This window comes from Rosa chinensis, chromosome 7 (assembly GCF_002994745.2).
Source record: "Rosa chinensis cultivar Old Blush chromosome 7, RchiOBHm-V2, whole genome shotgun sequence".
Lineage (NCBI taxonomy): Eukaryota > Viridiplantae > Streptophyta > Magnoliopsida > Rosales > Rosaceae > Rosa > Rosa chinensis.
Window position 1 is genome coordinate 63,353,842 of NC_037094.1, and position 141,928 is coordinate 63,495,769.

The window sequence follows — 141,928 nt, forward strand, 5'->3', positions numbered from 1 at the left end:
CCATCTATTTATAGCGTATTAAATTGGTACTGTGTAAAAAAAATAACCCGATCCGCGGTCATTTCGACATCAAACAAAGTGGTCAACCTTTTATACACTTATAATTCCCTAAGGGGAGCTATACTAGGAGTAGATGAACTTCCAGAACTTTTTATATTAGTTTATATAGCCCATACCCACGAGAGTGTAAAAGCTAGCAGATCAAAAAAATAAATTGCGAATGACCGGTTATGCTCATATTAGTTTTATGTGATATTTAGGGTTTAGAGTTGACCTAGTAGATCGATACCCAAACGATGACAAAAATAGCTAAAATTTTTACCATGACCATATCTTCTTATCATGATCACATCCAACGGTCGATTTGGATAAATTATATTTTCATCACCATGTTGCTCATGGAAGGAGCAATTTTGTAATACACTACTAAACAAGCTACACCACATTACTAAGCATATAAGGATTTTGTGCAATCCAAAAATTCGTGACTGGAAATCGATAAATTTGACATTACTCATCTATTTATAGTGTATTATTAGGTACTGTGTAAAAAAATTAACCCAATCTGCCAACAATGCGACATCAAACAAAGCGGAGCGGCCAACTCTTTATACACTTATACTTCCCAAAGGGAAGCTATAGTAGGAGGAGATAAAATTTCAGAAATTTTTATATTAGTTCATATAGCCCATACCCACGAGAGTTTGAGAGCTGACATATCTAAAAAATAAATTGGGAAGGACCAGTTAGGAGAATATTTGTTTTATGTGGTATTTATGGTTTAGAGTTGGCCTAGTAGATCGATACCCAAACAATGACAAAAATAGCTGAAATCTTGACCATGACCATATCTTCTTATCATGATAACATCCAACAGTCAATTTGGATAAATTATATTTCCACCACCATGTGGCTCATGGAATGAGCAACTTTGTAATACACTAATAAACAAGTTGTACCACATTACCAGGCATGTGAGGATTTTGTGCAATCCAAATATTCGTACCAGGAAATCAATAAATTTGACATTAAGTAGTCGGAAGTAACCTGAGTTTACAAGCAATAAACCCTAAAAAGATAAATCTGGAGTCCACCAGAGAATTTGGGAGAAAACTCTCATTTTATTAAATTTGATATGATAAAACTGATCCTAATACAAAACATGATGGTGCTTATATAGGCATCCAAGACCTAAAATCATAATCTAACAAGAAATCCTAAAGAATCCAAATTTAAAAGGAAACTAAAAACCTAAATTAAAATGTAAAACTAGCCTAAAAATATTAAATCCCGAATCGGATAATTAAAACGACATATTTTGGCCAAAATCCATTAGGCTCACTAAAGTGAGTCTTGAAGATTTCGTCGTTCCCATTCTGGAAAGGTATCATGCGTCTCAAACGGACATTTTGGCAAAAAGTTGATCAAATCTGATTCACAATTAAGACCTGACTTTTTGCACGAGAAACCTGAAAAATTCAAAATCAAATTTTCTTGGATATTGCAGTTGCTAGTGACCTCATTATGCGTGAATTACCTATTTCCTAATCACTCTTCTTGATTCCAAGCCGCTTCTTTATTTTTCTAGTTTTCCAGCTAAACCATGTCCATTCTCGTCCTACATCATTCTCCTCAACTATGAAAGAACTCGCTCTCGAGTTTCTCTTGAATAAAGGACAAGAATAGATAGACAAAAGACCCGAGAAAAAATTAGACAATTGAACCTGTGGATTATTGACCGGATCTTCTGCATATTCTTATGGCACAATCATGAACCCAACACCATAGATGAGTCTGTCATATGCATTTTGGCTTTCATAGGCTACCGTAGTAGATTCTTCTTGACTCTCAAGGTTGCATTCTTGAATGACATCGGGTTTTGAATGATTTATTTTAGGATCCAAGACTTCACCATTACAAATAACCATGTCTTCATGAGCAATTTCATCTGTAACATCTTCTTGATCATCATGGATGATTTCTTGTGGAGTTTCTTCCATCAGAAAATTTTCTGGTTTTTCTTCAGATAAACTATTAATCTCAACGGGCAAAGAAAACTCTTTGGACTTCAACTTCTTCTCAAAAACCTTAGGAGGGTAATTCTTGATCGAAAAATCTCTAGGCAAATTTTTTTCGTTAAGAAGACCTTTCATCTTCCTCCATGTTCGAACACGCTCTTTTCCTTGCCTCTGACGAGAACTCTACAAATGATCCCACCAATAAGCAGCATCTTTTTTTAGCTTCCGAGAAACCATCTTAGCTTGCTTGTGTTTTGGAACCTCCATGATCTCAAAGATTCTATCCACTTCAACCTGCCAATCCAGAAAATCCTCCACGCTCATGGACCAGAAAAGTAAGGAATATCAGCCTTGGTTATGAGATCCTCGGAATCATAATTAATATCACCTCCACCACCATGTAGAGCTCTAGCACGTTGTCCTTCTCCGCCTCTGTAACAGGTGATGTTGTTTCTTGCTTCCAACAACCCATGAAATTCTGCCATTTAAGCATTCATGGCTGTCATTTGAGCATTCACGGCAGCGGTCATCTGTGCAATCATCTGAGCGGTAAGGGCATCCAAATCCGCTCTTGTAACTGGGGTAGTACGTTCGTCACCCATGGATAATCGAGGTAAATAAGAGAGACAGGAAAGACTTGCTCTGATACCACCTGACGCATTCGGAAGTAACCTGAGTTTACAAGCAATAAACCCTAAAAAGATAAATCTGGAGTCCACCAGAGAATTTGAGAAAAAACTCTCATTTTATTAAATTTGATACGATAAAAGTGATCCTAATACAAAACATGATGGTGCTTATATAGGCATCCAAGACCTAAAATCATAATCTAACAAGAAATCCTAAAGAATCCAAATTTAAAAGGAAACTAGAAACCTAAATTAAAAGAACTCTAAAACAAATGTAAAACTAGCCTAAAAATATTAAATCCCGAATCGGATAATTAAAACGACATATTTCGGCCTAAATCCGTTAGGACTCACTAAAGTGAGTCTTGAAGATCTCGTCGTTCCCATTCTGGAAAGGTATCATACGTCTTAAACGGACATTCTGGCCAAAAGTTTATCAAATCTGATTCACAATTAAGACCTAACTTTTCGCACGAGAAACCTGAAAAGTCCAAAACCAAATTTTCTTGGATATTGCAGCGGCTAATAACCTTATTATGTCTGAATTACCTATTTTCCAATCACTTTTCTTGATTCCACGCCGCTTCTTTATTTTTCTAGTTTTCCGGCTAAACCAGGCTCATTTTCGTCCTACATCATTCTCGTCCACTATGAAAGAAATCGCCCTCGAGTTCCTCTTTCTTGAACTCTTTATACACTTATACTTCCCTAAGGGAAGCTATACCAGGAGGAGATAAACTTCTAGAAATTTTTCTCATTAGTTTATATAGCCCATACCCACGAGAGTGTGAGAGTGGATAGATCAACAAAATAAATTACGAAGGACCGGTAATGAGCATATTAGTTTTAGGATTAAATACTGCTTACTCCCTATACTTATAGGATTTCATCGTTTCAGTAACTGACCTTCGAATTTCACCTAAAAGCTTCTCGAACTCTCAATTTCCTTACAATGTCATCAAGCTCCATCCAAATTGTCCGTTAAATTGCCGACGGCATCCATTTCACGCCAAAATGTCTATTTTACCCTCACTTTTCTCTCTCTCTCTCTCTCTCTCTCTCTCTTTGTTTTCTCTTTACCTCTTTTTGTAACAGAGCCCCAATCTAGTACAGGAGCTTCCCTCCATCACTATGATCAGTAAACCCAGATTTCATTTCTGTTCTTCCTCACCTACTCAAAACCCCCGATTTTATTTCTCTCTCTCTCCAGACATGACGGCGACTCTGTGTCACAAGGCCACTCCCTCTTCCATTCTCTCGCTCTCTCTCACCTCCCAAATACCACCACCACCTCCTCTCTTTCCCCAAAACCCGCATCCCCAAATTTGCCACCATCACCATGTCATCATCCCCCGTCATCGAGAACACCATCCTCTTCAAGGTCAAAGACGACACCGACCCCTCCAAGGTCAACGACCTCACCTCCCTCGGTCTCACCCTCCACCTCTCCGCCGGTCCCCTCCTCTGCACCCGATCTCCCCTCTTCGCCTTCAGTCACCGGGTCAACATCGCAGCGATCTCCGAGTCATTGTAGATCTCCATTGATTTCGCGAGGCTCGTCCTCGATACCCTAGCGTCGGTTCTTCATTTGGAGTCGGACCCACTCGTCCAGGCCAAGCCCGACGTCATTGATGAAGTTGGAGTCGATGTGTATGATCTGGTTTTGTTCCTCCACATTCAGTCCTACAAGAAATTGTTGCCCAGAAAGCACAAGGATTCTGCGGCCGTTGCCGATGTTTGGCCCTCCACCTCAGCTTTCGACGGATATTTGTCGGCTTTGTCGGGGTTGTAGGTGATGATTTGTGCCGGAATTGATTGCTTTTTAGCTTTGGGGTGGTGGATTGTGCAATGTTGTTGTGCTTAATTAGACTGCTGAATTTGGGAAGATAGGTTTGAGGCAAATTGAATTGTGTTTGCCAAGATTAATACTTTTTTTTTGCTATTGGTTTGGAATGTAGGGTAAAATTTTGTTAATTCGACACAAAACATGTTGATTTATGGGTATGCCGGAGTTCTAATTGAGCCTGGTACTTTGCACCATCAATCGGTTATTTTCTAATTCTTTGGAAAATAGTTTGGATCGATTTTTATTGACTTTTTGATGTTTTTCTTACCTTTTTGTCTGATTATTTTATGAAGGTCATGGTAAATAGGGTGGTTGGCATATGTTTTCGGATGATTCTGGTCATAGGTATGCATATTCTTGGTCCAGTGAGAAGATGCTGAGGATAAGAGCTTCCAGATAATAGACGGAGATAAACAGAGGAGAGGAGAGATGTGGAAGAAGAAGAGGTAAAAAGAAAAATAGAAAAAAAAAGAGAGAAAAAAATTAATTAAAAAAGAAAAGAAAAAAGAAGTGAGGGTATAATAGACTTTTAGCATAGAAACGACCGCCACGTCAGTAAGATAACAAAGTTTTTTACGGAGGCTTGACAACAGGGACCAATTGTGAGGAAATTGAGAGTTTGAGGAACTTTTAGGTGAAATTCGAAAGTCAGGGACTGAAACAATGAAACTCTATAAGTATAGGGAGTAAGCAGTATTTATTCCTTAGTTTTATGTGGTATTTTAGGGTTTAGAGTTAACCTTGCAGATCGAGACCCAAACGACGATAAAAGTAGCTGAAATTTTGACCATAACAATGTCTTCTTATCATGATAATATCCAACAGTCGATTTTGATAAAATAAATTTCCTCCACCATGTTACTCATGAAAGGTATAATTGCTTCTAACGTATTAATCTCTTTTACTTGGAAATATTGTATGCTGTGTACATGTCATCTTCAATGCACCATTCTACGTTTAAACACACTAGTCTTATGTGCTTTTGATATTCTGCACGTACAGCAGTTGAAGAAGTTTTCTACAAAACAAATATGGTTTCATGAAAGGAACAATGAGTCAGAGTCTTGTCATTCATGTAGAATAAAGATTTTCTGCTTGGCGATTGGGGTAAAGTTAGTCTCCCTTTCCTGTTCTCTATGATCAAGATTGCATTGTGATTAGAATATTAGATAAAAATGCATCTGACCTCTAATTAAGTTGTGTATGCTTCCTTGGTATATACCATATGGATTCTTGTTTCATGTCATTCTATTTTTGCTTATGATCAGACTACAAATGGAGAATGTTGATCTAGCTCAATATGATAACAGAATTTTGATCGACATGAGCAATTGGATAATATTTTTATAGAGATGTCACATTGTTTTTATTTTAGAAGATTAACTTATTTTGTTAGGGACAAAATTGAAAGATGTAATGAGGTCTAATGGAATCTTTTACACTTTCAATTGCAATTTCATAATTGGAGTTGAATGAGATGATGATGATTTAATGAAATGTTTCTTATCCATTTAGTTTGTTGTACTTTAATTTCTTTGACTCAGATGGTTGCATGATTTTCTAATTTTCAAACAAGATGGAATACAGCCATCAAAACAAACTGAAATATAGGATTTCATAGCATCAAACAAGACAAGAAAATGCAATCAAGCTGTGAAGCAAGTGATGAAGGTGAGTGCATGCTTTAGTGAGAACTCTGGCTGCTACTTGGTAACACAATAATGCACACTGATAAAGCAAAAGCAATGAACCAAGCTGCTACTGCAATATTCAAAGAGGGAAAACTAATTTACATTCAACGATTACAATATGTAAAAACGAATCAATGAAGTGAAACTGAAATTGATTCCAAATATACACACAGTTGTGAAAGAATGTCAACAACCCATAAACTAAAAAACCCAGGCATTTCTTAAGTAGAAAATGCAATTATAAGGAAAGAAGAGTGCAATTGGAGAGGACTAAAAGTTGTCGTCTGCATCCGCTCTTCAATTACTCTGCTGTGAAAGTATTGAAGAGTGAAACCTTCACTTATTTCCCATAAACCAAACTTGTGCATGCTTTAGTCCACCTCTTTTGTGATCCATTTTACTGACTTTCTGGTCAAAGCGAAACTTGTTCTTCAGCAAATCAACCTAAACACGCAAAATGACATATTATATTAAAAAGGCAACAGGAAACAAAACAAGTCAATTCAAAGAGTACAATCCCCATAATGACTTGATCAAAGTCACTGGATGCAGTTTTCTGTGAATTAAACAGTGAGTGTGCATGCTACAATTCCAAAGGGCATTAGAATTCTGCAGAATAACTGCAGGAACTACTTCAGTCAGTGCAACATGTTAATAAAACAAGACACACCTAAAAAAACAAGTCAATATACTTTATCACAAGGATAATGTATACTGGTGATGACTAATATTTTTATACTGGTGAGCACAACTAATTCAGAACTTGGCAAATAGTACTAAACACATTTTCTAATAATCATACAACTGAGTAGCATCCCCAGAATTCTAACTAAGACAATATTGATATTGATCACTAAGTAGTAATTGCTACCTTGTCTTTGCTTCCAGCACTCCCAACAACATAGCACCTGGCCAACTTGGCAAATTGGCCAACAAGCTGACCTACCGCTTCTGATGCCGATGAAACGAAGACCGTCTCTCCTTTCTTAGGAGAGAAGATCTCATAAAAACCAGCATAGGCAGTCAAACCACGCATACCTACATTAAGCAAACACATGTCATAAGCCCTGAGCGCATTAAGCAGGAGTGTCGCAGGACATACATTGTGCATTACAGGACTGAAAATGAAAGATCAAAAGTGGTTGAATTTATTATGACGGATTACTCCAACTCATTTAAGTAGAGAACGATGCTAAAAGGCAGTTAAGTTACTGCATGACCAGTGTCATCAAGATTATTTGATGCTGAATAAATTTCTTACTGCCAGACCACACTACTAAATTTGAAAAGCAATGTGGAGTTTGGAACATTAGTTTTGGAAAGAATGTGACAATTAACAAAAGCCGCAACCATAGAAATCAAAATGTAAAATATCTTTGTTCAAACAAATAAGGGTTTGACACTAGATTCACTAGTCTCACCATTCAGCATAAATAAGAAGAAGCCACTACAATCAGTGACATACAAAGATAATGCAAACTTTTTGTTTCAAGCAGAGGCAATTTTGCAGAAGAAGAATTAAAAAGTGGTAGTAAATAGTAATAGCAATAGCAATTGAAATAATAGGGGCAGCAGGGAGGGGGGAGGGCATATATATAGATATATATACACACACACCCCAACAATTCCAGTATAATAAGAGAGAGGCACATCGGTGCCACCGTCGGTGGTGGGAATCTTAAACAAATACTGAATGAAAGTGATGAAACTATACCATTCCCAGCCAGTCATTCCCCAAACCAAGTCGCCTTGCTTAAACTTTGCATCCCCAGATTCCAAAACTTTAGCCATGCCAAAACCGCTGATAGGCTGCACATATATAATACTATATGAAAAATGATTTCAAATATATTGTAAACAATTACGTAATTGATCTAAATCTCATAACAAAGCAAGGTTCTTTTTACTCATTTCATACACACAATAGGTGCTCAAATCGTATATATAATAGTAGCAACAATTGCAAAGATATTTGTGCAGATACTAATTTTGATATCATATTTGTGAAAATACTAATTATAATATTTAAGTAACTTCTATATGTGGATGACTTGTGAAACTCTTGTTAAAACATAATTTACTAGATACAGCAAATCCGCATATCTGCCATCTGCACTCAAACCTGAAGAGCGCATGCACATACAAGCAAAAGATTGACAGTTGAAAAATGAAACTTTTACCATGGCCCATCAAAATTCTTTTAATGCAAGCTACACCAAACATGACAATATACTCCATAACCCAAAAGCAAATTAAACAAATGATGTAAACCCTTTTCATTACAAAGTATTACACCATATAGTTGGCCGCCATCTTTAAGGCAAATTATAATTTTCAATGTTTACTACTATAGTGTAAACTGTAAAGAGAAGAAAACAATATTCATCAGATAAAATTTCAGATCATATAGCATTGAAAACTACAGTACAAAGGAACTTATTTATGGAAAGTTAAATGTAAAAAGGAAAATAGTAGAACATAAGCTGATCATACAAAAAAAGTTACTATTAACCGTAAGTGAAACAAGCAAAACAGAATGCATTCAAATGCCAGTCTTTTCTTTCCAAGAAGACCTACTTGATGCATTAGATAATTATTAATGATGTCAAAGGACAGTACCACATGGATGATCACATGTTTATTAGTTTTGGACTCTCAGGATGTACCTGTACAAAATATAGGCCAGAGTGCCGAATCTAGAAGGTCTAGAGGCTTGACCAATCAGTCATTCAATTAGGAATCAAAGATTGATGTTCAGATAACCAAGAAATCATTGAAGCTACTACTATAGTTCTGTCTTTTCGTAATATATGAGGGTAGGTGATGGCCTTCGTTCTAGGAACGGGACTCCAAAATTCTAGGCTTCTTCTGAGTGATTCACATGTCTAAGTTGTGAGGCGTTTTTCATAGCTGGGATTGATTCCTAGTCTGTCATCTCAAAATTCTTTATTATCTGATATTTCTAGCGTCCCTGATGCAAGACATATATAAAGACTTCCCTTATCTAATAGTTAATCAGTGATAGGCATTGCTTATATATAAAGCCTTTCCCCAATATATTTTATTAGGAAGGCATGTTAGGTTAATAATCGAATTAAAAGTTCTGGCTACTGCAATGAATCAAAGCTCATGCAATTGCAGCTTAAGTTTCCCTCAAAACACAAAGGAGTTGCCTCCCAAAATTATCCAAACAAAGAGATTTAAAATCAACTTTTTTGATTCAAAACTCTTATCTGTTTACTGAAACAGTAAAGCCTTTCAAGAAATGAGTGCGTGCAAAATTGATAGGATGAAACTTTGGGTTTGCTTCTTAAATTATTTAGCCTTTAAATTGCCCCATATTTGTGTCTCACTTTTATCCTATCAATTATGTAGTTGTGCACAGAAACAGCATAAAAGTCCAACATCAGAAGCTTCAAATGATCGAAGTTGAGGTAACTATTTGAGAAAGGAGCAAGTGAAACGAAGTAGCAATGCTAATTTGAGCAATATGGGATTAGGGGGAGGAAGAAAATTAGGCAAACCAATTGTGTTTGATGAAAAACAGAAGTGCATTGCAGATTTGCAGGAAGCAATTGAAAGAGTTAAGAACTGACAACTTGATTTCCAGTACAACATAATATGACATCAAAACCAGATCAAAAGTATTTAGCTAAACCAGATCATAATATAACATGCATGCCCGTCTGAACAAATGAGTTTCTAATTTGCATTTTAACATTCTTTCCTATGGAGTCAATGAAATTATTTGATAAGAAGGGCATTTAACACAATCTCTACATATATATAATTCAGATTGGAGCAAGCTTAGAATTTGAGAAATTTGCATATATGCTAGCACAGCAGAGCAGCAACAGTTCCAATTACAAGAATAAAAAATATCCCAGATTGAACGAATCCCAGTAAAAACAAGGGCAACTGACCTCAAGAACACGCAGAGAGGTGTAATTGTAAAGTGGGTGAGGATAATGGTTGACGTCCAAGCTGATTGCTTTGAGCTCGTTGTTATGGATCTCCTAGCTAACAAGGCAGCATAAAAGGAAGGTTTGATCTCAGTCCATGCTTTTTATGACCTGATCTCAGAATAGAATCAGTTGCTGAGGTCAATGGCTTCCCAAATCCCAAGGATAAGATATTGAAATTGGTGAACTATATATATATATATATATATATATATATATATCTGCTATTTGCAGTCAAAATACTTGATTGATGAAATTCAATTTTCTATACAACATATATTTCGATAGAATCAGAAAAATTGATACAAGAAATAGCGGACACATGAAGCAAATCAAATTTTTTTCCACACTGTGCTTGGCTAATAACAACCCACGTCGGTGGGCCCACTTCCTTCCATCCTTTTGTCCTGGCTAGTTGGGGCTAGTTCGCTAGTTGCTACACCTACTCGGCTACTCCTATTCGTGACATGAGTTATTTCTCATAAATATCAAAAGGGCTGCATTAGGTCAGTTGTGCAGTGACATGTAAATGCATCTTAACGATGGTACGTGGGAATACAAGGGTCACCCAACATACCAACCCGAGTATGTAAATGCATTAGGTCAGTTGTTCAGTTTAGAATTTGCTTCTCGAACCTGAAGTGCCAACTCTCGGCCTTTACCTAATTTTCAATAACAACCATTCTTGTAACCACCACTCAACACCAACTTAGAATATTTTCCAATTAAGTGCGCGTCTGGTCAGTCTTGTGTGTCGTATGTATTTAATTCTATTATGTCACTTCACGGTCGAGCTAGCTCGCTGATAAGTGTAAACTATCTCCATCTCCTTGGTGGTCTCACCAGGCCATCGGAAGATAAGGAACCATGGACAGGGAAGAAGAAGAAGAAGTTCTGGTTCTTAATCAACCCTTATTACCAGAACCATCAACCGGAAACAGTACACCTGAAGATCTACCTCGTAAAAGCCTTCCATCAAGAGTTTGGATAGAAACCAAGAAACTATGGCGCATCGTGGGCCCCGCTATTGTCTCCCGGCTTGCCGGCTACACCATGACCGTCATTACTCAGGCCTTCGCTGGTCACCTCGGCGACAATGAGCTCGCTGCATTCTCGATCGTCAACAATGTCATCCTCGGCTTCTCATTTGGTCTCCTGGTACATTTCTCCAACACCTGATAGGCACTAGTATTTGCTCACTGGAAATTAATGGTTGGTTTTCTTGACATTTTGAATTTTGTTTTTGAAAGTTGGGAATGGCAAGCGCGCTGGAAACTCTGTGTGGGCAAGCTTTTGGGGCCAAAAGGTACCCAATGCTCGGGATTTATCTCCAGAGATCGTGGATCGTGCTGTTCATCTGCTGCGTTGTGCTATCGCCAGTTTACATTTACGCTTCTCCGATTCTGAAACTAATCGGGCAGACAGATGAAGTGGCAGAGCTTTCGGAGGTGGTGTCCCTTTGGATTTTGCCAATGCATTTCAGCTATGCAATTATGTTCCCATTGCAGAGGTTCTTGCAGAGCCAGCTCAAGAACTTTGTGACTTTGTGGATGTCCGTGGTGGTTTTGGTGTTTCATGCCCTGATAAGCTGGATTTTTGTGTATGTTTTGGATTTTGGGCTTGTGGGTGCGGCTGTGACTTTGGATATTTCATGGTGGCTCTTGTGTTTCATGATGCTTGTGTATGTGACTTGTGGTTGGTGTCCGCTGAGTTGGGCAGGTTTGTCAATGGAGGCCTTTTCTGGGCTCTGGGAATTTGTCAAGCTTTCCGCTGCTTCTGGCGTCATGCTCTGGTAATATTGCATCTTTCCTTTGTACATTTGGCTCAAATTTTATTTTTCTTTTTAATTTCCCTTTATGTTTCTATTTATTTCTGAAATTTATTTCTAAAGTCAAACGCCAATATTTCTTAGATTCTTGCTATATTACCAAATAATGATATACACGTTTTAAGAATGTATCAGTTAGCTTAAAGGGCAAATTTCCAAGAGAACGGAGAACCCTATAGGCGATATCACGAACTTTGGTGTGGTTTGTGCAGTGAGTAAACTAGCTTACTATTAAGTGTTAACCACCCCTCTCCTAGCGAAACCTGGATTTATGGCTCTCGCTTATTTTAGTGTGTCCAACCTGGATTAGGATTTTAATGTGGAACTTACCAACAGATTATAGCTGACCGGCATATAATATATATTGCTAGTTGAACTTATAGTACTTAAAAGATATCAGGAATCAATGTATGTTCATGTTTAAGTAGGTTGAATGTGTTAAGCTTAGTTATTTGCTCAAAATTTTATATAGAATATGTGCAGCTTAGTGAAACTAGACATAGAGATGAACATAAATTGTCTGGGTGGTGTAGTTGGTTATCACGCTAGTCTCACCCAGTTCGTACGCGGACTCGGACAATAACATCATTTTCAAAGTCCTCTTTTTGGTTCTTTTTTGTCAGTGAGCTGTGACATGTTGGTAAGTTAAAATTCCAAAACTGTAAAGGTCATGGATTCGATTCTCACTGACATGTGTAAGGATGGGATGGGATGGGATGGGATGGGATGGGATGGGCTAAGGGTATTTTTTTTTTTTTTAGGAGAAAAAGGAACTTTTATTGAAAATAATCAAAATTACATAGCACGAAAATGACCGGTGGTGGACATGAACTCTCCACTCTCCTCCCTAAAACCTAAACCAGTTACGGGTTCGTCATCATGAATGACCTCCATGAGCCGAAATGGCCCAACCCCTAACCACCTATATCGCTCAACCTCTCGGGCTATAGAAAATCCCGAGAATCTCGATACCATCTCATAGACAACCACCAGAAAAACCAACGTCCTCATCCACACAGTGTCCCAAAAGTACTAGACCACGTGCAAGGATCGCTCGTCAACACATTGACCATAAGATAAAATAGAAAATGATCCAATTTGTCCCCAGGAAAGACACCACATCCATGGCACCTCAAATTGACCCAACCCTAGCTCAAAAGAGTAGGGACATACCAATGACCAAAAAAACCTAACAAAAAACCTAACCAGAAACAAGCCTCTAAACAAAATAAAAAGGGAGCTGCCGTACTCCGCTTCCCTTTCCCCAGATACGCCGCTGGCAAACCACCACCGCAACTCTATCCCTTCAAGCTCACCTCGTCGAATATGCCCAATCCTAGTAACAAGCCATCTCTGTGCCCTGCCAGCATCTGAGATCGTCAACTTGAGAGCTCGAAACCCCACTGCAGGCTCCGCCTAGCGACAAAGAACAGAGAAGAACCCAGCACCAGACGATCCATGGCATGCCGCAGTCATGATCTGGCCTCTAGCCATCTGCTCCATGTCTGCACACCGCCGAACGCCCATCAACCCTCATCCACACCAGTGCCATCGTCTGAGAAGAGCGAAGAATTATACCCAGCCTAGATTGACGAAATGAAGACAAAGATAGGGGCCCTGAGACCCCAAGAACCCGTCCGGCAACACCCACCATTCGTCAATGAGGGGCCGAGCCACGCTCGATGCGGAGGTGCCGCCGGACAGGTTGCAAACTCCCCGGTGCTTTCTCCAAAGTTTAGGTTTCTCTCCTGATATATCGGAAGGTGGATATTGTCTTGCTGTCTTCTTAATTTCTTGTTTGAACCAATATAGTTACAAAAATATTCACGCAATATCCATTTCATTATTTTTCTATAGTCACAGCACTAGTGTATCAAAAATTACCAAACACTCAACAACTTAAATTCACAACTGACTATTCTAACACTACATTAATTTTTTTTATTTTTAATAAGCACAGCTATACCAAACTACCATCTACACCAGTAAGCAAAAGCAAAGGCATAGGACATAGGCTTGCCTTTGCACCGTAGGAAAAATGAGGGAAGAGCATGTATTAATTTTACACCATAGTAATTTCATATTTGTGCCTTTAATTTCGACAAACATGCATTGCCCTTAATTCTAATGATTATTTTTATTGATCTACGCAGCTTGGAATTTTGGTATTACAGAGTTTTGATATTGATGACCGGATTCTTATCGGATGCGACTCTTGCTGTTGATGCCTTATCAGTTTGGTATGAGACCTCTGTTTTATCAACATTTCCCTATCAATGTACCGTCCAATTTATTGGAGAACTCTTATTTTGATTATACTAGTTTTAACATATTAACCAAATCCGTTGCGTGTTCCCTTCTTATTGTTTCTTGGATTCAAATATTGCAGCATGACTGTAAATGGGTGGGAGCTCATGATTCATTTAGGTTTCTTGGCTGGAGTCGGGTACCATTTCTTTTGGCCTTTTTCGACTTTTGTTATTTTGTAGAATTGAAAAGGTAATGAATTTGAGTCTAGCAATTTTCTGAAAGTCATGTTATGGAACTCGCAGAGTAAGGGTAGCAAATGAGCTCGGAGCTGGAAATGGTCCGGGAGCAAAGTTTGCAACCAAGGTTGCAGTGGCTGAATCGAGCTTCATCTCCCTTTTCTTCTGTGTACTCATTATCGCGTTACATGACAAGTTCGCATACATCTTCACATCAAGCACTACTGTCCTCCAAGCAGTTGATCACTTGTCTTACCTCTTGGCTGTCACCATTTTACTTAACGGGGTTCAACCCGTTTTGTCAGGTTAGTTTTTCACTCGATATTTCCCATGTTAATTTGGCATGTTTACCTACTTGAAACTGGGATGAGAAGGAATCCGAGTAGGGTAATAATATTTTTAATTAGGTTTAAGGGTATTTTTTTTATTATCATAGAAAGAGCAATCGCATTCTCGTTCCTTGAATTTTGGGAATGGGATCCATGTGCATACTGGTTCTCAAACCGCAAGTAGAGACTGTAATCACCTACAATGGAAATGACTCATTCCTTTCATTATCATTTTTACTTGTGAACAAAGGTTATGCGATCTTAGTGAATGAGGGGAGTAGTCTTACATCAATAAACCGTTGACAACTGTTCGTGCACTGACCATGACAAGCAAACTAACCTCTAATCTGTCATTTGTGGGCTCAACAAATATGCTGGTGTTTTCCTTTCTAAAACAATTGTTTTTCATTTTGACAGGCGTAGCTGTTGGCTCAGGATGGCAAGCATGGGTGGCATACGTAAATCTTTTCTGCTACTACATTGTTGGGCTCCCACTTGGAATAGTATTGGCATGGGTTGCTGACTATGGTGTTTTGGTATGGTTTGTTCTTTTGTCTGCCTCAAGCAAATTTCGTAAGTCGCTTGTGGACCAAATTATAGACTTCTAACTTGGTGCAAATGTAAAACAGGGTCTATGGTCTGGGATGATCCTTGGTGGAACTCTTATACAAACTGTGATTTTGGCTATCATCACAGCACGACGTGATTGGGAAAATGAGGTACAAACTCGTGAACACTCACTATACAGTCATCGAATTTATTAACGAAATGATGTCAACCAACATGTGAGTTAAAAGAGACTCAAATACGGCTAAATTTGAATAATCAAACACAATCATTTAAACAATGAAATTTTGTTGAGCAAATTTGGGAGCCCTAATCGAAAATCATGGTCAGGAATGCCACTTTTTTATCAATTAATATCTGGTTGACCCAATTTTGCAGGCACTAACTGCTGGCCGGCGGGTAAAGAAGTGGTCTACACCAGATAATCAAACAGAGGGATAGCAATAACAGCAGAAGCTTATGCATTCCAGTCAGCTGAAGGAAAATAACATAGAGGAGCATAAATGTTTTCCTGTTATACTTATCAAACCCATTTTTGTAACATTCTGATTAAACTACTTTGTGTATGTTGGGTAAAATTCGATCTAGGACCATTTCAATTTTGCTAGAGAAATGGGAAGGTTATTCGTTCCCAGCAAAAGTGAAATCAAACAATAGAGTATGGATACCAGAGCTCGAATCTCCACTATTTTTGTTTCTTAATGTTCAAAAATTCGATGATTGTAGAGAGTCCAATGCCTGTTGGAGTTCATCTACACTATTATGAATCGGAAGTAAATTAATAATACTTGAAATAAAGATTCTCCAAATTGGTACCTAATTTTTTTTTCTAATTGATTTGATCGTACTAATAAATCTAAAATAAAAAAATAAACCAGAGGAACCCTACTTTTTTCCTCTCTCTCTAAACAAACCCCCCGAAACCAGTTTCCCCACTTCCTCCCCCTCTCTGGCCAGATCTCGATCAATTTGATTGGGATCTCTAGCTGGAGAGGAGGGAGGGTACTCGTTTGATTACACGCATTTATATGCATGTAATTGTATCTAAAACACTAAAAAATAAGCTAATCCTTAAGTCAATTATAATGTAATTAATCTAATTTTATTTATTGTGTAGGAAATAAGTGGAGTTGCGGAAATCGTGATAAAATTGTGCGAAATTGGAGCAAATTGGAGTTTCCGACAAAAGGACGAAATTGTCAATATGGGTCAACCGTGGTCAACGCCATCAAGGGAACAAAATTTGATTGCCTCCGATAGTATTTGAGAAAATGCATTGAGAAGGGAGAAGAAAGAATAAAAAAAGGGGGCGTGACCACTTACCCAATTTTAGACTAAAAATTGTCCACTTAATCCAGCAAGAGTTTTTTAACCCCATTTACCCAATCTAACAAAATTGCCTTCTCTCTCTCTCTCTCTCTCTCTCCACCGTCGCTGGAATTACGTCGGAAATCCGACTCCAGACCACCAGCTGCTCGTCTCCTCCCACATCTTGGCCATGTCCGAGGATGACATGTCGTACCAAGTGCGGATCACTCCCTCCGGCGACCTTGAAACAGTGGGGCCGCTACGACTTCGAAACACAACTCGGGTCCATAATGATCGCCCACCCGAAAGTCGACCAGGTGTCCGGCCACCTCCACACGCTCAGCTACGACTTCGTGAAGAGGCCTTACCTGAAATACTTCCAATTCTCCGCCGACGGGGAGAAGTCTCCAAACGTGGAAATCCCTCTGGCGGCGCCCACAATGATGCACGACTTCACCATCATCGAAAACTTCGTCGTGATTCCCGACCAGCAGGTGGTGTTCAAGCTGCAGGAGATGATCACCGACGACCCGCCGGTGATCTACAACAAGAACAAGAAATCCAGGTTAGGAATTCTGGAGAAAAATGCCACAAACGCTGATGATATTATTTGGGTTGAATGCCCGGACACTTTCTGCTTCCACTTGTGGAATGCGTGGGAGGAGCTTCAGTCTGATGAGGTGGTTGTGATCAGGTCATGCATGACTCCACCAGACTCGATATTTAATGAGAATGACGAGTGCTTGAAGAGTGTGTTGTCCGAAATCCGGCTCAATATGAAAACCGGCGAGTCGACTCGGAGGCCGATTATTTCGGAGGAGTTGGAGCATGTGAACTTAGAGGCCGGAATGGTGAATCGGAACCGGCTCGGGAGAAAAACTCGGTATGCTTATCTCGCCATTGCTGAACCGTGGCCGAAAGTTTCTAGCTTCGCCAAGGTGGATCTTTTTACTGGCCAAGTAAAAAAGCATATTTACGGGGATAGGAAGTTTGGTGGTGAGCCCTTCTTTCTTCCTTCGGGTTCATGTGGGGAAGAAGATGGTGGGTATATCCTGAGCTTTGTTCATGACGAGAAGACGTGGAAGTCGGAGCTTCAGATTGTGAATGCGTAATAATATGATTATTGAGTAGTTATACATGTCTATTGCGGGGCAATAATATGATTATTGAAAGGAAATAATATGATTATTGAGAGGCAATAATATAAGTATTGGGGGGCAATAATATGCATATTAATTGATCAATTGTGCATGTAGTGTATTCATTTTGGTTTTGGGAGTTTATACAATTCACTGGACGGCAATAATATGATTTTGGGAGGCAATAATATGATTATTGGGAGGCAATAATATGAGTATTGGGGGGTAATAATATGATTACTGGGGGCAATAATATGGTTACTGGATATTATTAGGGGGCAATAAATTCAGACGCGGGAATCCGGTCACCATTCCGGTAGCCGGATGACCTGAATCCGATGACTGGTCGCCGGAATCCGTTCATCGGTCGCCGGAATCCGGTCACCGGTCGCCGGAGTCGGCGCCCAACCACTGGTCACCGGAGCACAGCAAGGTGGAGGATGACTTCTCTCTCTAAGTGAGAAAGAAGGAGAGGGCAAAAAAGTCTCAAAAATAAAGAAAAAGAATAAAAAAAGAATTAATTGGGTATTAGGGAAATAATCCCTTAGAGTGTTTTGGGTAAATGGGGTTAAAAAACTGTGGAGCAAGTGGGCAATTTTTAAGCTAAAATCGGATAAATGATCATTTCCCCATAAAAAAAAAAGAATGAAGAATGAAGAAAATAAAAGAAAAGAAAAAAGAAAAATAAAAAATAGCATTTGCTGACGTCATCATGACATCAGCATTAGCATATTTTTCCTTCTCTCCCACGTGCATGTCATTCCTCTTTTCTTTTTTTTAAGAGAAAAATGCACCATCAGTGCCTCAACTCTTGTGCACCGGCCAAGTTGATACCCAGACTCTCAGTGCTACCAATGTGATACCTGAACCCATATTTCGCTATCGATGAGATACTTCCGTCAAATTTTGCTTACGGCTCCGTTAGATGTATGACCTGGCAAGTACGTGGGCCCAAAAAATGTCATGAAATGACTTAAATGACCCCAGATTTTTTTTTTTTTACAATTTTCTCTCTCCTTTTCTTCTTCTTCTTCTTCCTCGTCTTCTTCCTTTGTTCAGTTGTTGCTGCAATCTCAATCTTCCAGAAAGAAAATTCAGACTACCCCCAAAATCAAGAAACAAGCAAATAAACCCTCCCCCTCCCTGCCTCGGAGGAATCCCAAACCCAAACCCATTCTGCTCACTTTCATTCTCCTCCTCATCTGTCTCCAACTCCCCTGGACTATCCCTCATCTCATCAAACCCATTTGACTTCTCCAAATACACTCTCAGATTCAGGTCGTGCGGGTAGTGCTGGTACTGCTCTTCCACTACGACGTTGTCTTGGCCGTAATTCTCCTCGTCCAGATCTTCGTCGATAGCGTCGTCGTCATCTTCAGGCTCGTATCGATTGCGAGGTGCCCGAGAATACGGGTTGTTCCGGAGGTGGCCGTCATCTTTCAAAACCCTAATTTAGAAATTTGGGTAATTCGGTTGTGATTCCGGAGAATTCAAATTCAGAATTTCAAATTGGAAGGGAATGAGATTCTGAAACGAGTTGAAGTTGAAGGAATCCCTAATTTTGGTTATTTAGAAAAAGTGACCCCCTTTTGGGATTTTGATTGGAATGCAACCAAACTATTGGTGAGGTTGGAATGCGGGGTTTGATTGCAATGCTGATGATGCAGATGGTGGTGTTGATGTTGAGTTATGCTATGCAGAGCTGTTGGGTGAGAGAGTATGAAGGATTGGAAGCCGAGAGAGAGGCCACGACGAAGAAGAGGAGTCGGCTGCTTGCTAAGGTTCAAGAGGAGCCCTTGGCCAATACTGAAAAAATTGCAGAGATTAAGGCTAATGAGTTTGATGAGAAGATGAAGAACAAGTATGGACAGAGGGTGAAGCCTGAGTCTCTGAGTTGTTTGTATGGGTCACTGTGGTTGTGGCCATTGGGTTATGTATATGAAGTAATGCTTATGAAAAAAAAAAAGAGGATGATTTGGATTGGATTCAAGGACATGAACATGACATGAACAATTGCCGGGTTTTTGTTTTTGCTATTTTGGCGTCTTGGTTAATCATTATTCTGGGTTCAAGAGCATGAACAATTGCTAGAATTGAGGGATGAAGTTCATAAAAACCAAGTGTGAATTTAAGCAATCATGATGTGGTAAGAAGATTGAGATGCAACAGCAACTTAACAAAGGAAGAAGAAGAAGAGGAGAGGAAAAATTGTAAAAAAAAAAAAATTGGGGTCATTTAAGTCATTTCATGGCATTTTTGGGGCCCATGTGCTTGCCACGTCATACATCTAACGGAGCCGTCAGCAAAATTTGACGAAAGTATCTCATCGATAGCGAAATATGGGTTCAGGTATCACATTGGTAGCACTGAGAGTCTGGGTATCAACTTGGCCGGTGCACAAGAGTTGAGGCACTGATGGTGCATTTTTCTCTTTTTTTAATTTTCTCTCTTTCTTATTTATTTCTTTTCTTCCCTCTCACCCTCTCTTGTGCTGCCACGTGGCAGCCTATCTTCCTTCTCTTCTCACATCCACACAACCCACAATCTGATCATTAATTCCATTCCCATATATATATATATATATATATATATATATATATATATATTCTCTCTTTCTTATTTATTTCTTTTCTTCCCTCTCACCCTCTCTTGTGCTGCCACGTGGCAGCCTATCTTCCTTCTCTTCTCACATCCACACAACCCACAATCTGATCATTAATTCCATTCCCATTATATATATATATATATATATATTTCCTCCCTCTAATCAACACCGAAGACAGCGCCGGCACCACACCAAAAACAGGAGCAGCTCTTTGGGTTGCTCTCTTCTCCTCCCTACTCCTCCATTTTTCCTCTTTTCTTTCTATTCTATTTTGAGATTTGAAAGACTACTCACACAAAATTTCAAGGATCCATCAAAAGGTTCAATCTCTACAATATTCAATATTTGGGTAATTGTGAGAGTTATAATTCAAGGTTAGTCATGCCAGTTTTTTAACTATTTGTGATTATCCTTGTTTTCTCTTACACTTCTCTACTCTTTTCTATTTGAATTTTGTAATTTTGATGTCTATGATTATAAGTTGTGAGTAATTTCCTTGTTGGGGGTTAGGGTTGTGTCCCTAACCCAAATTTTTTGTAAAAGATATTTAATTTAATGTAATGATGCAATTTTCATATGATTGATGCTTATCTATACTATTATTAAGAAAAGAGGTTTTGTTATCTAAAGTAGGTGTGAAAAGACAATAAAACTCTTAGACCTTATATTAATTTTAAATTATTTTTAATAATTAAGTGGTAGTATGGTAAATAGAAAAATTAAAAATCATATTAAAAAAATAAAATAAATAATTTTCAGATAATTAACTACCCATGTCTGCAATAACCACCCACAATATAAATAACTTCTCACTTTCTTTTTTCTCAAATAACTTCTATTTTTTTTTCTCAATATAATAATTATAAAAAGTTTACACATGCAGAGCATGTGAGTAGAAAACTAGTATCAATTATTGTTGTGTTAAAATGCATGTCTAGGAGCCTAGTCAACTCTAGGGTGTGTATTTTGAGTATGTTTAGGATGAAATTAGGGGCTTGACCCCCTCTAATTCCTAAGCTAGAAACCTTCAATTTTGTATTCGAGGGGTTATAAGCATGGTTATTTACACCCGTTGCGTGATTGCGCGGGCGGGTCGCTTAGTTGTCTAATTCCTCGATCTCTACGCCTCTTGATGTGAATTTGCGACCCTTGAACCGGCTCTAATTCATGTCAAGTGAGTTCCTACGACCCTTGAACCGGAGTAGGAATACCATGAAAAGGAATTTCGGTCCTTGAGCCTTGGATACGACTACCGCCAAAATAGAAAATATGCTTCTATATTAGATTAGCTTCCGACACATGAGATTTGGGTGAAGGAACCTCCCTAACACCCGACATTCCCATTTATATTGTTTATGCTTTTATTAATTTCTTTTTTTAACAAGAAATGATGACACCCCCAAACCTCAGGGGATAAATTGAAATTAATCTTTTATTTTAACAAGGACTTTTTTCTAGTTACCACATGAGTGGTCTGAAGTGGTAACATGACCCCCTGTAATTTGTAAATATTACGTAAAATTGGACATGTATGAGAAATGTTAACATACTATAGTCTTACGTACCCATCTAATAAAGCGAGTTACAAAACAAAAACAAGGCTTGCATCCTTTGCTAAAATGGTACCTCATTCTATATTTTTGTCCAAATTGAACACATAATATATATTCAAGAATAAGCTACGGTTTAAATGGTAATATATGGGTAAAGCCATGGTATGTTAATATTTCTCATACATCAACTATTTTTACCCCTCTAAGAACTCATGTTATCACTTTGAGGACTAATATTACTATTTTCAGGACTCATATAGTAAACTAAGAAAATTTACTACTTTAAGGACTCATGTTACCACTTTGAGGACTAATATTACTATTTTGAGGACTCATATGGTAACTAAGAAAATTTACCACTTTAAGGACTCATGTAACCACTTTGAGGACTAATATTACTATTTTGAAGACTTATTTTACCACTTTTAAGGCAATTGTATGATGTCATACGTTAACACATTGTAGAATTTTCCGTAATATATATATATATATATATATATTTGTTTAAATGGTACGCCAGTCTATATGGTAAGGTTTTAATTTTTCTTTTGGTGGGGTGTGGGAGGAATGAGGTATCACTGGGATTAAAGAACCATTTTTGAGATTAACTCTCAATAATGCATCTTATATTCACTTTCATTGAATGTATGAGTGAAAATACCAAATTGGCTGATGATGAAATTTTATAGATACTAATTTGAAAAAGAACTCACTCAATGTAGATTCTGCATAATTCTTCATGTTCTACTTTAAGAATTGTCCTTTTTATAAAGAGAAAATGTTACAAACAGTACCCGAACTAAGGCTCATTCTTAACTTCAGTACCCGACTATGCAAAACTATCACTTTGGTACCCCAAGTTTGAAGTCCAACCCAAGAATGGTACACGTTGTCCATCACGGCGTTAACTAGCTAACCACGTGGCATATTTTGAGGGCCCTCATGGTTTGCCGCCTTAACGTTGTGATGGACAGTGTGTACCATTCTTGGGTCGGACTTCAAACTTGGGGTACCAAAGTGATAGTTTTGCATAATCGGGTATTGAAGTTAGAAGTCGGTCTTAGTTCGAGTACTGTTTGAAATATTTTCTCTTTTATAAATCTATTTTTGTATTTTGTGTAAAATGAGAGGACCACTTCTTTTACCTAGCAAGCTCTTTTCCCAATGTAGATATTGTGATATATTCTCATATTCTCAAGGTCTTATTGATGTTATTAACAAGCACTCAATCATCTATTCCAAATTGGAAAGCCTTGACAATCCTCACTCAAGTTTGGTACCTCTCTTCAATCCATCATGTTAACTCTGGTCTTGGATCATTAGAAAAGCTGACAAAGCAGCTCACCTTGTTGCTTCGTTGGTTCACAGCGGGAAGTGTCCTACGAATTGGGTTATCCAACCACCTTCCCCCTTAATTGACACTTTACTGATTGATGGTTTACCAAGTCCTCCCTCTATTTAAGAGTGGATCTGGTTTGTTTTCTGGAAAAATTTTACAATGTGTTAATGTATGACATGCATACAATTGCATTAAAAGTGGTAAAACGAGTCATCAAAATAGTAATATTAGTCCTCAAAGTAGTAACATGAGTCCTTAAAGTGGTAAATTTTCTTAGTTACCACAAGAGTCCTCAAAATAGTAATATTAGTCCTCAAAGTGGTAACATGAGTTTTTAAAGTGGCAAATTTTCTTAATTTACCATATGAGTTCTGAAAATAGTAATATTAGTCCTCAAAGTGACATGAGTCCTTAGAGGGGTAAAAATAGTTGATGTATGAGAAATGTTAACATACCATAACTTTACTCTGTTATCTGTTGTTCTGCTTGGTTTTTTTTTTTTTTCCCTTCCTTTCCGTTTATGGTTACTATTGCCAAAAGAATAAAAATAAATAAATAACATGGAGTCAAACAATCTAGTATGGATGCCAGAACACTTATCTCCACTACTTTCGTTTCTTAATGTCCAACTGCAATACTGCATATAAAAAAATTCAATAAAACCATAAATTCAATGAAAGCAGAAAGTTCAATACATATTTGATTTCATCTACTTGTATTACCATACACAAAAAAGATAGTATCAAGAAGAAAATTTTCTCTAAATTGGTATTTATAATAATTTTATTTACATAACAAAATAGCATCTCCATCAAATTTTCGTTAAAATTACAGCATGATGTAATTATTTATGTATATACTATTTTCGATAAAAATTTCTATGTACAGTTTGTATTCGATTCATTAGATAAACCCTTTTCAGGAAAAAAATTCCGATAGGTAATAGACAGATATCCCTTTGAGAATTAGCATTATCGATAAAACTGGGAACTACTGAGTGCATTTTGTGTATTCAAGTACCGGGTCTTTTGCTAGAAAAATGGGAAGACCATTCATTCCGAGCAAAACCCATGAAGTCAGACAAAATGACAAATATAGTATGGATGCCAGAGCAGCACTTATGACTCATCTCTCCTACTTTTGTTTCTTAATGTTCAAATGCAGATAAGAACAATAAAAGATGCATGAAAATGAAAGTCCAATGCTTATTCGAGTTCGATCATCCACTTATTTCGGTTCAATATTCCCATTAAGTCAACATAACAATACAGTAGTTTAATGTTTTCCCAGCGAACGAAAATTCTGAAAAGAGGAATCCCTTCAAGTGTCTCAGTTTTAATCCAATTACGTACTCTGGCTCATTCTGTAGGAGCCAGTCTCATAATTAGGAGGGATCAATGTTCAATAGAACAGAAGCAAAAACGTGCAAATGAAATACCAAAAGTACCATTATCTTAAAGATCTTTAATTCTTGACTCCATTCTCTTTCTATCGGAAATTCGGAATTCTAGCATATTGATCAAGATGAACATTTTACATGTTCTTCCTCTTTTCTTAAAGGGTTCGATTTCATTTGATATAAAGCAAATTGTGAAATCCTCGATCCCTCTATAGAGTATAGACTCCATTTCACTTATTGAGTTTCTCATTTTCGTTCGACAGAATAATGAAAAGGGCATTGTAACACTGTCTTTGCCTAGCTTCCTTTTGACCACTTGCAACGAAATCATTTAAAGTTGCCTTACTAGCCGTTAGGACAATCTTTTTCTTTTGTTGTTTCTTTCTTATGGGGACAATAATAGATTACAGTGCCTTGACATGATGACAAAAGTAACCAAACCAATGTAGCAATTCATTGTGTTATGGACTTGGTATTAATATAAAGTTAAAGCAACAAATTCTTATTTTAGTACGAATATAAACAATTAGCAACATAAAATAAAAACAAAATCTACGAAAAGATGGTATTGCCAAATGGAAGCCATAGCTACTATTCAAGAAACCTTCCAAGCTATGGTTTCAGGAAATAATCCATCAGTAACAGCCATAGCTACTATCACTCAGACAAACAGTGGTAAACTGGGAATCACTATATCAATGCCATTCCAAACTTAGAGCATTCCAATAGCTTGAACAACGTATAAACCCTTGTTGACAGTTATAGACAACTATATGCAAATTAAGAACCACAATCAACATCAACAACTTTAAGCCACTTCATCAAACTCTAAACAGAAACTCATCTCAATTAATTCTACTATGCACAGCGTCTATGAGCAAGAAGAATACAAACCATGTTGCCCTTATTATTTACCATAGCCTCAAATAAATAACTGGTAACAAAAATATGCAAAAACACCTGGGTGCATTCAATAATTGTACTTGCGACAATTTTAGATGTCAAAAAATTAACGTGCCATATTTACTGATCATATCCTTTACGCTTATAATTTTTCTTCTATTTTTTGTTCATACTTTTATTAGGGAGCACGCGGCCACAAAAACCCCTAATTTCCCAAACCAGAAACAAATCTATACCGTTCCACTCTGTCGGAGTGACGTCACACTTCCATTTTCAAACGGCTATCGGACTGGGCCCCATCCCCAGCCACCCTCCTCCTCCACCACCAGATGGTAACAGAAGCAACTGCCCTGGTTCAAGAAACGGGTTCCAGCACTGAGTCGACTCGCCCAACTCGTCCCTCCCTCTGTTCCTACTAACCGTCCTCACCACCACCAGCCTCCTCTCCTCTCTCTGCGCCTTCGTCTCCGCCAGCTCCGCCCTCGTTTTCCTCACCGACTCCCACAGCCCGTCGTTCCTTTTCCGGTTCACGAACAGCAACACCAGCCTCTCCTTACAATCCTCCAGCCTCCTCAGCGCCTCCACCACCCGAGTCAACTCGGACAGACTCAGCCTCTCCACTCTGTCCTCGACTTCTTTAACCCGAACCGAAATTTCGCGCTGCACCGCCCTGTAGTCCTCACTCGCCGCCTTGACGATCTCGTAGACCAAATCGTTCCGCTGCAGGCTCAATGACTCCGGCGCGTCGCTAATCCTGGCCACGAATCCCACTAGCACTTCGATATCGGCCACCAAATCAGAATTCAACAGAGCCACCACAACCTTATTATGATTTTCTGCTTTCATGTTTTCTGAGTTGAGATAGTAACCGATTGCCCTCGCCACCATCAGATTCTGTTCCACCACGGCGGCGTACCACCTCACCCATAACGAAAACTCCCACGTATCCAAATCCGATTGGTCGCTGAACATGGTCATGTTGAGGAAGTTACGCCCTCCGAAACTCGGGTGGTAAGAAATCTGATCTCTGAAAATGAACGAACCTCTGGATACTATGTTATGTACGGTGTAGAGGCATTTCAGCGCGACGAACGCGTTCTGGGTGACGTGCAGGCGGTCCATGAGGATGTCAATGCAGGTGCACGCAGCGAGACGCGACGACCGGCCCAGGTCGAGGATGTCGGCGATTCTTTCCTCGGACGGCGGCGACGACGGGTCGTGCGAGGTGGCGCGGAGGATGGCGACGTGGATGGACGACACGTGGCGATTGATGGAGAGGGTGGCGCGGAGAATGGAGGCCTTGTCTTTGAGAATGTCGATGAGGTTGATCTTCCGGTCCATAATCGTCGTTTCTGGGGTCGACGAAGGGTTTTTTCAAGTGAGGAGATGGGAGGTTGGACCGGGACATATAAATGACAGTTAGACACGGCTTTTTAGAAGAAGAGGGAGATTACGACGTCGTATACGTGTGAGAAGCTGCGGGAGTTTTGTACCGTTGTGGCAGTTGGAATGAGGAGAGCGAATAACGTCAGTCTCTACTATAATTACGTTCAGTTAAAAGAGTAAAACTGTTCCGGGAGAAAAATTGGGGTGTTGTAAATCTGTAACAGTGAGATATGTAGGAAATTCAGATCCTAAATTTCTAAATAAAGATGGGTTTCTATATTTTTGGACGGATTTAGAGAGATTTACAGACGGGTTATGATATTGATTTGGCAGGTAAGTTATGTATGATTATGTTTTACCCAGAAAGGTTATACTATTACAGAGAAGAAATTTTCTACAATTGTGGATATTTTTTTATGCAATTTAATAATTAGGCGTGTTGATTGTCGATTTCAAATGAATGGGAAATGGATATTACAACTAGACGGGGTAAAATTAGGCACCAAGGTATTGACTTGTCCAGGTCCATTAGATGCTTCATCCTACTTCGTCGACCACTTAAAACAAGAGGAGAAAGCATTATTAGCAGGAGTCCCCGAAGGGAGGAAGAAAGCATTAACACGCAAGCTTGCTACGGATAAGATACAATCAATGTCACGAAATAGAAAGCTAACCACAGGCTTTCTCGTCCTGATCAATTATGTAGGCAACTGTTTATGGGGCTGAGTTGATGAATTGTTTGAGATTGATGGGGCGGGGACCCTGGGATTCCATGTATAGGCATTCAAGCCAAGTACCTTCCATAAAGAATATCAAGTCCTAACCCATATATGTCTTGTAGACCAAAGTCATGTACAACAAGTTGGTTACATGATGTTATTTTCACAAGATCTCTACCAGGGCCGGTCCTAAGGTTCTTGATGCCCAGGGCGAAATATGTTTTAGTGTCCATGTGGCTGATTTTGAGATTTTTTGTTGTTGTTGACAATTCTGAAATTAATTCGACTTTGAAAAATTACAAATTAATAACAAATTTTTAGAATAATCAACATAACCACAAAAAAAAACAAGCAACAAAATTTCTATTATTCAAAATTTCAAAATTAAAGAACACTCAATAAATATTTTGATCTATACATTAACCTGCATCATGGAATGTCAAAAAATATGTCTGCTCACTGTAGAAGAACATAAAAATAGAGAGGAAAAAGATTATTGGGAGATGAAAAGTAGATAGGAGAAAATTGGAAATGACAGATGATGCAAGCGAATTGAGGGAAACCCCAAATTTAAAGAGAAATTTGTTTGATTTCAAGGTTTTGGAAAGAGTGAAGGCCACTGCTATAATTATCCTTGATTTTTTACAATTTTCGATGATTCGAAGAGTCGAAGAAGAAAAAAAAACACGCAGCTAGTTTCGTTTGGAAAAAAAAAAAAATTAACGTTTCCAAGCATATATTGCTATTTATATATAAATATATCAATATATATAACCTTATATCCAACACAATTGTGCCCTACCTTCCCTTGGGCCCTGGGCTGTTGCCAAGGCTGCCCTTGGGCAAGGCGGGGCCTGATCTCTACTACAATAAATTGAGCCGCTCTTTTGGTGTCAAAAGATTTCATCAAATTTTGAAGTGTCCATCATAATACTCTTACATAACCAAACCACCACTAAAAAAATAAAAAAACACTTAAAAACAAAAAACAAAAAACAAAAACAACAACGATGACTATTCTTTTTAATCAATCTGTTTATGCTCAGGTTTTTACAGTAGTCAAACCTTCATAACGCTGGGCCAAGTCTGGGCCGCTAAAAGAGAATAGGTAGCGTTAACGTTACCTGTCAAATTAAATACACAGGGCGTCAAGAGGGAGACCGTGGTTGGCGGTCTTAGCTACTCCGATGTCTAAGTTAGTCAATGTATTTATGTTGACAATATGACGTTAGAGGAGTAATAAATGCGTCATGAATGAAGAGAGAGGAATGAACCTTTTGTAGGTGGAGAGGTGAGTGAACTCCATTTGGTTTCTGATGTGGAATTGATATGCATCAGTTTGTGTGTTCTAATGCCTTAGCGAGGTGATCTTGGTGCAGCGGGTGGCAGCGCGTCAGAGATGGTTCTAGCCTGAGCTCAGGTGATGGGCTGCTTGGAGGTATTCCCGAAGGACACACCTACTGCGGTCCTGCAGCCTCTGGCAGAAAACTAGGGCTGATCCTGATATAGCTAATTATGCTTACAATTGCTTATGTAAGTACACAATCCATTTTTCATTAACCTTCCAATATCTCCCACGAGAAACGTAGGCACGTTGCTAGTAATAATAAATTGGTGTGGTAATCTTTTTTTTTTTTTTTTAATCAAGCAAAGTTTTTAATAATTTAATCCCCTTGAATTATGATTCACCATTTATCAATGAAATCATATTTTCTTATAAATAAATAAATAAATATCTTTTAATTCATAAAAAAAAAGAAGGAAAAAAACCTGTGTGATTCTAGAGTGTTTCTATTCATGGCTATTTGAACAATTTTATTTTATTTTATTTATTTTTTTTTTTTATGGAACTCATTTAAACTTTACAATCGTTTACCGTGACATCCTGTAAAAGTTGGGAGCAACACAAGTCACAAACAACTTGAAGCTAAACCTAATGTGGAACAAAATAAAAAGTGTACCACACCTATATTGTGTCCTATTACAGGATTTCAAGATTAACATTCATGGTCCAATAAACTAGTACGAGATCCATTTATGCCTGTGGGGTGATTAAGGATGCTTTGGGATTGAATAAGTGGATTTATGCTCAACAATGATACTAGTGACGGGATCACCCTGGATTTCACTCTGAAATCTGAAGTGGGCTTGCGGAACCCAATTTAGGAGAAGTTCTACCAAAAATTTGGCAAAATGTCCCCTAAAAGTGGACAACCCAAACTTGTAAAGCAAACTCAACACTCCTATTACACAATTTCAACCTCCAACTCCTAAAGCTTACTTACTGCCGTAATAACAACCAACTCCAAACAAAATACATATGGGTCACTTCCCTTAAATCTCGACCATCAGATTTCGATACAGAATATGCATGTAATACTAATTAAAGTAATCAATTTTAAACCAAAAATTGATAATACGAAATAAATATCTAGCACTTCACTCGTAGCTCTCACCAAGTGGTTACTAGCTGAGTTACCTCACTTGCAACACTCACTAGACGACCACTAGGATCATATCACCAGTAGTACTCATCAGACGGTCATTAGGATCATGTCACCAGTGATAATCACCAGGCGGCTACTAAGATCAATTCGCAGTAGTACTCACTAGGCGACCACTAAATGGAAGATGGGGGGAGGATGGATTTCACTGTACAACTACTCACTTTAGCTGAAATATCTATATTTTACTGCTGACTGACATCTCATGCCATCTGGAGGGTACTGCTGACCAAATGACACATCAAAGGGTACTGCCGACCAGAATTCTAAGAGGCGGTGGCTAGAGGGTACTACCGACTAACCATCTCATGTCATCTGGAGAATACTGCTGACAGATTACACATCGATACTGCCAACCAAATTACTAGGAGGTAATAGTTATATCTAAAGGCTACTACTGACCATATGTTGCATGGGAGGGTAATGTCGACCGGATATATATTTTGGAGGGTGCAACCAACCAGAATATAACCTAGAGGTATTGCGGACTAGGTAAAGCATGCATGCACTTGATAATATAATCAACCTCCTTATTTAACATCCTTAATAACATTCACCCATAAGCCTAAATTATCAACTCCCCATAGGCTAATCTATTACGTCTCAAGGGGAGGAATATAATCATAATTACATGACTTATTTAACATCTCTCTATCTTACTCAAAATTCAAATTCAGGATATTCATTGAAAAATTGTAACTCGAAGTAAATATTCATATTTGACACTCATGTCGGAAATAAAATAACATTCCATTAATTTATTTATCAAAATATTCAACTAAAATTCAACTCCCTTCGAAAATAAACTATAAACTATAAATTCAGCTCAAGACAAAACTTTGAAACCCTTTTAATTAATTCGTCATAAATTTTAGAAAATTTGACATAAATTTTAGAAAATTTGATCTCATATCGAAATTGGCTCGAACTTCAATAGTTCCGTTAATTCAATAATTCAAACAACCTAAAAAAAATCACGACAATTCAACGGTCGGATAGTCAAGAATCGAAATATGAAATTCTCAAAATTTCAGAATTTCTATCGCTCACCAAACGTTCACCAATTTCAACAAACAATGTATCGAAATGTTAGTTATGTCAAACTCTACCTAACAAGAAAAACCATAAGGGAAAAAATGGCAGCACACACCCCCACGCACCTCTACTAGCAGCGGCAAAATGGGGCCCACACGCTGTCAATAAAGCTTAAATTCTGGATGCACGGCCTATATGAAAGTGATCACCATAACACACACAACAACTTCTTCAACTGCACCTAAGATCAATTTCAAGCGAGGAGACCAAAAATTACCTCGATTGTTTAAGGAATCCGAAACTAGAATCCTTCGATTCACCAGCCTCCGATCGAATTGAGGTTCATGACTGGTACTAGTGATTTTAGCAAAGCGAGAGCTTCAAGACCTAGTGTATCTCATCGCCAGAAATCCATATTCAACTCTGGTCGAAGAAATGGGTTTGTCATACACAAAAACGGTTTGATTTTGCTCTACCAATGTGAATCAAGGTAAACGAAGGATAGAGTTTAAGGTGCCATGGAGCAGTGGTTATTTTCCAACCGGTGCGGTGGTCCGGGGTGAATGGATGGATGAGATCGCCTCAGGTCGGGTCGGTTTGATGTGAGGCTGAAAGCTGATTCGGGTCGAGGTTTCTCAATGTACATACTGTCTGAAAAAGAAAGGGGTGCCCTTTGTTAGGGTTACCTTCTACACACACACAGGGCCCTTCTAGTGAATGATCCATTTTTAGGGATAGCTTATTAGACCCACTTTTCTATCACATATACATATATCTACCGTTCAGTTTTTAGGTCTATATGAGTAGATCGCCTCTGCAAATTTCAGCCAAATTGATAACCGTTAAGGCATTCAAAACTGTGATTTACAATTATGAACACAAACTATTCAAGTTGGACAAATTCGGTTCATCCATTAATTTAATCTAGTTCGATACTTTAACAATCATCAATTTGGTTGAAATTTTGCATGAATGATCTATATATTAGGACCTAAAAACTGAACGATCAACATATTGAAATATGGTCGAAAAAGTGGGTCCCACAAGGGATCCCTTAAACTGACTTAAAAAAGTGATCGCTCAATGAAAGCCCCCCCCCCCTAACACACACACACACACATAATGTGAAATGTCAGCTTTGCCCTCTTCAAATTTTAAAAAACTCTGACGTAGAAATATACTTTTGTAGACTGTAACTTTTTCATACGAACTCTAATTTCAACGTGCCACATGTCCACAAACTCGGTTTGACGTCCTTTAAAACTTTCATAAAAGAAGTATACTCGAAAACTGAGTCCAAGGAAAAGTTATCTTTTGGGTTCCCTAAATGATTTTATGAAGGAGAAAATAGAAGAATCTTATCATGTACAGTCCTATTGTGATACCTCGAAAATTAATTATTAATTTTTGTGTGATTTTTTGGAATTTATAATGTTGGTTGTTGTATGATTAGTTGTTTCTTAAGTGTAATTAAAGTATTTCAGACGAATAATTGCTTGAAACATTTTATTTTTGAGGGGTCAAGGGTTGACTTTTTATTCGTTAGCTTTCTCCAAAAATCTCCTTCATAAAAGTTATAGAGCGCATCGATACGAGTTCGTGGACATACAGCACGCAAAAATCAGAAATCGTATGAAGAAGTTATGATATGTGGAAGTTATTTACATTTTCAAAAATGTTAGTATAAATAGAGAAACCCAAAAAAAAAAAAAAAAAATTTCTTTTTTTGAAGTTTCTCTCTCTCTCTCTCTCAGCCAACCTTGACCTACCAGCAAAGAGGCCGACCCGACCTGGCCAGAACTCGGCCATCCAACTTCCTCAGATTGTGAAATTGGCACCAATCGACTCAGATTTTCCTTCTCTCCTTCCCCCAGGCACAAACTTCCACCAACTCGCACCGAAGACGGCGGAAGTGGAGGCGGCGTCGACCCTGAGCAATCTCCCTCCTCCGGCCATGGCGAGGCATGCAATTGGTCAGGTTTGTAGCTCTTTCCATCCATACCAGCCTTGAAGATCGATTCAAAGTGTGGAGGGAGAAATCAAGGTTTGAAAATGAGCGGCTGAGATTCTTTGAGCTTGATCTACCTCGATCTAGGCTGAATCGGCCTTAGTGCTAGTTATGAAAGTTGTTCCTTGTGTTGTGATCTACAAGATAGGCGGAGCTGATCTTCTTGTTTTTGAAATGGCTTGGCGGCGTATGGGGCTCAAGTGCAGCTGCCTGTGGCAGTGCGTGGCGGCATGTTCGACCTCCTCAGGAGCAATTCTTTGCTCTATTAGCCTCCATTCGTTGATACGAACATGTGGGTATATTTACTTTTGTGTTTGCTCGACTTTTTGGTTGAGTTGGGTTATTTTTGGTTTCGGTTCTCTCAATTTTTGATCTGTGAAGATCCGACCGTTGGATCATCCTCTTGTTATGGTTGTTTGATCCTAGAAGTATTTTGGAGGCCTTAGGTGGTCTTCGATGGGGTTTCATCTCGATTGACATATGGTTCGATTTATAGTTCTCGTGTTTCGAACTTTGAAACGATTGTGTGCTTTGTGTTGTATTGAGTGTGACCTTGATGTGATTAGGTGATTGATGGAGTTGTGTGAGTAGAGTTTGATGATTTTGTACTTGTTTCGGTTTGTGTGTGAAGACGCAGCAGGATATAAAGGTGAGTAAATCTCACATTATTTTGGGTGATAAATTAGTTATGTGATAATTTTAGTAGAATTAATTGTTAGTTGTAAAATCTTGTTTGTTGCAAATAAATATTTATTTTGAAATATATTAACTTAATCATCAACGGTTCAAGGGTAAGTGAAAACAAGGATTAGTTACAAATGATTTTCGGTTTGAGTAGATTGTGAAACATAGTTGAAATTGTTTGGTGGAGTGAAAAATATTGTTTTCCATGATTTGATCACTATTGGTTTGCGAATTGATTTTGAAGAAAATAAATGAATTTGAAAAGTGAAATGATGATGTGTTATATTTCTGTTTTGAAAGGAATATGTACGATTTGTGAAAATGTTGAGGTGTGAAAAAAAAAGCTGGAAAATGTTTTCGTTATGGTTTTGAGGTTGTTGGAGTTAAGGAAACAGTATTTTGAGGCGATCAGTTGTATTGTGATATTGAGATTTGGGTTTGCATTCTGAGTTGTGTGATTAAATAAATAGAGTGTGCTATAGTAAGACCTGTGTGGCGGAACCAGTGTGGTGTATGATTAAATAGATAGAGTGTGGTGTAGTAGGACCTGTATGGCGGAACCTATGTGACGGAATCAGTGTGGTGAGCTGTGTGACGATTGTTATTAAAATGATATGGATTATTGTTGAGTGATAGATGTGTGAGCTTGTTGATGTGGTGTTTGGAGTTATTAGTAGATGAACGAGTATTGATTTTGTTCTAGTTTATTTCTATTAATGAATTGATTGTTTTCTTTATTAATCTCCTGAACCAAAATTATATGCAGGGATTACTGTTTTCTGAATTGATTGGTTTTAATGTAATCTCTTGAACTAATTCATATGCATTGATTACTATGATTTGCTTGATGTGCTTTTGTTGTGATCTCCTGAACTAATTCATATGCATGGATTACTTTTTACTTGATTTAAATTATTAGTGCTTTACATTTTTCGAGAAGTGGCTGTTGAGATTTTCATGATTTTAAAAGGTCACTGAGATGACAATTATTCGGTTGAGATAAATGAAGGATGATTTTGGATTATTGTGGTTTTAAAACGTTATTTGAGTTTGATTGTTTAGTTGAAGTTTTGTGAAATTAGATGCATGAGTTGAGAGTCAGAGCATGTAGGTTTTAGTTTCGAGTTAACTTACGTGAGCATGATATTGTAGGATATGAACTTAATGTTTTTGTTATGATAATTGCATATCGCTTTTATTAGGTTAAGATGGTTTAAGCTTGTGCTTCTTCTTTGTTATTTTGAGTTTACTTATACGAGCTTTCATAAGCTTACCGGATTTGTTGTTTCAACCTGGTGCACTATTTAATGGTGTAGGGGTCTATCCTGCAAGTTAGGGTGAATGTGATTGGAGCTGAGAGGTATCTTGCTGTTGCAGTTATAGGTTTAGAAACTTGTTAGTCTTCCGTTGTGTAGTGAGTGTGGTGAGTTTGTTTACTTATTGAATTATACATTCCATTTAATTTGTAAACTTAGTGTAATGTAATATATGACTCTAAAGAACGAGTCTGTATTACATTATGGGTTCGGCGCATCATCTTGTACTTGTTTTAAAATGAATTTTTTTTCTGGTATCTAGGGTTGATGTCTGAACCATCACGCCCGGAGTATTTGTGTTTGTCTAAATTGTTTATTACTTGTGCTTGAAAATTGAGGCATGACAATAATTGACAAGTAAACAAGTAATTCTGGGTAAGCGGTATAACAACCATTGTTCTTTTGCAAGTTGAAGCTTGCAACTGAGTTAGCATACTATTCACATTGAACTTGAGTATGATTTTATAGTTCTTTTTCTATTTTATTTTTATGTAATTTGATAAGTGAGTAAATTTATTATTAAAAAAAATAACAAAAATGAGGGAAACAAGAAAATCCAGCCCCTCAAACAAAAATATAATTAAATAGAAAGAATGTTGTGTGCTAAGTTTCTACAAATGAACGATAGTCTTTATTTTGGCCTAAGACAATCTAAGATCACCGATTTGGCTAGTTTCTTTGGAGACTAGAGTTCATATATGTTGGAATTACTGGTTTACTTGCACCGCCAATGTATAGAAGAACTTTCCCTTTCGAGAGAGTATTCAATGCACCGATGTACACTTGCACCAACAGGAATGGATGACAACATAACATCAAATATATTTTTTGGATATTAAAGAAAAATGTTGCCGATAAATATCAACTGCTCAGATATATTGGAATTGAAGGTTCACTTGCACTGCCAGTGCATAGAAGAATTTTGTGTTTCTCTTTGTTGTTACTGTTTATGGGCTTTTAGCTCCCATTTTAGCCGTGATGGATATTCATCAACGGTGAATGGATTTTCGACAAGTTTGGAATCTGAGGAGGCGGAGGCTTGCTATCAAGGTTCAAATATGTAGCCATGGCCTTGGATATTGTGCTCAACTGGGTCTGTAAGGATTGAAGGGCTCAAGCGATGTTGTCTGATTGTGACGGGCTCACCTGGGTCTACAGGAGGAGGCGTGGTGATGGTAAGGTTGCGAAGGGCTTCTATCGGGGAAGGTTAGGCGAGAGGCAATCAATGGTAGAATTGGGCTGAGCTGGGTTTAGGCCAAATATTGGGTTTCTGGTTTTTCGACCTTTAAATTTTGGAAACTTTGGATATGTAAGCCCATGTCAAACTGGAATGCTACGGTGCTTTCTCTTTTCGACACCAGCGATTTGTAGATTTTGGCCAAGATGGGGTGGGGTTGTTGACCACCAGATTTCCCTATAAACCCCTAGCCCTAGTTATAAAGGCAAGGAGAAAATTTAGTTTTATGTTTAAACTTAGCCTATTACTATGCGTTGTCTAGTTCATAGTTGAATATGCTTACTTTAATAAGTGAAGTTGATGTCTAATGAGTGAACATATCCCTATGTACTACCATGATACTACCGCAGCTTCTTGTCTGTCTATATATGACAGTGGAAGGATATGTAATGATCATTCTAGCTTGACCCTATATTAATGAAATCTATGTGATTCTTTTATTCATAAAAAGAAAATGATTAACCTTTTAAGAGAGGAAATCCAAGGCTTAAAAAGAAAACATAAGAGGGATGCACATAAACCTTTCAAGAGGTGCATCCTACCTAGGTCAAGGGTTAGGATACACGTTAAGATTGAAAGACAGTAAGATATTTTCTTATTATTTAAGAAATACTCTTGGATTAAGAATTTATACATTTGTTACAAGCTCGCCCTCCACCTTTTGATCAGATTCGTCTGATGGGAGGCTCGTGTTCTCAAGTGTTAATTTAGGTTCTTGTGCCACCTGGTTTTGGGCGGAATCAAAGACATGCATCGATTGGGGATGGTGATGGTCTAGTGGCTGGTAACGACGAGAGGTATGGATGTTTGGTTGGCCTTGGTGGTAGTTTGTGTGGACTGATGGTTTCCTCTGTCGTCAGTGGCTATGGTGGCTCGTCCAGTGACCGTGGCAGCGCTGGCTTGAAGGAGAGCACCATCCCATTTCGATCAATTGGGGTTGGTGGGCTAGGGTGTTAGCTAGGGTTTTTCATGAAATGTTGATGGGTCTTTTTTTTTTTTTTCCTTTTTTTTCTTTTTCTTTTTGAGTGGAGAATATCAACAAGAAACAAGTGGCATTGAATTATAGCATTGAAGATTTGAGTTCCGATGGTGCTCTAGTTGAGGAAGAGAAGTTACTTTTAAGTTCTTTTCATTATTGTAGTTGGGGCTATATCCCTAGTGTGTGCAACAAAGCTGCACATAGTGTAGTTATGGCTGCTATTTCCCTCCCCTTCCCTACTTAATGATGGAGGATGACACCCGATTGGCTTCTACCTATTCTAGTTGATAAGTCTAGTAGTTGAGTTATTGGAATTGATTTGGAGTGTGATACTCTTCTAAACCGTTTGTGGTGGGTTTAATGAGGTCACTACATACTCTTTGATGTAGTATTGTTATATGGTGAATGAAATTCATTTTAATCAATAAATAAATAAATAAATAAAACAGGTGGCTTTGTAGATAGTTTATTTAAGGATTAAATTTTGTTTAATCCCTGTACTCTAACCCTTTTTTCGTTTCAGTCGTTGACTTTCTCAATTAATCTGAAAAGTCCCTAACGTCACAATTTCCATCTGATTGGTATACTCCGTTAACATTCCGTCAATTTAGGCCGTTAACCTGCTGACGTGGCACTCCAAGTCACACCACCTCAGTAGTTTGCATGTCATGTAACCTGTAAATTGTCCAATATATCCCCTGCATTTTCCCCCATTCTTCACCAAAAAATAACACTCCAAATTCTTCACCAAAAAATAACACTCCAAAGTGATTGAATTCTTCACTTCAAACCCCCGACAGCAGCAGCAACAAATTAATCATATATATTGAAACTGTAGTAACAAGAATGACAATTCAACAAATAGAATAAAGTGAAAAGCATTCAACTTCATTCAAACAATGCATTAAGTCATTAACCAAAAAGCATCTCACTATTTCGCCGGATTTTTTTTTTGGGAAAATATCACAAATGATCACTGAGTTATGACCCATTCGACACTTAACTCACTGTATTTTCAACAATATCACTTAACTCACTCACTTTTACATATGTCTTTCACTTAACTCACTGCCGTTAATTATATTGTTAGAAGCCGTTAAAATTGAGGTTATATTTGTCAAAACACTTAAAAATGCATTTCTAACTTTAAAAATTGAGGGTATATAATTTTTTTCAAATTATATTTAAATTAAAATAGAATCTTTTTTATTTGAAATTCCAAAAATTTTAAAAAATTGAAAGAAAAAAAATCTGATAAATTTATATTTTTTTTAAGTTAAAATTGTATTTTTAAGTGTTTTGACAAATATACCCTCAATTTTAACGACTTCTAACAGTAGAATTAACGGCAGTGAGTTAAGTGAAGACGGATGTAAAAGTGAGTGAGTTAAGTGATATTATTGAAAGTACAGTGAGTTAAGTGTCGAATGAGTCATAACTCAGTGACTATTTGTGATTTTTTTTTTTTTTTTTTTTCCGACCAGCTAATTTTCTCTCTCCTTTTGGATGCCTCTGCTCACGCACATCAGGGGCTCATCTCTTTCACATATTCCTCTTGATTTTCATCTCCATCACGTGAGAATCAAGAATTTTCAGCTTATGGGATCAATTTACAGAGAGCTTTGAGGAGAGAGAAAGAAGATCTGGGATTTTCTCTCACCTCCACCACTGGCCCCCAGCCACCACCGTGACTCACCTCCACCAACATCGGACTAAACGGCCTCTGACAAGTTTAGCCCTGCCTCGACGTCGTCCGGCAACATTGGGAAACGGCCACGCACCATCACCATGGCGCACCCAAAAATCTTCTCTGGGCACCACACAACCTCCTTCACTGGAAACTCAGATCGATCTCCTATTTTTTGATGGTCACCCATGACCCTTCCTTTTTCTCCGGTAGTCTACACTTGCAATTCAACCTTTCACCCATATCTCGACTATCGAGCACGCTTTACCTCACTTGCCAAGACACACTGGCTTCTTGGCACTCTACTTCTCAGTGCTTTGTTGCACAGGCAACATGCCTCTGATCTACTGCACATGCGAGACCAAGTCCATCAAATCCAATACTGAAGGGGAAAGAAAATGGATCTCGGGAACTCTTTCCCCGCCCCCTCCGGCACCGTTAAAAACCCCCTTTCCTTCTACCTAGGCCTGGCAACGGGCGGGTATAGTGCGGGTACGGGTCGGGTTTTTAACGGGCCGACCCAGTAAAAACCCGTTAAGTTAACGGGTTTCGCGGGCTTAACCCGACGGGTTTGCGGGTTTTCCGTTGGAACCCGTTAAGAACTCGTTAACAAATTTTATTTTATTTTTTAATTAAAATTTTTTTTATTTAAAAAAAATCCGTTAAGACTTATGTAATTTTTTATTCATTTTTTGATCAACTGTTAGAGAAATATATTCAGATCAATTAATATATACATATGTTGGTTGAGCTAAGCTAGTAGATATAATTAAATATTTCAATAGGTTCGAAATACATATTTAATGTACTAAATAAAATACATTTTTAATGTACTAAATAAAATACGTCTAAGTCATCTTAATTGCGGCTTTCTCCTTCTCCAGATCTATCTTGCAATGTCAAATCAAATACGTTTTCAGTAAGATCTTCCAATTCAGCGCGCTCTTTTTCTAAAATATAAACAAACAAAAAAGAAAAATATTAGAATAACATAAAGATTGATAAAGCAAGACATATATATATATATATATATGTACTCAAATTAAGAATTTAAGATCGAATCAGAAGCATAATTTACTTAAGAAATAATAGTATAGTAAGAAAATGAACAGTACGTAGGAGTGGACTGATTGGTCATGTTGGTTGGTTAAGCTATCCATTCACATTATGCCATTATGGCAATCATTCCAAAGAAAACCGTAGGTCGTTCATGAATTCAAAACAATACACAATCACTTATCACCGGTTTATTGAAAAGATTGTGCTTGGCCATTTATATTACACTTTCAGCAAATACGTAAAGTACTTTTTATTCAAATTCAACCGAACGAGACATAGTTTACCCAACAATGGTGATGAAACAACTTCCAGGGATCTTATCAAACAAAATCAAACCCTGTAAAAGATAGCAGAAAAACAAAAAAGCTTAAAAGTTCAATTATACATCTACCATTCCAAGACCAGCTAACCAAACTTTCCTCTTTGATCGATTATTCATGGTTGGAAGTTAATTCCATTTTATAGTGTCGATCTCATTAGTCATTACATGAGTCCAAAATTTCCATGACAGTAACATGCCGTCAAGTGGAAGAGAATCACACAGAAAACCAATACCAAAGCATTTCAGATCACTAATATCTTCATAAAAGTTTATCCAATTTTCTGAGTGTAACTGGATAGCAAAACATGAATTGTACAACCTTAAGCAGTAAATTTCGACGCAAAATCAGTGGGACAATTAAACAGGAAGCTACTGAATACAAGAACTAATCATGTTTGAAGTTCCCTAGTAAACACAATGGAATCTAAGATAACATAGGTCAAAGAAGTAAAACCTGATCCCGAAACTCTTCGGCTTGAAACTCTAACCAGAGCTGATTTTGCCAGAGGTACTTCCTAAAGTTCAATAATGAGCATCAGTAATAAACACATTACTCATGTTACAAAACAACCCAAGCTATGCAATCAGGGCATCATTATCTAAACACCAACAGTTTGCATACAGAACCAGCTTGAAGTTAATCACTCAAGCACAAATAAAACCAACTTCAAATCAAAAACCAATCCCCAATTCAACAAAACAAAACTCCAAAATTCCTCTGCCTTTTCAGTTCCCAAAGTCACCCAGAAAGCTCAAACATGATCGGAAAACCCAGAACCAAAAAACGATCAGAAAGTTTCAGTCTGTCAACAAAATCCGACTCCAAGAACAAAAACCCACCAAAAACCCAGAACCAAAAAACGATCAGAAAGTTTCAGTCTGTTGATATTACCAAATCTAGAAATTGAAGCAAACCCAGATCACTATTTACACAGATACAAAGACTGCAAGGAATCAAAGAAAACCCAAAGCAAAAGACAGATCCATGCAATACCTTGACAAATTGGGCGCGCAGAGAGAGATGAGAGATATAGAGAGAGAGAGAGAGAGTTGGGATTTGGGTGACGGAAGTGAATGGGAGGTTGCTGTGCTCAGAGTGGGTTGAGTTCCAGAGAGAGAGTTGCGTTTTGGTGAATGACGGAAAGGGTCGAAACTCGAAGTAGGTTTGAAGTAAACGGGTTCCAGTGGGTTTAGCACGCAAGGCCCGTTAATTTGCGGGCTTTTTGCGTGCGGGCTTTTTTAGCACGAATTTAATAAATAGACGGGTTCGTGCGGGCTTTTACCGTGCGGGTTTCGGGCGGGTTTACGGGTCACGGGCTCAGATGCCAGGCCTACTTCTACCCAATCACGTCTGCAAAACCCATAAATCTTCTTGGTTCGTGTATGGAAGAGAGAGAAAGAAAATCAGAGCTCCTATTTCCCAATCACCAAATCGCGGCCGTGCACCCCCGCAGCCGACATGGAAGTCTCTCTCGGCAGTAGCTCCACTTTCCAGTATCGATTTCATCTCCTCTCAACGAACGAGAATTTGAATTTTAGGGATTAGGGTCTGGGTTCGGCCTAAACACCGGTAATAGAAGGCATGTACATTATGAACATTTCGCTATTGAAAAGGCTTACGTGGCTCTGAGTTGGCCAACACTTTACTGCCACATAAGCCTACAAACGGAGGAATTGGACGGAGTGTACCGATGAAAATTGTGACGTTAGGGACTTTTCAGATTAATTGAGAATGTCAGGGAGTGAACCAATGACAGTGTGATAGTACAATGACTAAACAAAATTTAATCCTTTATTTAATTTCAGAGTTACTCAGTTTTCTTGTTTTTGCGCTTAATCAAAAAAGGTGGGTGTGCTATTTAGTATGCTCGTGTGAGGACTGTGCTAGGGTTGTGCGCTCTATGTAATGGTTTCTACTGACGGCCCTCTAGATTAGTCATTATTGTACTACTTGCTAAATAGTAAAAATGAGTGATACTTTCAACTAAAAAAAAAGACTTAAAAAATGACTTTTCAAGACTTCTAAGATTTATTTAAAAAAATATATAAATATGTAGTTTATCTTTTGATGTATATAACTATTTCGGAGAAAAAGTTTGGTTGCAAGATGGCACCATTATTTCTCCTTTGCATCAATTTTAAAGATATTTTCATGTGGATATGTGTAGCAGTGTAGATGAGCCTTGTTATCAAAAACAAACAAAAAAAATAAAAAAATACCAATATCAATGAGGTCATTGTCATCTTCTTAGAAAACATTGAATGATGATCACCGTACGATATTATATTTAACTTTAAATTGATACATTATAAATTTATAATTATAATTTTTTCACGTTGAATGCATATTTCAAACAACTATATCTGAATCAATTAAGATGATTATTGAAATTCAATTCCGAAACCAACAATTCTGAATTGTCACAACAGCACTTTTAGGATTTTTGCAGGGATCGAATTTCTAATTGGAACCTCTGAGACGGTCAAGCCCAAGAAAAGGAAAACTATATCTCTATAAGAGACCTGGTTTCTTTGAAAGCTGCATTTTCGTAAACTAGTTGCTAGCTAGCTTGAAGGAAAATACTCGAATATTCAACATCTTTAGTAGTACATACAGGCTCATCCAAACTTCCATCACCGACTTCGGCCTAGAAGTGACTTTGTTCTTCCCTGCAATTAATATACCCATATTACAAATTTATTTGTTGCTAATTTTTCACTTCTATCATGTTTCCTACCAAATTACTAACATGATTATCTTTAATACGTGAACTAAGCCTATCTCTCCCTCTCAAGATTGTGAATACTAATAAAGGGTCATGACCAAAACAGAGTATTAACCACTAAATATGTTTGGAAAATTAATCTATCATTATTTTTTTTTTTGAAAGGGGTTTAGAACCCAGCCTAACTGGGAGTCTCAGCCCCACGCCCGACAGACGTTATTATATTAATAAAATAGTTTTGCAACGGGGGGACATAAGACCTGAACCCCGTGCTACAGAGGGGCCATCACACTTATCCTCATAGAGAACATCCTGAATGAATCTATCATTATTTGAATGCTACCAAATATGAGAAAACTAATCCCTTGCAGAGAGGGTTTAGTTTCAGGCACGCAACTTGGACTTGGTTTGAGGTTTGTTTCCATTGTCCTTTCCTACTTAATTGAAAATTTACTTCAAAATTATAAGATAGCTTAATAGATTGGTAATCCTTGACTTTCAGGTCCTTGATATCAACCTGATAAGGCGGCGGTCTTTGTATTTTAAAAAAAGGGCTCAACATAGCAATTAAACAAGACTAAACCACTATAAAATTTTCTCGTCTGATCATCAAATCCAAACTCATTTTTTCCTATGACCATCATTGTGCCGTAATGAAGAGGGACTTTATATTGATATGACTGCAAATGATCGAAGATATGATTATGCAAAAGTGAAAAGATCTAAGCATCACAACTCACATCTATAAAATCCACATCCAATTGAATTACAATTTATTGATAAAATTTCTTACATGTATTTCTCTCATGAACAATCTATCTAAAATAAAAATTTTGAACCAAAACAAAAATTTAATTCAGTTAACAAGATATGTACACAAATCTCTCAATTACCTACAACGGTAACGAATTTTAAACTTGATTTTTCTGCCGTAACACATCGGTCGACCTCTCTTCCTCGACCTCAATAACAACCCTCTCTGGTGACTTATTTCGCTCCGGCACTGCAACCGTTGATTGAGTTGCCACATCGCTATCGGCACCAGGTTGTTGCCTAACCGACCGAGACAGAAAAGGCGGCATCATTGAGAAACCCCACCGGTTCGACCGCGAACTTCCCTCGTACCGGTCATAACCATTCTTCCCTCCGCGCCCACTTCCACTCCTATAGCCTTGCCTCACACTCCCCGCCCTTGGGAACACGCTAGTACTCTTGGCACGTGTCAACGCCATGTTCATCAACCTAGCTCGTACCTCCTCCGGCAACCGTAGAGTAAACTTCTCGGTATTCTCACCGGGCTGGACCACCAGATTGTGGCCAGTGGACTGCGACCTCGGGAATAACATTCCCGCGATTCGCCGCCCAGTGGACCCTGATCTCGGAGGGCCGAAGCCCGTCGACCTCGACCTCGGCCCAAACCCGGTCGACCTCGACCTTGGTGGAAGTCTTGGATTGGCCGGATCATTAACACTGATCAAATTAATCTTGGGAGTTCCTTCCTCTTCTTTAATCTGATCCTCTACAAAACGAACCGAGACGTCCCGGGGCAGCTTGGATTCGGCAGCACCCTCTTCCGGTTGGGGTTGACCCGCTTCCTGCTCGATAAGCTCCATCAGAGCGCTGTACGGCTCCTCTCCGGGCTTGGGAACCAGATAGGCACGGCAGACCGGGCAGGTCGAGTGGGAAATCAGCCACGTGTCGATGCAGTCGGGGTGGAAGACGTGGTCGCATTTGGGGATTAAACGCAGCGTTTCATCGTCCTGGAACTCGTTCAAGCACACCGCGCATTCAAGCGAGTCCTTGCCAAGGTGGAGCCCCTTCACGTCGGAGAACAGGAAGGCGGGGAAAGTCTCGATGACGGCAGGGTCGAGGCCGCGCGCCATCATGCGCTCACGCGCGAGGTCGGCGCGTCCGGCGAGACGTGTCTGAGCGCACTGGCGGGTGAAGACGGAGAGAAACCCCAAAATGAAAAACACGACCACCAGGACGATCATGACAACTGCCATCTTGATATCGAATTTCGGCGCCGAAGAAGTTGGTCCGGTCTGGGTTGTGTTCTGGGCGGTGATCTGCTGCGAGAGGAGGAGGAAGATGACCATCCAGAGGACACCATACTTGAAACCTAAGAATCTCATCAAGCCAGTTTTTCTGGGTTTCTGTTGGGATATTTTTGGTCTGGGTCTGGGTCTGGGCCTGTTTGTTGTTGGTAAAGAGCTAAAAGCGAAATAGAAAAGCTAAAAGGGAAGCAGAAAGGGGCAGTAGGTGAGATGAAGAAGAGAAGAGAGCGAAAACTTTGAAGGAGTTGTGGGGGTTGACTATGGCTGGAGGGTGAGGCCAAACCCTGAAAATTTTAAAAATTTAAAATGTGGAATCTTTGGATTTATATAATAAGAGTGATGGCGATGTAGGGGTTTCGGGTAGCAATAATTCAATGCGTTTCTGTTGTCTATAGTCTATACATCTTTGTTGTCAATCGGATTATATGAAGAATAGAATATTAGGGTTTTAGCTGGCGAGATATGAGCAGTAGTGTTATCCTACAGAATCTTCGAGAAGGTTGGTGTAATCGTTTTCAGACAATATCACAATACCTTCGTTAATTTTTGTTGTTGTCCTTAAACTACGGGTTGTTTTTGTGTAGGCATTTGGTGTGTGTATAAACAATGTAGGAGGTCAATTGGTAAGTTGGTAATACCTACTTCCTTAGTTTGTGTGAGGTGAAATGTGAAGTGAGAATGAAGGGCACCACTTGCTATGAACTAAGAGACATGTCAGTCAGGTCCTCATTTCTACCTTCTCTCTTTTCATTTTGGGTTAGCTATGTCATTTCGTGATTGAAATTGTTCATTTTGTAACTTGTTGAAAGCATTAGCTAACTAGTGTATCTTTTATCATTTAGTTATTTTTTAAATTAAAAAAGAAAGATAATGACTGTTATAAACAATCTGATAATCAATGTGTTAATTAAATAGTTAAATGATTCGTTATGGTCGACTCAAGAGTGACTTCAAAAAATAAGGGATTTTGATCATCCTTCAAAGAATAAAGAATTTCGATCTTAATCGGCATCACCCAACTGCCGAGAGGAATACTTGCTAACTGACGTTTAGCACCAGTTCACAACTTCTCATTTGCATAACCGTGACTGTTCATTTCCATTAAAATAAGAAGATCGAGTTACCTTTGATCACATATTCTAATAGTAAAAGCACTAGGTCTAACACTAAATCTAATTTTTTTTATTTGTAATTAACCTTGATAGTTGAATCTTAGATGGTAACGGTAAGTTCATGTAAAAAAAAAAAAGTGGAATAAAAGCATTCAAAAATACTCGTTTCAATTGTATCCTTTTGTTGAATATAATAGGAATGGCCAAGTACGTTGTTCGTCACCTCGTCGTGAACTAGAAGAAGAAGAATAAGAAGATGAAGGGGCTCCACTACAAGTTTGACTACTTGAACTTAATCCTAACAATTCCAATAACTTGCACGAAGAAAACCCTTTCTTCAAGTTCCATTTTATTCAGCCCCATTTCCGCCAAACTAAAGACATTTCTGGTCAAACTAAAGAAGCTTCTTGGTAGAATTCTGGCAATGTGAAATAGATATCGCCAAACAAAGGAATAAGAAAAGGGATTAACACGTTGCCGATCATTTTTTAACCTTAATGCGTTCAAAGTGCGCAGCCTCCAAGCTTGATGACTATATAGTCTGTATTAGATAAATATTCAGAAGGTCACATTTTAAACACACATGAAAGAGATTGGTCTAATTGTGGAATAAACAATTCATGTACTTGGACATACAGGGACACATGTACACACCAGCCAACCCAAAACAACAGGCCCAACGTAATAGGAGGCCTTCGGTGGGCGGATAATCAGATATGTCAGCAGGTTCAACTCACTTCATTATCATATAATTATACGTAGATTATGAACATAATTTTGGATACTTAGATTTACAAAATTAGTTGATAGTATAAAAGTTTGATTCGTGAGTTAAACATGTCACATAATACAGCTACTCAGATTAAGACTTCTGCCACGCTTATCACTGAGAAAATTTAGATACATATTTTACTATATATACTAGGTGTTCTGTTGGACAGTCGTAGCAATAGTATATATGTTTCACCTTATTATTACATATTTACATGTAAACTATTAATAAAGTTTTTGAATATTGTGATATACAAAAGTTTAATAAACAATGTCTAATAATCTGATTCGTGGCAGAAAAATTTGTTCCACTTGAAACTTTCTCTACTTATACGTACACCAGAAATGTTTAGAATGAGAATTAGAGATAAACAAAACTCACTTGCCTTACAGTTAACTTTGCAATTAAAGTCCATATTGGATGGCTTCCTCGTTTTTATTAATGGAAATATAGCATGGGCTTTAGGGGGCATGAATTAATCTTCAACTATGAAATCAACGTTAATTGGTAATGAAAACTACCATGGGCTTATTGTATCAAGTAGCGTAAGGTTGGTTCTATTGATTATTCAACATTTTATTCACTCCCTTGTAGATTCATTCAATCATATATAGAGTGACCTTTCTGTTGAACTAAATTTTGGATTTTATAACAGAAATTCATAAGTTGTAGCTTTCATAAATTATGAGTAATTTGCATATGCAGTGTGAAGGTTTGACTAATTAATAAAAGTTTATGAATTAGGAAGTCTTTTGGAGATAACTGCATTCAAGAATATATAATGGCCGAATTAATTCAAATGAGTGACGGTTGTTTCTAGAGGCATTCTGTTGCTAATTAACATCAAGTCCTATCATGATCCCAAAGTGTAACGACGTCTTATCTATATACGTAGATATCCTTAGTATGAACTTTGAGGTTTATGTTGTGCTATTCAAGCTTTGAGTTGATCCATTGAAGTAAAAAATTATATTGAAGTTAGGCAGCCAGCTTTCACTTGATTTCTTGTAAAGTGAACATCAACCTCAAGGTGTTTGAGTTTAGAATGGCTGAGATATTATCCCAATGCAGTATAGGTACCGCGCGCAAACAAATTATTACAGCCTGTCACCGTAACAACCTTACCACATCACCATGAACACCTGAAAGCTACCCCAGCAGTATATCATTGACGAGTTGTTGACTTGCATACTTGCTAACGCCTCCCCTCAATCTCAGTGGGGGTTAGCACATTGAGATTACTAGCTACAATGCTGAGTAGGGATAGAAACATATTCAAGCTGCAAACCACCTTTTTTGACAGGGAAAATAGTCCGTACGGTACCCTACATTTGCCTCCTTATAACTTTTGGTATTTGAATTTCAAAAAATATCAATACGGTACCTGATGTTCTCTGCCCGATTGAGGATTTGTATATATGGCCGTTAACTCCGTTACATCATCTGCCAACTGGCAATTTTGATCATAAAATGACCAATTTACCCTTTATTCTTTTTTTTTTCCTCAATTTTTTTTTTGGTGAACTTTTTTTCCTCAGTTCTTCTTCCTTAGTTCCTCTGTTTTTTTTTGCCCCCTAAAAATCTATAGAGAACTAGCTCATTAACATAATCAACCCTCAAGAGGAAAAAAAAAAAACAGTTCATCGGAGGCGTGGAAGCTCTCACGTAGTCGTCTCTCTCGCTAGAATTGGATTATTCTTGAAATTTGGCTTGGCGAGTGGGGGCAATCGGAGGGCCTTTTGGTGCTGCGATGGAGCTCTTCCTCCACCATGAGGTCGACCTCTTTCATGATGGCTGCACTAGCGTAGTAGTCTTCGTCGATGTTTGGCGTTGGTTAAGGGGACTGGCCACGACAGACCTTGCGACAGAGCTTCTAACATTAAAATTTTGTTGCCGGTGGCGGCGGTTGTGTTCACCATTGTTGTGAGCTCTGTGAAGTATCAGAGAGAGAGTTTGGGTTTTTTTTTTTTTTGGTAAAACTTCTGCAATTGAGAAGGAAGAGAGTGCAAAAGGCTTCTCCACCTCCAACGCCTTTGGTTCCATCGCCACCTCCGCCGTCTCCACCACCACTATATTTCTATCACTTTCTTCATTCCAATCCATACCATGCATAGCCAATTCCCATCAAATGTGTGCCCCAACAACTAACAGGACCTAATTCAATTGTATTGTAACCAAGAAAAAAAATTCTATCTTGATTCCTTGAAACTATACCTAAAACTCTTTTGCGGGGAAGGAGAAGTTGGTGCGATGGGGACAGGGTAGGCTTGATGGTGGCAGTTGGTGACGGTGGAGGTGGAGATTATACCGATCGTAGAGATTGAAGGACTCCAGCGTTAGTTGGTATCGGGGTCCAATCCGGGTTGCAAGTTTGATTTGGGGCTAGTGGTCTTCGACAGATTGTTTGCAATTAGAGCGCCGTTTCTTTAAATGGTTTACCCTCCACCACGGTCGTTTCTTTAGGTGGTTGCCCTCCACCACAGGCCGTTGCCCTCCACCACAGGCCGTTCATTGCACTTGTGCTGGAAATTAGACCTGGGTTTCTTCTAAAAAAAAAAATTGGACCTGGGTTGCTTGAGCCTAATACAAAACACAGCAAATGGGCTAACGAATGAGGCGTCTTCCCACCATCAGATCGTCGTTGTTTTAGGGGCTTCTTGTCCATAGACTCTTCTTCTTCTTCTTCTTCATGTTCTTGTAGTTCAAGCTTGGGGCTTTTGGGTTGAAGGCGACAGGACCAGAGAGAAAGAGAGAGAGAGAGAGATGCTTAGAAAAAAAAAATACAGTTAAGGCATGAAAGGATGAAAACACCCTTCAATAATTGCCAGCTGGCAGACGACGTAACTGAGCTAACAGTAATGTGTACTGATCCTCAATCGAGCCAAGAACTTCAGATACCGTATTGATATTTTTCAAAACCGAGGTACTAAAAGTTATAAGGAGGCAAAGGTGGGATACCATACGGACCATTTTTCCTTTCTGATAATCGAGTTGACAGTAGTGTGGGCTTCCTTGTTTTCTCTCTATTTTTTATTGAAGTCTCCATCTCAATCTCACTCCATAATCTGCGATGCGTTAACACATTGATTGTTAGTTTCTGTTTCCACTTCTTTTCTCCTCCCATTTTCCTTTTCCCTTCTCTATCATATATGCCTTATACCGAAACACTTTTTTTTTTTTTTTATAGTTTTTTGTTTGTTTTTTTGTTTTTTTTTTTTGTCTAAATTAGAGATTGAGATAAGTGCTCATGGAGATAGCGACAACAAAGCCACCCTGTTGTTCCTTAATAGTGGCAGCAAGTTGGGTGTATAGTAGCTGTGGAGGTTCACCGAGCTGAAATGAGATATTTTTTCTTTTTTTGGTCTGAAGCTGGATTGAGGCGTATAAGTGTTGGGTCATTTTACACCGTCGGTGCATAGAATAATTTCCAATGTTGGGGGAGAATTCAGTGCACCCACGTGCACTTGCACCGATATAAATAGATGGTTAGATTATATTAAATACACTCTTAGGTTATTAATAAAAGTATTAATTATAAATATCAAGGGTTGAGATCATCGTATAAGTGTTGGGTCATTTTACACCGTCGGTGCATAGAATAATTTCCAATGTTTAATTAATGTAATTTTTATGTTTCTAATATATAAAAAGGTACAATTATTTATACCTTGGGATAGCTCACTACACTACTTAAGAGTTAAGACATTTGTCGAAGGGTATTGTAGTTAGACCAATGGGGTGCAATGAGCATTTTGTAATGTCACAACATCCCCATCTTTTAAACCAAGTGCCAAACGTTGTCAAAGACTTTTCAATCGTTTGAAGAACTTTTGTCAATAAACATAAATTGTCCTATACTCATTTCTCCCTGGAAAATTGAAAACAAAACAAAATATTCTTTTAATTCTTGGTGGAGTTTTGAATGGGCTTGTAGGCCCAAAATGTATGTTTCTTTATGCCATAGGCCCGGACTCTGATATCTTGCCAATGTTCATCCTAATAATCCATAGTTTGCTCTGGTTGAAAAATTCCATCATATGACAATGGGCTAAATAAGAAAAACAAAATTAAAAAATTTGGGAGAATATTTGGTACTATTGAGACATAAAGGTTATGGTTCGGTCTTCATTGTGCCTGAAACACACAAAAAAAACAAAACAAAAACGAATCTTTGCTATTGCTCTAATTGATATTTTCCGAGTTTGATCTCCGATGTTACCCAAGTACCTCTGTAAAAATGAATAAACAAAGAGAGCAAAAGAGAGCTTTTGTTTTTCTAGAGTTAGGGGTAATTGTGGTTTTTTTTTTTTTTAATATCCAAGGATAATTTTGGTAGATAAAATGCGCAACTCATTCATAATACTTACTCTCCAATGGTTATCAAACTCAGGATACTCAAGATCTGACATTGACATTGTTGAAGCTATATCCATTTCCATATCCGTATGTATATATCTCTATATATAATGGGAAGTCTAGAGTTTTGGCGGTGCCACAAGTTTCCCCAAATTTTGAAATGCTTTTTAGAATGAAAATAAAAGTTCATACTAAAAATACCTAAAAGAGATTATGTGAAAAAAAAAAAAATTTAAAACACATAAAATTGAGAAAGTGGATGAGAAGAAAACTTAGGTGGCATTCGGTAATATTTTCATTTTAGAAAATGAAATAAGGTGAAAATGACTTTTATTTCTCAAAACTTGAAAAAAAAAATTGAAAATACTCCTTTAACCATGTTTTTGTCCCTTCTCTCTGTTTACCGAGAGTTAGGGTTTTATCTTCAAAGGTGAAGGTTGTGTCTCTTTGACGCATGTATTGGTTGGCTGCTTTTGCTGTCAAAGGCTATCTTGTGCTATCTAATATCTTTTGTTCAATGGAGGAGGTTGTGGGAAATTTTGCCAAGAAACTTGCGCTGACTGAGACGGAGGTGGAGGTGGTTCTTCCGCAGGAAGTGTTGGAGGCTGATCCTCGACGCTGGTTCTTGGTTTGTAAGCTACTTACGGTAAAAAACTATAGGGTTGAATCCCTGATCAGTACGATGAAGGGTCTTTGGACCCCAAAGTCAGATCCGCCGGATAGATCGAGGATTACGGCGTGCCAACTTGGGAGTAGCAACAGGGTGTTATTCTCTTTCATGCAGGAGACGGATCTGAAGTGGGCGATTAAGGGTTGCCCATGGTCTTTCGATAAGGCACTGCTAGCGGTGGCTGTCACTAATGGCCGCGAGGATCCATTGGCGGTGTCCCTCGATACACAATTCTTCTGGATTCGTATTAGAGGGCTGCCGCCGGTGTACATGGAGGAGAGGTCAATACCCAACACGGGTAGGTGTATTGGACAAGCGATTGGGGATTTTGTGAGAGCTCAGAAGGGGTGTAGTGTGAGCTCCTTGGGTGAGTTCTTAAGAATTAGGGTTGGGGTGGATGTGTCTGTTCCGCTGAAAAGATGGGTGAACTTCAAGCCGGCGGGATGTTTGGAAAGTAGGCGTTTCGATCTCGAGTATGAACGTCTCCCGCACTTTTGCTTTTTTTGCGGCCTCTTATCTCATACCGGAGGGAGGTGTCCACGGAGGGAAGCGGGGGAGTTGACGGTGCCGGCTTATGATGCACTCCTTAATGCTGATAAGAAGGAAGAATGGCTCTTGAAGCAACTCCGTCTGCAGGATCAGAGCGTGGGTGAAGGTGGTGGTGGTCGGGGATGCAGGTTCGGGTTGCATCCACAGAAGAAAGCTGGGTGGATCATGACTGCTCCAGAGCCTACTGTCTCAGGTTTCATTCGGACGAGGGAGGAAAGGGATGCTGGAGTCGCGGCGCAGCCGGTTAGAAATGCAGAGGCAATGGAGGAGGATATGGTGCAGTCTTTGGAGGAGTCTACTGACGTTCGTTCAAGAAAGAAGAGGAAAACGGATAGTCACGGTCGCCGGAATTTTGATCAGGCGGAGGAGTTAGCTGGAGAGCATAATCTTCGGGAGGTGACAATTTCGATTGCGCCGGATTGGGAGACTGCATTAATGGAGACTTCAATGGAGGGAGTGGATCTTGGAAGGAAAGAGAAATCAGTGGGTACGTCGATTCCGGAGTCACAATGTGTTCCGGATTCTATGCAGTTACCTGTTAAGATTGGGACTCTTCAAAATTTAACTTGGCAAAACAATGAGCGGGAATCTCTCTCTTTAATTCCGGTGGAGCCGGTATGGGTGGATGGGCCGGCTAAGGGGTTGAAGGTTTCTCGGCCCAGGACGGGAAAGGAAATTGTTAAAGAGTTGGGCTCAAGTAGGAGCAGTAGTCATGGGCGGGAGCTGGATGCAGGTAGAAATAGGAAGTGTGAGGGGAAGGTCGCTTCCTGTAGTGGCAAGGCAGTTAGAACTGGTTACAGGTTGCGCAAGGCTGTGGTTACTCATGTTTCTCCAAAGAAGAGTCCTGGGCGTACTCCTAATCGTCCCTCCGTGATGGGTCCGGCTTTGACCCATCACGAGCCATGAATGTCTTGTGCTGGAACTGTCAAGGGATCGGGAACCCTTGGACAGTGAATGGACTTAAAGGGTTGGTAACCCTTAACTTTCCCGACGTGGTTTTTCTCAGTGAAACAAAGTGCAAGACTCAGGAGATGGATAAGATTAGATTCCAGTTGGGTTATCGGAATGCTTTTGCGGTAGATTGTCAGGTTGTCAAGAATCCTAATGGGAGAGTCTCTAGAGCTGGGGGTTTGTGTTTATTATGGAAGGAGGGTATAGATGTCGCCCTAAGCACCTTTTCTGATAACCATATAGATGTCTTGATTGGTGGTGTGGGGGACAAGAATAGATGGAGGTTTACTGGTGTATATGGGCATTCGAAAGTAGAGCTCCGACATTTGACCTGGGCTCTCATCACTAAAATTGGGTATAATAATCACTGGCCGTGGTTGATTGGTGGCGACTTCAACGAGATACTCAAGGCTTGTGAGAAAGAAGGGGGTCCTCCTAGGTGTACTAGACAAATGGAAGCCTTTAGAAGATGTGTGGAAGGGTGTTGTCTTAACGACCTAAATTTTGTAGGTCCTTGCTTTACTTGGAGAGGTAAGCGGGGGGGTGAAGAAATAAAGGTGAGGTTGGATAGGTTCATGGCTACTAGAAGTTGGAGTGATCTTTTTCCTACCTCACGTGTCACTCATCTTAAACCCTCAAAGTCAGACCACTTACCAATTCTTGTGGAGGTGCGTTCTACTATACCGAGGAAGCGACGGAGGAAGCGACGCTTCCGGTTCGAAGAGCATTGGCTGCATGAAGCGGAATGTGCAAATGTGGTAAAGGATGGTTGGGAGAGTGTTGCAGGCAACGACCCCTTTCAAACTATTTGTATGAGGATTGAGCAGACAAGGAAAGCTTTATGGGTTTGGAGTGATCAGAAGTTCGGCCATCTCAAAGCGGAGATTGAGCGGATCCGAGCCAAGCTTGCTGTTTTCTATGATAAGTCGTTGTCAGCATATCCTGAGGAGGAGCGTTTGGAGTTGGAAACTAAACTAAATGACTTGCTGTATCATGAACATAATTATTGGCAACAAAGGTCAAGGGTTATGTGGTTGACTGATGGAGATTTAAACACGAGATTCTTTCATCATAGAGCTAGCAACAGAAAGAAAAGAAACGCTATTTCTGGGTTGTTCAACAATGACGGAGTGTGGTGTACTGAAGACTCTGATTTGGAGAATATTGTGCTGGACTATTTCGGTACCTTATTCTCTACTAGCTCTCCTAAAAATATGGAATTGTTTACTAACCTATTCCCACAAGTGGTTACCGGTGCGATGAACTCCGAGTTAGTTAGGGAGTTTGGGGAAGAGGAAATTCTGCAGGCATTGAATCAAATGCATCCTCTGAAGGCACCAGGGCCAGACGGGTTTTCACCAATTTTTTACCAACGTTATTGGTCTGTGGTTGGTAGAGATGTCATAGCTGCTGTACGTTGTTTCATGAATTCTGAGGATTTTCTTCGAGAAGTTAATGGCACCTATGTTACTCTGATACCTAAGGTGAAGGAGGTAGAAAACATGCAACAACTCCGTCCAATAAGCCTATGCAACGTGATCTATAAATTGGGTTCCAAAGTGCTCGCAAACAGACTTAAACCTCTCCTCCAAGATATTATTGCTCCGACCCAAAGCGCATTTGTCCCGGGACGACAAATATCGGATAATTCGTTACTGGCTTTTGAGTTATCTCATTTTTTGAAGAGACGGACTGGGGGATCACATGGTTATGGTGCATTGAAACTCGACATGAGCAAGGCATATGACAGAGTCGAGTGGGAATTTATTGAGGCTGTAATGCGTAGTATGGGGTTCGACCAAATTTGGATTAAGTGGATTATGGGGTGTGTAACAACAGTGTCATACTCCTTCTTATTAAATGGGGAACCTAGAGGCCATCTAATTCCTACTCGGGGATTGAGACAAGGGGACTCCATATCCCCGTATTTATTCTTGCTTTGCGCGGAAGGTTTGTCACGAATGTTGTCGTATGAAGAAGAGCAGCACCGTTTACATGGAATAGCCATTGCCATGGGGGCTCCCTCAATAAATCACTTATTCTTCGCGGATGATTCCTTTGTCTTTATGAAGGCAGAGAGGGAGGAATGTGCAAGAGTGAAAGAGATTTTGAAATGGTATGAAGATGCATCGGGTCAGCAGGTTAACTTTCAAAAGAGTAAAATTTCTTTTTCAAAGAATGTTGATATTGGTTGTCAGGAGGAGCTGGCGGAAGTGTTTGGGGTCGAAAGGGTTGATAAACATGACAAATATCTTGGCCTCCCTACTGAAGTAAGTTATTCAAAAACAGAGGCTTTTCAATTCATTATGGAAAAAACTAGGAACAAAATGAAGAACTGGAAGGACAAGACTCTGAGTGTGGCCGGGAAGGAAGTAATGATCAAGTCTGTGGTTCAATCGGTGCCCACATATGTTATGAGTTGCTTTGAGTTGCCGAAGCATCTTTGTCAAGAGATGCATCGTTGCATGGCAGAGTTTTGGTGGGGTGACTCAGAGAAAGGACGGAAAATTCATTGGCTTGCATGGGATAAGATGTGCGTTCCGAAAGAGAAGGGAGGCTTAGGTTTTAGAAACATGGAGTACTTCAATCAAGCTCTTCTAGCGAAACAGGGTTGGAGGATACTTCGACACCCTGACTCGTTGCTTGGTAAGACTTTGAAGGCTAAATATTTCCCCAATAATGATTTTATACATGCTTCTGTGAATCAGGGTGACTCCTATACCTGGAGGAGTTTAATGAAGGGGAAAGTGCTGTTGGAAAAAGGGTTGCGCTTTCAAGTTGGTTCGGGTACACGGATTTCTGTTTGGTTTGATCCTTGGATCCCCAGACCCTATTCTTTTCGGCCTTACTCGACCGTGATGGAAGGACTGGAGGACTTGACGGTGGCTGATTTGATTGATCCGGACTCAAAGGACTGGATGGTAGATTGGCTGGAAGAGTTATTCTTCGCTGATGAGGTTGATCTGATTCGTAAAATCCCTCTCAGCTTGCGAAATCCAGAAGACCGGTTGATTTGGCACTTTGACAAACGTGGTTTGTACTCAGTGAAGAGTGGGTATCATGTAGCGAGATGTGTTGCCTCATTATCCTCTCATGTCTCTACGTCTAATTCACAGGGTGATAAAGACTTGTGGCGGCGAGTTTGGCATGCTAGAGTACAACCAAAGGTGCGAAATTTTGTGTGGAGACTTGTCAAGAATATTGTGCCTACAAAGGTTAATTTGGGTAGGAGGGTGAACTTGGATGAGCGTATATGTCCTTTCTGCAGGTGTGAAAGTGAGACTACTTTGCATGTGTTTATGGAATGCAACGTGATTGCATGCATGTGGCTTTTCAGCTCCCTTGGGCTGCGAGCTAAGAACCATACCACTAATTCTGTGAAAGAATGGGTATTGGATATGCTGGATGTGCTAAATAAAAGCCAGGTTGACATTTTCTTCATGCTACTATGGGCTATATGGTCTGAAAGAAACAAATTGGTCTGGAATGGAGGTACTTTCAATCCCATGCACACTGTTACGTGGTCAATGCATTTACTATCAGAGTACCAGCGTTGTCATCCTGAGAAAAGCACACACAAGAGCCCTAGAGGAGCTGCAACTAAATGGATGTTTCCTCCACGTGGGAGACTTAAAATAAATGTTGATGGTGCCTACAAGAGTAATGAAGGGTGTGGAGGAATAGGGGTAGTGGTCCGGGACGAAATGGGCATCTTTAGAGGTGCTAGGTCCAGAAAGATACCTTATATGTGCTCGGCATTCCATGGTGAAGCGGAGGCCTGTAGGGCTGGTTTGCTTATGGCATTACATCACGGTTGGAAGCAGGTGGAGCTGGAAACCGATTGCGCTATCCTAGCTACTGCCCTTAACCAACAAATGGAGGATAACTCTGAGGTTAGTCGAATTCTAGATGATTGTAAGAATTATTTACATGGTTTTGATTGGATTAGAGTTCGACATATTTATCGTGAAGCAAATAGTGTGGCGAATAGGTTGGCACACTTTGCTAGTCTAGATCATGTTGTGGATCTTTGTTTAGATGAGGCTCCTGTTTTTATACAGGACGTTCTCTATGAGGATAATTGTAACGCAACTATGCTGGCTCGGGGTTCAGGTATTACGTCCCCCCCGATGCAGCAAAATTTATTTAATAATATAAATAACGGGCGTGGGGCTGAGCCTCCCAGTTAGGCTGGGTTCCAAACCCCAATTCAAAAAAAAAAAAAAAAAAGAGAAACTAAAAGAGTTTTTCTATTGGAACCTCCAAATTTACTCGTTTGACCTCTATACTTTTTACACCTCTTATCAAATTTTCAAATACTAAATTTACTCACTAAATCTCACTAAACTTCCTCAAATAACCTCACTCATGTAATTTGCAAACAAATTATTATCTTTAAAATAAAAAATTTAGTCATTTCAATGATTTAATCACTTTATAAATCTAAACTAAATATACATTTCTTAATCAAACTTGAGTTTCAAAAATTAATGTCTAATAAAAAGAAAATGCCATGAACTATTATGTTTTTTTTTCTTTCTATTTTAGCTTTGCAGAAAAAAAATGAAGAAATCATTTGTTTTTATTCAGAAAAAAAAATTCATTTTTTTTTAAAACTTTTTTTCTTTATTTTTTGTACCACATGATTAATTATTTAAATGTTTTTAGTTTTTTTTTTTTTTTTTTTGCAAATATAATGGATTGACTTAGATTTAGGTCATAAATTATAAGAGGATTTATTTTGTTTTCCCTCATCAATATGCGTTCAACATATATATCATACATTTTTATGTCACATGATCTTAATCATATTTTTAATTCTTATTATATATATATATATATATATATATATATATATATATATATATGAATGCTTTAATGAGTATGTAGTGAAATTGGAAAATGAAAATAGATAAGGAAAATAATAAGGAATACAATCTAACATTATTGAATTGGAAAGTCTACATAAAATAAATATAATATTTTTTTGGTATAATTATTGTCTTTAATAGTCATTTTATAGTAGGTTATATATGTCATTTAATAATTCATAATAGAGTGAGGTCAAGTGAGTAGATTTGGAGGTCCCAATAAAAACTCTCAAACTAAAAACACTAACTTGAGGTTTTCACTTTTTTTTTTTTTTTTTAATAAAGGGCTGGTGCGGCTGCCCTCAAGCCTTGATTAATGAAACCATCAAAAACAAGGGGGGGGGGATTGAACCTAAACCCCTGATTACAATAAGCACCTAGAGTACATTCGGAAATAATATCATGAGTCTCTACTAAACAATTGTATTCAAATACGCACCAACTAGCAAAGAAAGCCCTCCAGACAGTTCTATTTGCTTCCCAGCGGTGACACAACGGAAAGATAACTCAGTCTACAACACAAAGACAGCATAGCATAATATCCATTCTCACAGCTTTCCTACCATGTTGCCACTGGAAAATACATCCAGTGACACCAAGTTTCACCCTGCCAATAGGAGGTAGCGACCATTTGACAAAGCAAGAAACTCGCCGCCTACCTAGGGCAGACAAGGCACTTTGAGTGCACACACAGGCACAAAGCCCGACTAACCCTTCACAACTAATGTAGGGACTTATTACTCGCAAAAAGTACAGCAGAAATAAAAAACATAAATAAATAATAGCAAGAAATAAAAAAACAGCATGGTCTGGGCGCAAGAATTGAACCCAATCCTACCCTCCAGCCCAGAACGGGCCCACACGCCATATCCAAGCCCAGAAAATCAGGTCCCGGTTGGTTCTCTTGCTCCCAGCCCAAGTCGGCGTCGGCACCAGTCCTCCGGTCCCGCCTCCAGATCTGCCTCCCCACCACCTGCGTCGGGTCACCATCAGGTCACCGTCCCCAACCAACCACCAGCGGACGACAACCTCCGTCACCATCCCCACTGCATACCGGCTGCTGTGCGTCGGGATCTGAGACGAAAACCCAAGCAGCACCGGTGGCCAACCCACACACAATCGATCCATCCCAACCACCCTTCGATCCAACCCCATCTGCCATCGAAACCAACCCTGCCACCATCCAGATCGCAGAGTAAAGACAGATGCAGCCACAACCTTCCCAAGAGCACGACAAAAGAAAACCCATTCCCACCCCGATCTCTGGACATCAGACCGGCCAACCAGTGACACAACCCGTCCGGCCGCACGTAGCGTGCACCGGCAAGGCCAGCGGCCCATGCCAGCACAGAGGCGCAAAGACGAAAACGGCGCTCTCTCTCCTCTCTCTCTCTCTCTCTCTCTCTCTTAATTCGATCGAGTGAGGTTTTCACTTTTTCCTTCTCCCATTTTAGAAACTTTACACAATATTTTTTCACACTAAATTATCGAACATACTGTCCAATTTAAGAAAAAACAATCTAATTTTTGTTTTAGGGAATCAAAAACTAAGAGGAAATTGTTGTATATTTTCATTGATAATAGGGGCCTCTTTATATAGAGAATTTACAATGCATTGAATCTGAATCATACAAGAAAAGGTAATCATACATTGAATAGGAATATCTAGATCCTTCTAATTAAACCTTATTACCACTAGGTCAAGTAACCTAGAGTTTGGGTTAGACACACAAATAAGAATTTACTTGAACACTCCCCTTTGTGTCGCCCAAACGCAGTGCTTCTCTCGTTGCCTCGCTAAAAACCTTGCCGAGTAACAAAAACCCAATGAGACAAAAATAACTTCGGTCGAAGGGGAAAAAGAACACAACACACCCTTCACATTTCGAGACCATACATGTAGACACATCCCCTGATGTCTTCATCTCCTCCTGATGACTACGGTCATTGGAGTTCGGATAACTTCCGCAAACGATGCTACCAACATGTTTATCAAAAGTGGAATTTAGGCAATGACTTAGTGAGCAAGCCTGCCAGGCTGTCCTCAGATTGAACCTAGATCACTTTGATCTTGAGGAGAGTTTGTTGTTGCTGATTATCCTTGGTGTTGTCGCTTTTGATGTAACCTTGATTCATTTGTTCAACACAAGCAGCAATACCTTGAATGCTCGTAGGCTCATCTGTGGTAGACTTCAAACCACAATTGTTCGAACATGCGTAATTATGGATCCAATCCATATAGATTCACGAACCACTTCGTGAAGAGCAATAATCTCTACATTGTTTGAAGATATAGCGACTAGGATCTATTTTATAGACCTCTAAGATATCATGTCTTTACCCATGGTGAACACTTAACCAGTTTGGGAACGACCTTTGTATGGGTCAGAGAGATACCTAATATCAGCAAAACCTTCTAAAACACATGTTGTTTTGGGATGGGGATAGTGGACGCAGGCCAGTGTTGGTGGCGTTCCTGGTGTGTGATAGGTCCGAATCCATCGTCTCTCTGTAGGGATAGAATAAACCCATATCAATCGTACATCTCAAGTACCGAAATATATCTTTTACACCAATCCAATGGCGTCGCGTTGGCTCAGAGCTATACCTTAGCTAACAAGTTCACTACAAAAGAGGTGTCCGGTCTTGTGCATTGAGCTAAGTTCAATAATCCACCTATTGTACTTATATAGGGCACTTCCGCCTCTAGCACATCTTCGTCATCATCATTTGGATGAAGAGGATCATTTTTAGGATCAAGACTACGGACGATCATAGGGGTGCTTGAAGGCTTGACCTTGTCAAAATGCCTAAGCATCTATCAACACAATGCTTAAGTTCCAAATTGAGACATAATTTTGTTCTCCCAAAATCCTTCATCTCAAACTTGGATTTCAAGTGTTCAGCGGTTTCCCTTAACTCTTTAAGGGCTTCCAATGAAGATCATGTCCAACATGAACCGCAATAGAATCCGAAATTTATTATGTAACGCGTGGGTATATCCCTTCCCAATCAAGTAGTCATTTTAGTGAGCGTTTCAACCTTATTGTAAACGCGCTCCGTGGTCTAGAGTCACTTGACTTGGGTAAATGAAGTTCACCATGAACCTTCATATATATTCCGTATCTAGATCCCTATAGAGATACGTAGTGACGACATTCATAAGCTGCATGTTCAGTTATTCGGAAACTACCAAATTGACAGGGTAGTGGAGTGCAATGACATCCATTACGAGAGAACATGACTCATCGTAGTCGATTCCAAGGCGTTTTGTGAGAAGCCTTGCGTCATAAGGCGAGATAGGTTTTATGTTAGGAGTGTTGGCATCACTAGCTCAAAAACCTTCATCTTCGTTATAGAATCCAACTTAACCTGTATCGCATCTTTCCATTTAGGCCAAATTTCTCTGCTTTAGCATTCATTCATCAAAGAAGCGTGGTTCGATGTCATCAGACTCAAACAAACTCATGCACAATGAAATGCGCAACTACATCATCAATTATGATGGAGTTTCTATCCCACGTCTCATGTACACTAATGTAATTTTCATAGGGCTCTATATTCTCAGGAATAGGTTCCGACGTTGAGGCATCTCCCAACGATAACCATAACCTGGAAGATTCTCATGAGATGGATTTTGAGTCTTGATGTTCAAATGATTGGAATGTGCCAAAGTAACATTCGAACCCATGGGCCTTCCACGTACCCTAGCTGGGGTCATGGCCTACAACACCAGAGTGCCACTCTTTTTGGCGTTGGCGCCATGCTTACCTCTGTATAGGGTGGCACTACGTCCTCTCGTAGGGACGTCCTTCATTCCAGGCATGTTTGCAGCATATTTGTGTGATCTCGTCACTTTAACGGGGATCAAGATGAGACATAGTAGGGACAAGCCATGACAATTCCTATCTTTCTTGCTGAACATCTGTGTTCTTATCTCCCCCTAACGACGGGAAGATTGTCTCATCAAAGTGACATCCGCAAATCTAGTGGTAAGGAGATCGCCATGCAAGAGCATTAAGTGGCGGACGATTGTTGGAGTCTCAAATCCAACTGAGTTGCCCATTCGTCTATAAGGACCCATTATAGAGCGTTGTGGCGGCGCAATTGGCACATAAATTACACACTCAAATATGCGTAAGTACGATATTTGTACCCAATCACTAGCTGTAATGCAGAGGTAGATTGAGTAGCAGTGGGTCGTAGACGAATTAGCATAGCTGCATGCGATATTGCATCACCCCAAGCAGATATAAGGAGATTGGTGCACATTACCAATGTCCGGACAACCATCGTAGTCGTTTCCACTAGACCATTTGGGTGTGTTCATGGGAATATAATGTCCAACATTAGTCCCAATGCAATAACCATCGAAAGTCTTCGATGCAACTCTCTAGCATCGTCAAGTCCAATTGACTGAATAGGATGATCCAGGGAGTGAGCTCGTTGTTATATGATATGTGCTAGGAGTGTAGTATAAGCAGCATTACAAGTGGACAATAGCATAACACGTGACCAGCGTGTTTGCGTGTCAACCAACAACATGAGATATTTAAACGTCCGCAAGTTGGTTGAACTAGTCCACAAAATCCCCACAGATTCTATGTAAGAACAAAATGAGTATTTTCATATCCTTTGCATAGGATGGTCTCAGTCCTAATTTTCCTAAGGAACCGGCTTTGTAAAACAAGCAAGAGGCTTTAGAAGCAACCAATGAGGATTGTGGTTGAGCCTGAGCGTCTGAAACACTATTTGAAGCAAAGTTGGTGATTGCAGTATCACCTAGGGCGCTATCACCATGATGGGCGCCATCCATGGCATCATGGATAGGGACTGTGCCAACCCTAGGCTGGTGGTGGACTGCAGCGGCAGTCACACTTAGTGCAGGAATCAACTTTTGATTCATGCTTTGTTTCGCTCAAGAGAAAGGATGTCCATGTGAAGTCTTTAGTAGACGGATCATCATATCATGACTAGGATGACCTATCCTGTCGCGACAATGCCAATATGTGTCTAAATTCAAGAGATCGTCTCTCATAACTTTATTGGATTTAATAGTGGACTCTAAACTTCTCTAAGATGCGCCTTTGTTCACAATCGTTAGAGGTATTGCAAAGGAACTCATTTTCGTTCTCTACATGCGTTTTTGCATGGAATTCGTTGGCTATTCATACGTATGATCGATTTTCCCTAGGAGCGTAGAGAGTTTCCGTGACAGTAATCAGTGTGCCATTTGGCAAGGGAAACCTGGGCTATTCCATCTCCTTGAATTAATACTGATGGCCCAGCCATTGTAGTCACAAAGTCATATGCTCAGAATCAAAATGGAGTCATAATGAAAAGAACTCAAAATTTTATTCATTAGCCAACGGAGTTACATCATTGTCTCTTAACCATTAGGAGAATCTAATCTAAATGCTAGCTAATGCAAAACAAAGGTAGTAGTTTGACTTCTTTTAGTAACTCCAAAATAAATATGACCAGGTGAGTAGAGAGATGTCAGTGGAGCAAAGCTCGCTTAAGTACCACTTATCCAAAACCTTCCTAGACATCATAACCATTTTGAATCAGCCCATGTGAAGAAAAACTAAACCAATGGCATTTACTACAAAGTATATGGCAATTGCCTATTACATCTCTTGGAAAAATAAAGACTTAACAAAATTAGCGATCTATTGATCCCAGCCAAATTTGTCGTCTTCAACCCTTCACTCTAGATCATCTTCTTGATCTTCTTGTTCCACATCGTGAGCTTCTCTTGCTTCACAATATGCTTTGTAGGCGGTGACAATTCTTCACGAGCTCTACAAATGTGTGCCCAATGACCGGATACTTCACATCGAGAACATACATCTTTTTGCTCAGACTCCATTGATTGAGGTGCTTTGAAAGCGTCATATAGATGGCTCTTAGTGTTAGTGGCGTCACCAATATGGCCAGAGGCGTTGCCTCCCTCTCTCTTTCCACATTGACCTCTTTGGTTCCGTGTTCGCCTATTTTGGAGATTACCTTCCCAAGTAGAGCGATTATATGGACCAGAACATCCAGAAGTATCCCTAAGATTAGGGTTTCACTCTTGGTGCCCTCTCTTAGGGGAGCAACTATAATTTGGATTCTGGAATATGCTATGTTTCCATGGATCTCGAATTATAGTTCTTCATAAGGATGTTGTTATGCTTTTCAGTGACATTCATAGCTCTAATAAGCTCATGAAACCTTGTGATCCATCCTGCAATAACATCGATTCGATAGTTCTTTGCAACCATCAATATAGAGACGGGGAAGGTAGAGAGAATCTTCTCAATCAACATCGCATATGTGATCTCTTTACCACAGTTCCATTAAGAATTTAATGCGAAGTGCTTCCGAGTTGTAGTCAAGAACTAACTTGAAATCATAGAAGCGGAGGCTATACCATCTCACTTCTAGGTCAAGAAGCAGGGAGTCACAGACGTTGCCAAATCTTTCTTCGAGTGAGACCCACAACCTTCTGGGGTTTTCTTCATTCATACACTTGTACTGGGCGAATCATCCATATGACAAGTCATTAGGATGACAGCTTTCGCCTTATTTGCCTCTAAGGCTGCTCTATTTGCTTCCAAAGCTTGAGCTTGCTCAACAGTTAGCACGTCTTGGCTAGGCTCGAGAATCATATTCAAGATTCCATCGGCCTTGAGATGCAGGCAGACATCACGAACCCACCTGTGATATGCAGAGCCAGTTGCTCCCAATGGAGCAAAGTCCAATTTGTTCAAGTTACTCATCCTGAAAGAGAACAAGTAATTAGGGTTAGTTTCGGAGCGTAAAAGGCTACCACGAAAACATATAAAATTTCTGAGCGTAGTCGCTTCTAAGAAATTAGGAATTTCTGAGCTTAGTCGCTTCCAAGAAATTAGGAATTTTCGAGCTTAGTTGCTTCCAAGAAATTCCATTGCAAGAGGGGTTGGATTAGATCGAAACAATGATGTGTTTGTGGTTGATCATAACTTCTCAACAAACTCTAAGTTTGGAGGACTCTACAAACTCTAAGTTTGGAGGACTCTACAAGCTCTAAGCTTGGAGTGAGCACGAAGCCCCACAGTTTGGCTTTATTTGGTCTCCCCTATGATGAAGAAAAAGAGGGGGGGGGGGGGGGGGTAGAAGAAGGGAGGTTGCAAGTCGCCAGAAAAAGAGGAGAAAAAGAGGAAAAACTTAAAAATGGGAACTTTTAGTAAAACATACCTCTTAGGAGTTCGGATTGCAGAACGTATTTGGTCCTTGTCGTAGGATTTGAGATGAGCTTCAGTCCTAGTGCAAGCAAGGAGACTTATAGGATTGCAGCGTGGTCGCGGAATCGCGGAGTCGCCCCGCGGATTCAAGGTCTCGGAGACACGGAGTCGAGGTTACGGTCGAGCAAGAGTGAGAGCAGGCGAGCATTCGCGGGCGCTGCAGGGGCAGTGAGGATAATCTGGAAGGGTTAGCGTTGAGTTGCGACATGGGCATGCTGCGCTGGTTGTAGGGCTAAGGATTGCTGGGGTAGCAAGCGAGCGTAGGGCTGCGGGGCAGCAGATGCAAGGCGAGCTCGCGGGGAGCATCGAGAGCAGGGGGCGTAGGAGCTGCGGGAGTAGAGAGCGAGCGTAGGGCTGCGGGGGCAGCGAGTGAGCGTAAGGCTGTGGCAGATTTGGTGAGAAGAGTTATAGAGTTTTGGTTTTTAGGGCTAGGGTTAGGGCTCGTGCTGATAATGTATTTTAGGGAATCAGAAACTGAGAGGAAATTGTTGTATATTCTCATTGATAATAGGGGCCTCTTTATATACAGAATTACAATGCATTGAATCCGAATCATATAAGGAAAGGTAATCATACATTGAATAGAAATATATAGATCCTTCTAATTAAACCTTATTACCACTAGGTCAAGTAACCTAGAGTTTGGGTCAGACGCACAAATAAGGATTTCCTTAAACAATTTTCTCATTTTCATTTTTAAATTTTTTTTTTAAAATCATTTTTAAAAATGCTACTGAACAATATGTTCTCTCCCTATCAACAATAACGCATGACTAGCGTTAATAAACTGCAAAGAACTTGCATATTGAATTTTTTTTTTTTATCAATTGCATATTGAAATTAATTACTTTAATCTCATAGCCATTTTAAGTAAATAAGTATGTCATAACTAATTATTGCACGTACATCTCAATCATTTTTATTGGAATGAAAGTAATCAAGAAAGGTACAAGTCATAATATTGTTACAAATTGCTTAAAAATGAAATAATCTCTCAACTCAAGAGAGAGGAGTAGGCCACCGCTAGGGTTTCATGGCGGCAGTACTAGAATTTTCACCCGTGGATTTGGGATCTCTCCCTTCTTTGGTTACCTTGGTAATCTCCATCACCTTATTGTTCTTTTTTCCCTCTTTATATATGTTTGGTGTATCCAAGCTTAGGGGGCTGTGGCCTTTTGGTGAAGGGTTTTTGGATCTATCTTAAGGATCATGATGGGTGCGGTGGCGTGCGCCTTCAGCTCCGGGAGGCTTGGCCTACAGGTGGATGTTTGGATCCAGGGTCGAGGCTGATCTATGAAGATGGCAGAGGCTTGTGGATTCAGCACAAGGTGGAGGTCGGGTCTAGGTCCGACGATAATGGCGGCACGGTCAATAGTTGACCGCCTTCTCGTGATGGCTGGCCTTGGTTAGATTGGGGGCTGGCCCTGAGCAGTGTCAGGATCTATGTCCTGGCTAAATCGGTGGCTGCTTGCCGTAGGTCGGGAGCTGGTCCCTCTTCTGTCATCATCCTTGAGTTGCTCAGGGATTTGAGCTCTGGCAGATTCAAATTGGGTGGCGGCGACATTATCGCTGGCGACAGCCCCAACTTTGGGGAGTACAGTACTTTGGGCGCCCTAAGTAGAATTGGGTGGGCCTAAGTCTTTAGTGGGGCTTGGGCCTCCACTTTTGTTAGGATTTGTTTTGTTGTTTTTAATTTTCTTTCTTATTTTATTAAGATAGATGGGGAATCTGTGACCTCTTTGCTTAGACAAGATGTCACCAAGACTAGTCACGCTATCTGTGCCTCTTTGATTTCTCATGCGAAGTGATGACTAGATTTTAGATGCGCTTTATAGGATTTTAAAAGGTTGAATCTATTGCTGTATTCTTTTTTTCAACTTTGGACGTGGTGAGAATCTCCATTTGAATTGATTGTGGAATTGATTTTTGTTTTTCATTTTGTGTTTGTTTTGGATTGATTTGCGAATGTATTTGCAACAACAAGAGGGAGAGTGGGTGCTTAAGGGTAAGTTTCATGGATCATTTTCTTCTGTATCTTTTGTTTGAGTGGTTAAGAATGACTGAAATTTGGGAAGTAGATACTCAAGGTCTTCTTTGTTTATTAGAAGAGCTGGCACAATACTTGGGAGCTCTTCTTTGTTTACTGGATTGGTTTTTTACTTCAAGTGGTTTGGTTGCAGTTTATAACTGTTATCTTCTATCCAATCTGCAGTGTTGATGTTTAATTAGAGATAGATAAAGAAGCATACTAAATCGTAGGCCTACCAAAATAGGAACAAAACAATTAGTAAAAAAAAATAAGAACATTTGAATATTACTAATCTTTATACACCTTTAGATGTGTTTACAGTATGCCCTAAACGCTAAAATAAGTATACCTTTAGATGTGTTTACAGTATGCCCTGCTATAATTATGATCTGCATTAGAATGGAAGCATACCCACTATAATTATGAAACCATATTCATGGACCGAGGTGCAAATTTTTAGATTTCAATCCACTTTGTGCTTATAAAAAAGTTATGCATTTGGTGCTTAATTATGTTTTGGATTTGGGCTAATCTAATTCATTCAAATCCTTATAATCATGTAGGTGGCCAACATAATCTTTATAGATGCACCAGTTGGTGCTGGGTTTTCATACTCTACAACCTCGGAAGGGTACTATACTTCCGATACAAAATCAGCTGCACAGACCTATACTTAAGAAAGGTAAGGAGAAAAGAATCACAAGTACTTCTATTTGTGCATTTATTTTCATGTTTCTGAAATCTTGCAGTTTCTCTTACTCATTTCTATGATTTGTGAAACAGTGGTTATATGCACACCCAAGGTATAACCACACCCAAGGTTTCAGGGAAATCAACTGTACATTGGTGGTGACTCATATTCAGGACTTATTGTTCCCATTCTTCTTAAGAATATACTGTCGAGCAAATCCAAACCAAGCTTTGACTAGCCGATCTTCGCTGCCAGGTCCTCTTCTTCTTCTTCTTCTTCTTCTTCTTTTGATTCGATTTCTGATTCTGCGTTTGTTTGTTTCCTGGGATGATGATTTTGGATTTTGGTTGATGATGAACTAAGCCGAATACAAGTCCATTTTTAACAACTTTATTTGATTGGTTTAAGATCCATCATGACTGTGCTTCCAATTCTGTCCTAGTGTGTTTTTGATCCAAATTTTAACAGAAAACCCCTCCCAAAAAAAATTACCTAACACCTTCTCTTCTCTTTATCTTCAAGGAAAGGAAGCTTTTACCTTTACTTTCAAGGGTATTGGCTTCGTTTGTGTTAGGTGGGCTGATGTCAATTTTGTTTTTCAAATTTTTGGTTTTCTCTGTCGTTGTGTTTTAAACCGATAGTGACGGGGTTCAAAGGATTATAATAGATTACTTAATCTTAATTTCCTGCTATTGATGATTACTGTACTTTTTTTTGGTTCCATCTCTTTGTTTTGTGATTCCCAATTCTTTTTTGTGTTTTTGTATAACTCTTTAGCCTAGAACCTAACATGTCTAGTTTTTTGAATTTGCTCGACTTCAGGAACACTATGAAAAGTTGTCAAACAAGGCCCGGACAAAGCCCAGAAGCCCCTCTCGATCTTCTTCTCAAGAGGAAGACCTTGGCGAGCGACTGGATACCAAGCTCCAGGCTGCTGAGAAGAAAAGGTAAAACTTTGATCCATTTTTTTATTTATAGTATGTTTGCATTTTCGATGCTTCATGCCCCCACAACCTTATAAATGTGTCTTTTGTTTCTTTTGAAGGATGTTAGAATCTAAGAACTCATTCAAAGTATTATTTGATTGGTTATGGGTGTGTTGGTGAACTACTGGATTATTCACTGTGTTGATATGGCTACATTAAGTTATTCTCCCACATATTCTATTTTTTTGTTTCACCCTATAACATTCCTACCCATCCTATTAATAGTATTGTGTTGTGAAGGAAACAAAAAATTCTCTTAATTTAACTTCCTAAACCTTGGATACTGCATTGCAGGTTTATAGTCTGGGTCAAGGCCAAGAATGCAACTCCAAGTAAACTATCTAATCTCATTTTAGTTTTCCCCTAATTCGTTTCTTTGGCAATGTATAATTTGATTTAGCTTGAAACAGGGATACTTGCTTGGAAATCCAGTTTCAGATTCTTTTATTGATGTAAATGAGAGAATCCCATATGTTCACCGAGTGTCACTCATTTCAGATGAAATCTATGAGGTGCATAATAATTTTTTACTGCTCATTTGAAGTATAATATTGTCAGCATCTGTTACATACTTACATTACTTTTGACGAAGTTTTAACTATACCATGCTCATTGTAGGCTGCTAAAACTAATTGCAGTGGGGACTATGTCAATGTGGAACTTAACAATACACTTTGTGTTACTGCTCTTCAAAAAATTAAAGATGTGAGTAATATTACTACTTTTTGTTTTGATAATGAGCACTGTCCTAATCACGTAGTCTGAAACTGAAAATTCATTCCCTTTTAACTTGCAGTGTCTTCTACAAATAAATCTTGCACAAATTTTGGAACCCGAATGTGCTTTTGCATCTGGTAGAACAACTGAGTTGGATGGGATCTTAGAGCTCGAGAAGCAAGTACTATGGATTACCTCCTTTCAGAGTCTAAGCTACCTGAATTGCATTGCGGCGTAATAACCATTCCTCTCTTTCTCACATGACTCTGCTACATGATATGGAATTATGGATTGTCTAACATAAGCTTTCCTTGTTTCTCACATGACTTTGCTACATGATTGGAGGACTATGGAATTAGTAATTGGCTTTGTAAATCAGGTGTTTGCTTCATAAATTGCAGGTGTTTTTGGAAATTTATTAGTGGTCATTTAATTGGAGGTGTTTTTGTAATTGGAAGATTATATTTTTAGTGATATACAGTGATTGATTTTTGTTATGTTTGTTTTGTCATGAATTGATCATTGATCATTGATTAATGAATTTTGCAGTTGTGTAGATACTTTTCACTAAGAGAAGAGCAAACGTGAAAGAAGAAAAGAAAACAAAGCTTTGACTATGGAATTGTTGGCTGTGGCATATTCGTCCCTTGTAGCCAAAATGGAGGAGATTATATATAGGTTGGTCATGCTGGAATTTTCAGCCACACAGAAGTATTCTCTTGCATCTAATTCAACTTACAATGTGGAAGAGGCTGGTGATCTGTAAGGCAGAAATGGAGGAATGTATAGATTTGATAATGGAAGAATTAGAGAGTTTGTAAGAATTAGTGAAAAAGTTTGTGAACCAGTTTTTATGATATGTAAAACGATAGCATATTCGGCAAACATTATAAGATTGTGATTACTACTCTTATCGCCTAAACCCGCAGCATCGCACGGACGTACTTTCTAGTATGATGTCTAGATATAAAGTTGAAATCAGTTTTAACCATAAAAACTGATGTCTACTAATACAGATACATCAGTTCCAAAATGAAAATCGATGTTACTGAAATATACAGACATCGATTTTTTGTCGAAAACGATATGTTACTGATTAACAGACATCAGTTCCAAAATGGAAATTGATGTTACTAAAATGTACAGACATCGATTTTTTGTCGAAAACGATATGTTATTGAGTACCAGACATCAGTTCCAAAATGAGAACCGATGTCTGTAACAGTATCAGTCATCGGTTCTTAAATCAATAACGATGTTAAAACGCAAACTTGTGTTGTGTAATCTATATTTCTTTAAGCATTAAATACAACAAAATGTGGGTTTAACAATAGTAAAACATGTAAGTTTGTTATCATTTAAACCTATTTACATCGATTTATATTAGGAACCGATGTCTACACGAATACTAGACATCGGCTAAAAACCGATGTCTGCATTTTCCGGATCTTTCTCATCACCCACAAAGACATCGGTTGGGTTTTTGTTTCTCATCGGTTTTTGGCTGATGTCTGGGGCCATAATTCTAGTAGTGAATAGCCCAAATTTCACTTGCCAAATGACACCTTAATTACTATCACAGAAACTCTCTACGCTTATAGGGCGACTCACACCTATGAATAGCCGACGGATTCCATGCGAAAATGCATATAGAGAACGGAAATGAGTTCCTTTGCAATACCTCTAATGATTGCGAATAAAGGCATATCTTAGAGAAGTTTATGTGTCTCTCTAGTGGATTTTATGTCACTATTCGAACTATTAAATCCAATAAAGTTATGAGAGAAGATCTCTTGGATTTAGACACATATTGGCTTTGTCATGACAGGATAGGTCATCCTGGTCATGATATGATGATCCGTCTACTAAAGACTTCACATGGACATCATTTCTTTCGAGTGAAACGAAGCATGAATCAAAAGTTGATTTCTGGACTAAGTGTGACCGACGCAGCTGCTTAGGGCACCGCCTGCGTCGACCACCAGCCTAGGGCTGGCGCAGTCCCTATCCGTAACGCCATGGATAGCGTCCATCATGGTGATGGCGCCCCAGGTGATGTTGCAATCACCAACTTGCTTCAAATAGCGTTTCAGACGCTTAGGCCTAACCAAAATACTCATTGGTTGCTTCTAAAGCCTCTCACTCATTTTACAAAGCCCATTCCTTAGGGAAATTAGGACTAAGACTGTCCTATGCAAAGGAAATGAACATACTCTGACAGGACCCGCCCCGGATTTCACCCTGAAATCCGAAGTGGCCCTGCGGGGCCCACCTTAGAAGAAATCCTACTAAAAATTTGGCGGAACTTCCCCTAAAATGGGCTACCCAAAACCCTAGAAAGCATTTACACTTCTAAGTCAAATGATCCTTATACTTCTGGAGCCACCCTGCTCCCCAACTCAACATCAATCTCCAATTCACAGAACACAAACCTCAACTTGAAAAACATAAATCCCATAGGTAATCAGAGCAATTCTAATAGAAAGGTAAATAAGGACAACCTAACTCAAAGGCAAACGCGGAAGCCATGCTGTTGATTATGCCTCAACTCCGTGTACGCCCGACCTTACTAATTCGCCTGCAAACTGGGCATTTGAAATCGAAGGGCCCAGGGGAAAGTATTGAAAACACGTTAGTGTGAGTGGACAAAATTAAGCAATTTTAAACAAAAGAGATTTTATACTTTCCCACATTTAATTTATTTAAAAAAAAATCTCCCGATGCATGCACTGATTTAGGAAAACGAAACAAAAGGAGTTCCGCTCAAGAAAACCGACTAGCCCCGCTAGTCCCAAACAACTGAAAGGAAGGATGGAAACTCCGATACTCAACAGAATAAGACCAGCCCCGCTGGTTAAACGGAAATCAGACTAGGCCCCGCTAGTTAAACGGAAATCAGACTAGGCCCCGCTAGTCAAGTAATGATAGGATATGGGGAAGAAATATCACCATACGGGTAATGGAGCCTCCCAGGATCTACCTACCCTCGACTGCCACTCACACATAGATTGTGCGAGGAGGAGAACTAATAACCTCAACTTCCACTCACACATAGATTGTGTGAGGAGGAGAATATGACCTCGACTGCCACCCACGTGAGGAGGAGAAAGCTACCTCAACTGCCACTCACAAACACAAAGTAAGTGAGGAGGAGACTTAACCGCATGACCCGCGTATGGTGAGGAAGAAGATCGTCGAAAGCCAATAAATATGTATAGTTTCCCCACATATCTCACGAAAAAAGAATCCAAGTGTATAAAGACGTGACCCCGCACGCCAAGATCATCTCAAGTTCCAATATAAATAGGGTATAAATAAGTATAAAGTTTTGCTTCCTCGAATTCTTATTTCGTAAATCTCATAATAAGCTCAATTAGCCGAATATAAATATAAAATAAATAGTATAAATTCTGAATCCGCATAAATCAAAATCCTCAAATCGAGCGTAATGAAAATGAATATGAAATTCCGGAATCACCTCGGAAAATAATTCGTCGAAAGTCAACATAAATTATAATTTCGAAATCGAGCATATCGGAAATTAATATCCGAAATTTCATGACCGAGGAAAATCATAATCCATCTCAGAAAATCATTATTGAAAGCCAATCCATGAGATAAACCAAACTTAAATTCTGAAAACAATTAATACGCTCGAAAAGTAATATGATAAATAAATAAAGCATTAATTCAAGAAAATAAGCGCATGCATCATTATTTAAAACAAAAGTCCACTCACAGTGATTCAAAAGCAATAACCGTCAACTTATCCATCCCAAGTCAAGAGCTTGGAAATTCCTCCGTTCAGTCATTTTCGATATTGAGCTTTTATTCTATCTCAAGTAGTCATGCTCAAGTCCTTAATAAAATAATTAAGCCCAATTAGTAACTTAATAATAATGACAACTTCCTTAAGTAACCAAAATGTGTTAAATTCACCAATTTACTCCAAATTGATAATTACGGGTAACCATTTTTGAATAATCCACTTAACAAAGTAAACTCATTTGGAATATGGTAATTACACTACTTTCAAGTTATAATTCAGGTTAACCATTCGACCTTTTTTACTTAGCCTTTAAACCTTAAATGTAAAATTCATGATCACCATTTCCAAATGATTCAGTCCTTACGGAAATTCCCGGATATGGTAGTATTAGAATATTCCAATTGGCAACTCGTTTCATTAATCTTCATCGAACAATCGATTTAACTTGCTCAAATAAAATGTGTCATTCTCACAACAATTTCCTCTTAACATCAATTTCAACATTCAGTTACTTGCCAAACTAGTCAAAACCGATCCATTCAATATTCACCAATACCTTAATTATTTGGCCAAACTACTTACCACTTCTAGTAAGACGTTTCCACAATGGTAATCAATTCGTCACTTCCTAACTTTGCACAAGCATAACACCATCGAAAATATATTTGAAACCATTCTAATTTCAAACCACTAACTCCATCAATTCAATAATTTGACCAAACCAATTATAGCAATTATAAGGTCACCGAACCCAATTCCTTACCAATTCTTCATCTCCAAATAGAGGGCCAATTCTAAATAAGTGTAGTCCTCCACCACCAACAACCATTCGAACTCCTAGCAATAACAACACAATTTAATAACAATCTTCAACCAAATTTATATCTCAAAATGGAGTTCCTGATTCTTACCTTCCTTCATTATACGTCAAACTGAACCAATGCCTATTCCTTTCTCCAGAAACTTCAAAACGCATAATCAAAAACTAATAAAGGTGGCCTGGAAATCCGGTGGCGGAGCCACGGTGGTCCACAAAGCAGCGGCAGCGCATGCAGCGGTTCTGGCCAAAGCAAAGGTCGGGACCAAAGGGTTTTGAAGAATGAGGAGGCTCTGATTCCAACTATGGTGGTTGTGCAGCTCGAGTGGCCGGAAACGACGAATCGATACTTGCAGAATCCCAGATTCCGGCGACGACTTGTACGGCCTCGTCCGGCATCAGTGGGTGACTGAACCTCTGGGTTTTCTTCTCCATTGCTCGCTGAGTGCAGCGGTGATGGTGGTGTGGTAAAGGGATGCCTGGAAATCGGTGAGGGTCGTGGAACAGTGGCGTCGCAGGTTTGGAGGTTGAGTGCGGTGACCGGAACGTCTTGATCGACGGCGAAACGACTGGGTCTTGGTCGGGTTTGTGTTATGATTCAAATGGTGGTGGCGGTGTAGTGTGGTAGTGGCCGGGAAGTGGTGATTTCGGAGAGAGCAGAGAGATGAGGAAGGAAGAGAGAGAGAGGGAGAAATGAGAGAGGTTAGGGTTTCTTCACTTATATAGTTGACTTTGTGAAAAGACCATTTTGCCCTTCCAACATCTCCGAAAAACTCCGGCGTAATGTTTCTACAGACCATATCTAATTCATACGAATTCTGATTTAGGCGTGCTACGTGTCCACGAACTCAGTTTGACGTCCTCTACAACTTTCATGAAGGAAATTTTCTCAATTAAAGAACGAAACAAAAAATCAACTTTTGGTCAACGAAAAGCACCGAAATGAAGTAAAAAGTGAGAGTAATTGTTGTTTACCGCCCGAATGACTAGTAAACCGGTAAATTTAGGTTCGGGACGTAACATACTCATTCTGTTCTTACATAGAATCTTACATAGAATCCATGGGGATTCTGTGGATTGATTCAACCAACTTGCGGACGCTTAAATATTTCATGATGTTGGTTGACACGCAAACACGCTAGTCACCTGTTGTGCCATTGTCCACCTATAAATGCTGCTTATGCTACACTCCTAGCACATATCATATGACAACGGGCTCACTCCCCAGATCATCATATTCGGTCAATTGGATTTGACTATGCTAGAGAGTTTACATCGAAAGACTTTCGATGGATATTCCAATGGGACTGATGTTGGACATCATGTTCCCATGTACACACCCAAATGGTCTTGCGGAAATGACTACGATGATAGTCCGGACATTGGTAATGCGCACCAATGTCCTTATATCTGCTTGGGGTGATGCAATATTGCATGTAGCTATGCTAATTCGTCCATGACCCACCGCCACTAAATGTACCTCTGCGTTACAGCTAGTGACTGGGTACAAGTATCGTACTTACGCATATTTGAGTGAGCCATTTATGTGCTAATTGCACCGCCATAGCGCTCTATGATGGGTCCTTACAGACGAATGGGCAACTACGTTGGATTTGAGACTCCAACAATCGTTCGCCACTTAATGCCCTTGCAAGGCGATCTCATTACCGCTAGATTTGCGGGTTGTCACTTTGATGAGACAGTCTTCCCATCGTTAGGGGGAGATAAGAACACGGATGTTCAGCATGAACGACATGAATTGTCGTGGCCTGTCCCTACTATGTCTCATCTCGATCCCTGTTAAAGTGACGAGATCACACAAATATGCTGCAAACAAGCCTGGAAGGAAGGACGTCCCTACGAGAGGACGTAGCGCCACCCTACATAGAGGTAGGCATGGTGCCAATGCCAAATAGAGTGGCACTCTGGCATTATAGGCCATGGCCCCAGCTAGGATGCGTGGGAGGCCCGTAGGTTTGAAGGACACTTTGGCACATTCCAATCCTTTGATCATCAAGACTCAAAATCCATCTCATGAAAACCTTCCGGGTTAGGGTTATCATTGGGGGACGCCTCAATGTCAGAACCTATTCCTGAGAATATAGAGCTTTATGAAAATTACACTAATGTACTTGAGACGTGGGATAGAAACTCCATCATAATTGATGATGTAGTTGCGCATTTCGTTGCCCATGAGTTTGTTGAGTCAGATGATATCGAACCACGCTCCGTTGATGAATGAATGCCAACATAGAGAGATTTGGCCTAAATGGAATGATGCGATCTAGGTTAAGATGGATTCTCTAACGAAGAGGAAGGTTTTCGAGCTAGTGATGCCAACACCTCCTAACATAAAACCTGTTGACTAATGGATCTTCGTTAGAAAGCGTAGTGAGAAAAAGATATGGTAATCTCGCCTTATGGCGCAAGGCTTCTCATAAAACGCCCTGAAATCGACTATGATCAGACATATTCTCTCGTAATGGATGTCATTGCACTCCACTACCCTGTCAGTTTGGTAGTTTCTAAATAACTGAACATGCAGCTTACAAATGTGGTCACTACGTATCTCTATAGGGATCTAGATACGGAATATACATGAAGGTTCATGGTGAACTTCATTTACCCAAGTCAAGTGGCTCTAGACCACGAAGCGCGTTTACAAAGAGGTTGAAACGCTCGCTAAAATGACTACTTGATTGGAAAGGGATATGCCCACGCGTTTCCATAACAAGTTTCAGATTCCATCGCAGTTCATGTTTGACATGATCTTCATTAGAAGCCCTTAAAGAGTTAAGGGAAACCGCTGAACACTTGAAATTCAATTTTGAGATGAAGGATTATGGGAGAACACCATTATGTCTCAGTTTGGAACTTGAGCATCATGTCGATAGATGCTTAGGCATGTTGACAAGGTCAAACCTTCAGGCACCCCCATGATCGTCTGTAGTCTTGATCCTGAAAAGGACCTTCTTCGTCTGAAGGATGATGACGAAGATGTGCTAGAGGCAAAAGTGCCTTACTTGAGTACAATAGGAGCATTATTGTACTTAGCTCAATGCACAAGACCGGACATCTCGTTTGCAGTGAACTTATTAGCTAAGGTATATCTCTGCGCCAACGTGACGTCATTTTGATTGGTGTAAAAGATATCTTTCAGTACTTGAGATGTACGATTGATATGGGCTTGTTCTATCCCTACAGAGAGAAGATGGATTCGGACCCATCACACACCAGAAACGCCGCCAACGCTGGCCTGTGTTCTCTATCCCCATCCCAAAACGATATAAGTGTTTTGGAAGGTTTTGCTGATGCTGGGTACCTCTCTGACCCACACAAAGGTCGCTCCCAAATTGGTTAAGTGTTCACCATGAGAAAAGACCGTGATATCTTGGAGGTCTACAGAACTGACCGTAGTCACTATATCTTCGAACCATGCAGAGATTATTGCTCTTCACGAAGTGGTTCATGAATGTTTATGGATTGGATCCATAATCACTCATGTTCGAACAATTGTGGTTTGAAGTCTATCACAAGATGAGCCTACGAGCATTTAGGATAATGCTGTTCATTTTGAACAAATGAAGCAAGGCTACATCAAAAGCGACAACACCAAACATAATCAGCAACAACAGACTTTCCTCAAATACCAAAGTGAACTAGGTTCGATCTGAGGATAATGTGTGATGCCCCAGAAATTCATATTTATTTTCTGAGGATTTTCCGGAATCTAAATTATGGTTATTGGATGGTTTCGTGGCTCGTGGATGGAGCGGAAGTGTTTCGGATGAATTTTTATTCGAAAAGTATGACTTTAGGGGGGGGGGTTGCCAAGGTTGACTTTTTATTTGTTGGGATTCTCCAAAAACTTCCTTCACGAAAGTTGTAGAGCGCGTCGATACGAGTTCGTGGACATGTGGAACGCGAGAATCGGAGTTCGTATGAGAAAGTTATGAGCATTTGAAGTTTTGGGAAAGTTCTATAAATAGGAGTTTCCGTTTTCGGAAACTTACTATTTCCATTTTCACTTTTACCATTTTCGGAAATCAGAAATCCTCCGTTCTCTCTCATCACCCGCGCTCGACCCGACCCGAACCCGGTGATCTGACCCGGTTGTTCCGGCGAGCTCCGGCCATCTCCGGCGACGAGACTTTCCAGATCAGCTCGACTCCTCCGTACGCTCCGCCCTGTGGTGTCCTCTAGTGCCGATTCTCGGTGGTGGCGGCGGTAGAAGGCGGTGCAGGTTGGTGTTTTTGGACCCGGTCAGAAATCCTTGTTCCGACGTCGGCGAGGCTTCGAGTCTTCTTGGTTGAGTTCAGAGCATCCTCCTTGATCGATCCTTGGTGGTTGTTAGGATCGATTCACGTGAAACTTTGATCAACTCGGATTGGATTACTGTTCACATCTTGCGAGGTAGTTTTCGACCCCTTACGCTTGTTTTCTGACTTCGAGCTAGTTAGGAAAGTTCACAATCATGCTTAGATGAAGAACTTTGATGTTGGGAGTTTTGTGAAATAATGAGTTTCCGGCCACTTAAGGAACTTTTTTGGTATTATATATGTTCTACTCGTTGATACGAGCGTTTCGATATATAATATGCAAATTTTGGAGTTCGTATGGAATTGTTATGATTTTTGCAGTTTGATACCGATTGATTATTCTATTCGTGAGGATTCGAGCATCCGATCGACTTATGGTTTGGTCACATCGATCGTGGACGTATTCTGGAGACTTTGGGAGGTCTCGGATGTGGTTTCGCCTCGATTGGCTCCACTTTAGGGATTTTAGTTCAAAATAGGGGTTTTGAACTTTAATCATTTGTGAATTGTTACTAATTTGGGATCATTGGTGATTAGGTGCTTCTAAAGGTGAATTGGACGAGTTGTTGGTGATAGTGTTAGTTCGGTTCTGTATAGAAGACGCAGCGGGATTCTGAGGTGAGTAATCTCACGAAGTTCATTCACGAACGGGCTTACCTTTATCGTTTTGAGAGTTATTTAGTTAACTGCAAACTATAGTTGGTATTAGTAGGCATTCCTGAGCGGATGACTACATATAGATTTATGTTTACGTGAAATATATATGTTTTGGTGGTTTGTGGATTTTGAAACAATATGCATGAAATGACGCTTTTTATTGTTTTGGGTTGTGGCTTTTGGAAAACAAATGGTGGGAAATGGTATTTCTATTGTTTTGAAAAGTGTTTGAGGATTTGAGAGTCACAGGTTGTGATTTCTCCTTTTGATTTGATTTAACGTTTTGATCTGACGACCGGTGGTCTGAGGATTTGAGAGTCACAGGTTGTGATTTCTCCTTTTGATTTGATTTAACGTTTTGATCTGAGGGTCAGGTTGGCCTAAGGATCCGGGGTTGCAGGTTGCATCCTCATGGCAATATTATATCGTAAGGTTGAACCTTGGCCGGGTGACAGGTTACGATTCAGTTAGAGCTCCAGTCTGTCTGCCATCGTACCTCATGGATCTAAGTAGGTTACTTAAGACTCCTGGGTACATATTTTGTCCAGGTTGGACCTAATTACTGTTTTGTCCAGGTTGGACCGATTTAATATTTTGTCCAGGTTGGACCGATTTGTTGTTTTGTCCAGGTTGGACCTAATTATTGTTTTATCCAGGTTGGATCGATTTATCATATTTGAATTTTTAGGTTAACGATTAATATGATTTTGTCACGGTGTGACTTTCGTTGTTTCTTTTGGGAAAAGAGTATTGTTTTTAGAAGCATGGTATGTTTTCTTTATTCGCGAGTTGAAAGGTTTTCCTCGTTTTTGGCGTGAGTTGTGCATGTGTGGTTTTGAGTTACTCATACAGGCTTGCAAAAGCTTACCGGGTTTGTTGTGTGGCAACCCGATACACTATTCAATGGTGTTGGGGTTAATCCTGCAAGTTAGGATAATCGAGGTTGAGGCAGCGAGCTAGCAGCTTTACGGTAGGAAGCCATCTTTGTGACTTTACCTTTGATAAGGACTTCCGTTGTATAGTTACTCTGAGCAGCCTTTACGTTTTATCTTGTTGTTGACAATTTAATTCGTAAGCTTTTGTAATATATAACTCTTTGGAGCGAGTGTATATTAACTTTGAGGACATCAGTACGTACTTGGTTTAAAAGGAAAAAGATTTCCAGGTATTTTGTATTGATGACTGAACGTTCACGCATGTATAATTATGAGATTATATATATCGATTTTCATGTGTGTAAAATCAGGGGCGTGACATAATGTGGCAGACTTGTTTACTAAGTCATTACCCAAATCCACGTTTGAGAAACATGTGGCAAGAATTGGCCTGCGGAAATTATCTCACTACTAGAAATCTGTTCATTTACATCGCATGTTTTAAATCGGTCAGACTTGCCCATGATGTAAAAAAGTAATTTAACATCGTTTTACGAAAATACCGATTTAAATGTATATCATTAACATCGGTTCTTAAAATGACCGGTGTTAAAAGTTTTGTTTGGAAATTTGCGGGAACCTATTTTTGCAAAAAGCGCTAAGTCTTTTAAGTGAAATGAAGAAGCGGGTACTAAAACTCAAAACTTTCACACTTAGAAAAAAAATTTGCGCCCGACCCCAAAACCCTAGCGAGACTCTTCATTCTGAACTCACCCCTAACTGGATCTCCTCCCAAACTCGACCTCCATTCTTGACCCTAAGCTCACTCAAACTCGCCGCCATTCTAGAGCTTCTCATTGCTTCCTTCATCTACGTCCTCGGCTTCTTCGGCATCGACTCTGTCCAGTCCGTCATCTTACGCCCCTCCCACTACGACGGTGACGACGTCCTCATCAACTCCCGCTGCTGCCCTCCCCCGGCCAAACCCAAATTCGATTTCTTCTGCTTGAGGGATTCGAGTTGATTTTGCTTCTGCCAAAACCCTTTTCAACTCTTCACAGTTCGCCCTCGAAAGCGTTTCGCCGAGCTCGTTGAAGGACAAGGTTTATAGGATCTTCTGCAGGGAAAAGTGTAAGCTCGCCGGTAGAAAGGGTAAGCTTCGTGATCCTTCGCTTTTCTTTCAAGCTCTATCGTGAACTGGATCTTATTCGGTTGTAGAGAAACTGTATTAGAGGGATAGGTAGCTAAGTTTCTTATTTGTGGATCGTACTTGGAGATTTTAGTAGCTGAAATGGTATGCATTCAGATTCTTTTTTCCGATGGATCTACATCTGGTGAATGAAGCTTGGGCTTTGAGTTGTCAGTTCTAATTTCTAAGAAAAGAATAAAATTTGCTAATGCTTTGGTTTGGTACTGGAAAAAGGTTGGATTGTTTTTTCGTTTTTATTTTTTTTTCATGTATGTTGCTATTTTGATTGTTTACTTGTAAATTTCTTAAGTAGAACTGAAAATGAAAATGAACCTTTTGCTTGCTTAGAAAATCCAAAACAGAGTTTTTGTTTGGGGAACAGGGAGAGTGGAGTCTGTGGAAGGTGGTGATTTGGGAATGACGAGAATGAATTTCAGTCACAGAAGGCAAATCTACAGCAATGTCTAGAATATGCATGTCACCATGTACTATCAGAAATGTAAGCAACTGAGTTGGGATTCACATTTAGACATAGTTCCATCTTCATTACACAAAATAGAAGTGAAGTGAAGTAACAGACTTTATTACTTAGTAGGACAGAAAAATAAAATATAACCAAACGTGGATAGATCTAAAGCAGCTAAAGTTTTCCCTAAATAATCCGAAACACAGACCCTTGCTTGTTGTTTCTTCTTGCTTGGTCTACTTGGGTCAGTTGATATTTTCATTTGTGATGAAATCCCATGTTGGACATTCAATCAAAGATTGTAGCTTTGGGGTTGGTGGTGGATTGTGATTGGTGGGTTTGATTTGAAATGTGTTTTTACAGGTGTATAGCTTAGTTGATTGGGTATGCTGGGATTAATTACAGCTCTCCTACTCTTGGCACGGCTATGTCAACCTTATTCCAGCTTTCACTTTTGTACTGCAGTTATATTCAGGTTTTGCCCTCCTCTTATGTCTTTGGTGTAAAATGTTGTAGCTTGCTTTTCTATTCTATTAGGAAAATTGAGCATACATTGGAAGAAACCTTCATGGAGATTGAGAATCAAGGTTATTTTCTTGTTTTGGAATGTGATCATCACAGTTGTTTTATCTTGTTAATGTGTTTTAGATTAGTTTTATGGAAGATTTGGTTTTAGTGTGTTGTATGCATGACATTTCGGACATTGTAGTATGCTCTTAAATTTTTGTTTAGAAGAACTAGTGTAAATACGAAATAGTTCAGTTATCTTGTTATATTGTAGTATGCTGATGAGCTTTCTCTCATTCCAGATAAGAGTTCTGCAATGCATTTTTGAGTCACTTTCATAGTGCCATCCAATTCTAAATAATTCAATTGGGTGATTTCAGAATGGAAAAAATTGATCGGAGAAGCTGCAGTACCCTAGCTAAAACCTTGGGAACAATAGTTTCAATATCAGGGGCTTTCATTGTGACTCTTTACAAGGGACCCCCACAACTGATGACAGCCTCAGTTGATTTATTGTCTCACAATAAACTTTTCTTGCCACAGTCGAATTGGGTCATTGGAGGAATGCTCCTTGGGTTTTATTGTGTGGTGGCTGCAGCATTTCTTATCGTACAGGTGAAATCTGTAAAAGTTGATACCCTCATGAAACTGTCGAAGTTGAAAAATTATGATTATTTACTATACGTTTTCTGTATTTCAGGCATCAGTATTAAAAAAAATACCCAGTAGAGCTCAGTATAGTCTTTTACTATTGCTTCTTTGTGGCTATTCAATCTGTAGTGGTGTTGTGGTTTGTGGAAAGAGACTCAAGTGCTTGGGTCTTAAACCCTAAGTTAAGGTTGTTTGCGGTTTTATACTCAGTAAGTAGATAAGCTAAATTGACGTGATGCTCACTTTGAAACTTACTCAAACTCTTAGTGATACTATTGCAGGGAGTTTTTGGCTCAGCATTCCAGGTTGGACTTTTTAGTCTTGTTCCGCTTCGCAAGGTGTAGATACCTCTACTAGCAAGACTAGTTTGCTATCTCACCAAGCATAAGTAACACGCTCTTTGGGACACACACAAGCCATGGTGAGGCCCAACCGCTACTTGCATCTTGTAGCCCTATGTTCAAGCTACGCTACGGTATCCGGAAGTCGCAAATCCGTCACCGGGAAGCCACCTTTCCGGCCTTGCCAACATGCCCTCACAAATAGACTTTCTAGACTAGAAGTGGTGGTTGCTTGTCCCACATCGAAAACCATGTAAAGGAGATGGCTTCCTTCACCTATAAAAGGAATGCCTCCTCCCACTTAAACACAATCCAATCCCATTACATCTCTTGTAATCTTGTTAGGCCGCAAGGCTCAACACACTAGTGTAACATTCAAGTGGACGTAGTTTCCCGCTAAGGCTGGAAACGAACCACTATACTTCGCTTGTGTCATCCTCTCTCTCTCTCTCTCTCTCTACTTATCGTTAATTAGATCCCCAACGGATCAAAGCATTAACATTGGCGCCGTCTGTGGGAAGCCAACACAAAGGCTTCGTTGCCTACCACGAACTTTGACCCGAAAATGTCGAGTCGACGCTCATTCAACATCAAATTGGGGCCGGTCAACGCCCAACATGGCTGGTCAACGCCCGGCGGGGTCGGTCAACGCCCGTAGGCAAAGTCAACGCCCATCAAGGCTTGATCAACTTTTGGTCAACGCCCAACTCAAAAAAAGGTCAACGCTGAACTATTCACTTGGTCAATGCCAACTACAAAAAAAAAAAAAAAAATTGGCGGCAAACTTCTCTGGGCACCCCTCCCTTTTTCAACTTTTCCCGCCAGTTCCTATGTCTCCGTCAAAGCTCCAGTTCTGCCGGACCCAACTGCTGCTCCCTCCGCTAGCCAGCTCTGATCCGCCGAACAGCTCCGCCCAACTCCTCAGCATCGCCCCTGCTCCGCAAACGGCTCAGTCGGATAGCTTCTCCGCTCCGCCCACTACGGAGCCTCCGCTGAACAGTGCACGTTCCTGCTGCAACTCCGCTGCAAACTACTACAGCAGGCTCCGCTGGACTGCACCACGGCAATCCTCCGCTGGCTTATCCGTTCCGCCGGTCTCCGCTGGGAAACTTCCAGCTCCAAAGAGGCACAGCTAGGCTCCGCCGGCGCCGGTCCGCTTGGCGTCATCCGCCACCGCTGACCAAGGCTCGTTCCACTACCCATCCTCTGCTAGGCCTGCCATCCATGTCCCGCTGGTCTCCACTGCTGGATTTCACCGCTGAACATCCCCCACGAGTCTCCGCCGAACTATCAATCTCCGCTGAGCTATAAGTGTCGAGCCTCCGCCGGACTGCACCACCGGACAGCCTCCGCCGAACTTCACTTCCCCTAAGTAACGCTCTACTACCACTACCCCGAGCCTCCTCCGCTGGGAACGTCCGCTGAACCCCATCTCCACGATCCTCATCTCGGAGCTGCGACCACTACTGCCCAGTGAGCACGCTAGAGCCTCACACCATTCCCTCCGTTAGGTACCCTAGCGGCCAGCACCCGCCAACAAGGCTAACCAACAACCCCAGCGGAGCCGGCCTCCTCCGCCAACTGTCAGCGGCTATCTGACCGCTAGCCACACCCCGCTAGCATAGCTCCGCCGACAAGATCTCATCTGAACAATCTCCGCTGAGCTCCAGGTCACCGCCGGGCACCTAATCCTCCGCTTCGCTAGCCATATATCCTCCTCTATGCACCGCATATCAGTCCAAACAACCACCCAACAAAACATCTCTGCTTGACGGAATAATCTCATCCTCATAGCATCACCGCTAGCTGTCACCAGCGGCACCGCCAGCTGAAACCAACGGCACCGCCCAACTACAATCACAGCTGGGCAACCTCATCTGGACAACGTCAACTCTGGGCACTCACAGACCAAACGAGCTAAGTCTCCTGCTGCTCTGTACTTGCATTATCTTTATTGATAGGCAGGGACTGAAATCCCAATTGCACACCACGTGCTTCCATGTGAAACTGCATGGCTGGTTTAGTGCCACGTATTGCATGATATCTGCTAAAAACTCTCTCCCTTTTAAGCTATCGGCTCATTTATATGGATATATAGAAAAATCTGGTTTACTACCACATGCATGTTTCTGTTTTACGAATAAAAAATGGTGAGTGCACCATGACACATACCACGCTAGACATCATGATATGCTAACCATAGAAAACATAATTAGGTAGCACGTGGCCTTGATTTCTCTTAGCTCAAGTGCAGACATCAACTTTATTTGACTAAACTATGTTCCAAATATGCATGTACACTTGCCTAGACTATCTGGGCTATATCATGGGCACCGACAATATACCTATATAGCTACACATTGTACTTGCTCGTCCCCCCGCAAAGTTTCGTATACACGTTTAATCGATACTTGGCTCGTTTGCCTCCATGATGCATATACTCAAATCATTTGTCTATCCTATCAAAGTACATATGCAAAACACACATGCAAATTATTGGTGTCGATTTTACAAATCCACATATTAATCATTTATTTTGTTTCAAGGGAATTCAACTATTTCTATTGAGCATTCAACCGTAACTACGAGTTGACGGACATTATCGGAGTGCTTTATCCGCCACAAGCAATGGACCGTCATGCTCGGCCAACTCCGCTAGCCTCCAAATCGGCATAAGATAAGTCACTACATCTTATCTCTTACGCTCTTGCAATTAGAGCCTTTGCCATGACTATACATGTCTCCATCACCCTTAAGCATGCCTACAAAATGTTATTAGCAACTTTACTACAAGTACATGCTATACACATATGCCATGCCACTACTTAATTGCAACTCAATTAAATAAACATGCGACACTTAAACAAAATATTATTACTTGCTCTATGTGTTTATCATTTTTTCATAGACCAACCGCAAAGCGGTAAGGCAACGCCTCATAATGACAATGACCGCTATGCGGCATTGCAGTCAAGTTTCTCCTCCGAGAAATAGTAAAGGGACTAGTTAACACGGCCTACGGTAGCCATTGATCCGGCAGTTAACCCCGACGCTTGGGTACCAAAGATTGGGCTCGCTACCCAACACCCTCTGCTCCGCGCAGCTCCCCTCATCAAACAATTTTCCGACCATCCGGAGGTCTATAGCCAGGAGTGGGGGACTCCTCGCAGGGCCTGGTAGGGGCCCACCCGAAAGGGCAAAAGCATTCGCTCCAACCAATTCTAATGGACGACGCACTCGCACTAATTATGCTTGATATACTGCACAAAGCTACGCTTTGGTATTAACCCGCAAGAACACCCTCCTTGACTGGGGACTTCGGGGACTTGTACATACAGCCCAGCATAATTAGCAACGGTCACGCTCATGCCTCAAGGCATCACCTTCGAGCTACCCGTTAAAGCCTCAGCGGCAACCGCCACGCTTTCGCGCTCGTGCCTCAGCGGCACCGCCGAGCTCTCACGCTCTCGCCGTAGCGGTACCACCGAGCTGTCATGCTCACGAGCTTCCGCTCACGCCTTCGTGGCACCCCCGAGCTTCCGCTCATGCCTTCCCGGCAACCCTCGAGCTTCCGCTCATGCCTTCCCGGCACCCACGAGCTTCCGCTCACGCCTTCGCGGCACCCCCGAGCTTCCGCTCATGGCTTCCATGCAACCCCCGAGCTTCCGCTCATGCCTTCCCGGCACCCATAAGCTTCCGCTCATGCCTTCCCGGCACCCATGAGCTTCCGCTCATGCCTTCCCGGCACCCACGAGCTTCCGCTTACGCCTTCGCGGCACCCCTGAGCTTCCGCTCACGCCTTCCCGGCAACCCCCGAGCTTCCGCTCATGCCTTCCCGGCACCCCCGAGCTTCCCGCTCATGCCTTCCCGACAACCCACTAGCTTTCGCTCATACCTTCCCGGTACCCCCGAGCTTCCCGCTCATGCCTTCCCGGCAACCCACGAGCTTCCCGCTCATGCCTTCCCAGCAACCCTAAGTTTTCCGCTCATGCCTGCCCGGCAATCCTCGAGCTTTACACTCATGTCTACTCGACACACCACACGTTAATGGAACATTGAATTCTTCTACCATTTGTCGCTTGCGACAAATTGAATTCTTTTCGCGTTCCATTAATACGAGCGACAACCAAACAAACACAACCGTACACGCGGTCATCGTTCACGAATTACAAACGCTTACCTTCGTAGCGCTCATATAACTTACATTTATCATATGCAATCCATATGCTCACACGACCATACGCGCTCTCGAATTTGTACGTCATAAGCGATCGTTCTCGGTGCCATTCGCTTGTATACATCAACATGTATCACGCACCCCGTACGTTCATATATGCCAACGCATATCGGTGCAACTCACATTTGTTGCCCAATGCAACAAGCATCCTACATATGTTTGTTTTTTGTCTTTGTTTTGCAGGTTAACGAGTCCCTTCTTGCTTACGGAGTTCGGGGACTTGTAGGGGCTCCGTGCCGCCCGGTTACTTATGCTTGATGACTTCATGATTATAACTCCCCAACCAAGAAGCTCCTCTTACTTGGGGACTTCGGGGACTTGTAGATACCTCTACTAGCAAGACTAGTTTGCTATCTCACCAAGCATAAGTAACACGCTCTTTGGGACACACACAAGCCATGGTGAGGCCCAACCGCTACTTGCATCTTGTAGCCCTATGTTCAAGCTACGCTACGGTATCCGGAAGTCGCAAATCCGTCACCGGGAAGCCACCTTTCCGGCCTTGCCAACATGCCCTCACAAATAGACTTTCTAGACTAGAAGTGGTGGTTGCTTGTCCCACATCGAAAACCATGTAAAGGAGATGGCTTCCTTCACCTATAAAAGGAATGCCTCCTCCCACTTAAACACAACCCAATCCCATTACATCTCTTGTAATCTTGTTAGGCCGCAAGGCTCAACACACTAGTGTAACATTCAAGTGGACGTAGTTTCCCGCTAAGGCGGGAAACGAACCACTATACTTCGCTTGTGTCATCCTCTCTCTCTCTCTCTCTACTTATCGTTAATTAGATCCCCAACGGATCAAAGCATTAACACAAGGTAACTACTTCCACTGTGGTTTGTTCAATCTTCCAACAAAGTTGGGTGTTTTGTTCTTCTATGTTGTAGTTGCTGTGTTCCTATTAGTTGCTTGTTAGCTTCCATGGTTCTACCTTTTGCAATGTCTTTTTAGTTTGCGATAGATGTGGCTGTTCAATTTATATACCTAAGTAATTATGTTAACCTTTCAGAGGAACTATTGTCTCTTATTGTACATACTGGAGAGTCTCAACTAAGTTTGGCACTATCGGCTGGGCCCCATCGGTACTCCCAGGTACTATGCCATGGGCCGGGTTCACGACCCACCATGGAGGGCCTTACATGGGATGCCACCCCGGACACCCAGGGCCCGGGGCAAGGCCAGCACAGCCCATCTATACACAACAAGAGGGCTGTTATGACATCAGAAGAACCTGTGTCCCACATCGAGGATAAGGGAGACTCCTTTCCTATACTCGAATATAAAGACATTAGCACAACCACCTTCAACAGGTAATAACTCCCTTATCCACAATTTAATCTCTACACATCTATTAGTTTCTCACTCAGGCATCTGAGAGGTATAAACCGTCCGGTACTGTTTATCCCTCTAACGTTGTGTTCTTGATACAGGATACGGGAGTTGGATCGGTACCCCAGACGGTATAGCATTCTGTGTAAGGTACCCAGTGAAAGCCACCAGAAACATTGGCGCGCCAGATAGGGGGTGAATCATGAATGAGCCAGAAGTGGCAGGAGAGGGTAGAAGTGTCGCCCGGGCACTGATATTCTCTCCGGGAACTTCGTCAGCAGAAGCGCCAAGTGTTCAAGGAGAAATGCATGGTCTCGGATCCTTGGACCCGATAGTCCCGGATCAAGTGACTCTAGTATCGGAGTTAGAGTCTATGCGAGCTGAGATCGCAGCCTTCAGGGAACAATCTAGGATCGATCGGGAACAACGGAGTACAGATAGGGAAACAAACCGCCTTGCGCAACAGAGAATGCAGGATTTGGAAGATGAAAACACAGCGCTGGCCCGAGCACTGGACAGGAGGCACCAGCACAACGAGGCACTCACCCAGGCCCTGGCTAGAGCATCCCAGCTAGCAGCAGTCGTGAACACTGCCCTGATAACAGGAGACACCAGCACCGCACCAGCACCTCCAACGAAGGGCAGTCAACGGATAATCCAGATACTGGTTGACTTATTCCCAGAAAGCTTAAGGCATCTGCCACCACCACCGTTACCACAGCCAGTTCATAATATCCCACCGGTAACCAACGCAAACACTGCATTACTCGTGCAAATGAGCAACTCTCTACATGCCCTGCAGGCAAGGGTACTGGCCACAGAAAATAGAGACACCTGGAGAGCTATGACCACTTACGAGGACCGCCCGGGCCCTTTCACCCAACAGGTCAGAGGAGCCATTCGAGCGAATACATCGAAACCACTGAAGATTGACTATACGGGAGTTGGAGACCCCTACCAGCATCTATAGGCTTTCCGATCGCAAACAAGCGCCAAGGGATATACGGACGAAGTGTGTTGTAATATGTTCCAGGAGACCTTGTCAGGGGAGGCTTTGAGTTGGTTCTACGAACTGCCGGTCGGTTCTGTAGGGAATTTTAAGGAGTTAGCTGACAAATTTGTCACTCGATTCATCTTACGCACTGATGGGATACACACACCTAAGGGCCTGTTAAAAGTCCAGCAAGGAGAAGATGAAACTCTGAAGTCTTTTGTAATTGATGGCAGGCGGCCACCGCTAAGTGCCGGGACCTTAATAAGGAACTGGCTGAGCTAGCTTTCAGGAGGGGCTTAAGGCGCGGAGAATTTCTCTACGGGATCAACCATAATCCTCCAGCTAATTACGACAAGCTGATGGCCACTGCCATCAGACACGCCCAGGCCGAATTCGAAACATACAGGGACACCCCCAGACCAGAGCTAAGATTGTCCGCACCGGCCTCGACGGTCAGGGATGAGCCACGAAAGAGGGAGTGGGTCCATAGTCATGATAGGTCACCCCATACCTCGAACAAAAGAAGCAAGGAGTCCTCATCCAAGTCTAACAGTTACGGGACCGCTCACCCCCACCGGGAACCGAGGGTACAGCAGGCCTCGCGGACACCACCGCCACCCTGGTATGAAGTATTCACGATCCTCAACGCTTCATACGAGACTATTTGGAACGAAAACAGAGATGAGATACCGGGACCACCCCCAAGGAAGTTCCCGAAAAGTAAACTTACCCAGCAGGATACCGGAAAATTCTGCACTTATCATGAGGATGCCGGACACAATACCAATCTCTGCGTTGCTTTAAAAAATACAGTCGAGTCCCTCATCCAGAGGGGCAAGCTTCAACGATACCTACCTGCCAAGAAGATAGGAGCTGTAGACGTGTACGGCCAGATCTTCACGATCCACGGTGGGGGCCCGAAAGAGTTGCCTCCCCAGGGGAAGAAACGAAATTCTAGTTTCGGCCGTCCGGCAGTTTTCAACTTCCACAAGGCCCCGCAGCAAGACGGTGGCACCGGGTGGACATCGGTGACATTCCTGCAGGAGGAGGAAGCCGATCTGAAGATGCCCCATGATGATCCCTTCCTAATCACACTCCAAATGGACAACTATATAATGTCCCGGGTGCTCATAGACACCGGGGCCTCAGTTAGCGTATTATTTCGCGATGCATACAAAGCTTTGAACAGAGGAAGAGCCAAGCTGTCACAAGATAATGAGCCCCTCATTAGTTTTTCAGGAGATATCGTCCAACCACTCGGATCAGATTACCTATCGATCACGATAGGCGAAAGTCCAAATTGTTCAACCATCAAAACAGAGTTCATCGTAGTGGACTGCGTCTCGTCCTATAATGCTATCCTAGGCCGGCCGGCACTCTGCCGTCTGAAAACGTTCATAGCAGGTCACATGCTGATGATGAAAGTGCCGACCCCGACCGGCACTGCTACGATCCGGGGTGATCAGGCCGCCGCGAGGAAATGCTATTCTCTAACTGTATCTCGCGGTAAGGGAAAGTCTGAAATGTTGCACGTAGCTACGAACCCTCTGATGGACAGGTACGAGGATCCCAGAGATGATACCGGTTCAGACGAAGAATGGCCCGGTGCCGTAGAAGACATTGAAGAGGTGGTGCTATCAGAGCAGTTCCCGGACAGGACTGTTAGGATAGGTACTAGGCTGTCCCCGGTTGTTAGGGAAGGGTTGATCTCGTTTCTCCGTTCCAATGCATCCGTATTCGCCTGGTCGTATGAGGACATGCCCAGTATACTGACGGAGATAGCCACGCACAATCTTAGTATTGTTCCTTACTCGACACCGGTAAGACAAAAACGAAGGGCCTTCACACACGATAAGTACCGGGCCATCAACTTTGTCAGGGAAGTAACATACCCCCGGTGGTTGGCCAACGTGGTCATGGTACCAAAGAAATCTCCGGGATCGTGGCGCATGTGTGTGGACTACATGAACCTCAACCGAGCGTGCCCCAAGGATAGCTTCCCGCTCCCGCGAATTGACCAATTAATCGACTCCATTGCTGGGTACCGGTTACTCAGTTTCATGGATGCGTTCAGTGGATACAACCAAATTCGAATGAACCCAGCAGACGAGGAGCACACTGCCTTTACCACAGACAAAGGTCTCTATTGCTACCAAGTCATGCTTTTTGGGTTAAAGAACGCAGGTGCCACTTATCAGCGACTTGTCAACTCCATGTTTGAGGAAGTTATCGGTACTATCATGGAGGTATACGTGGACGACATGCTGGTAAAAAGTTTAACTTCGGAGGATCATGTATCCAACTTATCAATCGTCTTCACCATCATATTGCGCAATGGTATGCGGCTTAACCCACAGAAGTGCATCTTCGGGGTCGAGGTAGGAAAATTTCTTGGGTACATCATTAGCCACAGGGGAATTGAGGCCAATCCGGAGAAGGTACAGGCTATTTTAGACATGGTATCCCCAACATACCGGAACGAGGTCCAATCTCTTACTGGTAACGTCGCCACCCTATCAAGGTTCATCTCCAGGCTGACGGACAAGTGTACTCCTTTTTTCAAATTGCTAAAAACCCAGCACGTCGAGGTAATATCCTGGACAACGGAACACGAGGCTGCTTTTCTTGGCCTGAAGGCATACTTGTCAGAGGTACCTCTACTCTACAAACCGGTTCCAGGAGAAATGCTCTACATATATCTGGCGGCATCATCAACAGCTGTGAGCTCAGTTCTGATTAGGAAGGACTCCGATTGCGAGTACCCAGTGTACTATGCTGGGAAAGGTTACACTGGCGCAGAATCCAGGTACCCGGACATTGAAAAAGTGGCACTAGTTCTCCTGGTATCAGCCCGGAAGCTCAGACATTACTTCCAAGCACACTCAATCACCGTTTACACTAATCACCTGTTGAGGCAGGTTTTGCAGAAACTAGAGACATCGGGCCGGTTAATTAAATGGGCCATCGAGCTTGGGGAGTTCGATATCAAGTACCAGCCCGGGACAGCTATTAAGGGCCAGGCAGCAGCAGATTTTATTTCCGAGTCAATTCCCTCCCATAACCCACCCCTGGAATCACCTGAACCGCTAACCCCAGTTCCACCTCCCCCAGACACTTGGCGATTATACGTTGATGGCGCGTCTAACAAGAAAACCAGTGGAGCCGGTATCCTGCTAATTAGCCCGGACGATCAAGTATACGAATACGCCCTCAAATTTGCCTTCAAAGCATCCAACAATGCCGCAGAGTATGAGGCACTTATAGCAGGTCTGCAGATCGCCCGGGAACTGGGGGTGTAACACCTTAGTATCTTCAGTGATTCTCAGTTGGTCGTAAAACAGGTCAGCGGTAACTTCGAGGCAAAGGAGCCCCACATGTCCTCCTACAAGGCCTTGGCCCGGGCATTAGTTCAGAGGTTCACCTCCTACATTTTTACCCAAATACCGAGGGCAGAAAACGACAAGGCAGACGCCCTTGCAAAGCTCGCATCAACTTCTCCAAGCCCTACCTATGGGGCCACCAAGGTCGAAATACTCGCTGGACCTAGCACATCTAAGACGATGTCAGAAATATTTGCGGTGGATCACACAGCTTCATGGATGGACCCAATTTTGAAATACATGGTCGACAGCCTAGCACCGGATGATAAGATCGAGGCCAGAAGACTACAGCTAAGGTCAGCTCGATACACGATCATGCATGGCAAACTGTATAGAATAGGGCATTGCTTTCCCAACCTGAAGTGTGTAACACCGGAGGAAGGTCACAAAATAATGAAGGACATTCACGCTGGTGTATGCGGTAACCATGCCGGAGCCCGATCCCTTGCACACAAGACCCTAAGGGCAGGATATTTCTGGCCAACCATGTCGGCCCTGGCCCAAACAATATCCAGTTCGTGCCACAAATGCCAAATGTATGCAAATATCCCAAGGGCACCACCCATCGCCCTTTCCATCCTCCTTGCACCATGGCCGTTCTGTCAGTGTGGTTTGGACTTGATTGGTAAACTTCCCACAGCAGTGGGATAGTTCAAATACGCCATCGTTGCCGTGGACTACCAAACAAAGTGGGTAGAGGCAGAACCTCTCGTCGCCATCACCACGGAAAAGGTCAAAAGCTTCCTATGGAAGAACATCTACTGCAGGTTCGGAGTCCCGGATACCATAGTCACGGACAATGGTACCCAGTTTGACAATGATGAGTTGAGGGCCTACACACAGAACATGGGCACTAAGATTCTCTATGCTTCCCCGGCTCACCCCCAGACCAACGGTCAGGTCGAAGCTGTCAACAAGATAATCAAGAAAATACTGAAAAAGAAGCTTGCCAAGGGTCTTTGGGCTGCTAAACTCCCGGAGGTGTTGTGGGCTATCAGGACCACGGCAACGGAGGCCACCGGAGAGACCCCTTTCTGCATGGCTTTCGGATCAGAAGCGGTACTCCCTATTGAAACACAAATCCAGAGTCCCCGGATCGAATACTTCGATGCGGGTACCAACTCAGAAGGCCTACACCTTGATGCTGATTTACTCGAGGAACGAAGGGATGTGGCACACATGCATAACTTGGCAAACAAGCGGAGGATAGCTCGTTATTACGATGCCAAGGTACAATCCCGGACACTGAAGTTGGGGGACTGGGTCATGAAGCAGGTCTACCCAGAGTCCCGGGGACTGGATCCATCCTGGACAGGCCCTTACGAGATCATTGAAGAGGTAGGCCCCGCAACCTTTTTCATCCGGGACATGAACGGGGTCGTTTCCAGGCATCCATGGAATACCCAGTGCCTGCGGTACTATTACAAGTAGCTCCGGGAGCATCTTGTCCTAGCTTTTGCTTTTTGAACATACAGCTATGGCAAGCTACCCATCGGGTACTCATTCTGTATTTAACCACCATGTGGTATTTGAATGGAAAAATGAATTATTCAGACCATTTCTAGCATTTTTTTTACCTACCCCGGATATTCCCGGACATAGCTATTGTCAGTTACTCTATTCCAGTAATAAGTGATGCAAACAAATGCTCAAGGTACGAAATCCTAGAAATTTTAATTCCTTTCCAATTCCCATTCAAAATCAAGAAGTTTCCATTCACAAAAAGCCTGGACTACCAGACAGAATTGGACAATTGTTCAAATGGATAAAATTTCAAAAAAAAAAAATTTTATTTACAACCACTGGCCACCGGTACTCTGGTACCCACCGGCACCAGACTTGACCGCCACCTCCCGATCTTTCTTCTTTTTCTCCAGGAGACCCCGCCTGAATTTAGCTTAATCCAAGTATCCGGCCGCCACCCACTCCTTAAACTTCATGATGACAGCCTTATCTTGGGCAGCAGTTAGCATAGAGATGAGCTCTTCGGAGGACTTGTACTCCTCCACGGCCTCGTGCCTCTCCGCGGGAAGGCGATCCTCCAGGTGGTCTGCCTTCTCCTTCCATGACACGGCAGACTCTGTAGCTTTTTTCTCGGAGTCCAGAGCGTTTTTCACCTCTTCCCGCGCCTCAGAGAGTTCACCCTCAAGGTCCGCGATCCGCTGCTTAGCCGCGGCCATCTCAGTCTTCAGTGAGTCTCACTCCTTCTCCAGCTTGGCCTTCTTGCCATGAAGATACTTCACCTGCCCGGAGAGATTGCTAACCTCCTCCTTCAGATGAGTATCTTCCTCACTGGCGTCAATCGCGTACACATTGAAGAGTGCCTGCAAATACACCGATTAAAAGGTATATAACAATAAAAATCCATCACAGAGAATGAAACAAGACGTACCCGCATCATGGATTCCCGGGCAAGACGGCGATTTTCTTGGGGTGTATTGTCCTTGGCCCGCACCCGGTCAAGGTCAATGTCCTTCAAGTAACCAAGCATGGACCGCACGAACTTTTCATCGGCAACCCCGTACTCACTCAACAGCTGCTTGATGGGCTTCTTGGGGATTACAGGAATGGCAGGAGACAATCAGCCAAGCGAAGGCGACGACTCTGGTCCCGGGTGATCTTTCTTTTGCCTCTTCGCACCGAAACCCTGAACATCCTGGCCAGTATACGTCACCTCCTGCTTATCACTTCGATGCCGGTGCCTATGGGATCTCTTCTTCTCACCAGGAAGCAATGCCTCATCGCTCCCAATGGAGCGAGAGGAAATAGGCACGGGGGCCGGTACCTTTCCCATCCCGGTATCATCTATCGTGATAACGTCGGCCAAAGAGGGCTGCACGACGTGGGTCACGGGAGCGTCAGGATCAGGTTCACCATATCCCTCATCTGTGATCTCCAGTAGGGTCTCTTCAACGGACCGACTTGTACCTTTCGACCCTAGGTTGACATCGATGTGAAGGGCGTCTTCCCCCTGGCCCATCAGCATATCCATCAACTGGGCATCATCCATTCTGTCCTCCTCTTTGCCTTTCTGGGGTTTCCTCTTCGGCGCTTTCACTGCAATCAGTTCCAAGATTAGTCGAAGGTAATAAGGACGAGCGACAAAAAAAAAAAAAAAAATGTAATATTTTAAACCCTTACCGGGGAGCCACCCTAGCCCTAGCCTATAAAGTATAGAATGCCGGATGAATCTATAAGAGCTCCTCTCTTTCTCTGACCAAACGGCATATACCCGGGCTATCCTCTTCCTTTCTACTTCGGATAGAGTATAGGACTGGTCCCCGATAGCTTGGAAGGGACCGGTCAGCTGCCACTTCTTATTTTTAATTTGCCACCACCCCCCCAGCTAGGAATACTTTGTTCCTCCACCTTTTGCTCATCGAGGAAGGCATGTTGGTAACTAGTGGTTTGTAATCCCTAGCGGCAAATGTAACCGTACCCGCACAAGACAGCTTCCTTGAGTACAGTACCCGGTGTACCGCGTGGAATTCAATTATTGAAGGCCACCCTTGTTGGCACAAGTCCCACATGGCCATCATACTGTATATTTGAAAAATGGCATTCGGGGTCAACTGCCCCGGTGACAGGTTCAGCATCCGCAACAAATACTGTAGGCACCGGGGCAGCGGTAGCGATAACCCTTGGTGGAACTGATTCTCGTGCAGCGCCACCCACCCCGGGGCAGGATTCGCGGCCATCTCTCCATCCCTGAGAGGCCTAAGCTCCACCGCGTCCTGTATTACCCACTTCAGTCGCATGTCGATTATCTCCTTAATCGTCATACTTCTCCCCGGTTCGTCGCACACGGTCCCATCCGCTAGTGTATACCTCGACTTCGGTATGCCCTCGGGAATGGCCATGGTGACTACCGGGGCCTCCGCAGATCCACCCTCGCTCTCACCCTCGTCGGACTCCCCACTGCTCTCTGAGAACACCCCAGTCGAGGATCCCGTGTTCTCTGCTAATTGATCTACTCGGCCTAAGTACCGATCGATATCCACTTCAGCTTGCCTGGCAGAAGACTGGTACGACGATCCCGTATCCCCACCCCTGGCTTCTGATTCCATCCTAACTACGGTACCGGGGACCTCAAATCTCGCTATATCTAGAACCAGAAGCACAAGGGTTAGCCTATCAAAAACCCAGAAATTCCCAGAAATTCAACCAAAACCCAGAAATTCCCAAAAATTCAACCAAAACCACGACCATTTTGAAGCACAGATTACTCCCCACTTCAAAGCAAAACCCAGAGAATGGAACAAACCCAAAAATCTAAAACAAAAAGTTAACCACACACTAGTATTGTTCGTGTTCTGTCTATGCAAACAAGAGGACCAAACACAAACAGAAAACATCCATGGCAGAAGCAGAAACAATAGACCTAGCAAAATCATACAAGCAGAGCGAGAGATCTAACCTCTTCTTTGGCAGACGATCGATCTATCACTCCACAAGCACGCACACTTCTCCCTTGGCTCTCCCCTTTTTTCCCCTCTGCAAATCTTCGAAGTCTTCTGAATTTTTCACGAAAGTGAGGGAAAACAATTGGTTTCCCTCTTAAATTCAATCTCCAATGCATCAGGGCCGTCCAAACCGAAAAGCCCTCAACCATAGGATCGCTACATGTGTCCCAAGCCTCCCCATTTCTCGAGCTTTGGCAGGCGAAAGGACGGGCATTTATTGCACAACCCAGTCTGCTCCATGTGGCCGACATGCACCGCCTACCCCATCGGGTATCAGGACCAAGTCCTCTCTCTACCCCATTGGGTACCGGAGGCTCAAAAATTTCCTACCCCATCGGGTATCAGGGCCAAGTCCTCTCTCTACCCCATTGGGTACCGGAGGCTCAAAAATTTCCTACCCCATCGGGTATCAGGGCCAAGTCCTCTCTCTACCCCACTGGGTACCGGAGGCTCAAAATTTCCTACCCCATCGGGTATCAGGGCCAAGTCCTCTCTCTACCCCATTGGGTACCGGAGGCTCAAAATTTCCTAACCCATCGGGTATCAGGGCCAAGTCCTCTCTCTACCCCATTGGGTACCGGAGGCTCAAAATTTCCTACCCCATCGGGTATCAGGGCCAAGTCCTATCTCTACCCCATTGGGTACCGGAGGCTCAAAATTTTCTACCCCATCGGGTATCAGAGCCAGGTCCTCTCTCAACCCTCGTCCTGTCCCAGGGCGTAGGTGGCTTTTACCTACAGCGTAGCCCGCTCAAGATTTCTCTTATGCGGGAACTTGGGGGACTACCTATAGGCACACCAGTGCCAAACCTAGAGATAGAATAATAATAAGTCCCCACCCAAGAAACATCTTGAACGGGAACTTGGGGGACTTGTACATACTGGGGAGTCTCAACTAAGTTTGGCACTATCGGCTGGGCCCCATCGGTACTCCCAGGTACTATGCCATGGGCCGGGTTCACGACCCACCATGGAGGGCCTCACATGGAATGCCACCCCGGACACCCAGGGCCCTGGGCAAGGCCAGCACAGCCCATCTATACACAACAAGAGGGCTGATATGACATCAGAAGAACCTGTGTCCCACATCGAGGATAGGGGAGACTCCTTTCCTATACTCGAATATAAAGACATTAGCACAACCACCTTCAACAGGTAATAACTCCCTTATCCACAATTTAATCTCTACACATCTATTAGTTTCTCACTCAGGCATCTGAGAGGTATAAACCGTCCGGTACGGTTTATCCCTCTAACATTGTGTTCTTGATACAGGATACGAGAGTTGGATCGGTACCCCAGACGGTATAGCATTTTGTGTGAGGTACCCGGTGAAAGCCACCAGAAACACTCATTTTGTAAGGCATTGGCCACGCCATTTTTAAGACTCTTAAAGTTTGACATGCCTGTTAGCCATTCGTTGTAGTTGAAAGCATCCTCACTTGTATATGCTTCTGAAATCAGGTTATGGTTATGTATTACAAACTTACATACCCCAGTGGGACTGCCACAACAATGTTGATCAATAGCTTTCACACTAAAAGTGATGCAGAGCTTGCCGGGTAAACTCTATGTCTCAACTTCATGAAATGCCACCACTGAAACTGGTCATTCTTTCCCCTTCAAAAAAAAAAGATTTAATATCCTAAGCCCTTTCTATCTGTTTTCATTCAAATAGAGGCCTGAGTTCAAAATGAATCATTTTTTATTTTTTTTACTTTTTTTGCACTGAATATATATGTACTCTTTTTATTGCAGGAAGCAAGTGCAATGTCTTGGAAAGTATCTAAGCATGAGTTTAATTTGGAGCTGCTTTAAGTGGTTCTTCAGTGGTATTGGAGATTCATGTGGGTTTGACAACTTTCCTAGCCTTGGATTGACACTTTTTAAGAACACGTAAGTATCTTCTTTTTTTCTTTGTCTGATTCTTTTATTGAGTCTAATTCCCGTCCCTTTTCATCCCGTCCCTTCACCCCCCTGCAACACCATTTTCACCCCACTTAATTATAAGTTGAGGTAGCTAACACTACTTTGGTGGAGCCACTGGCGGTAGTTGGTGATGAGAAACAAAGGACTTTGTTTATGAATTAGAAGTAAAGCTGTCCGTATTTACATGTTTCGCTATGTGCAGGTTTTATTTCGACTTCAGTCCTACTTATGTCGGATGTGGTCTTATTTGCCCTTACATAGTCAACTGTTCAGTACTTCTTGGGGCTATCATATCATGGGGTTTCCTTTGGCCTCTCATATCCCAACATGCTGGGCATTGGTATCTAGCTGACCTTGGTAGCAATGATTTCAAAGGTCTTTATGGATATAAGGTATTGTGGAATCATTTTTGTTGGAGGCAACAATGTGGTCATTATAGCAATAATCTTGATTATATTTGAGGTTTGGCTCAATCCGTAATGTTTGTTTACAGGTCTTCATAGCTATTGCCCTTATTTTGGGGGATGGTCCATACAATTTGATCAAGATTATAGCCATTACTATCAAGGAAATATGCAATAAAAGTAGTAAACAGAGCAATCTTCCTTTGGTTAAAGAAAAGTTGGGTGAGTATTCATATGATGTCTAATATTCATGGATAATTTATTTGACACCCTTTAGTTCTTCACATTTAATCATATACGGAACGCATTAGTTCAGTGTTGAACTGCCCCCCCCCCCCCCCCCCCCTCTTCTTAGCTTGTAGTAGTTATCTAGTAATCTGGATTGAGTTGTGACGTAAGAGCATAACTGGCTTAAACATCATTGTCATTTAATATTGTTGTTGTAATTAGGAATGCTAAAGTAAATTATTTGACTTAAGAGTAGCACTCTATATGTATTTATTGCACAGGCATACTTGATACGTGCAAAAGCATTCGCCAATTTAAACCCTGAAAATGTCGAGCGTTAGTATAGGATAAGCAGGGATCGTTCTAAACCGGGGATTGAGGGTGCTTACATGTGAAACGAAAATAAGAAAAGAATATACAAATTTACACAACTATAAGAACACATACAAGTTCACACGAAAATTAGAGGAACAACAAAGTAAGAATTAGAAAGACATACATTTAACACAAAGTTAGAGAGCAAAAGTTATGAAGGAAACGAAATATACAACCTATATATACACTACAACTCAAAATAAAGAGAGAAATTAAGTTAGAAAAGGTTAGAAATCCTACTCCTACTTAAATACATTTTACAAGTCATAGTTATATTAGGAATCCATATACAACAAGGAATACTAGTCATACACTAATTAGGATTACTTAATTATTAAGAAAGCAAATTATTGACTAAGTCAAACAAGAAATACTAAGTCAAAACTAACTCTAACTACTTTCCCTAAAATTTAGGAACCTATCCCTTAAATTAAGGAGACCTAACAAACTCATAACAAACTCCTAAAAAAACACTAAAACTAAAAACAAACACATATTTACTATTCACGGAGACACTATTCACGAAATTAAAAACATTTATTTATTTTATTTTATTTTTATTTAACTAGGTTAACATGCTACCTAAAAATCTAAGTTAATTTTATTTATTTACACAAACAAGAAAACATAAAGATAGGGGGGTTTTTGAAGATTGAAAAACATAAAATTTCGAAAACATTAAAAGATTAAAAACAAGAAAACATTTTATTTACATAGGTGGGAAAAGAAGGATTTTCGAAGAACAACTTATCAAGAACCATTCAAGAACAACATATTCATGCATCCCTTTATCTTTCTTTTAATTACCATGGAAAGCTATCAACCAAGACACAAAAGATCAAAGCAACCCAATGTCCCTTTTAACTTTCTTCCTTAAGTCAAATTGAAAATCAAATCAATTTTATTTTGAAAAGTTCGATATCAATAATGAAAAATCCCGTTTTCAAATCATTAAGTTCAAGAAAGAATCAATAGACATGCAAATCCAAGGGCGTCAATACTCATCATCACATGCATAACCTGATTTCGACTCAAAGCAAGCCTTTACTACTTATTCGAATTAGAGTTACAAAGCATAACCTAATCACTAGCAAGTTACATGCAATTCTTCCTAATTGTTTGTCAGACTTTGAGAATCGTTAACATGTACTGAAGCATAAAACCAGATCAACAATCCATATATTCGGCAATTAATCAAGACAAAGGACACACAAACACATCAATCATGAAAAGAACATCAAAATTATACTTCGAAAACAGTTTTGTCACATCATAGTTTCGGTTTACACAACAGATTTTCCAAAGCAGAAATTCTAACTACAAGAAAGCAAAAACCGTGAAAATACATGATGAGATTATGGTGTGGACAACCCTTGATCACGTCCCAAGGTCCAAAGCAGATCCAAGATGGTGCACAAGTGAAGATCACGGCTAGGAAGGTGGATGGTCACGGCCTTTCTCCTTGAAGATTGCGAAACCTGAAAACTAGAGAGAACGAGTGAGAATACGAAATTGTGGAGAAAATTCTGTCACCTTGAAATGTCTAATACACAAGGTATTTATAGGAGAACGTCTCTAGGAACTCCCAATTCTTTTCTACTTGACTTCTCCAAGTTCTTGTTGATCTAGGACTTCTTTGACACAAAACAGATTTCCGGCAGGATTGACCTCAGTCCACTAAAATGACCATAACTTCTTCTAGAAAATAGATATTTCTGAGCTGTAAAAATCTCTGGAAACTAGACATCTGTAGCTTTCCAACCATATAAAGATCATAATTTTCTGAGCTCCGAGAGATTTTTGACACTCCGTTGAAGTTGACTGATCTGCACAGGCAGATTTCCGAATCTGTAATGGATTTGACTTTAAAGCATAACTTGTGTCCATTTGGGATTTCTTTGCCATCACATGCCTCTCACATGCCTTCCACGCCTATTCTGAAGTAGAAACGTCAAGAACTCCCTAGAACCTTCAAGAATCTCTTGGCAATTCCAATCCTTACTCAACAAGAAGTCCAAATTCCACATTGCTTTGTAATTCGAATCTCTTGTTGCTACCTATTCCATGTGCACGGCATATGATCTTCTTGAGTCTTCTAGATACTTCATGAATGTTCCATAGCTCTCCTAGTATGAGTAGAACTCCATATACAAGTAGGTTTCCTAGTTGAATACAAACTTCTTTTCTGCGATGCTTCTACACTCTTCCGGAACCTTCTTGAGTAATCCTTATCCAACAGGGACTCCTTATCACACTAGGATTCCTTATCTGAGTAGAATTGGGTTTCCTTGTCCAAGTAGAACTTCTAATTTCCGCGACTTAAGAGTTTGAATCCAAGTCAGCTTATGATTCCTACTCCAACTAGGATTCCTTTTCCTAGTCAAACTGGGAGAACTTCCATTTCTTCATTTTCTTTCCATTTCTGCGCCCTTTATGCCTTCCTTAGCCATTTTTGGACTTTGAGACTCCATTTTCACCTGTAAAACACTAACTAAGTTAAATTGATTAAGATAAAGGAAATAACTTAGCAAAATATAGGGTTTAATCATTATAAACGTCGCATTTTATGCTCCTATCAATACTGTGTGGTTTATTCTGCTAGATATAGATAAAGAGAACTTAAATTGAGTTCTGATAGTTGAGCCAAAACTAATTTTAATTTTAGGTCCTGAGTCAAGTTAATTGTTCAAGGCAGCTTTCATTGGTTAAATTATCTGATCAGTAACTTCTGAACTCTACATTTATTGTCTAGTTATTCTTTGTGGGAATGAATATGTTTTCTGCTGAAGATTAATAGTTGTTATGTGCTTAGCAGATGGTGAGAGTTCTGAAGTAACCCTGGAACAAAAAAAGAGGGATGAGGTATTTCTCAAGGATAGAATACCAAACTGGGTTGCCGGTTCTGGATATGTGGCCCTGGTTCGACAAACTACCTAAAGTAAAACCGCTTCCGTTAAGGCTTATACATGTGTTTAATTGGACATCTAGTATGTCGATATATGCCTTAATTCAATACTTTGAATAAATAGGGCGTACCTAAACAACCGGGTGAGGTTGAGTGTGGCTATTATGTTATGCGATACATGAAGGAAATTATAGAGGATGAGACGTACACTTTCATTTCCAACCAAGGTACGTATATGCATTATTATGAAGAACATTTTGGTTTAATTAAGTATTAGTTTGTTTAGCCCTATTGTGACTTATATGTTCTTTAATACATTTCTAGCGGGCGGTAAAGACGCGCAAATCATATAGCCAAGCTCAAATTGACGAGGTGCGCATTGAAGTGGTTGATTATATATAGAGTTGGGTGTAGGACTTGTGGCTACGAAGAAATTTTTGAGTAAGGCTAGCTAGTTTTTGCTTTGAAGGAAAGTTTGGTGTATATATGTAGAACTGATATAGTTAGTTGCTATTATGTTTATGGGCTAGCCTTTGTAGGTTTTGGGGTTTTGGTTTGTGAATTATGTAGAATCATGAATGAAGATGGGAAAATGAATGGAATGCCCTAATTTTTGGATGATATATGAGAAATGTATTTCTAGATCTTTTCCAACCACCAGCAGCTAGATGATTATTTGCACATCATTCTTATATATATGAACTGATGTATATAAATGGGAAACAAAACACTAATGTCAAAGAAAACGATGTCAATTCAGAGATTACAAATCAGTACCTAAAACTGAACTGATGTCTCATGATTATGAACATATCGAAATGTCACCCAAAAATCGATGTACACAAAACCAATGCACATCGATATCTAAACACCAAACCATTATCTATTGTCAACGTACAAATTAGCTGTTATAAAATAAACCGATTTACCATGATAATACAGAACATCGGTTTTGTAAAATAGAAATGATGTCTACAAAACTACTAGACATCGTTTCAACTAACGAAAAGCGATGTTCCTAGTAACATAAAACATCATTCTTAATAGATTAACTGATGTTGCCTAAAGGTACATACATCGTTCTGAGGAGAATAAGGCGTCAAGATGCACGTAAAAATGGACACGAACATCTAGTATTTTTGGGAGACTGATGTCTACGAGTGTATTAGACATCATTTCTGAAATTGTAATCGATTTAAATGTTCACTTAGGTATTGTTCGAGATATACTTTATTAAGCATAAAATATGAAAATATGAAGAATTAAATATAGTTAACATATAAGATTATGATGATTATAATGATTATACATCGATTTGTTTTTTAGAATTGATGTTGGTTGTTGTCTGGGACATCGGTTAGAAACGCGCTTATACTGATGTCTATATCTTTTACATCAGCCACAAAGACATCGGTCAGAATTTAGTTTTACATCGGTTCTGGACTGATGTAAATGAACAAAATTCTAGTAGTGTCTGAACTCCCATGATCGTAGTCATCAGGGGGAGACGCAGACATCAGGGGGAGATGTCTACATGTTCACCTCGAAACGTGAAGGGTGTGTTGTGCTCTTTTTCCCTTTCGACCGAGGTTATTTTTGTCCCACTGGGTTTTTGTTACTCGGCAAGGTTTTTAACGAGGCAACGAGAGAAGCACCGCGTTTGGGCAACACAAGGGGGAGTGTTCAAGTAAATTCTAATTTGTGTTTGGGCCAAACTCTAGGTTACTTGACCTATTGGTAATGGGGTTAAATTAGAAGGATCTAGATTCCTATTCAATGTACGATTACTTTTCTTGTATGATTGAAATTCTATATATTGTAATCCTCTATATAAAGAGGCCCCTATTATCAATGAGAAGACACAACGATTTCCTCTCAATTTCAGTTTCTCTACAACACTTCTTAAATTACCTCCCTAAATATAACATTCAATTAAATTGATTTTTTATTTTTTATTTTTCCAGAATTTACTTATATTGACATATAGTTTTAAAATTTACCTAAAATAATAATTGCTATACATGGTCCATCATTTAATACAAAAATAAATTCAAAACAATCTGATTTGGAATTTCCTTAAACTAAATTCATTGAGTACTATGATATAGTTATTACTCGATCTTCCAAACCAAAACCCTTAAAATTCATTCTTTTAGCAAATTCAAAAGGATTCCAGCAACATATCAAGATCGAGAACCTCTGATTAATTTTGGTGGAGGAGAGACCTACTCATAAGAAAGCAATATCATGTGATTTTGATTCATTCTTCTTCTCATGTTGAAGATAAAGATAAAAAGTAGAGTAACATATTATTGTCTCTTATGTTCAAGGGTGTTTTGGTAAAAATAAGGAGGTCTACTTAGCATCCCTTTTAAGTATTCTAAAAAGTAAATTAGAGGTGTACTAAGTATGGGAGGTCTAAATAGCAAATTTGGAGGTCCAACTAGAACCACCCAAATAGAAAACCAAAAGGAAGAAGAAAAGAAAAAAGGGGCTGCGTAACCCGGCCCAGAAAAGAAAAGAAAAGAAAAGGGCGGCCCAGCAAGAAAAAAAGAGAAAGCACGCCCTGCACAAAAAAGAAAAGAAGAAGAAAAAAAGAAAAAAAAAAAAGGCCCCGTGGCCCATTGCTGAAAAAAAAAAAAAAAAAAAAAAAAAAAAAAAAAGGACGAAGCGACTTATTTTTTCTCAAGCCCAAAAACATCTCTACGTACGCGTGTGCTAGGATCGTTTTGTTTTCTTGAAACCAAGTATGTTCTCTTTTATTTATTTAATTTCATACTCCGATAAATTGTGGAATCAGCATGCCTTATGAATTTTACATAATTATGTTTAAGCATGCTTTAAGTATGTTATTGTTTATGTTTTTATTATGCAATTTTGAGCATGTTTTGTGAATTTTATTTACGTTTATATAATTATTCCTAAGCATGCTTTTATATTATGTTATTATTTATATTTTATTTTGAGCATCATATATTATTGCTGTTATTATGTGTAGCATATATTTTGTTATATATTATTTGTAAAATTTGAGCATGTCCTATAATTTATGTTACGACCTTCTATAATTGTTATGTTTAGCATGTTATATATAAATTGAGTTTTTCCCTGATAATGAAAATTCCTGCGCATTATAAATACATAATTATTGTGATAAAAGCATCGAAAAAATGTGACCATTACGAATCTTGGATGTCTTTATGACTGCGTAATTCATATCCTTGAAAAATAATTCACGTGGATGTCTTTATGACTGCGTAATTTATATATCTTATCTCTTGTTTATGTAGGTGGCTGATCCAACTCGCCCTGAATTTGATATTTTAGACTCAAAAGGACTTGAGTACCATCGTTGGGTTTCTGATGTGGAAACCGCCTTTGTGGTGAAAGACTATAATGCCACCATCATAACTCCCACCGACCCCAAAGACAATGGACAGTCTAACAAGGTGAAAGCAAGTGCCTTAATGTTTCTAAGGTGACATATTGATCCTAGACTACGTTGGGATACTACACCACAAATAGTCATCTATAACGGCCAAAAAACGCTATAGTATCATGTCATAGCGTTTTCTATGGTAGGCTTGTTGCTTTAGATAGCGTTTTCCAGAAACGCTATCTATACGTCTGTAAGCATAGCGTTTACAACATGCTACAGATTAGTTTTTCATAGCATTTCTAAATTGCTATAAAAATACTTTCCATAGCGTTTTTGAAATGCTATTAGCTTATTATTCATAGCATTTATAAACTGCTATGTCATATATATAATTGCTTTTATATAACTACCATAACATTTAAGGAATGCTATCATTCTTCTTTTAATAGCGTTTTGTCATTGTCTCTGTATACTTATTATAGCATTTCAATAATGTCATCTAAACATTTGTGTCGAACTGAAAATAGTTTCAAATAATGACAGCCATAAAAATAATAATTCATTCAACGGTTCAAAATGATACATAATTAATTTGTACCATACAAGAAATTCAAAACCTAGTCCAACCAACAAGTTGTGTCTTTGGATCCAATATGGACTACTTACTGAAATTTAACAAAGTAGAAAAACATAATAACTAATTTACTGCATGACTATTGAATTGAGGGAGCTGATCATCTTCAATAATAGACTGCTACAAAACAGAAGACAAAATCATGATTAGATAAGTTGAAAAGTTTGCTAATCGATCACAAGTAGCAGCATGATTAGACATGGCATGACCACTACATATATAAAACATATTACCAGATTTTCAAATAATAACAACTTTGTCAGATGGCCAAGCTATTGTAGTACCAATAGCATCTTCAATTAGCAAAGGCAAATATTTTCTGAGTAGACAAGCCACACGCTGCAAAACAAAGGCAAATATTTCAGATGAAACATACTGTATTTGTATTGATGGTATTATATTTTTCACAGCAATGTGCTTTCTGATTGCCATACATGAGGTATTTCACTATTATTTCTTTCAACGCTTTCATCAAGAATTCCATTTACAACACTTAAAAGGGACTGAGTCGGAGCCTTCTGCAACAAGAGATACTGAAATGCATTAAAGCTGCATCAAAATTGATGAGAACACAAAAAAAGAACCTGATTTTGTTTCCAGGTACATCGACAGCTTACATCTAAACTGTTGGATTTCATCATTTCTGAGATCTTTGCAGTAGGAAGATCCGCGTAGCATCCTTTGTCTTATCTGAAATACCTCATGGAACTTATGTCCAACATGATGCATTAATTCTGCTGATGGCTCTGTGGAAGGTAAAGTTGCGTCAAAGATCAACTGTTTGAAGAAAACAAAATCTAAAAGTTTGTCAACTGAACCAAATAAAGGCTATATTAGCAAAAACAAAATTTGGTATAGGAAAACAGTTTGCATGGTATTTACTACTATCTTCTTTTATCCATAATCATTATCAGCCAGTTACCATGCATGATGGATCTGGTGAGTGTAAGAGAATAACTGTACCTGACATAACAAGACTACACAATGCATGTTGATATTTTGACTCAGACAAAGACCTTTTGCCTCTCTTCTACAGCTAACGGAGAACTAAATCCATGGGAAGATAAATCTCTTCGAGGGCTGTCATAATCACCAGTTGGACTAAACAGAGAAAAACCTTCTGCTGCAACACTTGACCCAAGTCGTGTTCTAAGTGTTAAAAGACAATCTATAACAGTCTTCATAGATCCTTGCACAATAATATAAACCAGAAAATGAGTAAGAGGGAATTTATGAACAAGGAAAATCTCACAAAGATACCAGACATTCAATCCAACTGGTATATAACTTGTAGGGGGAGACTAGGAAATCAACCTTGTCAACAGAACAAGGTCTAAGCCTGTTCAATAGCCTACATAAAATGGTACCATCAATCAATACTGATCTCAAGTCCTCATATGAAGCAGTTTCTGGTAAACCTAAATCAGGAAGTAAACTATTTAACCACTCCACTAAAAACGCTAGCCGCTTGCCTGCAAAGTACGTTACAGAAATATGAGTAAGGTTTTAGATTGATTCACAATGTAGCAGAAAAGTGGATTCGGCTAGCTATCCTTACCTTCAGTCTCACCAGTACCATTTACAACTCGTCCAAACATATCCCCACTAGCAGGAACACTTGAAGTCGAGGTTCCTCCCTTTTCAGTTTTGTGGTTACCAGTAGAGGAATCCATCATTAAAAACTTTGGAGTGACATCTAGCTTGGGAGCTCCACTATAAAGCTCATGGCAAGCACTACTACTCTATTTTATAAGAACAATTCTAAAAGATGAGAACTTTAAATAATGAAAGGGTACCAGCTAGCCATGAAAGATGGAAACTTTAAATTAATGCAAGACAAATAAGCTAAATAATCACTCAAAGATAATCAACTTTTATGTTAAGTTCACATTCTCTATAGAAGGAATTAAGATTAATAAAGGAGAAAAAAGTTTAATCTGACATATGATGCATAGAATAATCTGACCTACTAGCATTCACATGCATACATACATATATATATATATATATATATATATATTTATCACTTTTTTATTCAATTTTTTTGAGAATATATCATATGATTATACATAAGAATATAATTGAAAAATGCAGCTGCAGAAGGCAAAAGCATACCTTGGATTATTAACCTGAGTATAAGTCTGGGACAATGCTCTACAAAAGAACCTATATTTGAAGGACTTAACAATTCATCTGAAACACCATGATTGCAAATAAAGATACAACTCAACACACAAGAAATAAGACAAAGATCAAACAGACTCAGTTTTCATATACAATGATTCTGTACATGCATCAAGAACAATATGACCAGTAAAACTGAACAGAACGGGGAAAACAGAGACAAAAATCCAACCTGAGAGAATGGCCTTATTAAGCTAATGGACCAAATAAGGTTCATAAAGCTAAAAATCATTTTCACCTGGTGTCTAATCAAGTTCAATTAATTTGAAATTTCAGTAAACTTTATGCTGACATTTTGCCTAACAAACAACACCACATGCCCAAGGCTAATTGAATCTTAAGCTCAAACAAGCCAAATTGAATCTTTCAAACACAATCAACAGTAAAGCATTTAGAAAGCATAAGACCCAAGAAAATAGATACGTGTGTCTAGAGCTCGAAGAACCAAATAAAAAATATAAACCTGCAATTACCCAAACAAAAACAAAAAAATCAATACAAGGAGAATGGTGACAAGCAACAAGAGAATGAAATATATGGTTCTGTCGTCAATGTAAGCAATTAACAAGTAAGAATAGTAGTGAACAACAATGTCTTCCCTGAGAGAGAGAGAGAGAGAGAGAGTTACTTGCAGAAAACAGAAGCGAGTATATGGTTAATTAACCGTTACCTTCAAAGTGAAATTTAATCCTTGCAAAGCTCTCTTGGTTTTGAAACAGAAAAACTAAAAATTAAACCAATACCCAGATATCATTCTTAAATTAAAGTCAAAAGAAATTTTTAAAGTGAAGAGATTTCGAAGCTCCGTGGGGATGAAGAGAGAAGATTGATGAGTTCCTTTCATGTTTCATACCTTATGAAGAAACGAAGAGAGAAGAGGAGAGTGTCTGCAATGGAGAGAGAAAGAGGCTCGGTGGGCATGAAGAGAGAGAGTGGCTACCGAGAGAGAAGAGAGAGAGCGGCCACCGAAAGAGAAGAGGTTTTTAGGGTCTTAGTCATTGCTTTTTATTTAAAGTGTCACCTACCTAAATTTAAGCCGGCCTATTTTTTCATTACCCGCTTCCTCCCACTCAATTTTTTAACAGCGTTTAAAATTTTTCAAACGCTATCAAAGAATAAGGTATATACAATCTATAGCACTTGCTTAAAAAACGCTATCATTAAGTGCTATGAATAAGCAATTTTGTTGTAGTGGGAGTAGCTTCAGTTGAAGACACCCAAAAAACTATGGGATGCTCTTAAGGGACGTTTTGGGAACATTCATGATACTTTCCTCCTAGTACTGACCGTTCAATGGAATGAAAGCCACTTGCTTGACTACAAAAGGGTCAATGACTTCAACAAGGACATGTTGCACCTAAAGGCACGTCTCAATTTCTGTTGAAGGGAACTCACAGAAGATGATATGATCAAGAAGACTCTTTCCACCTTTCCTACTTCATCACTTATACTAGTGAACCAGTATACGCTGGAGTATGACAACAAAAAAATCACAACCATCAATAAGCTAATCAACCTACTACAAGTGGCTGAAAGGCATAATGAGGTTCTTTTGAGCAACAATGTCAAGCCCATTGGGACAAAGAAAATTCCCGAGGCTAATTATGGTAAGGTGAAAGGTGGAAAGAACCCCAATGCAAAGGGGGTTGGATGTGCTGATCCCTACCCACGTGAAAACAATGCACCACGTGAAAAAGGGACATGGGGGTCGTGGTATGGGCTGTGGAGGCCCTCCCAATGTAAGGCTCAGAGATGGTGGTGCTAACCCCAGTGGTCATGGAAACAACGTGCAAAAGACACTTAAGAACCCTTCAGTTAAAAAGGAAAGACTTGGCAATGAACCATGCTATATGTGTGGAGTTATTGGGCATTGGTACAAGAACTGCCAAGCAAGCAACAGAGTAGCAGCCACTTACAAGAGGTATAGGGAGTCTAAAGAATAGGAGGTTCACTATATGGAAGAAGAAGGCCATGACCCAGATGTCAACCTCACAATTGCAGACTTCAATGGCAACAAGGAATTTGCTCAGTCAATGTATGCTCTAGATTCTGACTAATCTGCTTTATTTATTTATTTTATTTTCCAAAGACAGTTGTAAAGGCATAATGCCTCATTTTTTTAATTAAACTATTGCTTAGTCTTAAAGTTTATTGAAATAATGGTTTGATGAATTAGATTCATGAACAAGACCTTGATTTGATTGTCGTTGGTTTATTAATAAATTTCAGATTTTATTCTGAAGCATTGAGTTGATTCGATTTTATTTACTACACATATTTACTTGGTTCGAAATAGCACTATAAAGATGTAAAGCAATACATCTAGAAAAATCAAGAAAAAATTATTAGAATGAAAAGATTATCATTCTACCTAAGAGCAACTCCAACAGCTTCCCTATAATTTTTGTATTATAGAGAAGCAAAAGTCAAACCTTTAGCCTATTTTTCTTCTCCAACTCCAACAGATTCTCTAGTTTACAGTAATCTATAAAATCTCCATATTCTTCTTTAAAATTTTGGAGTTTGCTGTAAATATAGGGAATTTGGTTTTCTCTCTCCTCACTTTCCCTAAAATAGAGATAATTATAGGGAATCTGTTGGAGCAAAAGAAGCTTATTTTTCCCTAAAATAGAGAAAAATCAAAATATAGGGAATCTGTTGGAGTTGCTCTAAATTGAAATACTCTAAAGAATATGAGCTATATTTTTTGAATTATTTAATATTTCAGATTTTATTATGAAGCATTGAATTTATTCGATTTTATTTACTACACATATTTACTTGGTTTGAAATAGCACTATAAAGATGAAAGCAATACATCTAGAAAAATCAAGAAAAAATTATTAGAATGAAAAGATTATAATTCTACCTAAATTGAAATACTCTAAAGAATATGAGCTATATTTTTTGAATTATTTAATAATACCTCCCATTTACTTGTAGGAATGAATCGAGGAGAACTTGAGTGCTTAGTTGATAGTGGGACTACCCACACCATATTAAGAAATAGGTAATTATTCATTGAATTAATAGCCTATAATTCTTCTATGACTACAATGATTGGATAATCACAAGTAATAAAAGGGCAAGGAAATGTCAAATTTTTGCTACCTAACGACACAATGTTTAAAGTCATAGACGCTCTGTATGCACCAAGAGCCAATCGTACCTTGTTAAGTTTCAAAGATATTCATGCCAACATTTATCATATAGAAACCCACTGTGAGAATAGAACTGAATACCTTTATATTACCTCTAATGAATGTGGAAGGAAACACATTTGAGAGAAACTAATAAGTCAATCTAGTAGACTGTACCTCACTATTATTCAGATCATTGAATCCTATGCTGTCACTAACAATGAAATGTGGGACACTGACTCATACAGGCTTTGGCATGACCGCCTAGGGCACCCTGGTCATGACATGATGATCTGTATTTTAAAGAACTCACATGGACATCCCTTCTTTCAAGTGAAAAATAAACTGGGACAAAAATCCATCACACTGCAAGGTGTCAATCGTAGTACTGCTGAAATGCAACCATTGCCTTTTGAAGTACCAAAAGCACTACATCCCTCCCATTATGCCTCATTGGCTATTTCAAAGGCACATCACTCGTTTTGCAAAGCCTGCTCTTTAGAAAAAACAGGATCGAGACTTTCCTATGTTAAAGATACAAAACAAAACATTCCATTTTTACAAAGGATACAAGGAGATATCTTTGGACCTATCCATCCAAAATGCGGATCATTCAAGTACTTTATGGTTCTGGTGGATGCTTTGACACGCTGGTCACATGTCACATTATTTTCCACAAGAAATGTTGCATTTGCAAAAATTCTAGCACAGATTATATGTTTAAGGGCTCACGACCCTGATCACCCCATCAAGTCTATGAGGCTTGATAACGCTGGAGAGTTTACATCAAAAGCATTTGATGATTATTGCATGTCTATTGGGATCAATGTAGAGCATCATATACCCCATTTACATACGCAAAATGGTCTCACAGAAGCCACCATAAAAAAGTTACAGATGGTGGCTAAGGCACTGGTTATGCGCACTAACTTGCCTATATCTTCCTGGGGCTACGCAATATTGCACACAGCTTTACTTATTTGTTTCAAACCCACTGCTAGCCAACCATTTTCTGCATACCAGTTGATAACTGGATATGAGCCTGACATTTCACACTTACGCATATTTGGTTGCGCAATATATATGCCTATTGCGCCCCCACAGCGCACAAAAATGGGTCCTCAGAGACGATTAGATATTTATGTTGGATACTATTCTCCAACTATTATTCGCTATTTGGAACCCTTGATAAGCGATCTCTTTACTGCTAGATTTGCGGATTGTCACTTTGATGAGACAGTCTTCCCGTCATTAGGGGGAGATAGAAAAAAGGATTTTCCAAGGGAACTACAGGAATTGTCATGGTTTGTCCCTACTCTGTCTCATTTTGATCCCCGCACTTCACAATGTGAAAGTAAAGTGAAAAGAATAACCGATCTTCAGAAATTAGCAGATTCGTTACCGGATGAGTTTACTGATATCGCAAAAGTGACGAGATCACATATACAGGCTGCAAATGTGCCTGCAAGGTTAGAAGTCCCCAACAAGGGACACGGCACCACAGTAGAGGCGCTGCAACCACACTTAATGGAGGTGTGGTTGAGGTCGTGGCTCCCCAAAGGAAGAAGGGGAGGCCACTTGGTTTGACTGACACTCTCCCAAGGAAGAAAAGGGTGAGTAAGGCACAAACCGATCCATTAATCACCAATGTAGAGAATCCCTCTCATGAGATTGTTTCTGATTATAGTTATGTCCATGAATCAATACTGGAGAACGCTCTGATGTTTGAAATGATTCCAGAGAACAAAGAAATCTCAATGGATTATGAGAGTGTGTATGAGTTGATGGAAAGATCTTCCATACACATTGATGATGTATTTGCATACACTATTGCTTAAGAAATCATAGAGCATGATGATATCGAACCATGCTCTATTGCAGAATGTCAACAAATAGCAGATTGGCCTAAATGGAAAGAAGCAATCCAATTAGAACTAGATTCTCTGGCAAAGAGACAGGTATTTGGTCCAGTAGTGTTAACCTCACCAAGTGTAAAGCCTGTAGGACATAAATGGGTCTTTGTCAGAAAGCGTGATGAGAAAAACAAAGTCCTGAGGTACAAGGCTCGCCTTTGGTGCAAGGTTTCTCACAATGCCCTGGAATTGACTACAAGGAGACATACTCTCCTGTAATGGACATTATAACGTTTCGCTACTTAGTTAGCTTGGTAGTTTCAGAATGACTGGAAATGCGGCTCATGGATGTGGTTATTGCATATCTCTATGGGGATCTTAATTCAGAGAGAGAGAGAGAGAGATATATATATATATATATATATATATATATATATGAAAGTGCCTGATGGCCTTACATTACCCAAGTCAAGTGACTCTAAACCACAGAGTGTGTTTGCAATTAGGTTGAAATGCTTACTTTACGGATGAAACAATCCGGGTGGATGTGGTATACCTATCTAAGTGACTATTTGATTGGAAATGGATATAAGAACGATGAATTATGCCCCTTCGTATTCATAAAGAAAACAAGTTTCGGATTTACAATTGTAGCTGTATATGTCGATGATATGAACATAATAGGTACTCTTGATGAAATAAGAGAAACCGCGAGGTACCTGAAATCCGAATTTGAGATGAAGAATCTTGGGAAAACTAGATTCTATCTAGGCCTTGAACTAGAACACCAAGTTTGTGGAATACTAATCCACCAGTCTGAGTATGTTCAAAGGATGCTCAGGCAATTTAACATGGACAAAGCACATTCTGCTAGCACTCCCATGATCGTTCAAAGTTTGGATGCAAGGAAAGATCCATTTCGTCCAAAGGAAGATGATGAAGAGGTGTTGGGAGCTGAAATTCCCTATCTAAGTGCAATAGGCGCATTATTATACTTAGCCCAGTGCACTCGACCAGACATTGCATTCTCAGTGAACTTGTTAGATAGATTTAGCTCAGCGCTAAGGCAGCGTCATTGGAATGGTATCAAGAACATTTTCCGATACCTAAAACAAACTATTGACTTGGGACTATTCTTTCCCTACAGAGAGACAAGAGGGACCGCATATAGAATTACATCCCTAAAGGAAATGTTAGTGGCGAAAACGCCACCCACTACATTGAAACCCCAAATAAGGTTTTGGTTGGTTTTGCTGATGCTAGGTACATCTCTGACCCACATAAAGGTCGTTTCCAAACTGGTTATGTATTTACCATTGACAACACAGCAATATCTTGGAGATCAACCAAGCAAACCTTTGTGGCTACCTCCTCAAACCACTCTGAGATCATTGCTCTACATGAGGCGGTTCATGAATGTATATGCTTAAGGGCTATCATTACACATATTCGAGGGACTAGTGGTTTGAGTTCTACCACTAAAGAGCCTACTTGCATTTATGAAGATAATGCAGCTTGCATCGAACAGATGAAGCTAGGTTATATCAAGAGTGATAATACGTACAAAACACATATCGCCAAAGTTTTTCTACAATCAGCAATAACAGGCTCTCCTCAAGATTCAAGTGAATCAAGTAAGGTCTGAGGAGAATGTGGCAAATTTGTTTACCAAATTATTGCCTAAGGCCATATTTGAGAAACATGTGAAGAACATAGGACTGCGAAGACTTTTCAAGCTCCCTTGACTGATGAAGGGATTAGGGGGAGGTGTAGGCTTTAGCAGGGGGGTCTAATACACACATATCATCATCAAATGTAATAGGTGCGTTGTGTTCTTTTCCTTCGACCAACGTGTTTTTTTTCCCACAGGGTTTTGTTACTTGGCAAGGCTTTTAGTGATGCAACAATTCATGCACCATTTCGTCTTTGATTTGGCACAAGGGGGAGTGTTAAAGGAAACCTTCATCAAAGTAACGAACGAAGAGGGAATTAAGGAATTAGCAGTTACAAGTCAATCATCCATTATTGTCATTATTGTAATTGCTATTACCATTGTAATCTTCACCCTATATAAAGGGACTCTCTAATGAAATGATCAGTAGACCAATTTTCCATTTTACTTCTACAATCTATCAAATTTATTTAAATATTACGTGGGCACTAATCGTTTTTACCAATACAAAATTATGTGGTACGTACGTGACAATGACTGGATGACATGCATATTATTTATCACAGTGCTATGTACCATTTTTTTTTCAGGGTTGATTTTTTCAGCATAAAAACTTGCAAGAGTCTAAATCTAAAACGTAAGTCTTTATGGCGCGTTTACTTATTCGGAATTGATAAATTCATGAATCGTATACAATCTGAATGAGAGATAAAAGGAATTAGTATTGAAAAGAATCATTTTGATTATGCTATTTATTAACTATTAAATGATATTGTTTACAATTTATCTTGAATCAAAATCAAAACTAGTATGATTAATGAAACACCCGTACTAACATATGTGCCTGAAACCTAATTTTACAAAAATAAATTATATATTGTCGTACTTAAAACATCAAAACTCGAAAAAATTATGTAAAAATTGCTCTTTAATATATGATAGTAATAGTTTATAGATCTAGTCACGTATATAAAAGTTTTGTTCTTATACAATGTATATGTAGTTGGTATAAAAAAAAAATAATAGAAAGAAAAAAATATGTAAATAGATGGAGATAGATATACTTACCCTCTTTGGTTATCAAACTCCTAGATATTCAGTAATCAATATCTGACATTGATGTGAGATCCACACTAATTCTCATACTCATGCATATATGTTAGTAAACTCAAGAGAACTCAACTATTGGAATCAATTCTTCTATTTCTATACTCATTCTAAGTAAGTAAACGTGTCATTAATTCATAGCAACAATATTAATTTGTACATGATCGACCTTACTCAAATCATGACACGCTGTCTATCATCATTTCATGAACTCTCATTTAGGTCTCCAATTTTTGGTTTATCTCGCACTCATTTTGTGCAACGTAAATGGTCCCTTAATTAGATCGGCTTTGGGTAAACAATGAACATGCGGTGAATACAAAATCAACCTTTCCATTTGAAACATGCTGTTTTCACTTTGACAGTTTGACCCCTCAAAATTAACTGAGAGATCGATGAGGTATAAATGGCAATTTTTAAAACCCAAATTTGGCACGAGATTATAATCATTAAAACCGAAAATGGAATTTATTTTCATGTGCTCCTCAGTTTGGAGTAACGACATTGATCTGATGATCTGATCAAATTAAGAGGAGACATCATTATAGATTTTGAGCCAGTCAGCCAGCCATGCATGCATGTGGGAGTCATTGAGATTTGAGAATATGTCGGAGCTAGATTAACGATTAAAGACAAGGAAGATGAGTCATTGATGGTGGCATTTAGCAAAACCTAAAATGGATTTATTGCAAAGTTATAATTATTGAATTTCATGACGTTGTTGGGGACAACTAAGACTGAAGAAACAGCGTCTGGTTTTGGTTTTGGTTGTGGCCGCGGTTTCGTTGCACAGAATCCTGTGGAGGAGCCACAACTACGACCAGAAGTGTACGTACGGCTTCTTCTTCTTCCTTTGTCGAATCGAACACGACGAAGTTAGCGGCGATGCCCGAATCTAAAGCACACATCAATTTTTATTATGCAACTCAATCAATTTATCCAATGCATAATTGGCTCTTTATGTTTTTCTTGCTTTGGTTAATTCTTTCAAAGATACATTTGATTGGGATGTTTAGGTTGGACAAACATTCCAACAGAGAGCGAAATTTGTCCACCTTTAATTTTTAGGGCCGTGACCATTTACCCAATTTTAACCTTAAAATTGCTCATTTACTCTACTAAGAGTTTTTTAATCTCAGTTACCCAATCCAACAGTATTTGACAGTATTGCCCTCTCTCTCTCTCTCTCTCTCTCTCTCTCTCTCTCTCTCTCTCTCTCTCTCTCTCTCTCTCTCTCTCTCTCCAGCCGAACGGCCAGATGCCAATCGATAAGGCCGTCGGCAGTGGCGACGACACCTTCAACACCTTCTTCTACGAGACCGGCGCCGGCAAGCACGTCCCACACGCCATGTTCGTCGACCTTGAGCCCACCGTCAATCACCAATTTGGTACCAACCATCGTCAATCACCGATCTAAAGCTCTCATCCTGCTGCGGTGCCGAAACATCACCCACCTGAAGCACTCCGCGTGCCACGAGTTGACCGATGCAGGCATGCCGGCGTCCACAAAGAACTGCAAGGTTTGAAGAAACTCTCCTGTGGATCGTGCACCTTCGGAGCCAAGGGAATGAACGCCGTGCTGGAAAATTGCTCCTCTCTGGAAGAGTATCAGTGAAGCGGCTCTGGTCTATTCGATCTGGTGCCCATAGCACTTTTTTTTTTTTATTTGGTATACTGTGAGCTCCGAGAATGGGGAAGGAAAAAAAAGGAAAAAAAGTGAACGTGTACAATTGAACATATAAATTGATCAATTGTGTCTGTAGTGTATTCATTTTGGTTTTCGGAGTTTATGCAATTCACTTGAGGGAAATAATATGATTATTGGGAGGCAATAAAAAAGAGTATTGGGAGGCAATAATATGATTATTAGGAGGCAATAATATGATTATTAGGGGGCAATAATATGGTTACTGGGTATTATTAGGGGGCAGTAAATTCAAACGCCGGAATTCGGTCACTAGTCCGGTAGCCTGATTCCGGTCACAGGAGTCCCATCATTGGTCACCGGAGTCCGTCACCGGAGTCCCCGGCTGGCCATTGGTCACTGGAGTTCTGCAAGATCTCTGATGACTTCTCTCACTAAGTTACAAAGAAGGAAAGGGCAAAATTGTCCCAAAAATAAATAATAAAAAAAGAATAAAAAAATACTTAATTGGGTATTAGGGAAATAATCTCTTAGAGTGTTTGGGTAAGTGTGCAATTAATTATACGCATTTATATGCGTGTAATTATATCTAAAGCACTAGAAATAAACCAATCCTCATGTCAATTAATATGTGATTAATTTACTTTTGTTTATTTTGTAGAAAATAAGCAGAGTTGCGGAAACGAGAGAAAATTGTGTGAAATTGGAGCAAATTGGAGTTTCCGACAAAAGGACAAAATTGTCAATGCGGGTCAACCGTGGTCAATGCCATCAAGGGAGCGGAATTCAATTACCTCCAGTAGTATTTGCGAAAGTGCATTGAGAAGAAAGAAGAAGAAGAAGAAGAAAAAAAAAAGAGAAAGCAAAACAAAATAAAAGAGAAAAGGAAAAGATAAAATATGTATATATATATATATATATATTTGCACTATGCTGACGTCAACACACCATTTCCTTTTCCCTTCTTCCTCACCCGTGCAGCCTTTCCTTTCTTTTCTTTTTCTTTTTTCTTTTTCCCTTTCTTCCTCTCATTGTTGGCCAGCGAGCCCTTGTCTCTCTCTTCTTCCTCTCTTACGGAGACCACATATAATAAACTCCATTTTCCTCTCTTCTTCATCTATCACGCCTAGATCCAATTCCAATTCCTTTCTCTTCCTCAACAGCAGACCACCACAACCTTTCCAACTCCCAATTTCCATTTTCTCTTCCTCTTCACCGAAACCTCACCTCACCACAAATCCCCTTCTTCTCCATTTCTTCTCCGTACCAAGATTCACACCTCCTCACCAAGATTTCTTCTTCTCATCTTTTCTTCTCCTCACCAAGATCCACACTTCCTCACTAAGATCCATCTCACCAAAATTCCATATTCTCATCAATTTCACAAAAATTCAAAGGGAAAAGCACTTCAAGAATTAGGGGTTTAATCACCACTTGAGTAAAAGGGAGAAATTATAATTCCAAGGCTTGTTATGTTTGCTTTTTAGCATTTGTAACTTGTCTTGGTTGTTCTCCCTCTTCTATACCTTTTCCTCTTTTGTTTGTATGAAATTGATGGAATTGATGATGTATATATTTATGCGTAGTGAGTAGAAATTTTGTTGAGGGCTAGTTTTGTGTGCCCTAGCCCGAATTTTATGTAAAGGATTCCTATTTTAATAGATTGATGCAATTTAATTGGTTGGATGCTTATATCAATTTTTGTTGGGTTGAAATGCATGTTTAGGAGCCTAGTCAACTCTAGGGTATGTATTTCAAGCATGTCTAGGATGGAGTTAGTGGCTTGACCCCCACTAATTCCTAAGCTAGAACCCTCAATTTGGTATTGTAGGGGTTATAAGCACTGTGATTTACACCCGCCGCGTGATTGCGAGGGTGAATCGCTTAGTGGTCTAATTCTTGAGCTTTATGCCAATTAGAGTGACTTAGAGACCCTTGAACCGGCTCTAGCTCTCTCTAATTGAGTTTGTGTGACCCTTGAAACGGCACATTAATACCGTAATTGAGAATATATGGTCCTTGAGCCTTGAACCGCCTTAGATACGACTACCGCTTAATCAAGAATTTTGCATCTACATTAGATAGCTTCTGACACATAGGATTTGGGTGAAGGAACCTCCCTAGCACCCAACACTCTTGTCTTGAATTTTTTCGTAAACTACTTTAGCATTGCATTTTTCATTTTTAGCAATTTTCTATTTTCGGTTCTTAAATTTATTTAAGTCTTCACAATTAAAAATCACAATTTTGGATACTTGTTGCTAGGATAATTTGTATTCGTGCTTAGTTGTCCGTAACTAAGTGGGGGTTCCCTATTCCCTTGGGTACGATACTTGGAGCTTAATTTATTTGCCCTAAACTTCATGACCGTGTTGTATTACGCGTGAGGCGCTAGTATATGCACCGAATCAGTAATCTCTTAGATTGTTTGGGCAAGTGGGCAATTTTTTAGCTAAAATTTGGTAAATGATCATTTCCCCTTAATTTTTTGGTGTTTTGCTTGTTGGTTTACTTGATTTGTTTTGCAAAGGGAGTAATATAGAAATTGAATGGTTATGAAAATATACTATTTGATATAATAATGAGAAGATAATGGTCATACATTTTGAGAGAAGGAACACTCACTATTAATATCATACATATAGATAATATTATAAAGAAATAGCTCACTCAAACAAAGGCTACAACAAGATTGAGCCATCCTTAAAGAGCCCAAAGGCTACTTCACATGCAATATCATCCTAGAAAATAATAAGACCAAAAGAAACAGTTTCATTACACTACTAGGGAATGTTCTAAAATAAATTCAAGAGCTAACCCTAATTTATTCGGTACCCTGCAAACTACCCTACTCAAGGGCACTCACAACAGTGCTAACTACCTCAACCAAGTCCTTGCCAAGAACCAGGGTCTCCTCCACTGCAACCTCTTATACCTCTTTCTTAGCTACCTCCATACTAACCTTCGTAGCGAGGGTTTCCTCAACAACCGGTGTTCCACCACTGCAGTCTTGAAAGCTCTCCTCTTCAAGGGTTAGGGATCCCCACCCAACTTCAATCTCTTAAGCGTCAAGTCCCCCACCTTAGAGTTTTTCTTTCTCCCGTGAGGCCTGCCCACCTTAGCCTTTTTGCAGGCGACACAAGGATGATTCCATTAGCACTCTTGATGGCCAGTTCCTGTTCAAACCCTAAACTCACCGACTCGCTGCATGGAGTATCATCAACTGTTGCCACCGGCTTCACACGTTTACTATACTGAATCACCACTAGTGGATCACCAGCCCTCTTATTCCTAATTGGCTTAGCCAACATAGACGAGAGAGCAGGAGTTACATCAACCAGTGGAGCAACTACAGCCAGTTTTTGGAATCGGGCGAGTTGTGCCGCCACCTTACCAAGAAGGGAAAGTTTGAGGCATCTCAACTGGGCCTCAAAACGGTTGGGAATCGGATCGGGCATCGCAATACTTGAGCTTGATGATGTACCTACTCTTTCAGAAACCTGAGGGTTAAGGTTAGGGCATAGTCTCACAATCTCTACTACAGGTAGACCAGCGCAACTGACAGAAGGGTGCTCCAGATGCCCACAGACCTTGCAAAACCCGACCAGCTACTCATACTTGAATTGGAGCTTCACCTCATCCCCTGTTGTGAACTCAAAGGTCAGTAGCGAATATACCACTGGGTTCGAAAAAGCATGTAGAATTTGTACCCTTGTCGTCTTCCCCTTGTGAACTACAGGACTATCTAGGCGCACTACCTCTCTCAAAGTGGCTCCAGTCAGCGCCACCGCACCCTCTGTAAACATAACCAAAGGCAGACCAAAAATCTCAACCCATACTGGGATTGATTTGATTAGAGTAGACTGAACATCCCCAAAGCCATCAAAGGATGTTGCTGCCAGAATATGTTTCTCAAAGAATCAGGACCACTATCAAGTACCTTTTCCCGATCCGCCGGCCCTTAAAATTGAAATACTTAGTGTTAATGCTCAAAATACCGCCATGTGATATCGGCTTCTGATAACATGGACGATGGTCCAATCTTCCGATATGTATAGAGTTTGTGAAATCCCGCTACCTGTCAAGAGAAATACAATGGTGTCAAGAGGGGAGACCACAGTTGGCGGTCTTCGCTCCTCCGATGTTAAAGTTAGACGATGTATCTATATTGACAAATGTAGCGGTAAGTAGCTTTTAAATGCATAATGAATGAAGAGAGAGAAGTGGACATTTTATAGGTGAAATAGTGAGTTGTCTCACTCTTGTTTTCGATGTGGGACTGATATGCTTCAACTTGATGAGTTTTGGTCCTTTCTGTACATGTGACTTTGGGTGTCGCGTGTCGGCGCGTTAAGGCATATTTCGGCCTGGAGATGGTTTGTTGGTGAAGGCTGTCTTGCTGTGTTCCTGGGGGTCACACCGTTGAAGTTATTCCGACAAAGTAATATGATCAGGTATGAATGATGATTATGACCGGCAAATGTCATGTATGTACAAGTCCCCCGTCAAGGAGGGATTTCTTGGTTGGGCAGTTATCACAACTGAGTCGAAACCTTTAGTTACATGTCTGGCGTAATCAATGTGAGTGCGTTGTCAACCATGGATTTTGTCTGAGCGAGGGCTTTTACCCTTTCGGGTGGGCCCCTGCTAGGCCCTCCAGGGAGTCCCCCACTCCCCGGCTAAGAAAGACCTCCGTTTGGTCAAATAATTGTTTGTTAAGGGGAGCTGCTTGGCAGCATGAGGTGGTGGGTAGCTAACCCACTCTTTTGGTGCCTTAGTGTCGGAAAGGTAACGGCCTGATCAATGTCTGCCATAGACTATGTTAACGCTTCCTTTACTCTTTCCCAGAGGAGAAAAAAACTTGACTGCACCGCCTCGTTGAGGTCGGTGTAACCATAATAAGTGGGGTATCCCTAGTTGGGAATTTTATAGGAGCATTTTAATGCGATATTTTAGTAGTTATTTCCTCATATTTTACTTAGTTATTTCCTTAAATAAATAAATTTTAATTTAGTTTTTATTTTCTAGGTACATTGGAATAAATGAAGAGAAATGGTAAAAAATGAGGAATCTTGATAACAATAGGATACCTGGGTGGACTAGGAGAGCCCAAGAACAAGATCAAGATGTCCTCTACAAAGGTGATATGGATTGGGAGTCATTTTTGGCAAGAAAAGATGGTTAAAAATCAAATTTTGGGTCCGTATTAGATGCAAACTGATTTTGGCCGAATTTCAAGAATATATTTTGGCATGAAAAATGGATGGAAATCATGGAGTTAATGTCAAAAATCAAGAGAGGATCAAGGATAATGATGTCATGGAGAGATTTAAGGGAGAAAAGGTCTAAAACAAGTCCAGATTCATTCCTATTTTCACTCAAGATTATTTTGGCTGAAAATTAAGTGAAAAATCAGATAAAATCTTGGGAAATCAGTAATAATATATTTGGAAAGATTATGGAATTATTTTGGAGCTTTTTTATTGGTTGAGTGACATGGCAGAGCTGACGTGACATTAATTCATTGGTTGGAGCTGTGTGGTGTAATCAAAAAATTCCTTAGAAATTAAATTCATGAAGCCTTACCTTCCCCTATATATACCCTCCTCTCTAGATGTTTCAACACCACCAAACACACCACCACACCACAACACACCTCTCTCCATTAGAAAAATTCTCTCCATTCTCTAGCCTTCAGAAGCTCTGCGTCTCAACCAAGGAGGAGAAGAAGTCATGCAATACATCAAGATCCTATCCACCATCCACCCTTGTGTCATCCCTAGAAGATTGCTTGCTTTCAAGAATCTTCGAGTTCTTTGTCTCAAGGCCATGTCATCCATCGTTCACGGTGTATTTCATACTTTCTTTTGTTTTCCTTTGTTTGATTCGTAGAGTTATGAATTCTAGTTAACATGACGTTAAGGGAAAATTTTAAAGCCCATTTATATGTTTTGAAATAAAGTTACGATTTTTTTATGTTGATTGATATGTTGCTTCTGTGAGATTGCTTGATTGATTTTGGATTACAGAAAACTTTTATATGTATGTGTTCTTTGGTGGCCAACTTAGGATTTATGCATGTAATTGGAGCTAGATTTAAGTAGTAAAGGCTTTGGACAAAAGTCGAAATCAATTAAGGAGGATTGCAAATAGGTGAACTTATTCATAACTAGATTATGCACTTTGGTTGACATCCTTTCTTTGTTCTTCATGCGTTGAATGTGTTCTTGATTAGCTAGCTTTCTAGAATATGATTGCATGTTCAATAGGTTTAATTTAGGTGCTTTCACTTAGATTAAATATTGAAGGAAAGTAAAATATGGGAAATCGTTTGCTATCTAACGTTTCACATGGTCAACTTCTTTCTCATGACATAGAAGATCAACTATAGGAATTGTGATTGGATTTCATTCATATGATTGTGGTTTTGATCTTTATTCCTTGCGTTCCACCCTTGTACATGTATTTTTATATTTTCCTTCTTTTTATTTTAATTTTCGAAAATCTATCTAAAACCCCCTTGTGTTTGTTTTATTTTTGTAAATAATACTTTATACTTATTTTAATTCTTTAGTTGTTTTTGCAATTACAGGTGTACACTCAATCCCCGGTTAGAACGATCCCTATTTAGGATATACTAACGATCACATTTTCAGGGTTAAATTATACGCTTACTTTTAGCGTATCAGTATTCCCTGCTAAATGTAAATTGTGTCAAGTGGATCGACTGTTGCTTGTTAGCAGGAGGAATGATGTCTGGAAGACATGTTAATTAGCAGTTATTTGATGGCATACTTGGCTTACATGTTTGTTGGAGACAAAGTAAGTGTTAGCGGTGAAATAAAGCAGTTGGCGGTAACACTTAAGTTGTGGCAGATGGTTGATTTGTTAATTGGCAATTCTTAGTGGAGGATGAGGCTTCTTAGTGGAGAATGGGGATACTTAGCGGAGCATGAGGATACTTAGCGGGAGAAAACTCACTATGGCGGTGACTTTCTGAAACTTCGGGTTATTTGGCCAGATTTTTCATGATCTTTTGACAGGGTGGGTGACACGTGGGAATTGTTGATAGGGGTGGCGTGTGAGGAAACGTCGTTGCGCAGTCGTTGTCGCTTTACCATAAATGCAGCATTTATGACCATAAACGTGGTGTGATCTTAGGGGTGGTTACTTTGCGGCAACGGTCTGGATTTGATGCTGGAGTTTGTATTTAAGAGGGAAACGAAGTCGAGTTTCCCCCACTTTGCCCTATTCTTCTCATTCACCATCTTCACTGAGCGAGAGAGAGAGAGAGAGGGAGAGAGACGTAGAAAGCGACGTTGATTGAGTGGGGGCAGCAGGAGAAGAAGAATCAAGAGGGAAGGAAAAGCAATCGAAATGGTTTTGTGGCTATTCTGCCTCGTGTTCTTCTGTGTTTGCCTCAGGAAATTTGAGGTATGTTTCTGCTGCTTCTGAGATTGTGTTCCTGTTTTGGTCTTTTTTCGTGTCGTGAATACATGTGCATCATACGTATCGTAGAGGTATGTATGTAATTTTTGTGTTGTTTTGCATTTAAGGGTCTGAAGATTTCTGGGTTTCTGGGATATTGGTGGGTTTTTTGCTTTTTGTTTCTGGGTTTGCTTGAACGAATGTTCTTGGATGAATTGTTATGGTTAATGGTATGGGGTAGGTTATTTAGATCTAACTTGACTGCTAACTTCTAGGTTTAGAGTGTTTGTGGGGCATGTCGGCCGTTATCGATATCTCAAGTAGCGAGGAATCTGACGTGTTGTAGCTTAACTTGTCGGAGAGAGGTTTGATTGATTCATTGCATCGTCCTGCTGTAGGGAGTAACTTGGAAGAACCGCTAGATATTGTCCCTCTGCGAACCATTTCTCCGCCACCTATAGCGTCATGGCAAAGTGAGGAGCATGAGTTTGTGCGTCGCAGTAAGGAAGTGGCGGTGTCCGATAGTAATGAATAGAGTGTCGATGCCTCAGGATAAAGTGATGACAGGGTTGAAATTGGAGAGGAGGGCCAAAGTTCTGGACCTACTAACTTTTTGTGGGTTCTTAGCGACGGTGTCAAAGTGGATGAGCTTTCTTCTACTATGTCATGGCGAAAGATTCATAGATTGAAGGATAGGTTTCGCTTGCCAGGCGTCTTGAAGTTGTTATCGTTAGAAAAGGGTGAGAAAGCCACCAACTTAGTGGAAGGTTATGCCGCTATCCATGAGGCCATATTACATCATGGTGTGAAGTTGCAGCTACTTCCGTGTGTGCAATACCTGTTGTATGAGCTGAACGTTGCGGTTAGCCAGGTTTCCATAAACATGTGGAAAATGTTATCGGCTATAATAGCTCTGTGGAATTTGTCGAGATGTGAGTTTCCCATCGTAGCGGAAGTGTTGTTTTTCTACGAATTGACCTACAACGAGAGAATGAAATGTGGAGGCACTGTGAAGCATACTTGTCGGCCCGGCGCTCCAAGACTGCTGGAGCATACTTCGGATTCTTCTACAACATGGCGGTCCTCCATTTTTGTCGCTACTGAAGGTTGGGAATATGATACGAGGCCATAAGGGGTGAAGGTTCCATGTTCCGTCAAAGTTTCAGGCGATAAAATGTAGTTGTTTTTAGGATAAGACCTTTGTCTGAGCGTTTCTTGCATTTGTTGTCGTTAAGATGTTTTGCCATCATGTTCTACAATTGTTTCTTCTTCTAACTATTTGCCTGTGTTCTGCAGAAAGTTGGAGGCCGAAATTGATGGACATTGAACAACAGCGGGTGTGTCACATTCACTATTGTTGGACGAACAGAAGTTGTGTCGACCTCTGAGTTTTGTCACATTAGTCGTTGCTTATTCGCTTGGATATTACCCGTGAGCCTGGTAAGTCGTGGTAGCTAATGGGTATTTTATATATATTTGTTGTGCCGTTGTGGTCCTTCTGATCCTCTATCTGTCACTTTGCTTTGTAGTTGAAATTCGAACGAACAAGAGGACTGATGCCGTTATGAAGAAAGCGATGGAGGATCTAGGGGGAATCAAGGACTACGTCAACTTCTTGATAGACGAGTCCGTTAAAGTGCGCAAGAAAACCATCAACCTTAAGACAAGAGAAGTGACGACCGGGACAGAGGAAAAGGTTCTGGAAGCTCCTCTTCACTCTAACCGCTCTAAGCTGACAAAGAAGAAGGCTGGCGACAGAGAGAGGAATTTGGCGGACGAAGCTGAGCAGGAAAATGACGTTACCGGGTTCGTCCTAGAAGTTCATGTAAGCGAGTCACAAGAGAAGTCGAGTACTATCAGCAAGGGGCAAAATGTGGCGGGCGAGGGAGTTATTCCTAAGGTGGGTAAAGACGTTGATAGGGAGAAGAGAAAAAAAAAATCATGGCGGATAAGGGAGGAGGCAAGCATGGTGGGAAGGATGTTGGCTGAAGAGCCGCTGATCAGCCTTCTGGGGGGTCTCTTGTTCCGCAGAAGAGGAAGATCATTGCCTCAACCATTCCCCCTGATCCATCAAAGAGGACCAAGGTTATTGAGAATCGCATGGCCTTTGCGGTGGTGAAGGCTCTGGCGGAGGAGGATTTGTCTCCCACAACCCTGTACTGGGGTTGGTGCAAGGCGCACCTATTAGTCAGCACGCTTTCTACACAAAGTATGTGAATGTCTAGGCCTTGGCGGTGAAGGGAGGGTGGCTAGGCCTGCGGCGGCGTCAAAGTTGGAGTCGTTGCTTGATCATATACTGAAGGGTGCCTTCGATCTCTTTCTTCATCCAAGTTCGTTGGAGGAAAGCAAGCTGAAAGAGGAACTTTTGCAGGTTCAGCGTGACTTGGCGGTCGATAGGGAGAAGAATAACGAGCGGAGAGAGATATTGCCAAGCTTGACGGAGCCCTTCTCGATGTGAAGTAGAAGTTCAAGCATGCGGTTGAGAAAGCTGTTGCCGACACAACTAAGATTACCACTCTGACTTCAGAGTTAGAGGTGCTAAAAACGGAGAAGGCAGAGAGAGAAGACACTATTTCTCAGTTCCAAAAGGCTCTTACCACGAAGAAGCAGGAGTTAGTGGACCTCCAGTCTAATAGACTTGGGTAGATGTGACGCCTTCTACTATTTGATAAGGTCCTTCCCAGGTTGGGAGGAGTGCTTTTGGCTGCGGTATGACTTCCTTCATTACCTAATCATCAAGTTGGAGTTTTCTGGCCTTCACATGGTTGTTGTAAAAATGGGACACCCGTTGTTTGTTTTATAAGTTATGTAGGTATGCTTTGTCTCATTTTTGCTCTAGTGGGTCCTTGTCGAGGTTGATACCGGCAACATTTGTTGCGGCATCATACTCGTCAATCTTAGTTGTTGGTTGGGTTACTTCAATGGGAAGGATTGCTTTTATGCCGAACATCATGCAGAAAGGAGTTTCGCCAATGGCGGATGTTGGCGCTGTCCAGATGGCCCAAAGAACTTCCAGGAGTTTTTAAGCCAATAAGCCCTTCTTGTCCTCCAATTTCTTCTTGAGCAGCTTCTTGATGATTTTGTTGGCGGATTGAACCTGGCCATTGGTCTAGGGATGTGCCGCAGAGGCGAAAAGCATTTTGGTGCCGAGGTTGGCGGTGAAGCTGATGAGTTCTTCATTATTTTACTACGTTCCATTATCGGTGATGATTGTGTCGGGAACTCCGTAACTGCATTAGATATTTTTCCATAGGAAGTGCTGGACCTTAACGGTTGTGATGGCCGTTAATGGTTCAGTCTCCATCCACTTATTGTTGTAATCGATGGCCACGATTATGTATTTGAACTGACCTTTGGTGGTTGGGAGTTTTCCGACAATGTCTAGCCCCCACATGGAGTGGATCCAAGATGTAATAATGATGGATAGCTGTTCTGCTGGTGCATGTGGGAGGTCTGCATATTGTTGGCACTTGTGACATGAGCGTGATATTTCTTTGGCGTCAACCCCTAACAATGGCCAAAAGTAGCCCTGGTGCATGGTGCGATTTGCTAGTGACCTAGCTTCTGAGTGATTGCAGGATTCTCTAGCATGTATCTTTGCTAAAACTTGTTTTCCCTCTTCTGGCGTTAGACATTTCAAGTTGAGATGTGTGAATCCTTGGCGGTAGAGTTTGACATTTTGAAGGTTGTAGCGTGTTGCTCTTCGTACCAGTCGTCTTGATTCGACTTTGTCGGATGGTAGTGTGCCGTCACGTTTGTACTTTAGTATCACATCCATTCAATTTGGGCTTACTTCAATGGAATAGATTTCCGCCAGAGTTTTCGTGATGCTGGGCTTGTCGAGGGTCTCCACCCTAGTGTCGGTGGGACTCTGATGTGGATGAGTTGTTGCCAGTCGTGCTAAAGAATCGACTTTTGCATTCTTTTCTCGGGGTATTTGTGTGATGTTGAAGGAAATGAATTTGCTGAGCAGGGTCTTGGAGTACCCCAAGTAAAGTGTGTTTTACCTGGTTGACCGCCAGTTGTGAGTTACTGAAAATGTCAACACTTTCCGCCCCACAATCGATGGCCAGCAATAATCCTGCAATAAGTGCTTCATACTCCGCCATATTGTTGGAGACCTTGAAGTCAAACTTGAGGGCGTATTCCACATTAAGTCCCCCTGGTCCTATGAGGATGATACCAGCGCCGCAAGCCTTGGCGCATGCGGAGCCATCTACAAAGAGATTCCACTGTGATGGTGTCTTTGTTTGAGAAGTTTCCGGGTGCTAATTGTTGCCTTCCGATATTGCATCGGTGGTCTGCTCTAGTTGTGGTTCGGTTAGTTCCGCTATGAAATCAGCAATAGCCTGTCCCCTAATGGCGGTTCTTGGCTTGTATTCGATGTCAAACTCGCTGAGTTCTATTGCCCACTTACTAAGGCATCCCGAGTTCCGGGCTTTGGAGTACTTGCTTTAGCAATTGATTTGTGATGACATGGATTGCATGTGCTCGGAAATATTGGCGCAACCTCCTAGCAGCCATTATGAGTGTTAGTGCAAGTTGCTCAAGTGGCGGGTACCTTGTTTCCTCTCCATTCATGCCTCTGCCAGCGTAGAATACTGGTAGTTCCTTTGATGCATCCATGCGTATAATGGAGCAGCTGATGGCGGACTTGGACACTACTAAGTAGATGTATAGTATCTCACCTTGTACTGGGGTTGAAAGTAATGGAACAGAGGCCAAGAATTCCTTGAGGCCCTGAAATGCCGCTTCACAGTCAGGCATTCAATCAACTACTTTGCAATGGGAACGCTTCATTACCTTGAAGAATGGTAGGCATTTATCGGTGAGCCTGGAGATGAATCGGGAAAGAGTCGTTAACTTTCCCTGCAAGCTTTGCACCTCAACCTTTTTCTCTGGAGACTTCATGTTCATGACCGCTTGTACCTTGTCTGGGTTGGCTTCGATTCCTCACTCACTAACAATATATCCGAGGAATTTGCTGGCGGTGACTCCGAATAAACACTTTTTCGGATTTAGACGCATTCCATATGCTAGCAATATGGCGAATATGATGCGGAGGTTGGCCACATGACCACCAGCTTTTATGCTTTTGACAAGCTTGTCGTCGACATATACCTCAATGATTTTCCCCAGGAGTTCCACAAACTTTGTGTTCATTAACCGTTGGTATGTGGCTCCGGAGTTCTTAAAGCCAAATGGCATGACATTGTAGCAATATAAGCCCTTGTCGATGGTAAATGTTGTGCACTCTTGGTCGTCAGGGTGCATCTTTATCTGGTTGTAGCCAGAAAAGGCATCCATCATGGTGAGTAGTTCATGCCCTGCTGTTGCGTCAACCAATTGGTCGATGCAGGGTAGCGGGAAATTATCCTTGGGGCATGACTTATTAAAACCTTTGAAGTCGACACACATCCGCCACTTTCCATTGGGTTTCCTTACCATTACCACGTTAGAGATCCACTACGGGTAATTGACTTCGTAAATGAAGTCTATGTCTCGTAGCTTGGTTACTTCCTCCTTGATGGCCCGATATAGTTCTTCGTCAAATGCCCGTCGCTTCTGCTTGAAGGGATAGAAGGATAGTTTGATGTTGAGCTTATGTTGAATTATGTCGGGAGAGATTCCTGGCATGTTGGCATATGACCATGCAAAGACTGCGGCGATTTCTTTTAGAAACCAGATAAGTTTGTGGTATACCCATCCGGGGCGACCCGAAGGGGTATACCACAAAGTTCATCATCTATCTCAGGGGAGAGTTGGGCTCCGATGCGCACAGTTTTCTCTGGGTGCTCGTCGGAGATGCTTACAATGCAGAGTGACGTTTCTAGGTTGACGGGTTCCTTTTTGAAGTACTTTTTCTCGTCATCTCTGGGGTCGTCAATTTTGTCTGTCAACTATGGTGTACTGGCTACCGTTAAGATTTCATGGCGGCTTCTTGATCTTGACACCATTGTTGAGTAACATTCTCATGCAACCGATTGGCTTCCCTTGACAGAGATAGTGCCGTTAGGGGTTGGGAACTTCATTAGTAGCATGTACCTGGCGATGATTCACTTGAGCTTGTTAAGGGTTGAGCGACCGATAATGGCATTGTACGAGCTGAAGAAATCTACCACAATGAATTCGGTATGTATTTCCTCCATACATGGGGTTGTCTCAATGGATAAACGCATATAATCTGACCCTAGAGGTTGGGTCACATCGCCGGAGGAACTGAGTAGCGGCTCATGGTCCTGCAGGAGTTTTCTGTTGCGCTGTAGTTGCTTGTAACATCCATTGAATATAACGTTAACTACGGGACTATCTACCAATACCCTTCCGACGGACCACTTGTCGAGGATTGCATCCATCAGAAATGGATCATCATGGGGTGAGTGAATACCTAGCTCCTCTTCATCGGAGAAAGTGATTGGTTCCCAACCAGTTTTGGCCATTTTGGCGGATCGGTTATAGCTGATGTTGAATACCTCTTTTGGGTGGTTAGCGCGCTCATAACGCTTTCTTGCCCTGACAGGTTGCCTATGAAAGCACCGCCATCAATGGTGTTGATCCGCCGCATTAGTTCAATGTTTGTAACAATCGGCTGCGGTTGTTGGACTTTGTACTGCTCTAACTTGCTGTCGTGGTATAATGATTCAATCGCTGTTTTGAGGGCATTGTAGTCGTTGGTGTTGTGACTGCTATCCTCATGGTGTTTGCACAATTTGCCTGTGTTTCTAGGTTTTCCTACCCTGGGGTATTTTGTTGGGGGTGGTGGTGGGATTTGATCCTTGCACTGATCATATATTTCTTCATATGACGCCATCAAGACTGTAAAAACCTCAAATTTTTGAATATTTGTGGTGGGCTTATTATGGCAGTTCTCGCGATTGTCGCGACGGTTATTGTGAAAAGATATGTTGCCCTTGTTGTGATACTGCTGATCTTTTTGCCGCTTGTCTTGGTAGTTGCCCTGCTGCATCTCCCTTTTTTTGTCACTAGGTGGTGTGGTGATGTTTGGGCTGGTGGTGGTGTGGCGCCATAAGTGTTGTACTCGGCCTGGGCATGTAAGACTGGCTCATTCATGACGTGGTCATATGTGGCATTTAGATAATTGCAGTTAAGGTGGTATAGAAAACTTGCCTTGAGGAGTCCCTGCTTGAAGGCTGCCAACGCCATTGTTTTGTCAAGATTCTGACATCTTGATGTGGCGGTCCTCCATATTATGTCAAATGATTTTAATGACTCGTCAATGCTTTGGTTGATGCTGAATAGTTGACTGGAGTTGTTATACTCGTTCGTCATGAGGATGAATCATGACATAAATGCATTTGACAGAGCTGAGAATGAATCCATGGAACCTGGCGGGCATTCGAAAAACCAACTCTTTGCCTCGCCATTCGGAAAACCAACTCATTGCCTCGCCATCCAATGTTTCACTGAATAGTTGACAAAGAGTTGAGTCATTAAACCCTTTATTATTGGTTACTTTTTTGAACGTATCCATGTGCACGAATGGATCCGTTGAGTCGCCAAATTGGGCTATCTTGGGGGTCTTTGCATATGTGGGCCTGATGGTTTGCAAAATTCAGGTGGTAAAAGGGCCTGGTCGTACCGCAAAGAGTGGGTTATGTGTTGGCGGTGGGGTGCCCGCTTCAGTTCTAAACAACCTTTCTTCCAGTTCCCGCATATTTTCCAGTATCAAGGTGGTGGCGTCAACAGTAGGCCTGGGAATAGGTTGATTTGGTGCCACTATTTGTTGTTGGGGTGCTGGTATGTTTTCGGTTCCCCTCTGCTGGTCGGCGCTGAATGAGTTATCATATTGCAGCTGCGAGTCCGCCACCTGCTCCTGCACCAATTACGGCTGTGGTGCCAGCCCCAATCCCGCCAGTTCAATTGGATTTAGAGCGACACCCATTGGGATTATTGGCCTTGGTGCTGCTCTTGTACCTGTGCTTGGACTGAGCCTTGCGCTTTGTGAGTGCCCACTTTGAGTCGGTCGTGCACTTGTTCCTAGCGCCTTCTTTAGCTCGTCAAATTTTGACAATAGCGTCGCCACTTGATTTTGAGCTTTCGCCTTTTCTTTTCGCTCTTTTTCCAGCTCTCTATTTGCATTATGCAAATCTGCCAAGGCTATCTCTAACATGGCGGCGAGGTCAAGACCTTGTGCTTGGCGGCTGGTGTCGGTTTGATTCTCCACGATAGATTGTGTTGGTAGCACCTCGGGGGTGTTGGGGTTTTGGCCGTCAACGCTGATTGGTGTACGTGGTGAACAATTCGCGATTTACTGTGGTTGTTGGATTGGCAGGGTTGCCGGACAGGTTTGCTTGATCCTCAATGTTGTCGCCGCTACCGCTAGCCATGGTAGATTATGGGGGATGACTCTTAGTTCAAGGATTTCCACAGACGACGCCAATGTTAATGCCTAGAATACCACCATGTGATATCGGCTTCTAATAACGTGGACGAGGGTCCAATCTTCCGATATGTATAAAGTTTGTGAAATCCTGCTACCTGTCAAGAGAAATACAATGACGTCAAGAGGGGAAACAGGTTAGCGGTCTTCGCTCCTCCGTTGCTAAAGTTAGACGATGTATCTATTTTGACAAATGTAGCGGTAAGTAGCTATTAAATGAGTAATGAATGAAGAGAGAGAAGTGGACCTTTTATATGCGAAATAGTGAGTTGTCTCACTCTTGTTTTCGATGTGGGACTAATATGCTTCAGTTTGATGAGTTTTAGTCCTTTCTGTAGAGGTGGCCTTGGGTGGCACATGTCGGCGCGTTGAGGCATATTTCAGCCTAGAGATGGTTTGTCGGTGAAGGCTATCTTGCTGTGTTCCTGGGGTCACACCATTGAAGTTATTCTGACAAAGTGATATGATCAAGTATGAGTGCTGATTATGGCCGGCAGATGTCATGTATGTACACATAGCACCCCCTTGGTTCCCGAATTATCAACCTATTACCGAAGTCCAAAACATAAGCTATGGTGCCCATAAAAGCTCTTGGATTTTCCCTGCGCTTCGATGTAACGAACATTAGACCTCCGACAGTAAAATAGTGAGTTGACACTGCCGTGGCGCCCACCAGACTAAAGGAGGTCATTCCATCATTAGTGATAGCAAAAGTTGCAGCCAAGCGCGCTGACATCTCATCAATCATGGTCAAACCCTAATTTGTCTAAGGATCTCCTTGATAGACCCATTTTTCAATCACATATCCATATCTCGATCATTCAATTTTGAGATCCTAATTTGTAGATCATTTCTGCAAATTTTCAGCCAAATTGATGATCATTAAGGTATTGAGCTAGATTAAATCAATGAACGAATCAAGTTTGTCTAACCTGAACCGTTTGTGTTCATAATTGAAAATCACAGTTTTAAATGCCTGAATGATTATCAATTTGATTGAAAATATGCAGAGATGATCTCCTCATATATACATAAAAACTGAACGGTCGAGATGTGGATATGCGATCGAAAAGTGGGTATATCAAAGAAATCCTTAGATATTAATATCCTTATATATATATATATATATATATATATATATATATATTCTTACATAATTACCGTATCGCTTTTGTTCCCCTCTGAAGTATTGATTATTATAGGAGGGTATAGAAAATGATGCAATGGTTAGATTTAAAAAATGCAAATACAATTTGTTCACTACCTACCATTAATGTCACATGAATTCAGAAGCATTCTGCATGCTTTCTCAAATTTGCAGGGTGCAAATGAGGTTTAAAAGTAGGAGGTGCATATGCCAAATTTAGCAATGGAACACAACCTCACAGAAATTTATATGAGAAGAAATTTTTTTTATTTTTTTTTGAAAGGATGAGGAGAAAATTATAAGTACATGGAGAAGAACCCAAATAATGGAGATGTAATGTGGTGGTTTAGGAATGTATGACCATTATCTATGTTGCATATATTAAAGTATAAAAGTTAACAAAACAATTGAAGTGAAACATACAGGAGAGTTTTTAGGAGCTACCGTTTTTTTTCGATTGGATTCGTCTATTGATTTAATCTAGTTTGATACATTAACGGTCATCAATTTGGCTAAAAATTTGCATAAGTAATCTATTCATGGAGTCTTAAGAATTGAATGATCGAGATGTTGATATATGATAGAAAAGTGGGTGCCACAAAGGATTTCTTAAAATGACTCAAAAAAGGAATCCCTTTGAGCATCAGCAGTAGAGACCCAAATTTAGGTCCAAAAGCAAAGGAATAAGGTTGTAGTGGGTCAAAAAAAAAAAGGACTCAAATCTGCTTGAGACCCATTTGTTTGATTAGATTTGGTTCAAGAAATGACCTAAATAAGTTTGGACCCAAATTTTGCAGCATGTGGCAAAAATCTACTCTTACTTGCATACGTTCACACTTTATTGAGTAATCCCCACATCAATTTAATATTTATTTTGAATTGTATTGTCAAGATTGATTGCTTAGTAGAATTAAACGGCCAAGAAAAATGAATCAAAAATATAAGTCTTACACCACTGCAGCACCCAATAAAAGTAAGTTTTTTTTTGTACACTATTCAGATGGACTCAAATCACTATTTCAGCCATTTTGGACCTAAATTTGAGTCCAAAAGTGAGTCCCCCCTACTCCACTGTTGATGCTCTAAAGAACCCTGTATGTGTTTGTGTGTGAGAGCTGTAGCTCCTCAAAAAAAATTTGAATGTCTTGATCACATAGCACTGGTTTTGTTTGTAGTAAATGTAGAGTTTTATCTCAAAAGACTTCGATACAATTAGTGATGAACTACTAATTCTAATTTAAATACTTATTGTAGAATTTATATCTGTATGTGAGACTTTGCTTTCCCCGTCTTAATTTAGCTTCCACATCATTCCACTTATCACATTTTTCAGTTGTCATCTTGACCACATTCCCTTAATTCCACTTCGAGTGATTTGTTCGTATCACACTTTTAGCTAATACCACTCGTTGGGCAATGACATCCCAAGATCCACTTAAAGTGGTGTACATAGTTCCGATTTTGTATAAGTGTATAGTTTTATCCCAAATTCTTTTGGTGCTGTTAACATTGAATCATCCACTATATTGTATATATATTGATATATATATACATATTGTTTTCGACATTCTTGATTTATACACTACAACACATTTGGGTATATGCAACGGGTTTATATGCAAGGAGTTAAAATTCCTTACATTTGGTTCGATAATAACAAGAATTATATAAGTCCTTGCATTTATTTTGGATATAATACCAAGAATTAAAAAAAAAAAGTCCTTGTATTTGCTATTCACTTCCTTGCATTGGTTGAGCGGGATTTTTGGCGCCCTTAGGTTTGCTCTTAATCTTAATCCTTTTTTTTTAACTCTCGCTGTCTCTTCCTGTGTTTCTCCATCTCTCCATTCTTTCTCTTCTCTCCCACTGCTAATTCGGCCTAGAGCCAAATTTTAGTCTCAATTGCTCTCATACCCAACCAAACCAGTATCTAGGGTTTCTCCACTCCAACAATCACCCTCCGATCCCCGATTTCCCTTTATTCAAACTCTAGAACCCTCGTCCTCCCCTTTCCAATTTCAATCTCAAATTCGATTGCAGCGATTCCTAATTCCAGTGCTGGAAACTTCAGAGGCCTTTCCTTTGTATATGAACGCTCTCGAGTACTTCAAGACATACGCACCTCAAGTTCGGGAACCCTAAGATCAAGGAAGCTATTACCCAGAAATTCACTGAGTAGTTGCATCGCATTGTGGAGATTCGTGCCGTTTTGGATGATGGCAGGCCTGTCCCGGCCTCCAACGGCGATGCAGCGGTGGCTAGCATGCCGAAAACCAAGCTCAAGGACGGCGAAGGCAGTGACGGGTAGGATGATATGCCTCACTCGCCTCTCTGCCGAGTTCCGGCAGAGATTGGGATGAGGAGAGACACTTGCGGATATTCAAGCTGGTTGCTTTCTGTCTAGAGTTTACTTGTTAGAAAGATTGTGCATTTATTGTGCTCGGATTCTAAGTGGTGACTTTTTGTAGAGGATTTTGCTGTTGTTCGTGAAGCTGCGAAACAGAAGCTTGGTATGCGTCATTTCGATGTTCAGGTATCCTATTCTCTCTTGCACTCAATGTGTTGGTAGTCACACGTGTGGTTGGTTTATCTACATATGAAACTCTATGTATTTTTATTAACTTGATTTTGTGACCTTCTTGTTTGTATATGCAGGTAATTTTATGCCAGATTATTGGTGGGGCGGTGACCTAATTAGTACCTTTGGTTGACTGGTATGTGATTTTCTTTTTGCAGGTTTTCTTTTTTTTCCGTTTGGTTTCAGGGCTCAGAGGTATATTTGTATCTTTGCTGGGTTGTTATTTTCTTTACTGTCAGTGACATATTAAGAGTGCTTTCATAGATGAGTTGTACTAAGCACTTTCCTGGGTTGTGATTTTCTTTATTGTCAGTGACATATTAAGAGTGCGTTCATAGATGAGTTGTACCAAACACTTGAATGATCACATATTAAGTTTGCTTTGAGCTTGTCAACTTCATTATCAGCTTTTGAATATCTTCTTTTTGTACTTGTCAGTTTCATGGCTCACCATATGCATGATGGACAAGTTAATTGACCTCGGGCACTATTTTTTCAGTAGCTGACGATTATCTGTAAATCTGGACTAGAATATGGTGCATGCATGAATCTTCGACTTCTAATTTTTTGACCTGATGTATAAATAAGTTATCTGCTTCATGAGTCATAAGAGAATTCATTGTTCAGAAAATTTTAACTTGTAGTTGGCCTTCATGAGGAGATTTTCTTCGCTCTGTTCAACAGCAACTAACACCTGAGTTTCGAGAAGTTCGAACTACCTCAGTGGAGAATTTGCTATATGTAAAAGATCTTATCATTCTGCGTGTAAGATAATTTCAATAGAACCATCTGCTACTAGTTCTGGTTAGATTTGCTAAATATTTACTAACTAATTGCACATGATCTGTTTCATGATTGTGGAAGTACAGCAGCATAGTTTCTTTGAGCTAATTGTAAACAAGGCAGGGGCAAAATTGGACCGGTAATGTTCAATATTTCTTAAATTTAATTTGTCTTAATTTTTCTTATAAGCTGCGCTCAACATTACTTACTGAATATAATATTGTTTTGCGTTTTGCATAGCTTTTTCATTTTTATGTACATGAGGATGTGCGAACAATTGCCGAAGCTACAATAGAGAAGGATGAGGTACTGTCCTTTTCCTTTATTAATATGTGATTCTGTATCATTTATTAAGTTTCCATATTGAGAATGAAACACAAGCATAAAACAGCGAAAGTTAAGTTCCCTAAATTCTCTTTCAGTGTACTGTGAACGGTTTATGTCAATGTGGAATCTATGTTGGGTTAACAATGTTGGATGCTAGTTGGGCAAATTTGAAGAGTTTGTCCTTCAGCCAACCTTGACCGTGGTTTTTTTTTTTTCATGTTTTCTTTTTCCAAATCCTATATCATGTGCAAAGTTTTCTGGAACTGAAATTCGGACACATGAAGTTAATTGTTCATCATTTGCTTGTTGGATTATTGTTCAATACCAGATTGTCTCATGTAGTTAGATCGGCTCACTACTTCATTCAAATTGATCAAATTTCTCATCCCTGCAGGTTATCAATAAGAGTGGAGCTACTCCAGCAATAGTGCGTGATAGTTGTAAATGAGAAGCTTTGTGATTGTCTCCCAATTTGTTGACATGGATGAGATGTCTTGAGTGAGATAATGCAAACTTGAGTTACTAATCTTTATGGAATTTTCAATATGTAATTACTACTTTGATTTATAATAAAAGTGATTCATTTACTCATAGCCTCAATTTTCCCTGAAAGGATTTTTGTCAGATTGAATAAGAAATTAATAATATATTAAATGTAATTAAATTCCAGAAAAGCATTTTAATTGGTAAAAACTAAAAAGGGCCCTGCATCTATTAAATGCAAGGAATTGTCCTTGTATTTTAGTTAACCTCATGTGTTGAATTCCTTGCATTTGAGACTCAAATGCAAGGAATTCAACACATGAGGTTAACTAAAATGCAAGGAATTTTTAGGTTGTTGTATTTGCTCTTTTGCAAGGGTCTCTTTGCAATTACCCAAATGCAATAGATTTTCAATCTTTTGTTTTCCTTGCAAAAAATATTTTTTCTTGTGGTGATAAGACGCCACACTACTCAAACAATTACATAAATATGGACTATGGAGGTCAACATAGCTACTCTAAATCGATTTATGTACCTTTTATTCAATTATATATATATAGAAGGTACTGAACTAGAGATATTTTACATTTTTTTTTTAGCTTGTGTGGTATTTGCTTATTGTACAACTTGATGATCACGAGTTGTACTGCATATGTGACAACCTTAGATTTTGTTGTCACAACCAGATTCTCGGGACACATAAAAACAGTGTGGCTCATATTTGTGTTCCACATAATCAATCTAAGATAACAGTGTCTTCCAGTTAAGACCACAGTTAGACAAAGACTCAGCTTTCTTAATATTACCTTTTAATTAGTCTACCTAGCTAATTATGCCATTTTAAATTATAGTAGATTATTTGGTCATATATAAAAACTTGATCAAGCTGAAGAACAGATTCTAAATATCTATACCTAAGATCTAATGCTGTATCTATGATCACAAGCGCTCTCTCGATCAGCATATATAGCTCTTTTATATGCTTCTTGTACAATTACTTGTCGGTTTGACCATGAAATGTTATAATGCAGATGTT

The 141,928-nt window shown here is 40.3% G+C and overlaps 7 protein-coding genes and 5 long non-coding RNA genes across 28 annotated transcripts; 6 read left to right on the forward strand and 6 right to left on the reverse strand.

Annotated features, from left to right (window-relative positions):
- Positions 1 to 6,239: 6,239 nt before the first annotated feature.
- Positions 6,240 to 10,330, reverse strand: LOC112175764. The gene is made up of 4 exons (XR_002926626.2): positions 10,108 to 10,330; positions 7,899 to 7,993; positions 7,056 to 7,222; positions 6,240 to 6,628 (listed from the first exon to the last, which is right to left on the reverse strand). It is a non-coding gene; the product is annotated as an uncharacterized LOC112175764 (long non-coding RNA).
- A 597-nt stretch (positions 10,331 to 10,927) lies between these two features.
- On the forward strand, positions 10,928 to 16,044 carry LOC112179635 (protein DETOXIFICATION 27). Its single transcript, XM_024318089.2, has 8 exons — positions 10,928 to 11,304; positions 11,397 to 11,938; positions 14,128 to 14,214; positions 14,364 to 14,420; positions 14,527 to 14,765; positions 15,207 to 15,325; positions 15,419 to 15,508; positions 15,735 to 16,044. The coding sequence occupies exons 1-8, from the start codon at positions 11,014 to 11,016 to the stop codon at positions 15,795 to 15,797; spliced, it is 1,488 nt and encodes a 495-aa protein (XP_024173857.1). The 5' UTR covers positions 10,928 to 11,013; the 3' UTR covers positions 15,798 to 16,044.
- Positions 16,045 to 16,954: 910 nt separating this feature from the next.
- LOC112178380 (9-cis-epoxycarotenoid dioxygenase NCED2, chloroplastic) lies at positions 16,955 to 17,776 on the forward strand. Its single transcript, XM_024316535.1, has one exon. The coding sequence runs from the start codon at positions 16,955 to 16,957 to the stop codon at positions 17,774 to 17,776; it is 822 nt and encodes a 273-aa protein (XP_024172303.1).
- Positions 17,777 to 25,375: 7,599 nt separating this feature from the next.
- Positions 25,376 to 27,019, reverse strand: LOC112178518 (putative clathrin assembly protein At4g40080). The gene has a single exon (XM_024316655.2). It carries the CDS (start codon positions 26,941 to 26,943, stop codon positions 25,876 to 25,878), a length of 1,068 nt encoding a protein of 355 aa, XP_024172423.1. The 5' UTR covers positions 26,944 to 27,019; the 3' UTR covers positions 25,376 to 25,875.
- Positions 27,020 to 39,897: 12,878 nt separating this feature from the next.
- LOC112178519 lies at positions 39,898 to 41,701 on the reverse strand. Its single transcript, XR_002927452.2, has 3 exons — positions 41,533 to 41,701; positions 40,993 to 41,053; positions 39,898 to 40,107 (listed from the first exon to the last, which is right to left on the reverse strand). It is a non-coding gene; the product is annotated as an uncharacterized LOC112178519 (long non-coding RNA).
- Positions 41,702 to 43,989: 2,288 nt separating this feature from the next.
- On the reverse strand, positions 43,990 to 45,617 carry LOC112178997 (RING-H2 finger protein ATL34). The gene has a single exon (XM_024317284.2). It carries the CDS (start codon positions 45,397 to 45,399, stop codon positions 44,176 to 44,178), a length of 1,224 nt encoding a protein of 407 aa, XP_024173052.1. The 5' UTR covers positions 45,400 to 45,617; the 3' UTR covers positions 43,990 to 44,175.
- Positions 45,618 to 53,682: 8,065 nt separating this feature from the next.
- On the forward strand, positions 53,683 to 66,062 carry LOC112178381. Its single transcript, XM_024316536.2, has 2 exons — positions 53,683 to 57,844; positions 65,869 to 66,062. The coding sequence occupies exons 1-2, from the start codon at positions 53,683 to 53,685 to the stop codon at positions 66,060 to 66,062; spliced, it is 4,356 nt and encodes a 1,451-aa protein (XP_024172304.2).
- A 3,806-nt stretch (positions 66,063 to 69,868) lies between these two features.
- Positions 69,869 to 70,531, forward strand: LOC112178382 (serine carboxypeptidase-like 7). The gene is made up of 4 exons (XM_024316537.2): positions 69,869 to 69,908; positions 69,987 to 70,088; positions 70,195 to 70,281; positions 70,373 to 70,531. The coding sequence occupies exons 1-4, from the start codon at positions 69,897 to 69,899 to the stop codon at positions 70,529 to 70,531; spliced, it is 360 nt and encodes a 119-aa protein (XP_024172305.1). The 5' UTR covers positions 69,869 to 69,896.
- A 4,234-nt stretch (positions 70,532 to 74,765) lies between these two features.
- Positions 74,766 to 75,099, reverse strand: LOC121050748. Its single transcript, XR_005803765.1, has 2 exons — positions 74,974 to 75,099; positions 74,766 to 74,899 (listed from the first exon to the last, which is right to left on the reverse strand). It is a non-coding gene; the product is annotated as an uncharacterized LOC121050748 (long non-coding RNA).
- A 7,752-nt stretch (positions 75,100 to 82,851) lies between these two features.
- LOC112178383 (probable metal-nicotianamine transporter YSL6) lies at positions 82,852 to 104,329 on the forward strand. The gene is made up of 8 exons (XM_040511587.1): positions 82,852 to 82,860; positions 83,273 to 83,507; positions 83,825 to 83,881; positions 99,755 to 99,852; positions 100,049 to 100,186; positions 100,422 to 100,611; positions 100,713 to 100,845; positions 104,039 to 104,329. The coding sequence occupies exons 2-8, from the start codon at positions 83,274 to 83,276 to the stop codon at positions 104,161 to 104,163; spliced, it is 975 nt and encodes a 324-aa protein (XP_040367521.1). The 5' UTR covers positions 82,852 to 82,860; position 83,273; the 3' UTR covers positions 104,164 to 104,329.
- Positions 104,330 to 108,040: 3,711 nt separating this feature from the next.
- On the reverse strand, positions 108,041 to 111,308 carry LOC112180486. Of its 17 annotated transcripts, none has more exons than XR_005804134.1 (8): positions 110,999 to 111,308; positions 110,260 to 110,337; positions 109,703 to 109,886; positions 109,108 to 109,616; positions 108,762 to 108,890; positions 108,579 to 108,662; positions 108,378 to 108,483; positions 108,041 to 108,264 (listed from the first exon to the last, which is right to left on the reverse strand). It is a non-coding gene; the product is annotated as an uncharacterized LOC112180486 (long non-coding RNA). The 17 variants fall into 17 exon arrangements; XR_005804132.1 differs by having other exon boundaries at positions 109,703 to 110,337; positions 110,999 to 111,031; positions 111,182 to 111,196; XR_005804130.1 differs by having other exon boundaries at positions 109,703 to 110,337.
- Positions 111,309 to 139,035: 27,727 nt separating this feature from the next.
- LOC112180777 lies at positions 139,036 to 140,196 on the forward strand. The gene is made up of 3 exons (XR_005803784.1): positions 139,036 to 139,254; positions 139,377 to 139,435; positions 139,944 to 140,196. It is a non-coding gene; the product is annotated as an uncharacterized LOC112180777 (long non-coding RNA).
- Positions 140,197 to 141,928: the final 1,732 nt, after the last annotated feature.

Bases quoted from the DNA above. Each gene is read 5' to 3' on its own strand.
- LOC112178382 (XM_024316537.2), top strand. The intron at 70,089-70,194 runs GTGCATAATAAT...TGCTCATTGTAG, and splicing joins TTTCAGATGAAATCTATGAG to GCTGCTAAAACTAATTGCAG. The intron at 70,282-70,372 runs GTGAGTAATATT...TTTAACTTGCAG, and splicing joins CTCTTCAAAAAATTAAAGAT to TGTCTTCTACAAATAAATCT.
- LOC112178383 (XM_040511587.1), top strand. From the start codon at position 83,274: ATGGAAAAAATTGATCGGAGAAGCTGCAGTACCCTAGCTAAAACCTTG. The intron at 83,882-99,754 runs GTGTAGATACCT...TTCTGAAATCAG, and splicing joins GTCTTGTTCCGCTTCGCAAG to GTTATGGTTATGTATTACAA. The intron at 99,853-100,048 runs GTAAACTCTATG...TTTTTATTGCAG, and splicing joins AGTGATGCAGAGCTTGCCGG to GAAGCAAGTGCAATGTCTTG.
- LOC112178997 (XM_024317284.2), bottom strand. From the start codon at position 45,399: ATGAGATTCTTAGGTTTCAAGTATGGTGTCCTCTGGATGGTCATCTTC.
- LOC112178380 (XM_024316535.1), top strand. From the start codon at position 16,955: ATGATCGCCCACCCGAAAGTCGACCAGGTGTCCGGCCACCTCCACACG.
- LOC112178381 (XM_024316536.2), top strand. From the start codon at position 53,683: ATGAATGTCTTGTGCTGGAACTGTCAAGGGATCGGGAACCCTTGGACA. The intron at 57,845-65,868 runs GTATTACGTCCC...TCCTTGTCGTAG, and splicing joins TATGCTGGCTCGGGGTTCAG to GATTTGAGATGAGCTTCAGT.
- LOC112178518 (XM_024316655.2), bottom strand. From the start codon at position 26,943: ATGGACCGGAAGATCAACCTCATCGACATTCTCAAAGACAAGGCCTCC.
- LOC112179635 (XM_024318089.2), top strand. From the start codon at position 11,014: ATGGACAGGGAAGAAGAAGAAGAAGTTCTGGTTCTTAATCAACCCTTA. The intron at 14,766-15,206 runs GTTAGTTTTTCA...TCATTTTGACAG, and splicing joins GGTTCAACCCGTTTTGTCAG to GCGTAGCTGTTGGCTCAGGA. The intron at 15,509-15,734 runs GTACAAACTCGT...CCAATTTTGCAG, and splicing joins GACGTGATTGGGAAAATGAG to GCACTAACTGCTGGCCGGCG.